This window comes from Fundulus heteroclitus, chromosome 4, assembly GCF_011125445.2.
Source record: "Fundulus heteroclitus isolate FHET01 chromosome 4, MU-UCD_Fhet_4.1, whole genome shotgun sequence".
NCBI classification, from domain to species: Eukaryota; Metazoa; Chordata; class Actinopteri; order Cyprinodontiformes; family Fundulidae; genus Fundulus; species Fundulus heteroclitus.
The window spans coordinates 8,009,390-8,131,285 of NC_046364.1; the positions used below are offsets into that span (position 1 = coordinate 8,009,390).

Below are 121,896 nucleotides of genomic sequence, written 5' to 3' on the forward strand. Positions count from 1 at the left end.
GGCTCTTCTGACACACAGCTGTCCCGCATTTCCACGGAGACAAATGTTTTACTCTGGGCACACCACATTTGTGAGAGAGCTTTTGTTACTAGTTTATCTTCGGATGTCAAATTTTAATGCCCTTCCAGTTATCCATACGAGTTTGAATGTTTTTTTATAAACTGGAGCATTAAGTGTCCCCTCTTTTAGGACAGAGGAAACTTATCTTTCTTAAGATAAATAAATGTTGTAGTAATCCTCGTGGACTTATTTGTTTATCGCAAGAAAGATGAGCTTCCTCTGTCCTAAAAGGAAGCTTATCTTAAGAAAAATAAATGTTGTAGTAGTCCTTTACGAGAAGATGCAAGAGGAAAAACAAAAGCATATGAATTGCAATAAACCACAATTTCATCAAAGCCTGAAATTCCCAGAATATTTGTTTTGTAAAAATCTGTGATCCTATTAAAGCTTCAGTTCTACCTACATATATTATCTTGTACATTATGATACATTTCTGTGTCAGTTGAGGTGGTTTGCACATCTGACTAGCTGGGAAGAGACACCAGGACAGACTCCAAAAAGGAGGCCACTGTGTATCACTATGAAAAAGAGTGACGTTTTCCACCAAACATATGGTTCACGTGGTCAGAAAGTCACATTTTGTTTGGGTTACATTGCTTTTGGCTAACTGCAAATAATTGTAAACAGCACTAGTGACAATAGCTTCCCTTTTGACAGTTTTCCATAAGGGACAGATTCTCTATCCTCTTGGCTGGTTAACGCTCTCCTTCCCCAGCTTGCCAGTTTTGGTGGAAGCCCATTCCTTGGTCTGTTTGAAGATAAGTCAAACTCTTTCCATTTTCAGAGGATGGACTGATCAGTCCATGAGATGCTCAAACCTTGTTATATATACCTTGTTATAACCTGACCCTGCTTTACACTTCTGCACGGCTTCATCGGTCTCCTCTCTGGCTTGCTCCTTGGTCTTCATGGTGCCGTCTTTCTCACGGAACCACTGTATTAATTGTTCAACTAATTATACACAGGTTGATAAGGAGATTCAAGAAGTCAGAAGGTTGCAGTGGACTTTACATAAGGGTATTAGAAGTGGTTTGAATACAATTACAAGATAGAAATAAGATTTTTTTTCTTTACACAGTATTTTGAAAACCGTGTATTCTTTTCCTTCCAAGTTTTACATGTATAGTGTTTTCTGTTGGTCCATCATGTAACATCTGTGGTTATAATGTGCAAAAGGTGAAAAAAAATCAAGGGGCATGAATAGTTTTGCAAGGCACCATACTTATTTAAATCATTTTGTGTATATTTTCTTCACAATGTTATCCAACATGCCGTTGTTTAGTAATACAAATTACTGGTATAATCTATACTGACAATACTGCGGCAATTGGGATTTATTTATTTTCATTTTAATCCGATTTACACTTAAACACACAGTAAATGTACAATATTTCAGTCAAATGTCATCTGCTATTAAAATGTATAAAAGTGTGCCCCTGGATTGTAATTACAGCTCTGGTTTAAAAAAAAAGGGCATTTCAGGTTTACACTGTGTGTGGATGTGGTCGCTTGTATATTTCTCAGGAGTGTAATAAACTGAAACCAAATATGCCAACTTGCCACGGCTGTGAGAATTAGTACAAACTTGGGTCTTGGTTCTGGTTCTGGTTGGACTGAGGCTTTTTTTTTTTTTTTTTTTTACAGCCTGGCCCAGACTGAATGCAGCCTTCTGAAGATGACGAAGGGGCTGTAATTTGAGAGCAGCACAGAGGTATTATTAGTCAAAAACTGAAGAGCGGCACTTGAGACGTCCAGATGTTGCGTTTGAGGCACCAGACAGAGTCGGGAGTCCAGCCACGCCGGGGCAAACTTTTTATATCCGCAGCTCTCCCGCTCGCCAACGGTGATGCAAGCTGTCAGGCTGCGTTAAAGGACGAGAAAGAGGAACCGAGAGACAATTTCACGCCACTTTTTTTCCCCCTTGTTTGTTTGGAGAGGCGGACATTTAAACTACAGCCCGGCTTCAACTAACTGCGCAGCTCGGAACCCATTTGCAGTTTTGTTTGTGCGCGCTGAAATGAAATAGCCCTTGAAAGTGCGTCTTTTTTTTTTTTTTTTTTTTTTGCAAACATTTCAACCCAGTTTTCAAAAAAAAAAAAGCTTTGCATCATGGCTTTTGTTCACTTGTTCTTGTGCGTCTGGATGTTGTCGCAGCCGGCGTGGGGAGCTTTTTACCGGGGGCCACTGCACCCGGAGATGTCCAATGGCACTTTCCATCACTATTTCGTGCCGGACGGCGAGTACGAGGACAACGACGACCCGGAGAAGTGCCAGATGCTTTTCAAGATGACCGACGAGCGAAAGTGCAGTCTGGACGAGGACCAGGACTCCGTCATTAGGGATGACTTCACCCTCGTCAAGCGGCAGATCGAGGACTCGGCGCGGGTGCTGGAGGGGATCGGGAAGAGCGTCTCCTTCGACCTGGACGGGGAGGACAGCTACGGGATGTATCTGCGCCGGGAGACGGCCCAGATCGGCGAGGCGTTCACAAACTCGGAGAAATCCCTGCTGGAGCTGGAGGTGAAGTTCAAGCAGAGCCAGGAGAGCGAACTGAAGGAGGAGCACCGGCTGGGTGACGACTTCCTCACCATGGTGGTGCACACCCGGGACGCCCTGAAGGAGACCCTGGACGTCTCCCTGGGCCTGAAGGACAAACACGAGCTGCTGTCTCTGATCATCCGCAGCCACGGGACGCGACTGAGCAGACTGAAGAACGAGTACCTCAAATTCTGAAAGCGGAAACCATCCCTTTATTTTCAAATTAAAAATATAATTGTTTTTGTTTTTTTTTAATTGGAGTGCGAGCAGGGCCGTATTTAGAAGAATGTGGGGCCCTGGGCTTCTTTCACTTTGGTGCCCTGCCCACACATTTCTTTTATGCATGCAAATTACAATAGATTGATAAAAAATTTTGTGTCATACAAGATGACAATTACTTTTTTCTGAATCAGTTTTTCCTTCCTAAACAGTTTCTGATTAGCATGGAATCACTTATGCAAAATATATATAATTCAATTAAATTTTACTTATATAGCGCCAATTCATGAAACATGTCATCTCAAGGCACGTTCCAAAGTCAAATTCAATCAGATTATACAGATTGGTAAAAAAAATAAATAAAAAATCCTATCTAAAGGAACCCAGTTGATTGCATCAAGTCTTGACAAGCAGCATTCACTCCTCCTGAAAGAGGAGGATATCTAAATAAGGATCAAAACTTAATAATAAATGTTAGAGCTAACTCAAGACATGAATGAACCAGACTGCAGCTTAGTGCCCCATGGCCAGCAGGAGCCCCCCCAATATTAATCAGTTTCAGTACTTAAAATTTGTAAACACTGATTTAAAAAATTACCCTGTTTTTAAATTAAATGGTGTATGCATAGCAAATTTAGAATAATGTAGAATTCTTTAAAAAAATTGAATATATTTACATCAGAAATGAACTCACAAAGCTCACTGTAGCTGCTTCTAATTATACAGGGGGACTTGTTCATAGTTTGATTGACTGGTATAGTTTAATTATTTAATCATTTGTTGATCGTTTGTGTTGCATTTTTGTCACACTCTTAACTGCAAATTATTTAATGACAATGTTCCTCTTTTGCTTGTAAAGATAATTAGTTAGGTTGCATAAAAATTCAACAAGTTAGAAGTCCTCATAGAGATATATGTTTGCACTTCCATTAAAACTTTTAATATACCGTGGTTGGAAAAACCTCTGTTCATTAAATCTATAAATATTATAGAGCCATGGACTACTTCCCATTTAAGCCCTTGTTAAAGTCTGTCCCAGTTTTACAAATAAGTAGAAACTGGGGTCAATTTTCACCACAAAGGATCAATTTAGCTTACCCTTTTTAACTTTTTGTGCTGACTGCAAATACATTTGCAAAGAATTACTGTCTTCAAAGTCTCCAAATTTGAAAATGATTTTAAAATTTCTGTGAAATTTGTATACAATCAGCATACAGGAGGTGCTGTTTAGTCACCTGGTCTCAGGGTTGTGTATTGTTAGAGCAGCCACATCTCAGAATTTGTTGTTTAATGTTTAATTAATTAAATTGTGTTTTGAATGAAAAAAAATACATGAATTTGCACCTATAGTGGCCTTTCTTACAGAAATGATACAGTGTTTTTGAGATAAATAAAAAAAAAACACAATGCGGTGTACAATTTATAAACTATCTAAAGTTAATGGTAAAGTTAATAAAAGAAATAGCTTTTTTTTTTCTACTTCACAATACTGGACTTTTTCTATAAGCTGTCAATTAACATCAAATTTTGTTCACAGTATAACACCAGAAATGCTGTCCAGACAGCCTAACTACCTAATAAATCAAAAAGAATAATAAACTAAATATATCCACAAATATTAACTGACAATGTTGATTGTTAATTAGCGAAAGTAAAACTAGCTCAAGATTTGCACAGAAAATCAAATACAAAATGAGTAGCTGTGTTTTCCATCCATATTCCCCAGGTGTCAAATAGTGTATTGATGGATGGATGGATGGGTGGATGGATGAATGAATGGATGGATTAAAGTATACATGATCTATGTACTGTATATGTGAATTGAATTAGAACTAGAGCATTTTGATTTCAAAATATGAGAGTAAAGTAAGTTTTTGATGTTTTGCAGATAAGATCTGATCACGTTGCCCAGTTTATGTTAGTGTCTTTATTCCTTCCTACTTGTTTTGGTTTTGCCTTTGAATAGTCAATGTTTAGCAGTGAAACAGCTAATTATAGTTCGGGTGAAAGGTCCTAAGATAAGGAACAATAGTCGCATCTCTTTGACCCCCAAGAAGAATGTTTTTCTTAGAAAATGTGTTTACATATACACCGAAGCATTGGTTGTAATTTTCTCTGGCTTTTTTTTTTTCATTGGCTTGCAAAAGTTGCACAAGGTTTCCTGCATCACAACTAAAGGACGTGCCTTTTGTTTGAAAATGGAAGCCCCCTTGCCATGCTGTTTTGTACAAGGAGTGTAGTCTTGTAAAATATATAGGTTATTATTGAAAGTAAATACTGTGAGTACCTTTATAACAGAAAACCTTAACCCGTATTTGTGTTTATGTACGTTTTTTTTTTTTCAACTCAAGGAACGCACCCATCTTTGTGTGTGTGCGTTTCAGATGTTACCGAGATGTAATACTTTGACGGACAAGACTGCAGGCAGCGCTCATGTGATTTTGAGTTTAAAGAAAAAAAAATCTGTATGACAACACACTTAATCAACTGTATTGTGACTTTTAAAATAAACTAATTAAGTACAAAGGACGCTGTTGTTATGACAAACCGGTGGGTTGCGACACTGAATCAAAGCATTTTCTCCCATCATCCTCGTTTTGTCTTCAGCAGTTTGTAATGTCACAACGACTCAGAAGATTTTCATAAAGCTGCATCAGTGGAGGTCCTGTGGTGCTAGGGGATCCCCCACAATGCAACAGCGGCACACAAATAACTTGTAGTCCATAAACTATTACCCCATGGTTAAAAGTTACAAAGTTCCTGGCATGTTTCCTCCACAAGCCTTTGAAGTCCGCGAGGAGTTGTATTCTCAGGCCTCCTAATCACACGTAGGTTGAAGGAAGGAGCTGCTTAGTGGTATTTATGGGGAACGGAGACGTGAGGGTGCGTGCTTTAGGTGCTGCGGTCGGCCCTACAAACAGCCCCGTTTGTTCTGATCCAGCGAGCTGTTTGTTTGTTTGCCTATTTTTTTTTTTTTTGTAATCGCGGTTCAGCCTTTGAAGGTCACAGATAATGTTGTATAAACACACTGACACTCTGAGTCAGAGGAATTAAAATGTCAAAACGCCAGGGGTTGTAAATTACATAACGGCGCACTTTTGCTCACAAAGACTTTGTGCCAACCGATTACGCAGAACATGTAAGATACAGCTGAGGAACCTTTAACCTACTTTGTATGTCTCTGCAGGCAGGGGAAGACACTAGTTTTCTTATTAAAGTTTCAATAGAGAGTGGGTAACATCTAGTGAAAAAGCCCTGTATCAAACAGGGATATTTAAAGTATAAGTGATACCATGACACAATTAGATTTATTTCAAAGATGTGTCACCTAAATTTGTATTCAAAATTTTTTCACAAGAGGCTGGTATTTATTCTTTTTTTTTTTAAGATACGTTATTTCAGTGAATGTTTCAAGCTAATCTACATTTCTTAAATCTAAATAATCTTTACAGGATGTTGCTAAAAAGCTTGCGTGTAAGTGCATTCTCACATGTTGAGATTTCCTGTTTGCAGTCCATTTACTAGATGGATTCCCTGGTTTATAACTGCCTCGCTACATTCTTCAAATATGAATATTTTACAGCTATTTGAGAGTTAAAACTTTACTGATTTCCACATTTTTGTAGAAGCCCAACGACTCTGTGTTATACGACAAACTTACCGGCAGCAAGTTTGCGTGCGTCGTAACCATTACCATCCATTGAGACTTATCTCTGCTCTGATATGAGTCAACTGCCTGTGATCCTGGGTTAATGATTGCAAAACGATGCTTGTATAAAAAAAAAAGAATACCCTGATGTGAACATTTAGTCAAACAATCGTGCTGCGCTCACTGGAACGGATTCTTTCCTCTGCACCTTCAGAACACAAGGAAAGAATTACAGTGAAAGAGGTGAGCCTGAACACTAAAAAGTCAATATTTCATCTCCATGCTAATGATTTTTATAATTTTTGAGATGGATTGTTGTGGGAGTTTCTTGTATAATCCAAAGATCCAAATGACCATAAAACTGTGACGAAGATTGAAAAGAATTTTCACAACATTTTATTCAAACTTTAGTGCCTCTACTAAAACTATGTAAAAACTTCAAGATTAACAATCTTTTGACACTGCCACATACAAATGTCAATTAGATGTGCTACGAGTGGGTTAATTACAATATTCATTTGGCTGTAATCGATTTGGCATAAAACATTGGAGCAACAGAGTTTCTTAAAGGAGCCTACTTCTGTACTATGACTTTACAAATTTCTTCACCAGTAGCTCACTCTGGTTGCATATAAAGTGCTTCCAATGAAATTATCACTGTTGGCTTTTTATATTTTATTTATGTGTTTTATACTTTGTTTTTGCTCTATTTGTCAGTAAACAAAGCACTTTTGTGTATATTTACAATAACAAAACCATGAACCGGAAGTACGATATTGCACATGCAAAAATAAGTAAACGAGGACAAGCAATCGAGCCTACAGACATATATATGACATTGTAATAAAGTTAATAAATAATTGCAATCAAAATGTTCATTCTTACCTGTGAAAGGTAGTGCCAGTAGATCTGGTGTGAATTGGCTGGTCCAAATCCACACAGCACATGAATGAGGCATCTTATCCGAATCACTCCACTATGCCACTTCCAATATGGCGGCAACATCAAGGTGCGATTCAGGGCTCAACAAGGCGTCTACTTGATGCACCTATTGGTGTTCCACCTCTTATTGGAGCACCAACAGGTGCCAATGGTTGCGTAAGAATTTTAATGTAGCTTTTATGTAAACCTTTTTTTTTCCTTTTTGTAAACCATCTGATCCAAAGTCCGAACCAAACTGTAGGCTATACCTAAGCCCAGGAAATGAATTATGGATGAGATGGCATCACGATGCTGTATTTGACACAAATTAAAGAGTATCAGAGATGTTCAAACTTTTTTTTCACATCAGCCACGTTTGTCAAGTCATAAGTACAGAGTATACTATAATTAAATATAATAATAAGAAAAAAATACCTAAAAGTGCAATATTTTATTAAACTAATTAAGATAATCTTCCATTTTTGCCTTACTAAAAAAAACCACACACACACATATATATATATATATATATATATATATATATATATATATATATATATATATATATATATATATATATATGTGTGTGTGTGTGTATATATATATATATATATATATATATATATATATACAAAGGATTTGGATCAGTCTACTTGAAAACATTATAGCTGATTGAAATAAATGAATGAAAAGCAGATTTCGGGGTATCAATTCTGCATTTGCGTCAAAAGTATTGGACAGTGGACCTAATTTATTATGGAATAAAAGAGAATGTAAAAAGTGTGGTTATTTAAAAGATTTTTGCTGAGGGTATTACTTTTTTAAGAAGATTTTATGTTGTCTGTAATAATAATCACCCAAATTATAAACAAAAAGGTCTTCATCTGCATTAACCACGTGTTTTGATGTGTCACATATTTTTTTTTAATAATTTGCCCGGGGGCAAAATTAGCATGGGCGGCACTTTACACACCCCTGGTTTGAACCTCCCTTAGATTATTTCAAGCCAGCTCTTGCGTGGTGAAGCTAACATGATTGTTTATGAAGCTGCTGCTGCACAATAAAGCAGACCCGCATTGAATTTATCAGCTGGATCATGTGAGCCTGAGAACAGAAAGTAGAGCAAAGTTCACACACCCGCCGTCCGGACCGGGGCCGACCTTTCACCTACTTTCCCCTCGCTTAGCTGACAGCTGCGGCGCTGCTGAAGACAAACAGCCGGCCGGCGTCTACACACAGGTAACCTCCGTCCGACGTTTTCACTGCCCTTTTCAGGGCCACTTTAATTCATTAACCTTAGCGGAAGTGGGTACAAGCAAGCCAGCGGTGACTGTTCGCTTCGCCCGCAGCGTCGAACCTGCATTCCGGATGTAGCTTTGAAAGACCGGCGGCGGCTCCATGCTAACAGCCGCGGCTAGCTCATCCTTTAGAGCCGGCTGCTATAGAGGCTGCAGGGGGTGGAAGTCAGCTGCTTTCAACTTAAATGTTGCTGAACTCCACCTTAGGAGCTGTGTGTGTGCTGTTTGTTTCCTTAAACCCACATAATAGTTATAGATTACACCAGATATTTATGTGGTGGGCTATAACTAAACATTGCTAATCGAAGTTAAAAATATATAATGTATGACATTGCTGGCTACTTTTGACAGTCCCTATGTTTTTAAACTTTATTTGTGTCTTTATTCTTCTTAGATTTGGCCTCTCGTGTTTTGAAAAGGGGTTGTTTTATCCATTGATTGGTTGATTGAGCCAAAGATAGGTGGCAAAAGTTATGGGATGATGTAAAAGAAAGGAAGGTGGCTTTATAAAATACAGAAGAGAATTGGACAAATGAGAATAACAGAAAGGAACAGGAGAGAAGAGATAATTATTTCACGGCTTAGAATGGGACACACTGGATTGAATAGATCATTGTTTTTGATAGGTAAACATCAGACAGGGAAATGTGACTGTGGGGAAGATGAGACTGTGGAACATGTCATTTTAAATTGTAATAAATATTGGATTCAGAGAAAAAGGTTGACAAGTAAACTAAGTAACATAACAATTAAACTTGATATTGTTGATTTATTGCAAAAGGAATCAGGAAGCAGAGGATACCAGGTCATATTTGAGTTTTTGAAACAGAGTAGGTTGTATAATAGGATATAGGGTTGTTGTTGGGTTTTTTTTGTCATGCGGTCCACACTCCATACCAGTTGGTGGCGGTAATGCTCACCTAAATGTTTTTTGCCCACCGCCAATAAACTTCAAGAAGAAGAAGATTGGTTGATTGATTAATTGATTGATTGAGTGGTCCAGGGGGGAAACCCAGACATCCCTCTCCCAATCAACATCCTCCAGCTAATTCTGGGAGATCCTGAGGTGTTTTTCCTGGCCAGACAGGGTTCATCCAGCGAGTTCTGGATCTCCACCTAGTAGAACGTCTCCACCCAGGAAAACGACCACTGGGATGCGTCCGGGGGGCATCCTGATTCCCGGACCACCTCCACTGCCTCCTTTCGATGCAGAGAAGTAGCGGCTCTACTTTGAGCTCCCCTCGGATACGAGAGCTCCTCACCCTCTCGCCACTAAGCTGCTCCCTCCAAGGGAAGCTCATTTCAGCTGCTCGTATCTGAGATCTCCTCTTTTCTGTCACGATCCATGCATCACGAAGGTTGGAATGTAGACGGACCTGTAAATCGAGACCTTTGCTTTTCAGCTCAGCATTTCACCGCAACAGGCCCGAGCAGCGCCCACGTCACTGCAGAAGAAGCCCCAATTTGTTTCTTTCCCCATCTCGTTTCATCACAAAAATACTTTAATTCCTCCACGTTAAGCAGAGATTGATCCCGGCTCGGACCCAGAGAGCTTCTTTTATCAAACTTGCACATTGCTCTGCATGTTTTAAATGTTTCTGTACTTAAACACACCCTGATTCGGATGATTCCAGTTTAGCGAAAAGGTTGTTAATCAGCAATCCATTGAAATCAGGCGTACTAAGGCAGGGAAACATCTAAAACATGCAGGGCAGTGTGATGTAGAGCAGCGTTTCTTCACCCTGCTCCTCAGGGCCCACAGTTTTAGATGCGTCTCTGCTCCAACACAGCTGATTCAAATGAACAATCATTTCTTTCGGGTGTTGTAAACCAAGCAAATACCTAAAAGATGCAGGATGGCAGCCCTTAAGGACAGCATTTGGAACCATCCATACACAAAGTTGCAAACAAAAAACTTGAATATGTTTTTTTTATGTGATTTTATATGATTGACAATCAAAAACTACTACATAATTAAGATTAATTATGCATGGCATTGAAATATTTAAAGATCTGAAAAGTGTGGCATGCATTTGTAATCACACTCCCTGAATTAATACTTCAGGGTCTTCCAGCTGTCCATTTCTGTCCAAACAGCTCAAGCTCAGTCACATTGGATGGAGCGCGTCTGAGAAAATCAATTCTAAAGTCTTGCAACAGATTCTTGGCTGGATTTTATTGCGGACTTTGACTAGGACATCACCACCAGTTTTTGAACATTAAAGTAGACGTGCACAGTTCTCATAGCTTCCTTGTCTTTCTGTATTGTTTTCAGTGCTGGGCATCAAGCTACGCGGGGAGAACACTCAGAAATGTGGATGAGTACATTTGCACGTTTTGCCTGTCCTGTCCTGCAAAGGACCGCCCCTCCGATGGTCCGCAAGGCGCTGGGCGCTTGTCATAGGAAGGTGTCGCCTGCAGCCGCGCCACGTTTCTGCACGACCCCGGCGCATCTTCGCGGACATCACACGCTAGGTTCGGCCTCCCTCCCTGTGGCCGGCCCCTCGGTGAGGCACGTCCGTGCTCTGGATGAGGAGAGGCTGATGGCGGTGGAATGGGAAGACGGAGGCCAGAGCTTGTACCCGTTCACCTGGTTGAGGGATAACTGCCAGTGTCCACGCTGCACCCTGCAGTCAGCCGAGGCCCGCTTGCTGTTGCTCGCTGATCTCGACATCCACACAGGAGTGGATTCTGTGGAGGTTACCAAAGACAGCAAGGTAGGTTGTTTCCATAATCTGACCTGTTTCCTAACATGCACACATGCACACACACACACAATGTGTATTTATCGGACTATAAGTTGCAGTTTTTTTCATAGTTTGGCCGATCCTGCAACCTATAGTACAATTTTAAATGATATTTAATTTTAACCAACATGAACCAAGGAGTAAACATTACCGTGTTTAGCTGCAAGAGGGCGCTCTAGGCTTGTGAAAACGTTATGCTGATCCTGTACCACCTAAAAATGAATTGAAACATTAACTTATAGAAAACAAAGACAGAGCGCATGTTTGTATGTTGTTTCGCTGTTTCAGTCTGCATTAACGCAGCGGAACGTCGCGTTGTGCAACTCGCAGGGCCCAGACCGCGACACAACCCTGTTATCGGGCTGTCCGTGAAGCTAACTACAGCTAGCGATAGCTTACACGTCTGTTGGGTCCAGACGGTTTACAACTTTGCTGATGGACGTCAGCTTTATGTTGCTCTGAAACATCCGTGTCGTACTGTTAGCTTAGCGCGTAGCACTGTTATGCCCACGGTCTAATTTAGGCGTAATATCGACAACTTTCAGCATAACGGCCCGAGTAAAACTGGATAAATCTGTGCTGGTTGGAGTTGCTAATTTACCCAAGATGAGAACTTTCCGGGTTGAAGTTGGTGGCTGGTTATGCTAATTTACCCCTATCAACCTCTCAGGTATGTTTCATATTATTCAGCCTGCTGTGGATGCAGCTGTGTAATTGAATAAGTTGCCTTATCAGGTTAAATGTCAGTTTTTAGTCTTGGATTGTGTGAAATAAATTTCTAAATAAATGCGGCTTCAGGTTTTTTTTCCTCTTTATGACGCATTTTTTGACTGATGTGACTTATAGTCAGAAAAATACGGTATGTTGCAAAAACGACACAACAATACTTAATCCTAAACCTTCGTTTTACATTACATTGTGTGGCCTGGACCCAGAAAGCTTTTAATTAGCAGTTCGGCTAATTGTCACTACCGGATAGCACTGGTTGTGTTTGTAGTTTTTAGCCAGCAAAGTCAACAACAGAACTGCCCTTATGAACAGTTCATCTCTTGTATCTCATACATATATTTTAGGCAAACAACAAGGTGGTTACCCGTCTGACATAGATTGCAATCAAGCAAACAAGTGGAACTGCTACTAGTTCAGTTTCTCACCATAAAACAGATTTATGCGATATTGAATTGAACTGAGGGATTTTCTGCCTCTAAATTTAGAGGCAGACATGACCAATTAGGTTAATGTTTTACAATAATACAGAGCCAGCGATACATTTTCTAAGAAAATAAATCAGTTTGGTAGTTTAATTGGATTTTTTTTAACCTTCAAGGGACATTAGAAACTGTTTATCCTTGTGTAAATATTATTCATCGTATTACAATATTACTATATGCTTTGCTATTTATGTATTCATTTAAGTCCTTCGTAGGCCCCTGTATAGACAGAAAAGTGACTTTACTTTCATAGTAAAACAGTTGTCCTTATGAAATGTGCTTATATACAGACTGCTAAAAAAAAAAAACACTTAACACAGCGTAACTCTAAGTCAGTCACACTTCTGTGAAATCAAACTGTCCACTTAAGAAGCAACACTGATTGACAATCAACTTCACCTGCTGTTGTGCAAATGGAATAGACAACAGATGGGAATTAAAGGCAATTAGCAAGACCCCCCAATAAAGGAGAGGTTCTGCAGGTGGTGACCACAGACCACTTCTCAGTTCCTCTGCTTTCTGGCTGATCTTTTGGTCACTTTTGAATGCTGGCGGTGCTTTCACTCTGGTGGTAGCATGAGACCAAGTCTACAACCCACACAGTGGCTCAGGTAGTGCAGCTCATCCACTGAGGGTTGCACTTCAATTTTAAGTGTGGCTCCAAATCCAGACCCTCATGAGTTAATAAATTTGATTTCCATTGATCATTTTTGTGATTTTTTTTAATTATTTTTTTTTAAATCAGCACATTCAACTATGTAAAGAACAAAGTCTTTCATAAGAATATTTTATTAATTCAGATCCAGCATGTGTTATTTTAGTGTTCCCATTTATTCTTTTGATCAGTGTGTATTTATGTATGTACACAATTTCCTCTAAGCTTTTGTAGTTTATTTGGCTGAATTGAGACATTTTGTCAAGTTCTAGCTGGAAACAGCGTTGGTACTGAATTTGATATGGATGTACAAACTGATCCTCTAATCTTTAGGACTTTCTCAGTAAAGAAGTTGCCAAATTCATTGCAGGCCCTGGTGGAGTGGAGTTCAGAAGCCACGGACACAGGAGGGTTTGTTAACCTGTCGACCGTGTCAAATAAGACACGAGCATTAATAATGTTCTTGTTAATGATCTCAGAGAAGAAAGATTCTCTTGCATTTTTCAGTTTTAAGTTATATCTTTAAAGTTTATAGATGTCATAGTGAACCTGGAGTTTAGTCTTTCTCCACCTGCGTTCAGCTTTTCGACATTCCCTTTTTTCACCTCTAACTGCTGGAGCATTTCTCCAAGGAGATTTCTTTTCTTCCCAGAAACAACTTTCACTTTAACTGGAGCAATGCAGTTAATGATGTCTGAGACTTTAGACTGAAAGTTATCTACTAGCTCATCTACTGAGTTGCAGCCCAAGGTTGAAGTATCAGAGTAAGCTTGAATAAAAGTTTCTGTGGCATTATCCTTAAAGATGTGTTTTCTTATGATGTCCCTTTGGCTAAATGAGTCACTGGAAATAATGCATTCAAAGGTAACAGAAAAGTGATCAGATAGGGCAACATCAGTTACATTGACCTGTGAAATGTTTAGACCTTTAGTGATGATCAAGTCTAGAATATGTCCCTGTTTGTGCGTTGGCTGTTTAACATGTTGAGTTAAACCAAAGTTTCTAAGTGTGTCACTCAGTTCTTTTGCACCACTATCTTCAGGGTTATCAGCAAGTCTCCCACAATAATTAATCATAATTAATAATTAGTCATAATCAACACATATCACAGATAGGAGATCATTAAAATAATCTAAAAGGTTTGATTTAGACTTAGGAGGCCTGTAAATATTCAAGAACACAGTTCATACCGGGCTCTTTACCTGGAGAGCCAAATAGTCAAAAGATTAGAATTTCTCAGAAACACCTTTTTAAAGTTTAGTGAGTGATTATTTTAGTCACATTTATGTAATCTGACTAAAATAACCCCTCTATTGCCTTTTGCTTTCTGTACCTAGATTGACTAGATAGCCTTGTACTTTACACAGTTTTTCTCTGAATTCTTTGAAAAGGTCATTCTCCCTACTAGTTATTTAAAAATACTGAAAATCTGGCTTTATCACCCTTCAAAAAGCATTTGAAGGGTGCCTTCAAATGCTTTTTAATTAAAAATTGTTGATATGAATCCAAATATCTTTAAAATATATTTCTCCATTTGTGGCCTGAGCACTTGTGAATTTAAATTTTGTTCTGATATTTTAAAAAAGCAAACTCACATCACATAATATGTAAAAACGGCTAATTTGATTCTTTTTTTGATAATGTGTTGCAGCTAGGGCTGGACAGTATATTGAGATTTTAAAAATATCGAGATTATTGTGAAAAGGATGTAAGATGAGAATACATCATTTGTATCGAAATGGTCTTTGTTGAGTTAAAATTATACTTTGATGTATTCCTGTATTATACAGCCATTTCTCATCTTTATCTACAGCTGTTTGTTAAAACAAATATGCCTGTTAGATATTTGGGATAAAGCTTTGATGTAGAGATACCTTTTTAAAATTACTTTATGGAAAGAAAAACATATCAAGATAAATATTGTGTATTGGCATTCGGCTTAAAAATATCGAGATTTTGTATTTGGTCCATATCGCCAAGAGCCCTAGTTGCCACAGCAAAATGTTCCAGAGTTGAAAACATGGGACTGCCTTTGAGGAGAATCTTTATTCAGTTTTGTGTCCTCAGGTTTCCATTGTGTGGCCCGACCAGCACATGAGCGTGTTTGATGCAGAGTGGCTGAGAAAACGCTGTTTCTCTGCCGCTGCCAGGCAAGCAATGCAAGAGGAGCTTTTCCTCAATGGTGAGTTTAACTTTTGGTTTTCCATATTTTAGAACTTTAACTTGTAGGTCCTCTTTCTATACCCAAGTATTGTTCTCAACAAAAATGTAGCAAACCGTTTTGAAGGTAGAGTTTGTTACAGAGCTGTTACACAAAAGGTGTCAGACGAACCTCTAAAGTTGCCAGTAAAGTCCTTTTTATTTCTCGGAACATAAAATATTAAAGACTATTTGTAGAAACGGTAGCCTGAGACATTGGTCCCAGTTATGGCAATCTTAAGAGCTTGATTTAAACATGCACATATGATATTGGAGAGCTGCTTCGTTGGACGTGTAAAAGTCACAGTATTGACTGGACTCAGATAACATGATACATGTCTGGTGATGCAGCGTGGACTCCGTGTGTTGTTAAAAACAACACACGGAGTCCACGTTCACAGTACAGGTGTTGGGGCTCAATTCCAATTATTTTTATTTATTTATTTTTTCTGAAATGAATGTGTTTTTTTGTTTTTTTTGTTTTGTGCTGCCATCAACCTAGAGTCTGAGTTTGAGACCCCAGAATGACCCACATGCACAGAGGACAGACTTGCATCTTCTGGTGCAGAGTTATGTTGTGTCTTAAGCTTGTGAAGTAAAAAGTCGGATCAAATGCTACATAACCGTTTGTACTGCGGACTCTTTGAACATCACTGGATACAAATCTGATTTAGTAACACATATGGAAGCGGAAAAATTCAGATTTTTTTTGGAATTGGGCCTTTCAGACTGCCTTGAAAAAAACAGATTTACGTCACATTTCCCGGCAGTTTGAATGTAGCCATAGCGTCGGCACTATTAGTATTAAAGTACTGTTATCATTATTAAAGTACCTAGCCTAGATTGTAGTTTTAGTGTATAAAACTCATTAACATACTAACTAATCTGTGGTAGGAACTGTCTATAAACTGTAGAGAAAACTGGCCACAATTTAGACGAGAGCTAATATGGTCATTAAATGCTACATACTTTTTTATTTTATCTTTGACTTATTTGACAGAGACAGTGTCCATTAATTAACATTGCTGCAAATGCACCAGAATTAGCCAAAAGGCTATTTTTCATCTGTTGTCCCTGGACAGATCTTAATAAATATATACAGCAGAGACACAAGATGGAGCATGGTTTGCAAAGTATGCATTAACACAGGGTTACAGGCAAAGCCCTGAGCCTGTATTTACCCTTTATCTAAGTCTTGTTGAACACCAAATAACATGGTAATATGTCCTCGTTTATCAAACATTACAAAAAGACACATATTGGTATAACGTCCTCTAAGAGAGGGCTTTAACTTCCATAATGTGCGTCCATGATATTTGTCGTTCAGATCGGGTCTGTCAGATGAATTTATCATGAAGGTCCCTTTGGTGTCACAATTTAGATTAATTTAGTGTACTGTGGTTTTGTGACGTATTGGTGGTAGATGATATCAGCAGAAAGTTGCAGCTTTTTAACATGCGTAATGGTGAAGAAATCTGTTTCATAATGAGTCCGAGCTCCTTCCACATATATTAACAATGATCTAATGTTGGGTGTTATGTTCCACTGTAAAAGGTAAGACTTAAAAATTAAACACCCTGGCAAAACGTGCTGCAGATATTTGTCTGCTTTGAAACTGGTGATCGCTTTCCAATTATTGTTGATCTAATGGGCGAAGAAATTAATTCTTAAGGAGGCCATAAATCACAACGCAGCTGTCTCACAATTAAAATGAAGAACAAACACTTTGCTGAATTACTTAGTTTCAGAGCTGTAACTAAGGGCAATTTATCAGCTTGCCAAACAGCAGGTGTTCATAAATAAATAGCAAACCAGCATGTGAAATAAAAGCTTATCACTCATGACAATTCATCTCGTGTGACAACATGGATGTGCCTTTGCGATATACGGCACAAGGATAACCCACAAACGTGACTAAAGGAAACACTTTTTACACTCTCAGAGTCATAACAATTTTTTATTCATCTAGTTTTAACCCAATACAGTTTAGCTCATAGGTAAATGAGGCCGAAAGTTATTCAAGTGGCAAACATTTTAATTTGATCTCCTGTTTTTCTTTTTTGTTTATGCAAGTACCACAGATTTGTTGCAGAGTTACATTTTGCCAGCAATACTGTTTTCTCAGTCCTTTTTTTGTTGAATGTTCTGTCCTCCTCTACATATTTTTTTAATTTAAAGCGTACATTTCTAAAATAAACTACCGGTAATAACAAAAATGAACGCCTAAGTATGATATTTACGGCTGTCGTGGGGGGAACCTGGAAAAGCAGTTTCCTTTTCTTTTTTTTTTTAATTGAAATATAATGAGTAATCCTTAGCCAGTGGTCACAGCTTGAATTCAGTTGATAAATGCAACGTGCATTTTTTATTTAGGCGCTACCAAGCAGCCAGCGTGTATGTGTGTGGCTGTGAAAAAGACTATTAGGTCCTACCCAGACATGAACATTAATGGCTTCATCAATCTGGTTAAGCGATTGTATTCAGTCATTCAGACGTAGGCCACTTTCATGTTAATGTTCCTCACTGTTTCATTCAAACAGTGACAAAAAGAGCCATGGCGGGCACTTGAGTATCGCCATTTGCATAAGTGAGGTACTTCAGTTTTCATGCGGTTGCAATTTTTTATTTTTTTTTAAACATGTCTTTGAATAAATGATAAAAAAAATTATTTTATTTTTTTGCAGGTTTGGGTTATATGTATGAAAAAGAAGATTTTTGAGATAAATGTGACTCAGAATCTCAGTTTCTTTAGATTTAAGGGTTTTCTCCTCAATGTTAGACGTTGACAAATATTAGTGCTATCTTTGAAGGTCAGTGAAACAATGCTTTATTTTTACTGAAAGATGAATTAGTTCAAAACAATTGCTCAATGTATACCTGCCTGCCTTTAGCATGTGAAAAAGGGGACAAATACACTAAAAGAAATAATGTTTTGATTCTAAATGGACATTGTTGTTTTACCCCAGAAGAGACCAATGTTTTTAGTGATTTTTTTCACATTTGTAAATGTGCACATTTATTCTTACTTAGTATCATAGATGCCTGCAAGCGTTTTATTAGCCATTCAGCCTATTTAAAGGGCAGAAAAAAACGCTCCAGGGTAGTTTGGTATTGTGTGCACCACACCGAACATGGAGCAGAGAAAGCAAAGGTCAGAGCTTCCTGACAAGCTTAGATTATAGGTATCCATGTTGAAGGCAAAGGCTATAACACCTATTTTCAGCAGCTTCCTTTGGCCACGTTCTGAGACGAAGAACTGTAACCCCAGGGTGGTCAAACAGATAGCGCAGATAGTGAGGGGGGGGAAAAGGAAGGAAAGCACTCAAAACAATTCAGGCTGTACTCTAAAATAAAAGGTGCATAACAATTTAAACCATAACCACCTATTTTAAACCACAAAACACTTCATGTTGGCTAAATTTCAGGTTCCCGGGAGACAAAACTAGAGCTTTTCGGCCGGTTGTCGCATTTCTATGTTTACAGTAAAAAAAGTCAAGATTTGATAAAAGGACAGCACAAAATTACTGAAAAACATGGAGGGGGTCGTTTTTTTGTTTTGGGTTTTTACTGCCGCATCTGATTTAGGGAACCTTGAGTCTGAGCAGGACGCAGTGAAGTCTCAAGACTACCGAGGCATCTGGAAGCAAAACGTCCTACCCAGCGTCAGGAAGCTAAAAGTCCGATAAAAGGGCCTTCAAGAGGCTAATAACCCAAAACACACTGGTAAGGGCAATAATGAATAGCTGAGAGAGAACACTGGACTATTCCTGAATGAAAGCACAGATCCTAAATCATGACTTTAAGAGTGGAAAATGTGTCAATGCTGATATCTATGCCATTTTAATTTTGTTTGATTATGTGAAATACACTGCCTGGCCCAAAAAAAAACACAAGATGTATTTGCACCCAGTGTTGCATTAAGTGTTCACCAAGATCTTACATTGATGATGGTAGTCTGCCCACAAAGGCTTCTCCAGCAAATCCCAAAGATTCTCAACAGGGTTAAGGTGTGGACTCTGTGGTGGCCAATCCATGTGTGAAAATGACGTCTCATGCTCCCTGAACCACTCTCTCACCATTCCAGCCTGATGAATCCTGGCATTGTCGTCTTGGAATATGCCCGTGCCATCAGGGAGGAAAAGAATCCACTAATGGAATAACCTGGTCATTCAGTATATTCAGATAACCTCATTCTTTGAACACATACTGTTGCTGAACCTAGACCTGACCAACTGCAGCATGCCCAGATCATAGCGCTGCCCCCACAGGCTTGTACAGTAGGAGCTAAGCATGATGGGAGCATCACTTCACCTGCATCTCTTCTAATCCTGATGCGCCCATCACTCTGGAACAGTGTAAATCTGGACTCATCAGACCATGTGACCTTCTTCCTTTGCTCCAGAGTCCAATCTTTATGCTCCCTGGCAAATCTTTTCCGGTTAGCCTCACTAATTAGTGATTTTCTTAAGGCTACACAGCTGTTCAGTCCAAATCCCTTGAGTTCCCTTCGCATTGTGCATGTGGAAATGCTCTTACTTTCACTATTAAACATAGCCCGGAGTCCTACAGTTGTTTTTCTTCAATTTTAACGATCATTCAGTTGGAGGTAAATAACTTGTTGCCAGGTGAAACAAAATCGCCCATGCTTTAATTATCCAACGGGAGGCTTTTACCATTTGCCCTTAAATCCAGGTAGTGACTTTTTCTTTGGCCAGGCAATGTATTTAACTATATCATTAACCAAACAACGGGTCTAAAACACTACTTTTTAATCAGCGCATGATATGAAGGTCAAGATCAGTTCAAAGGGGGTGTTAATCATTGTCGGTTGTTTTGGTTGATAAAGGGCCAACAATGAGACGACCCCAAAGGCTGTTCAGTCATTTTGTGTCACTACTGGTAGCATGAGGTGATACCTGCACCCTACAGAGGTCACTCAGGTAGTCCAACTCCACCAGGATGGTACATCAACTATGCGCACCATTGCCAGAAGGTTTGCTTTGCCTTCCGGCACAGTCTCAAGAGCATAAAGGAGATTCCAGGAGACGGGCAGTTACTCTATGAGAACTGAACAGCGCCGTGGGAGGTCCTGAACCCATCTGCAGGATGGGTATCTGCTCCTTTTGTGTAAGGAGGAACAGGACGGGTCCTGCCAGAATCCTACAAAGTGATCTCCAGCAGGCCATTGGTGTGAATGTCTCTGACCAAATCATCAGAAACGGACTTCATGAAGGTGGTCTGAGTGCCCGATGTGTTCTAGAAGGCCCTGTGCTCAGTGCCCGGCACCGTGGAGCAGGACTGGTGTTTACCCTGGAGAGAGAGAGAGAGAGAGCGCTGGAGTTGGCTGGTCTGGCACTGGCGCCCTGCTCTCTTCACAGATAAAAGCAGGTTCAGTCTGAACCGCTGGGTGACATTTTGGTGTTTCAGCAAATCGGACTCGCCTACCGCATCAGTTTTTCAGTTTCATTTTCTCTGTGACTTTGAATCAAGCCCTCTGTGGGTGGATAGTTTTTATGCCCATCAGATGATGTGGCATACTTTAGTTCCTAACAACCATTACATTTCAGTTTGGATATCCAGAATGTTTATTTTCTTCTAATTTAGATCTGATGTTTTCAATGTGTTCCTTTTTTTTATTTTTTTTTCTGCTGTGTGTGCAACTCAGTTCAAGTATTTTTAAGTCTCTTATGAAGGCCCAGTAAAGAATAAAAAGCTTAAACTTCCATTTATAACATCATAGATGTGTACAAACCTTAAACTAATAGTTAATTCAAACTTTTTATTTTATTTTATTACAGCACTCGTTATATGTACGAGTGAATCAACAATACGTGCCTGCATTTCATTTCATAAATCCTCTAAATCTGTCTTATTTTGAGAGTATCTGCGGTTCACAGAGCTCTTCAGAACAACCCAGAAGCTTTTAATAAGATCCTGGTTTGGGTTCTGGTTGTGCCTTTCCCAAATTGTATCCAAATCTTCTTCCAATTAAGTGATTCTTTTGTTGATTTAGATGTTTGTTTTGGGTCACTGTCTTGCTAAAGGGAAACATTTCTTTCCATCTTCAGAGTTATAAAAGAAGTCTGAAGGATTTTGAGCCCATATTGAATGGTTTTGGGAACTATTCATAATCCCCCTCATCGTTACAGAGGAAGTGAAACCCCTCCAAAGCATGATGCTGCCACCGCCATACGTCACTTATTTTTTTGCATCATATGGTTTGGCGTTGTGGCCAGAAAGTTCAACCTTGGTTTTATCATACGATAGCACATTTTGAAGACACATTCAGTTAGTTTTTGTAAAATCTCTTTAGAATTTAAAAAAATGAAAAAAGACTGTTGTGTTGCCAGCTAACCCTATAGCCCAGGCATAGGAAGAGTACCAGAGAAATTCCTCCACCTCCTTTTTAAAGTTTCCCTTCGGCTCTTGGCAACGTCCCTGACCAGTTTTCTTCTTGTTTTTTCAGCGGTTTTAGGAGTGGCGTCCCGTTCTTCATTGTGTTCCGCGGTACATCTAATCCTTTGGGAATGTTTTGGACCATTTTCTTAACCGATTCCTTTTGAAGAGCGTGGCTTTTGCTGTGAAATTAATGTCAGAAAAAGCCAATTAGAACAGCTCAACTTTTATTTTGGGTTCATCAGAGATACGTCAACAGGTTGCATTGATTCGAAGGTCTTGGGTAACTCTGAACGCAGTCCAATCTGAAGTTTTAGGAGCGTGCTGCATTTGTCTTCAATCAAATTGTGTCGGTTCTAGAATTTATTACAGTGGAAAAATTTACTTACAAAAAAACCCCCTGTTGTTTTAACAGGGTTGTGTAGATTTATTCAGAATCAGAATAAATTTTACTTGGCCATGATCGCGTGCACCATCAAAGAATTCGACTTTGCTTACCGCACTCACAACGTCCGGATATTCGGTATAAAATATGAAAAGTTATAAACTTATTTAGCTTCACAGCAGCGTAGCTGACTGATCAGGCTGTAAGACGTGTAACTTGTACGTTCACTATAAAAGTTACAATGACCAACCTAGTCATAATTAAGATGTAAAGTTTCACCGTAACTTGCCTTTGGTAATTTAAACCAACCATTGATCTGTTCAGTTGCTTCCTGTTTCAGTACGCTAATTATAATAAAAAAAATCCCTTGATTTAAACTCTTCTTAAAAGCAAAGCAAGGAAAAACTGTACAAGAACGCCGGTTTTCTTAAAGACTGCGTGGGAACTCATTTTACAGTACATTTCCAACGGCTCGGCACACTTCTCAGTCTGCCAGACAGCGGAGGAGAAAGTTCAGCTGTGGAACAAGGTAGCAGCACTTCAGTGGAGCGGGGGATGGACTGCAGTCCGTTTGTGTACACACACGTGGTCCTGAAGGACCCACAGGGCTGAGCGGCTCTTGTTCCACACTGATTAAGAGTTTATGTGTGAGTGTGTGTTTAAACTTCAGAAGTCCTCCATTCATGTGGAAGGATAAACAGATCCCCCCTTGTAGCAATTTACAGATGGATAGTCATTTTATGACTTTTTTTTTTTTCTTCTCAAGCTATTACCTCTGTGCCAGAAGGACTCCAGGAAGACGCTGCTAAGCTCCTGGACTAAGACAATCAAACATGACGTGTGTACACACACGCTCCTTGAGTTTAATTATTTCCTCCTGAGCTCCAGTCTTACATTTCTTATCCCAGACTAGAAAGGCCACCTTTACCTAAAAAGATGAATGCCGCTTGATTTTACTCCGCTTCTCGCTCCTTTCTTCTCTGTTATCTCAATTCCTGAAGCAAAACTCACACTTTGAATTTCTGTTGTCGTTTTCACGCAGCGCGGCTAGATTTTTACAGGCCCAAATCTGCCTTCAGCGCTGCAGCTCTGAGAGTGTGGCACGCAGGGGACGCTGAGGTCAATATGATAATTGGAGCTTTGGGGTTATTATTCACCCTGTACTAAATCTTCTGTTTCAAGTTTTGAGGTAATGTTTTTTTACTTCGGGTTGTACGTTTCCATGGAGTTTCGCATCCGAAACCGCAGCGCGCAGTTCACCAGAGGGACATAAATAATTCATTTTCCAGCATGCATTTAGATGTGTCGTGCCAAGACTGTAACTATTTCATGTTTCTTTTCTTCCATGTATTTCATGTTAACTCGACGGGATTGAGATTTTGTCTCCTGCACATTTAAAACAGCGTTTTATGTGGACAGCGACTCTCCATTTCGGGTTTAGGCTTCACTTCACAGGATAATTCCTGTTTTTTTATAATTCTCACATGTTAACTGTAAGAGTATATATGTTCATTGGCCACTTGACAATAGGGGGCGCCATTCACAATTTCAGGAAAAAAAAAGTCATGACACGATAAAATAAAAATTCAAAATAAAAAGTAATTATCACATCTATCCTCTCATAAAATGTGCCTGCACTGCAAAGAGGGAGCTAAAAGTAAGTGAAATTTTCTTCAAATCATTGTAATTTGCCTTGATTAGAGCAGGAAAATAAAACTATTTGCCAATGGAATAAGATTCTTACGCTTAAAATAGGAATAATTCATCTCCATCGTCTAATTTCAAGTGCAGGATATCTAATTATCTTATTTTAGAGATGAATTGTTACTATTTTAAGTGCAAAAATCTTACACCATTGGCAAATAGTCTTATTTACATGCTCAAATCAAGGAAAAATACACTCATTTCAAGACATTTTTACTTATATTTAGTTCCCTTTTTGCAGTGTGACTTTTGATTTCTCACCATTCCCGTTCCATTTTTAGTTTATTTCTTTGTGTAGGCCTAATTTCAACTTCCACGCAACTTCATGCTGGTCTCTAATTGGTTACTTAAAGATTCTTCCTCAGCTGTGGCCAATCAGCGCTTTCTGTGCCGTTCTTCATCCAATCAGACTATTTTATCAAATGTGTCAATCAAATACACACCCCTGGCAGCTTAGATGCAAAAATGTCACTCAAACATATGGAGGCAACAGGAAGAGTCAGACTGCATTAACAAAACACAGGACAGGATGGCGCAGCAGGGAAAAATTGGTGATTTATTTACTAAATAATTATTTAACGAAGCTTTCGCTGGATGGGGAAAATGAAAGGTATAAATGCACTTAGACCGGGAGGACAAGACTTCAAAATCTAGCAGCAGGCTATTGACTGCGGACGGATTTATGTTCAAGTTTGTTGATAATAAAGCAATTATCACCAGCCGCCACAGTATTTATTCCTCGGTTAAGTCTCCATTTGTTTCCACCATAAGTGTGGTAGACCCACATGCAACTGTCAGTGTGTTGCACAGCTTCTCCAGGAAAACCTGAACTATGTAACGCTTTGAGAAGCGGTATGAGTCAGTGAAGCATCAAAAAGGCTGATGTCTGTATAACTGAGGGACTTATTCAGACCCCTCCATCTGTCTCTGCCATATGGAAAACTGATTTAAAGCGAGGGTCAAGAAAAAAAGCTGCATGTTCAGAGAAATACAGTTTCGCTCCTGTCAGTATTTCCTTTCATGGGAATGAGCAGATCGCTGAGTCTCCACATTCATGTTACACAAGTGCAAACTCAGAACTTTCTGCTTTTAACGAACTGGAGAGTTCTTAAATGTTGATCTGTTCTATATGTTCATCTTTTAACCATCATGGGTGGCTTTTACTTTTTAAGACGGTGATTTGTAATAGCTGACGACAACCCAAGGCACTTTAGTTTGAAGTTACACAAGTGAAGTCTATTCTTAGATCATTGTGCAAACATCTTTTTTAGATTTTTAATTGTTTACAATGACAGAGCATCTTGTTCTACACGCATGTTTCACAGCTTGTATAGTTGCTCTTTGGATTCAGGTCAACTCCCAGATGGAAAGGTTGACATAAAAGCAAGTTTTTAAGATATTTATTTGTTTCTTTTTGTGAAACGAAAAGGAGGGAGGGAAATCAATTAATCAGATTTGGTATAATAAAGTTGGAGATTTAATTTCTAAGCCATATCGCCCAGCACTATTTTAAAAGCATAATCCTTCATTTCAAATTACAAACATATCCAGGCATTTAGGAAATTAAAATAATTTAGGTAATCCTGACAGTAAAGATTTAGTCTGATTTAATGTCAAACACAAAGGGAAAATGATCATGTGTCTGTAAAGATCTTTTTTTTTTTTCAATTGGATGAAAAAATATTGCTTTCTGTACCTTTTCTTTATCGTTTTATTTCATTTTATTTTGGCTTTATGCTTAGTTTTTGTTACAAGAATGTCTGAAACTAACTCCCAGGAATATTTTTGACAAGATCAACACGAATAAAAATTAAGCTAAATTGTTAAAACTGGAAGAAATGGACAAAATATAAATTCAAAGACTTGAAGCAGCAAAAAATAAATACATGAAAAAACACCAAAGAGTATCCGGCCTGTCAGAAAAGTTCTTCTGCAAATGTGAGTATGCCTGCTTGCTTTGCACTCAACAGAATCGAGCGGAGCACTTCTTAAAAGATAAATGTAAAGATAAAAGTTTCCTCTGTACAATATTTTGACACTGCCGAGAGCAGTTGGTCTACGGATAGTTGGCCAGACCACTTCTCTGTTCATTCCTGAATAGCTACTTTCTTTTTATCGAAATGCTTCTCCACACCAGCCTTTACAGTGGCCACAGTACAGGTCAATACAACCATATTTATTCTCTTAAGTTGTCCCCGCGTTTTATTATAACCAGAATCAGAATCAAGTTTAATCACCAAGTAGGTTTGCACATACAAGGAATTTGACTTGGTGATGATGGTGCAGACAGAAATAGGAATACAATAAAATACAATAAAATAAAGTAAAATTGAATAAAATCAATATATATATATATATATATATATATATATATATATATATATATATATATATATATATATATATATATATATACAGAAGTAATATACATTCAGTAGACTGTGCGTTAATGTAACGCACAGTCTACCACAAATGATAATGTATTTTAGTGAGATTTTATGTGACGCAGCCAAAAAAGGTGGAATATTACTGTAAAGAGGAAGGAAAAGAACACATGGTTTGATATTTTGTATATGCATTTTTTTTTTTTTTTTATAAAAGTGTGGCTTGCACATGTATTTTGCCCGTTTTTGGTCTTACACCCCTAAATAAAGTCAAGCAGCTCCCTTCAGAAGTGGTCTATTTAGTAAACGGGGTCAAATGGACTGTCATTTTTTTTTGTCTCTATAAACCCAGCAGCTCTTGGAAGGCCTCAGAGGTTTGTTGGAGAACATTAGTAAACAAACCGCCTAATGAGGAGCCAGGAGCACAGCAGACTGCTGCAGGATAAGGTTCTGGAGCTGGGATAGGATATAAAATAACATCACGAAGATGTTAACGTGTCAGGAAGGATTGGTTAGTTCATCCTCTGAAAATAGAAAAGGACATGAAATGACGAGACTGCAGACCTACCAAGACATAGGTGTCCCCCTAAAGTGACCGAACTGGCCTCAGATCTGTCCAAAGAAGTCTCCTTTAAACTGTCACAAGCCACGTGGGGCCACAGCAAACACGTGGGAGAAGCTGCTCTAGTTATGTGTGACCATAATTAAACTTGGCTTATATGCATACTCCTGTGTGTGTGAAGGAGAAGTAGCAGCAAAGCACATCCCCCTGATCGCACCGTCCCCACTTTGAAACACGGTGGCAGCAACTCTGCCGTGGGAACCGCTGCTCAGCAGGGAAGGCGAGGCTGGTCAGAGCTGATGGGTGTAATGAATGGATCTGAACGAACGGGGCAAAGTGGGGGTAGAAAACCTGTTGGAGGCTCGTTAAAATGGCCCAGCTGAAATCCAGATCCGCATGCAGTTAAGAATTTATGATGAAGCTTGGAAAGCAATGTTCACAGAACTCTCCATCCAGTCAGTTTGAGCTATTTTTTAAAAAATTTTTAAGAAAAAGTTGGTGAAATATGAGATCTCTACGTGCATCACGGGTAGAGGCACGCCCCTAAATACTTTTAGCTGTAAACGTGATTCTACGACACGTTGACTTGGCATGAATACAAATGCACACAACACTGTTTAGATGGTTCCTTTAAAAACATTTTAAATAATGATGCACTTCTCTGTATTGGTCTAACACAGGGGTCACCAACCTTTTTAAAACTGAGAGCTACTTCATTGGTGTTGAGTCACGCGAAGGGCTACCGGTACTGACCTTTTGAACTAGAAGAGTCAGAGTTCATCTTAACTTTTCACATAAAGTTAAAGTATGCATAATCAGGAGGAATAACGGAATAAAATAAAGTTTTAGATGCAGCTGACTGGTGAATTGTGCTTTTTTTTTTTTTTTTTTTTTTTTTAGAACAGGCTGGTGGGCGCCACATGTGGACCTCGGGGGCTACTTGGTGCCCGCGGACACGAAGTTGGTGACCCCTGGTCTATTACATAACATTCCAATAAAGTTTATGGATGTTTGGGATTGGAAATTACAAAGTTGAAAAGTTTAGAGGGATGACTACTTATGCAAGGCACCGTAAGGATATCCGAGAACAGTATTGATTTCTTGACTTAATGGGGATATTTATTAACCTGACCCTAGCCAGATGTATTTCGCTCCGCCTAGCTCCACTATCATCCATCTGGAACAGATCCATAGGAATTGCCTTTTTTGAAGACTGGGCCTTATCAAAAATCCTTGCATATGATTGGATAAGGCACATGTCTGTCATCTTTATCGACGTGCTATTTCAACCACTCACACCGAAGCTAACCCGTGACGCTGATGAGAGCGACGCAGGAAAAAACAAAACTTGCTAAATCCGGTCGGGAAAAGGGTGAAAACATCGTTTCCACCAACAAAAGCCTTCACAGCCGTTCTCTGATGTTCTTTTAATGAAACAATATTAGGTAGATTGGACAACACAGAAGAAATAGCAGCATCAATGTTAGCGCTTGCTTCCTCGATGCGAGCCGCCATTGTTGTCTAAATCAAAACAGTCTCACGTCACGGTCGCTTCTCCACTACGTCACATCTATGAAACTCCAGCCCTGCGTCCTGATTGGCCAGACAATAAAATTGGTTGGAGAAATCACTCTCTATGGAAGATGTCCCGGATGGATGTGAGTGAAGCTAGGCGGAGTGATATCAATCTGGCTAGAGTCAGGTTAGATATTTATATCATGCTATTAAATCCTATTCACATTTAAATAATTCAGTTGTGGTGTATATAAAGTGGAACTGCAATGTTTTGAGCTGTGCTGAGGTTCGTCTGAGAGCAGCTCGTTTTGGTGCTGTCTCTTTAAATTTAAAGGAGGCTCATCACACCCCATTCCACTCCACCCCTTTCAGTCATTTTTGGATTATGCTGGGAACGGTGTAGTACATTGTTAATGCTCCCAACAACCAAACATTTTGACTCATTTACTTAACGCCATCCTTGAGCTTTGACTACAAAATCGTGGCGAAAAATAAATAAAAACGGCGGATTTGCTTAATTGGTCAGCCTTGTTTAGCAATTCTGCAAAAAATAGTTTGACGATATTCTTTTAAAAAACATGAGACTCAAGAAAACTGAACAGATTAGAAAAAATATGTCCCAAACATAAACATATTTACGCAGCACCTGGACCGACTGCATTCAACTTTTCTGCTTGCCAAGAGACTCCAAGAACACAACAAAATGTGTTTAAGGGCTAAATTTGCTTTAGTTTTGGATTGACATCTGGTGCTTCACCCATCAGTAGAAATTGTCTACTTGAATACTGGTGAAATACTCTTTACCAATTTTTCTAACCTTGGGGTCGCACCGCAATGGGATTTCAGTTTTTTTTTATTTTTCTCCCCCGTCCTGACAATGTGAACTTTAAACGTTTCACGTCACTGAAGAGACGGAGGATTTGAAATCGTTCCTGCGAAAGCTTGTGTCACTCACAATGCAGTTGTCTGCGATGACTCCCGCTTCCACCAATAAATCTGTCATCCATTTACTCCACGCCTGCCAGATGCTTTCAATATTTAAACCATGTCATCATCTTAAGCCTCCCATTTTGTGCTTGTCATGTTTGTTTAGTTGAGACGGGAATTATGACAAATTTCATGTCACTGTGTATGCAACGAGGTAAAATTATGCCCAGAGATTGATATTTAGTAAATCTATTCTGTCTTGCTGCTAAAGATCCCATTACGATCCTCACCCTCAGCAAGGCGTAAAGACAAGAGTTCGTTTTAACAGCTTGAGTCATTTATTGGTTAGAGTTACCTAATTATGTTTTAATAATACAAGCAAGAACTCGTGCTTTGTGTTCTTCGGCCCACCTCCCCTTCACGTTTGGTGTGGTTTCACACATCAAGCGAACAATGCTTGACTGGTAATTTGATCGCGTAGAGGCAGGAAACAAAAAAACGGCTTAATGACTTTCTGCTCCATTTACATTTATCTTTTAAGAAGCGCTCCGCTCGGTTCTGTTGAGTGCAAAACAAGCTGGCGTACTCACATTTGCAGAAGAACTTCATTTTTCTGACAGGACGGATACTCTTTGCTGTTTTTTCATGTATTTATTTTTTTCTGCTTCAACTCTTTGAATTTATATTGTGTCCGTTTCTTCCAGTTTTAACAATTTTGCTCCATTTTTATTCATGTTTATCTTGTCAAAAATATTCCTGGGTGTTAGTTTCAGACATTGTTATAACAAAAATTAAGCATAAAGCAAAAAAGAACATATAAAATGATATAGATAAGGTACATAAAGGAATATTTTTTCCATCCAGTTGAAAAAAAAAGATCTTTATAGACGCATGATCATTTTCCCTCTGTGTCTGACGTTAAATCAGACTAAATCTTTACTGTCAGGATTACCTAAATTATTTTAATTTCCAAAATGCTAGGATATGTTTGTAATTAGAAATGCAGGTTTATGCATTTAAAATAGGGCTGGGAGATATGGCTTAAAAATAAAATCTCCAACTTTATTATACCAACTCTGATTAATTGATTTCCCTCTCTCCTTTTCGTTTCACAAAAAACTTGCTTTTATGTCAACCTTTCCGTCTGGGAGTTGGCCTGAATTCAAAGAGCAACTATACAAGCTGTGAAACATGTGTGTAGAACAAGATGGCGGCTCTGTCATTGTAAACAATTAAAATCTAAAAAAGATGTTTGCACAATAATCTAAGAACAGACTTCACTTGTGTAACTTCAAAGTAACTTAAAACAAAAGTAAATGAGTAAATTAAAGTGCCTTGGGTTGTAGTAAAAAAAAATCTAAACCTCTTTACAATATTTTGACAATATATTTTCCTAAAAATATATGTTCAGCATTGTGTGCTGTTCTCTTCATGGAAGCCCAATGAAGTGTATTGGTAAAATAAAATCCTGATTTTTTTTCCAAAAATTAAATCTTAAAAAAATGTACATTTGAATTAATTTAAAGACTCCAAAGTTTATTTATTACTTTGATGTCACCAGCTGGGCTTCCTTAGATTGCAACTTTTTATGGATTTGATGTATTTTAATTCAAAATGAAATGCTTCATCAAAATGAAATGCTTGGATTGATCGTCTGTGGCTACAGGATTAAATCTACAGGATTAAATCTCAGAAAAATCTTTAAAGACCTGTTTGGGTTTGGACTTCTCTAAATTAAGGCTGCTGACGGATTCTTTTAAGCAGCAGCAGCGGGTTTGTCGGATCCTCGTCATCCTGGCAGATTCTGGTCTCAGTTTATCCTTTTTTCATCATGACTCTGTCAGCTTGAAAGAGTCCGACAGCCTCTTGGAAACATCGGGAATTTTCTGTGCTCTTCCAAACATTAGCATCAATTCGCACAACATTTAGATCTTTATGAAAACCAACTTTCTAAAGAGCCGCTCTCATATTTACGTAAGTGCTGTGTTATCAGCCTGAAAGTATTTAAGGAATTTGTACTGTAAACCACATCTGGGGTGTCTTTAATCTGTTATAATTACCCTCCTTCACTGTTGAGTGTGCTGTAATGGACATCGGATGGTCTCTGCAACACTTTTCAGATAATGGACTCAGTCCAAGACATTAGATTTGGCCCTTTTCACCAAGTTTTCTTTTTTCACCAACTCGCAGCATTTATCTTCCTGTAATTGTTCACGGATCAGCTAGATTTAGGTCACTCGCCACATCTTTGTCATCGGTTTTGAAACTTCGACATCTTTGTCAGACTGCAGGGAAAGCTTAATGATCATAATGATTGGACTTTTCGTTTCTCTGGAAAGGCAGTTGTCCTGCTTGGCACTTGAAAGTAAACGCTGACAGCATCGAGTACAAGTTGCCAAAAAAGTGGACTCCGAGTTGAGAAACGGAGTTTTACAAACCGGCGTTTACAGATGGGGGGAAAGTGTTTGGTTTGGATTTGTGTGCTGGGACCTGCAGCTTTCCGCCGAGGAAACAGAAACACTGCTCACTTTGTCTCCCCGAGTCAGCGGCCCTGTCTTCCTGCCACTCGCTTTTATAAATAGGTGTTTTTCTTGGATTAGCAGAAGGTGGAATGAGTTTTTTTTTTTTTTTTTTTTTTTTATTTAGCTCTTTCATTAATATGTAAAATCAGAAAATATAACACAACATAAAACACGCCTTCAGGGATTAAATCTGGGCACGGATGTTTGCCGATTCCCTCATGGCGAGACCGAGCTCAAAGAGTCTCATTGTTGAAAACCTATTTGACGTCTCAGCATTACCTTCTTTCCAAACGGCGCGGTCATTACTTAGATCAAAACGGCATAAAGCCTGCGATAGGAAACGGTCTTAAAATGGACGTGTAGATTTTTGTTTTTCATGCCAGTACTCCAGATTCTGACCCGTTTGCAAAGACATGAACGCTTTTTTTCTGCATTTACGCCATGCAGAAAAAAAAAAAACTTAATGCGAGATACGTGTTCAGCCTCCACCTGTTTCCTCCACTCCCTCCGCCAGCAGTCAGTTACTGTTCAGACAGACCCAAAGTGGTTCAATTTGTCTATTTAACTAATTACCAGCCTGTTGGATTTACTCAGCTAATGTAGGGTCTGCTTATACTCAGCATAAGTGCCAAAATGTTCCAAAGTGCCAAATATAATAATGACATATTTTGGCTAAAAGCAGTGAGGCAATATAAGCAAATGAGCTGAGACACAACCCCTGTCAATCTTTTACAGTAAGGACCTTTAACCGTGTGTTCTGAACTTGAAATGTCATATTTTCTAGGTTATTAAAGTAGCTTGTGCTTCTAACAAGCACTGCTGCAGCAACTACAGACAATTTAAAACGGTAAATCAACACGGCTGAGATGCTCTTCTTCCGTTTGTTTTCTACGGGCGTCAAGACCGTTGTAGATAAAAGAAAACAATTGTAGCCATTAAGGAGTAAATTTCTGCCAGAAATGTTTAAACTAATTTCACATATTTACAAGAAAAAGCTTGGAGCTTCTCTGATGTTGTAAATTTACCAGGAAAAACAGGATAATTCTCCTTTCTTCCATGATCAAAGGCATAAATTTAGGATTTAAAAACTACCTGACATTTTAAAGTCAGAACTTGTATGAAAAAAACCCCTCAAAAGTAAGGCATTTGCAACCAAAAAAAACAATGTCTAAGTGGTAGTAGATCAAAAAATAAAACAATGATCAGTGATTGAAGGCGTACATTTAGGATATTAAAACAAGGATATTCACTGACGTCGTACAGCCAGAAAGAAGCTGCAACATGGCATTACATTACATTTTTATGATATATTCTTACACATTTCTGACTTTACAATGTCTGATAATGTCCTAGTTTTACTATGATACATTTCTGCCTTTAATCACTGATCATTTCCCTTTTTTGTGTGCAATTGTTAAACTTTTTGACAGAGAAAATTCATTTTCTTTGTCTTGTAACTATGACATTTGAGTGAGTTCTAGTGGAAATGTACTCCTCCATGGCCTCATTACTTCTCTTTTATCTACAGTATCCCTAATAACCTGAGTCTTTCTTATCCATTAGAGCTGTAATTTCGACTGGAGCCAATATTTCAAAGTTTGAAGTTGAAGGAAATTAGGAAAAAAGTTGGATTTTTCATGTCAGGCCCAACCTTAAAATCCAGTGCATCCACTTGTTTAAATTGTAGCACAGTTTTCTGGCCCTATGATGGTTTGTGTCGCATTAAATCTATTTTTCACATATCTACAGCCACTGTTGGTAAACATCCTCGTTTAGTGTCTGAAAAGATAAAATACAAAGAAATACATGTTAGTGGCTTGGATTGATAATAGGAAGTCTCTGAGTAATAGGCATATTTCACTGGTTTTACGACTTACAACTAGGGCGTGGTTAAGTTGGGTTTTTTTTTTTAATTCCCAGAACCAGGCTCCATGGTCTTTATTTAGCCTTTCATTTACCTTGTAAATAATTATTCCTTAAATTTAGAACATAATTTAAAACACTAAACCCTACACAGCAGTGGACGACTACTTGTTTCACATCAAATGATTTAAACCCTTTAAGACCCAAGAATTTTGGTCCAAACATATGCTTAGACACCTGAAAAAAGGCTGAAAAACTAGTTCCTCCTCAAACATATATGTTTGATCAGTTGTGGACCTCTATTACAGATCTGTCAGGAGAAAGAAAAATGTATATCTGACGATAAACTGATCAATTTTGATATAAAAAAGCCTATATTTAGACTGCAGAGCTCAGGTGTTAAGAGGTTAAAGGATCTTCGCTGCTTTTTATAACACAGATATCTCTATGCTGTGTTCCTGCCTTAATCCATCATCAATCCATATTATTGGTGTTTGTTTAGTCAATAGAAGGGAAATCTCTTAACTTTAATTAATGCTATTAAAATTATCAAATGCATAAAAGCTAGAAATGATGTTCCAAGTCCATCATGAGCGTCTGAATGCTGAAGGAAGGCAGGCAGCTTTATTTGTTAATTCACCATTTATGCTGATGTCTTTGCACCCATCTTCAAAAATCTGAATTTTATTCATTTAAAATGTATTATATTTATCTTATTCAGTCTTTTTCTGTACAGGTAATTTCCCTAGACATACCTGTTTTTAGATATAAACAAGACCAAATGTAATACAGAAGGCCTTCTGTGTGTGTTTGTAAGATGGCCATATGCAGCATTGATAAAGTCCAGTTAAAAAGAGATGTTAATAATATCCACTCTTCATACACTAAAGCTTAGTACTGTTGGAAACATTTAGATATTTCCTGTATATTTTTACCCTGATGAGATTGATAACTGTTGGAAACTTGTTCATAGTAACCGTGATACAAAACTTTCATATTGGGATTCACGATATATTGGCATTAACATCGGTATTGGCCGATGTTAGTCATTTTTTATCATATCGGTATCGGTCAGATAAGTAAAACTGGGCCGATATTAACAACCAATGTTTATTTCCATCTAGTTGCCCTTTGTGCCTGTGTTTAAAGAGGGGGAGGGGATGTTGGGGGTTGGCCATGCGGTTTTTGTTCATGTGAAAGTGACAGTGATGCATCACAGCCAGGATTGTGGGGGTTTTAAATGAAGCAGAGATGCAGTGTCAGCAGTGTGGTCGTTTTCATGGTGTTGAAAGAAGACACATGAAAAGCAGTGTTAAAATAGACTAATAAGTCTAGACCAGGAGTCACCAACCTTTTTGAAACTGAGAGCTACTTCATTGGTACTGTCTCATATGAAGGGCTATCAATACTGACCATTGAACTAGAAGAGTCAGAGTTCACCTTAACTTTACGTACAATAAACATACTTTTATGCTTCTGTTGTTTTTAAATGTATATATAAATGCAAGTGTGACTAAAAAAGGAAGGGTAACAGGACAAAACACAATTTTAGATGCAGCTCACTGGTGGGTTGTGCTGGTTTTTGAACCGGCTCAAGGGACCGGTAAATATTGGGTCATTAGACATAACTAATTAATATTGGATATCGTGATGGGCCCAAACTTTTCACATTGGTTCATCCCTACTCTAATGTCATTATGTCCCTTTTTTTCAATACGTTCAATCTACATGGAGATTATACAACATTGAATATTAAATATGCAATGCTGTGGCAACCAACAGAAAAGATTAGGCACAATTGTGCAAACTAGGGGTGGGCGTTTATCGCATTGTTTATTGCAATTGTGAAAAAAAAACTTTTTATAATGATAAGAAAATTGGTTTATTGTGAGAAAGATAAATTCATATAAATGATGTATTGCCTTAACAACTATTTTCACCCTTTTACCAAAAGTTTTTTTTTTCCACGAGAGAATCAGAAATATGATTAAATGCTGTGATTTTAAGCATTTTAGTGATAAAAATCTCACATCATTATGTAGGAGGTTGAAAGAAGCCTAATTAAAATGAGACTGTTTCTCAAGAGCACTAATTGTGTTTGTGGGGCTATGGTTTCTGTGGCCTGCCGTCACAGCCACATAGTTACCTGAAAAAGACTGCAAGGTAATTATGTTTTTTATCATCAGTTTTATCAAAATTAAGTCCACCTCACCCACGCCTAGTACAAACTGTTGTGTAACCCCATTGCACTGCTGTGTTTTCTTTAAAACAATAAATTCTCACCTTTCTCACGCATAAATTATTAACATATCCATAGTTTGGCTAATGTTGTTGCAAAATCCTTAAAATCTAATCTAAATATATCTTAGATCATGAAATCAGTTATTTATTTATTTTTTTTGTCATTGTGAAAATGTGTTTCAGAAAAGTAAACTGAATGCAACTTCAACATCCAACTCCTGCTAAAGCAACAAAATGGCTCCGAGGTCAAATTATTATATTAAAAAGACATGAATGAATCCTGAAAACATAAAAATAAGACTAATTTTGTAGTATAATGGGTTTGATATAATAAAATAATCTTAAGCAAATATGTCAGCAACCGAGAATATGATATGAGATGATTTTACTGTAGACAGCAGCTAAAAGAAAACCGATATGTTCATTTATTTCAATAAAAATTTGAGTGATCGGTTCAATCTGACTTCCTCTGCTTGGCCTTTTAAAGAAAAAGGTTACTTATACCGTCTGGCTTTGAAACCCATCTTAGTACATTTCCAGACGGACCACTGAAGTGAGCTGATCCGAGCTCAGAGATAAAACTTATCCAAGTCAAAACAAAAGCTCTGTGGATAACGGCAGTGATTGAAGCAGAGCTTTAAAGGACTCCCACCAGAGGAGAGCGGCGCAGGCCTCCAAGCTTCAGCGGAGCACAGTGAGAGCAGAGCCAAAGAGCCACGAAGTGCGTAAGAACCACAGGAGCCCGGGCTTCAGGTTTCCTCATCTGGAAAAGCCACTGTAGCACGCTACAGCTATGGGAGAAACAGGGGAGGGAATTGTGCACATATGCCATCTTGTCTGGCTGTCAAAAGTTGTCCCTTCAAGCTCCTGCCAGCGCTTTTCTTCCCGCGAGCGCCACAGTAGTTTTACACAAGTGACCGCACAGGAACAATGTCAAGCCAGTCGTATAGTCCGGCTTTGTTTTTTTTTTCTGGGAAGTTGTTAAAGAAGCTCAGGCAAACGCTAAGATTTCACGTCTGTTAACCACATCTGGAGGTTACGCAAGAAAAAACCCAGAGAAATACAACTTGTACATTGAAAATCGTATCTTTTAATGCAATACATAAAATAAAAGGTACTGCACCAACGATAAGGTTCATTAACAATCATCGTAATCATCTCAGAAACAAACACTAAGGGAAATTGTTGCTTAAACATTTATTGCGAAATAAAACTGTAAAATAAATAAAATAAAATAAATAAATAAAAATTGAGGTTTTACAGTTATAATTATACTTGCTGCAGAAGCTCTGACGTTTTGCAATAACACTACATTAAGAAGATTATAAAACGCACCTCAGATTAAAGTGGTGACAAAAAAAATGCAAATAGCATAATACCCAAACTTTTAGCATCCTGAACTTCCTGAAAGTTGTATCAGAAATGTAGTTAGAAAGATGTCAATTAGCTTGTTTTCTTCTTTTTTTTTTTCTTGTTTGCAATTTTTTCCCCTCAAATAAGATGTATTGCACAAGCAGCGTCATAAAGACAAAGTGATAAGTTATAAAACAACGGTCATGGCAACTATAAGGACACACGGCAAACGTGAGGCTGCAGATCACCGTGAATGAACGCCGTCCCCGCTGTGAAGTATGATAGTGGCAGCATCATTACGGAAGCCCTGAAGTGCAAACCGCTTCAACAAATCTCTAAACACAACTACAAAAAAAAAAAAAACATAACGACATTAACTAAGCACATGTACAAATAAAAAAAAAGACATCTTGAAAAACACAAATACAACAAATACTAATACAAATGAAAAAAAACACAACAAAATATTGAAAAAACAGTAACATATTTAAAAAAAACAGGACAACAAATTAAAAGCACAACATAAAAAATACATTTTCAAACCCACAAGAACATCTTAAATCGATGTCTCGTGTTTCCCACTGGTACATACCTCTTCCGAAAGGTTAATGTCATTGTGTTTTTTTTAAGATGTTCTTGTAGGTTTGAAAGTGTTGTAAATGTTTTAATATGTTGTCCTGTTTTTTTTTAATATGTTGTTTTCAATATTTTGTTGTGTTTTTTCATTTGTATTTGTTTCAAGTTAGTGTTCTTTTTCCAATAGTTTTTTAATGGTTTTGATATGTAGTTGTAATTGTTTTTTTTATTATTATTTGTAGTTGTGTTTAGAGATTTGTTGATGTGCTTTGCACTTCAGGGCCTCCGTACATCTTGCTGTGGGGAAGCTTCTCAAGTCTTCAGCAGGTTAAATGAAGCTGGTCAGAACTGATGGGATGGTTGTTGCAGAAGATTTTAAACTGCTGCATCTCTGCCTCAAGTAAATAAAGTCCAATCGTTTTGGCTTATAAAGCAAATTCAAAACTGACCCTGGGTGTAGAGCCATTGTGTGTTTATCCATTTGTTGGAACGGTCCAGTCAAAGTCCAGGCCTGAAGCCAATTCTGACTCTCTGGCAAGGTTTTAAAACAGCTTTTTCCACTTTGAGTTATTTTGCAATGAAATATGGACAGAAACGGCAGTTTGTTGGTTGCAAAGAATATAAATGCAAATAGGGTTGGGAATTGAAAAGATTTTCACGATTCCGATTCCCTTATCGATTCTGTGAAACGATTCAATTCCTTTTCGATTCTCTTTTCGATTCCAATTTGGGGAAAAAAGGAGAACAAACAGTTTGATGATGAGCATCAACTTTGTTTACTTAACTATCACACGACCTTACAAACTAACAAGGTCAAGATGTCCACAGCAAATGTGCAACTGGAGTAACATTTATATTTGTTTAAATAAAAAAAGGAATATATGAACAAACCTAAATACAGTAGATGAGTTGTTTAGAATACAAGAAAATGTAAGTTTGTCGTTAAAGTTGCTTATTAATCTCTCTTTAGATAACCTCAGTCATCTAAATCTAATGGAGAAGCCATCTGTTTAACAGGAACCGGTTTTCGACTCCCATCCCTAAATGCAATTCACAAATTCTGTCCGTTTTTATTTGTAGAAAATGTATAAAAAGCCATGGATCTCTGTCCTTCCACTGTGTAATAATAGACTCCTCCCTCACATAAAATCACCACTATGAATACTTTGCAGCTCAGCGTTTAGTACACAATAACAATGAAACCTAATCATCGGTTAATGGACGATGTTCTCAAAAGCACACTTTTATTGTTAGCATTTTCTTTTTCATCACAGCTTAAAAAAATCAGAACCAGCGTTACGGTGTCCCACCGTTCACTGCGTTCATGAACTCAACACCGTTAGGGCTTCCTGGATTTGGACTTTTAACGAGTCGTGATTCAAATTGCTGAACTTCAACATCCAGCGTTTAACTCTAAGGATGGACTAGTTTTGAATCATGTTAAAATGATCCGTTTCCAAAGGCAGTTGTGCTCCCGCTTACGTTAGCCGAGCCTTCTGTGCTGCGTTTAAAGCTCCAGACAGGAGAGCTGGGTTGTTGTTTGGGCTTCAGCTTACTCTCCTGTTTGTCATGTCAGTCTCTTATCACAAGGAGGATCAGCGCAAAATTGACTGCATCAACGGTTCACAGCAATCTCCAGCACTCTAAATGTTTGGAGTTAGGCTGGAGTTGCACAGGCCTCTGGGAAATGTAGTCCCACCCCGGGAAGCTGTTTTTTTTTTTCTTCCACTCCTGCTTTTTTCCTCCGCTGTTTCTCCATCTTTGTTTCATTTTCATTTGAGTAGGCTTTGTTTCAAATGTTTGTTTAATGGTTGCTTTCTTCGTCTTCTAATTATTATTATTATTATTAAAGCTTAGGCTTAAAGAGATTGCTGTGTAATAAAAAAAATCAACTAACTCAAAGTACTGGATAGTTAAGTGGAAAAGAAAATCAAACATGGTGTCCTCAAATAAGATGTATTGCACAAGCAGCGTCATAAAGACAAAGTGATAAGTTATAAAACAATGGTTTGTTTCTGTCCACTGCAAAAACGAAACTAAAAGTGAGTCGAATTTTCTTAAACTGAGTGTATTTGTCCTGATTTGAGCACGCAAATAAGATTATCTGCCAATGGAATAAGATTTTTGCACTTAAAATAGGAACAACTCATCTCCATCATCTTATTTCAAGTGCAGTATGTCTAATTATCTTATTTTAGGGGTTAAAATACTCATTCCACTGGCAGATAATATCATTTACCTGCTAAAATCAAGGACAAATACACTAACTTCAAGAAAATATGACTTATTTTTAGTTCCGTTTATGCAGTGTCTTTGTTTCAATTTCATCTGAGGAGGCTTTGTTTCAGATGTTTGTTTAATGGCTGTCAGTAGATGTGCATTAACACAAACTGCAGGACCTTCAGTTTAATAACTATAAAAAGTGAAATAATGATCTTATTTTCCATTGGGCTCCTGATGGAGTCGAGCTTGCAGTCAGCTGAGCTTTAAATTAGCCCACACGAGCCGCCGGTTCAGTTGACGCGTTTCTTCCAGGCCAATAAGGCGCGTACCATTGAAGCCGCTCCAACCGTCTCACTCTTTTCCCTTCTAAGTCGCCTCGCTCCCACAGCTCCTTATTTTCACACTGCGTACGGCTTCTGTGTCACGTCTGTTGTCGGTGACGCCCGCCGCGCTCCCCGCCATCAAGGGCCGCGTGCAGCTGCTGCGACTGCCGCCGGCGCGAGGAAGGACGGCGGCGTCCCCGAACGGAGCCGCGCCGTACGTTCAGACGCTAATAACCGCGAGTGAAAATAATCGTCCCTTTGAGTAAAGTCGTCCTGACTGAACTAGAATTAAGGCTGGGTGACTGTTGAATTTTTCATGGAGTTTTTGGTGATTCTGTGGCGTCACATCTGTATATATTATAATAAATTATGTCATGCCTCGCGTGTGTGTGTGTGAGAAGATCTGCTCTGAATGTACACTGCAAAAACGGAACTAAAAATAAGTCACATATTCTTGAAGTTAGTGTATTTGTCCTTGATTTTAGCAGGTTAATAAGATTATCTGCCAGTGGAGTGAGTATTTTAACCCCTAAAATAAGATAATTAGACATACTGCACTTGAAATAAGATGATGGAGATGAGTTGTTCCTATTTTAAGTGCAAAAATCTTATTCCATTGGCAGATAATCTTATTTGCGTGCTCAAATCAAGACAAATACACTCAGTTTAAGAAAATTCGACTTACTTTTAGTTTAGTTTTTGCAGTGTAAAATAGCTTTATGAGGAGATGTGATGGTCTTTATTCTGATTGCATTAAGAAATGAGCCTTGATGGTTTGGCTGTTGAGGAGGAGACGCAACATTGAGGGAAATTGAGGACATCATGTGTTAGCACCCCTTGAATTAATCTTAGTACGGCCCTTTTTTCACCTCCGCCCATCTTCCCTTAATTTCCACAACATGATCCTGCCACCATGATCCTTCTCACTGCAAAAACGGATCTAAAAATAAGTAAAATATTCTTAAAGTTAGTGTATTTGTCCTTGATTTGAGCAGGTAAATAAGCTTATCTGCCAATGGAATGAGCATTTTTACCCCTAAAATAAGATAATTAGACATACTGCACTTGAAATAAGATGATGGAGATGAGTTGTTCCTATTTTAAGTGCAAAAATCTTATTCCATTGGCAGATCATCTTATTTGCGTGCTCAAATCAAGACAAATACACTCAGTTTAAGAAAATTCGACTTTTAGTTTCGTTTTTGCAGTGTAAAATAGATTTATGAGGAGATGTGATGGTCTTTATTCTCATTGCATTAAGAAATGAGCCTTGATGGTTTGGCTGTTGAGGAGGAGACACAACATTGAGTACGGCCCTTTTTTTCACCTCCGCCCATCTTCCCTTAATTTCCACAACATGATCCTGCCACCATGATCCTTCTGGATGAGGATATTTTTGTTCTTTGTGAAGAGATTTGGTTTCATAATTTGACTTTTTCCCCCCACATAATGGTTAGGGCCAAACTGCACTTCCAATGGCTTCTAACGACTTGGTTCCTGCCAGATTTGTGGAACACACAGCCAATAGTTTTCCGGTAGACAAACAACCACCCAGCGGGAAAACGGTGCGCTGAATAATTAAACAGAGTTTAACGAAGCCTCCAGGCAGATAATTTGGCTCCAGGAACTTTAGTCGTCGAGTTTCCTGAGTCAGTCGATGAATCGTTTCAGCACTACTTTTTTACAGATTTTAAAAGTGTAAAGAAAATTGAAAACCTTGCATTGCTTTTGTGTTGGTCTGTTTCATAAAAACCAAACGGGAACATTTGAGTTACTTCTGTAAGGCCCTGTACGTTGGCGTGGAGATCTAAAACTTTCCCAAAGTCGTCGTGTTGAAGTCGTCATCCACGCTTCATTAAACTGCTTCTGTGCAGCTCATAAATTGTTGTACTTCACTGCAAAAAGGGAAATAAAAGTGTAATTTTCTAGGTATGATGGTATGTAGATGTTTGCACTTAAAATTGGAACAATCCATCATCTTATTTCAAGTGCATTATATCCAAATTATCTTATTTTAGGGGTAAAAATACTCATTCCATTGGCAGATAATCTTATTTACCTGCTCAAATTAAGGGCAAATACTCATTTAAAGTAGATTTTCCTTGTTTAGTTTCCTTTTCGCAGAGTTTAAGTTTGATCTGTTTACAGCTTGACCAGATGCCAAACTTTTAACTGTTTAGGTTAAACGTTTTCACCAAGTCTCCTGGTTAAAAACAAGCTGCTGCGATTTTCTGAAGACTTGATTAGACGGCAGGTATTCATGCCAGGTTCTCATCTTCTGTTCAGCCCAGCAGGCACGCGGCGAACTGTCCCGATAATGGCGAGCGTGACCAGCTTCACAACGATCTGCAGCCGGGACCGAACACGTAAAGCCGGACTTACAACCCAGACCACAACCTTTTTTTTGTAACGACTGACACCCTGAACTATAAAAGACTGCTACACCTGTACATGCTTCCCAATTAACTGTAGCATCCAGGTCTGACCTTTGCCCCGGTCTCCCATGCTCTCTGTTTGCCCTCCGCCCTCATGACATCTTTCACCAGGCGAGCGGGTCCCTGACCGTCTGAGCCGTGAAGCCAGAAACTGATGGTTTGTGACAACAGCCTGGAGGGAGGCGTGCGGCTCGGGATGATCTCCGCGCTCCTGACTCATGTAGCCTCATGTGCTTCAGTGCTTCTAAAAAAACGAGGCAATGGAGGTCGAAGTCTTTTTTTTGTTTTTTTTGTTTTGCGTCTCCGAGTCCTCGCCGCCTTCAGCGAGCGGGCGTGTTTTCTTTGGTGGTTTTGGACGCTTCACATGACAATAAATCATGCGCGGAGCTCCTCAGGAACTCTCTGACTCCATCAAATGCAGGTTTTCTTCCTACAGGCTCCCTCAGCCAAATTTATTTGGTCGTGTTTTGAACACATCGCTCACGTAAGCGGCACAAGGAGGCGCCATAAACATCAGACAGGTACATGCGTTTTGTTAAATCGACCCCCTTCCTCCTCCTCCTCCTCCTCCTCCGCCCGCAAATGTACTTAGCAGCTGTTTCACTGGAAGTCACTGGAGAGAGGCTGCATGGAAAAAGGAGTGGAGCCAGCTGGGTGGAGAGCAACGGGAGGATTCTTTCCATTTCTGTCTGTCTGATGGAGACGTGCGCACCACTTTTTTTTTTTTTTTTTTTTTTTGTCTTCTCAGAAGAACCATTTATCTTCAAGCGTGCAGCAAAGTTTATAAAATTATTCAGGTCCAATAAGCAACGGATGCAGTGACGGCGTTAGAGACGAATTACTTCCCTTCTGCAATAAAACAAACTGCCACAGTCGATCTTGTCGAATGCGAGAAGTTTTTTTTTAAGACTAGAAAATTGGAGTAAGAAAAGTGTTTGACTGAAAGAAATGTGTGTTTTTTTTTTTTGCTTTGCCGACGGTAAACAACGTAAGTGAAGGTCAGATGTTTTGTAACGCTCCTGCTCCACATGTGCGGCACATCTGGATGGCTGCGCTTGATTTTTATCAACACGGTCCGGCTCACACAGAGGATTCCTGAACGATGTCCGTCTGTGTTCAGATTTATCTCTGAGTCCTGGATTGGATGAGCGTTACTAAAGGTGTTTTTCTTTTTAAATGGATTTATTTCACAAGAACCCCAAAGCTGGTTTCTAACAAACACGGATAACCATTGAATTCTCCCAACTGTTTCTAAAATAAAAATATAAAATGTGTTTCTGTTTTTGCATCCCAGAGCGTTACTATTGGGACGCGTCGCTGCGTATTCCCACCGCCGACTTCCAGGACGTCCTGCACGACGACGGGGCGGCGCTCGCCTGGCTGCTGGCCCTGCGTCGCGTCGGCATCGTCCACCTGAAGGGGGCGCCGGCGGAGCAGGGGCAAGTGGCCCGACTCGCTGAGAGGATCGGATATCTCAGGCTGACGTTTTACGGGTAGGACTCTGTGACGTTTACTCCTGTTTTAATTTTTTAATCCTACGAGCCCAGCCGGTGGTACGTGTCAAAGATGTTTACGTAAATTCACCTTCAATGGGTATTGATGTCGTAATAATTTAGGGCTTTTAATGGTGAATTTTATTGGTGATTATTCAGTAAATACCTCGGATCATTTAATAGCTAGAACTGGGTGTTTTAGATTTACTGAGCAGTCAGAAGTAACGCGTACAGGCTCTTAGTGTTCCTACAACACTGGGAGATAAATGGATAAATGTCCCTTTACCCCAGCTTCAGTGAAAGCACATGCTTTGTGTTGCCATCAACAAGCTGCTGGTATAATTCTGGCTGGATATCTGGCCGCTCTTCTTGGCAGATTCGGCGAACATTAGTTGGTTTCCTGGCTCACAGCCCGGCTTTAAGCGTAGCTCAGAAATTTGTTGGTAAAAATCGTTCCACCCTGGAAAACGTGGCTCAAATTGGTCTTTTTTTTTTTTTTTTTAAAGCCTCAAATTTAAAATATTCACGCTCAGACCTCTCGTTGTATTAAAACGAGGTTGAAGTTTTAAAGAAAAGGAGCATTTTAAGGGGTTTGCAGCAGTCTTTCATCTGCAGCCGTGGTTCTTACTGGCTCCATATTGGAGCTTAGTGAGGATCTCTGGGCCCTTTTTCCATCATAGCGGTTCATCACTTTGACTTATTGCAGGGCTGATTGTTTGAGGACAGAGAAGGGGAAAACAAACTAAAAGTATTTCATCTTTTTTTTTTTTTTTTTTTTTTAAAAGCCAGGAAAAATAACCTGGTGCAGTCGGCTGCAGCAGAGATGTGAATCATAAAGCTCTTCCACTGCAGGAAGTGAAAAGTCTGCGGACGGAAAAAACCGAGTCTGCCGTCGGAGAAGCCATTAATGACTCAAGCTTCGTCCAAAACGAAGGCATACAAACAGGACATTGAAGATAACTTTTCCTCATTAGCGCTCGCCTCATGCTGCATCTCAATGAAGGATCTACTTAAGAGTCTAGAGTCTGAGCGCTCCTGTGAAGCTGCCCCGCTTTCCCCTCAGGGATCCCTCCCGAAGTTCATCTCATCTCATCCTTTTCTCCTCGCTGCCTAATTGTCGTTGCTGATCTTCTGTTGCCAAAGTGGAATAATTAAAGTGGGCTTTATTAATGAATGTTATCTTTGTCCTCAGGCATACATGGCAGGTCCAGGACAAATCCATGGCAAACAACGTGGCGTACACTTCGGGGAAGCTGAGTCTGCATACCGACTACCCCGCTCTACACTTTGCACCTGGGGTGAGGAAAATCTTTCTTAAACGCCGTTTTAGAGGATTAAACGGGAACGGGATCGGCGGTGAATCATGCCTTGGCATTTGGCCTTCCAGACTGGAGAGCTTTGAAAGGAGCGTTTGCTCGGCGTGTGTGCTTGGGCCCGCTGTAGGTGCAGTTCCTGCACTGCATCAACCAGGCGCAGGAAGGAGGGGAGAGCGAGGTGGTGGACGGCTTCCACATGGCCGAGCAGCTGCAGGCGGAGGATCCAGAGGCCTTCCGGACGCTCAGCTCGGTGCGCGTGGACTTCACCGACACCGGCACCGACTACTGCGACTTCATGCTGCAGTCCAAGAACCGCATCATCGAGTGAGTCCGGACGGGATGTCAGCTGATGCACACACGTCTGGTTTTAGGGTTTTAAAAAAAAAAGAAAATCAGCCCATTGTACGTCTGATGGCTGGGAGGTAGTGTGTGGTTGTTTGGAATGGAGACACTGCCATCTGCTGTTCAGAAATATTCAATAAGGAGATAAATATCCATACATTTTGTGTTCTGGCTCATGTTCAGGGGATTTTCAAACATGCGTCTACATTAGGGCACAAGAGAAACCTCAGGAATCTGACTGAGAAATGGGTAATTAGACAAACCTCATCAGAGATAACGCGCCATATTCAACAATAAATTAACATTTATGTTCATTTTAACAGCAGACGTGCCTGTTCTGAAGGAATTCAACAACCACAATCAGAATCTGTTCTTATTTAGTTGTTCAGCTTCCGTTGGAGACGAAATGTTTAAAACTTGTTTTGCAAAACAAGGAATAAAGAACCGCTTTGGTATTTTTTTATGTTTCGAACAAGATGCTGGTGAAGATTCATCCAGGTTATGGTCATTCCAAAAAAGTAAAAAAAAACAAAAAAAAAAAACTGGATGATTCAAAATTTATTTAGAAGTTTTAATAATGTCCTGATTATATCATCATCAGTTTACCTAAGGCTAATGCTTTGTCCTTCTGTAACATCTCCGCTCAGTGTCGACTCTGAGGGCAAAGTTACCAAAATAAACTACAACAACGCCACCAGGGACTCTGTGCTGGACCTCCCCTTACATCAGGTCCAGCCCTTCTATGCGGCCCTGAAGGCCTATGTGGACATAATGAACAGACCGAAGAACGTGGTCACCTACACCTTGGAGCCAGGTCAGTGGTCGCTTTGAAAACCATGATTTTAATATAAATCTGTTTTTATCTGTGCTGTCTGACAGCTGGTTTATTCGTCCATCGTCTACTTCGTGTCGTCACAAACTTTGATTTGCCTTTTGGGACTCAAATGGGATTGAGCAACACTAAATAAAATTGGTGAAAGATTGAGACAATTTTATTGATCGCAGTTTATTCTGTGGCCTACCAGTCATACATTCACCTCTGACACGCATCTGCTAACCAAAGTCAAAGTCATGAACTGACTGGACAAAAACACAGAATGAGTACAACAAATACAGGTGGGGGGGGTGAAGGGTTCTCCTAAAAGGCTTTTCATACTTTGCAGCACCCTTTCCTCCGGAGTGCCTTCTTCTCCTGCAACAAACATCCACAATATTATTTAAACTGTTTTTGTCCTTTACTGACAGCCTGTTCAAGCAACGGCTGAAGGAAAAGGTTGAAAGACTTTAATTTTTTAGGACTCAACCTTGTGGTGAGCCTGAGATTGGAGCGAGACATGTCTCCATTTGCATTAAGTCCATTTTTTATTTTAAATTTAGGGCTGGGATATTCCAGCACATGGGTATGATTTATTATAGTCCATTATAAAAGAGGAAACCTCCAATCCAGTCAATTCCCTTCCTGGATTACCTTTATTTATCTGCAGAGGTACTCCACACTTTTCAGATTTGTTAAAAAGAATAGCCCCTACATGCATCCTTTTCCTTCCACTTTAGTTATGCATATTTGTGCTGGTCCATCAATAAATCCCAATAAAACACCTTAAGAGTTTATGATTGTGACGTGGCCAAATAGGAAATTGGGTGTGAATACTTTTGCAATTTACTGTAAAGTCAGTAAATTTTACTTATGAGACTCCTTTCAAAACATAGACTGCAAAGTTCTTTAGAGAAGTAGAAATTGTTTTGAAATGTTTAATAAAATGAGAAAGTAAAACTGACATTTTAGCTGCTTTTTAAGAAGATGCAAGCTGTCCAAAAAAAAAAGACCGAATAGTGCGGTTTCAGAGAGAAGGCTGTTGCTCTGCAGGATCCTTCAGCTCGTCGTAAACAAGGTGATGAACAACATCTTTGTCATCATTAAGGTCGCGGTGACATTAAAACGTTACCGCCATCTCCGTCACAGCAGGCCAAATCAAGTTACCAATGTCTAGCGCAAGCCATGAAACGCATCTGTGCCGCAGCTAGCGGCTCAGATCCAGGACATTTATGTGGAGCAGGATGGATCTGTTAGTTCCCACGGCATTATTTCAAGCCCATAAACGTCCAAGCCGTCGGTAACCCCCCCCCCCCCCCCCCCCCATGTCCTCTCTGTGCTGCCACTGAAGGACTTCCCTGCAATAAAGAACGGATGTTCAGCCGCATTCCCATCAGCAGGTGGATGAAACCTGATTTGTTTCTGAACTTTAACTGATGCCTGACCTTCAGCTTCGTGACTTTTTAGCTTTTTGCGACGCAGGGGCAGCGGAAGATCATGTCGTCTTATACGTTACCTGCTCAATACCGTCTCACATCAACAGCTCTCACGTCTGGTCCTGCGTGTTTTATTACAGGTGACATCGTGACCTTTGACAACTGGCGTCTGCTGCACGGGAGGAAGAGCTACGTCAGCCGGCCAGACAGGCTGCGGCACTTGGAGGGCGCCTACCTGGACTGGGATGAGGTGATGTCTCGTCTCCGGATTCTCCGCAGAAATGTCCACGGGGACGACTGAGCCTCGGACTAAAGGTCGCATTTGCATAGAAAGCCTTAAAGCATCAACTGAGAATCTGAAACTACTAGGAAAGCGACACATTGTTCTTAAAAAACGCTTAAAACAGACAGAATTAGATTATTAACATATTAGACGGCGAGCTAAAAGTAAAGTCTGTTTTAATATTGTCTGAAACTTGTGCAACACAACAATGCAATGATGAAAAAGCCTTGTTTTTAGATTTAAAAGGTGCTTTTGGAAATATTTTTATATGCTGTCCTGGGTACTTTAATTTATTTTTTTCTAAAATGGCATTATTCCCCTTTCTCTGAATATCTGGCTCAGATTTCTTTTTTTTTTCTTTACTAATTATTTTTTTAAATGCTGCCTTTATTATTTTGTCTGATTATAAATATCCGTAAGAGTTGAAATTGTTTCCTGATGTTTTATCACTAAACGCTAGATTTTACAGGGAAAGACTGCCAGTTTTGACACCATTGTGGATTTTAGATCATTATTCAACTTTTAATACCAGATAAAGCTGAGTAAATAATTTTATTGATAATTACAATCCAAACCAACCTGGCCCCAACTGTCCCAAACTCCGCCCTCAACTGCATAACCAAGAATTCACTTGAATCCAATTTGTCATTAAGTTGGTCTGCGATTTTTCCGGAAGTTTCCCCAAGTCCATTTTATGCGCTCATGCACAAGACCATCTTACCCACTGAGCTATATTATACACTGAAGTGCTAATCGCCCGCTGTTGGAACGAAATATAACATTTATAAATATATAAATAACAATATACAAAAACATATTTACATATATGTATACATATATATACATATACACATTTATATATACATATGTATATTTAATATGAATAACATAACATTTCAGCACCTAATTTCCTAGTAGTTGATAGTGTTAGTACATCCAGACTGCAGAATTATCTGTGAAACGTTTTCACACTGCCAGAAAACTGCTTGTTGTTGCAACCAAATCCTATGGGATTCTGTGAGAGTAGGGAGTAGCAAGATGGCGGCCAATGGCTTCAGTTTTTCGGCAAAATCAGCACTCCAGTGTATTATATAGCTCAGTGGTCTTACCTCCTCTTCTGTTCCTCAGGGGATTGAGTAAAAAACATCTCGCAAATCCACTCTGGTCCCATTTCTTTCTATTGAGGCCTTCCTCTTCTTCTCATAAACATGAACGCGGTTCATTTCTTGTGACTCTCAGTTCAAAGTCTACGGTGAGAGCAGCGGAGCTACAATGAACGGCTAACACACAAGCTAACCGCTAAGCTAACCAGATACATAAACACTAGAAGTGCGCATGTGCAGCCAGCAAGCGGAAACTAACAAGGAACGAGCGCATAGTTTAAATTTTATCACAATATCTTGCGGTACTATCATGATAACGATAAAAGACTATTACCAGCTTCTTGTAGTCTTTTTAGATATTTTGTGGCTTTGACTTCATGTCAAGTATAGCCCAATAAATACAAATACTGTCCTTAAAAACACATTTTACATTGCAGCATGTATTAAAACATGTTTCATCAGAACACGTTTATGATCGTACGAACCGTTATTCTGACAAAGGATTAAAGTTCTACTGTAAACCAAGGAGTAATCGACCGGTTCAGAGCAACCAAAGGCAGCTTTGGCTTCATGCTATCAAACGGGTGGATTAGACCGAGGAGACCATCAGAAAGGACGTCTCAGCGGGTTTTATAGTGAAAAGAAAAAAATAACTGCTTGCAACGCATAAACATGCAATTTCAAGTAGTTCTCTGCTTTATTGATAATGACCCAAGTCTTGCACATCATGAGTTTTGTGTCCTAAAGCCTGAAAGCCTCCACAGCCAAAAGCCTACGAAGTGATTTGTACACTCGTAGCTTCTCTCGTTTACACGCTAGGTTTTCCCACTAAATTTGTATAAATATCAGGCCATTTGCTCTTGTCATTCAGCAACCATCCACAGATCTGGAAGCTAATTTCCTTTTGTTAAAAGTTGTTTTTTAACAAATGATCTTTCACGGACGTACATGCACTGACGTAGCTGGGCTAGCCACCATTGCTCGACTGCGCACACAACTGTCTTTGTTTACTAAGAGATGGGTCTATAAAGCAGGACAATGGTCCAAAACACACCAGCAAGCCCATCCCTGAATGACTAAGTAATCAAAAGGAGTGGCCTAGTCAAAGCCTGGACTTGAATCAGACTGCAATCTGGTATTACTTTAACATTTCATGCTCCAAACCTCTAATCTGGCTGAAGTAAAACAATAAAGCAAAGAGAAACGAGACACAACCTCTCCACCATGGCGTCAAACACTGCTTCATGGCCAACAAGATCACCTGAAGATTAAATTATGTTTAGAGGGCAATTATTTTTTTATACATATGTTCCTATTTCCTTAATTGTTATATTAAAATCACGGACAGATCCAAGAGCTGATCTTAATTTCACAGAAATCACATTTCCTCGTATCACTGAGGAATTTATAGGAATCTTCTAAAATGTGGTCTATGTTGTAACAGAGCAGCCATGTTGATATTCTTTTTTTTTATGTGGAAACCTGAACATGACATTTTTTCATAGGAAAAGAAAGAAGCAGGTTCTGCTCCATTTCTCAGCAGCTCAGGTCTCTGTTGTCTTTTGCACTTTTAATGGTTTAGTGTGATGTTTAACATTTCCTGCAATAAATTTCCTGCAATAAATCTTTGAAAAACATGTCATTTAAAATCTTGTCTTTTGTTCCAAAAGAACAACAAACAAAACATCTTCATTTAGGACAACTTTATTATATTGCCAAAGCTGTACATAATCTATAAATACCTTCTTTTTCCCTCCAATACTGGAACTAACACCTGGCGTCTCCTTACTGTTTCCCTCTGACAGCAGCCAGCGAGAACAATAATAACAGAGAAGAGTTGGAATATTCCAGATTTAAAAAAACAAAAATAACTTTTTAGCCCAAGCAGAAAGTTCAGATCAGTCGTGGAGATGAAAGGGCATCGTTTTAATGTCTTCCTGAAACATCTCCTTCTCACAGTTAGGTTACTAAAAATACAAGCATGTCAGGATCAAAATAAAACCTCTTCCAGTGACATTACCGTAGCAATATATTGCTGATCAGGAGACGTTCACCACGCACTCACACACACACACACTCACTGCGGATCGGGCCGACCCGATTTTCACAACCATGGAACGGAGTCAGTCATGATTACAGAACACGTGTGGAGGGTCAATCACAGGAGAGAAATCTGAGTCCGTCTGGAAACTTTTGATTGCATCCGTAATTGTCTTTAACTAAACTAGCGTTCCTCTCATTGTCTTTACTACTTTTCCGTCTGCTGCTCTTCACAATTTAACGTGTTTTTAACGTATGCTTGACTACCTGGTGAAGTAGATGATGTGGAGACTTTTTTTTTTACCTTTGGTACCTGGAAAACTTCCGTCTCAGAAGATCAGGAAGACGGAGTAAAGCTTGGACCGCCGAGGTTCATTTAAACCCGATCTCTGGTCCGTACCTCTGCACAGGGGCGGCTCTTACATAAATGGGGCCCTGGGCGACCTGCTCATCTGGCCTCCACATACATGACCAAACACTTGTTTCAAGGTTACAAAAAGTTTGACTCCTTAAACTAAAACTATTTGCCTTTTTGTTTATTATGAAATTGCCATTTCCCAGTTTAAGTGGCGTTTCTCATAGGTGAATTTATTTATTTGTTCCTTTGAAGCAAAAAAAAACAAACCAAGAAGCTGATGGTAGTTTTTGCTCTGAAAAATTATTACATTAATGCAGAAACTACAGCTGGAGTTTCAACCAGAGAGCAGCAGCAGTCTGAGTTTTCATCTACAGTCAGCCCATCCATCTCCAATCAAAGATCAGCTTCAGGCAAGGAGACATTGATTCTAACTTTAACGATAAACCGTCATTAAATTTTCCGTTTTCTGTCTTGTGATTGACCCGTGATTAAACCATGGAGGACACTTAGACCAGTCATATCACTCTGAATATTCAGTAAATACACACTATAGAAAAACAAAAAAACATCTTACATTCTTCACCCTGTGGGAGCCAAGAGAACCTGGCAATGGCTAACTACTTCTTAAGTATTGCACATCTAGCAAATCAACATTTTGTAACGTTTTTTTTTTTTTCTTTTCTCCAGAGAAATGTACAGTCAAATGCATATATTAAATAAATACTATATATAGAAATATATATAATATTTATTTTTCATCCTTATAGTAACATGCAGTTAATACCAGAGGAGCACAGACGAGTTTTACAGCAGAACTAGAACAGTTATTCAGCCTGGTGGCCAAGAGAACACATCTGAGAACACTACAAGTATTTGAGGACCAAACACCATTAAGCAGAGTGTACATGCGGTGCTCTAGTGCAGGATACAGCTGATTTTTTTATTTTTTTTCCCCCACTGCACTCTCACTGGGTCTCTGGATGCTTCACCAGCTGCAGCTTGGACAAACTTTACAGAAATCACACGTCACAGAATAACACAGAGCTGTATGGAGGCAGGCGGCAGGTTCCTGTGGCTCCGCCTACTGCCTCGCTGTAACAACACCTGGACCATGGAGGCTTTTTTTTTTTTTTTTTTTACACACAGCTGACAAACTCGAGGGGGACAGGTGGGTGGGGTCACTTCTCCAAAATCCAAGGAGCAAGCAAATGTGTAACTAGTTGGGCCGGAACATCAGGACAACAGTGGGGAACTCTGGGAATTATTTACACGACATCACGGACAGAACATGTCTACACATCTGGATCTGAAAAGGATCGCGGGATTATATTTACACGGGGAGGGGAGAGCGGGAGTCGTGTGCTTAGATTTGAACTGGGGATTGTCAAAAGTCTGGTTAAAGAAGCAGAGGCGCAGTTTCAAGTAGAGAGGCACACTGAGGATGGAAGGTGGGGGTGGGGGGGGGGGGGGGTTGACTAGCTGGGAAGGGGTCTCGGTGACAGCAGCTTGGGTTTTCCTTCCGCCTCCTTTCCCTTCACAGCCGCCACGTAGGAGAAAAGGCAGAGGACAGAGTAACAGATCTGATGTGCCTGCAGGAGGAGGGGCAGAGGTGAGGCGACAGCCATGAAACGTTCAGCTATGCAGGAATCAGAGCGACCGATGAGCTACAAGTTAACCTGCTAAAGTAGTCAGACACTAAAACTGGAAATAATGGATTCAAATTCCTGAAGGACTCCCCGCGGTTGGGTGGTGCAGCGTAAGACTGGATCTACGGTGGGTTTTCTATGAGGTCACAGGTCAAATGTAACTTCATGCATTAAGTATTTAAACCCTTTTTGAGCATCGCAGCAACAAAGTTTGCCCAAAATCTAACGTAAAGGTTTTTAATGGACATGAGGGAAAGAGTCACTGATGGTTTTAAATTGGAAAAAGTTACAAGGCCAGCTTGGAGTCATGTCCAGACATAAGAAACAAAAGACACTTTGTTTCTGAACTCAAGAGGGAACATAAGCAGAAGAGGGGGCGCTGAATAAAAACGGACTTCAAACTTTTATTTAAAGGCATACTATGCAACATTTTTCAGTTAATTAATGTGTTCCATACCGTTTTGGATGATTAAATGAGTCATTTCAGGTCGAACAAAGGTTTTCTCGGCCGCTCTGGGGGTCTGTGGGGGAATACCGCACTTGCAATTGCAAGAGCCCTCGGCCCGCACCCACAGAAGTCTCGCTTTACGGCGAGAACTCCATGTGTTTTTGCCCTGCCATTCGCACGCGCGAAAGCAACAACAAAGAACCGCGTGTTAACGTCAAATAAACATGCAAGCATATCGAGTTTTATTATTATTATTATTATTATTATTATTATTATTATTATTAGATTTTATTTATCTATTTACTTTTTATGTTGGCGAGACGCTACAGCGGCGGCCGCGGCGAGGCGGCTTGGCGAGGCGGCGGCGGTAGCGTCTCGCCAACATAAAAAAAAAATAAAATAAAATAAAAAAATAAATAATAATAATAATAATAAAACTGGCGAGGCGGCGACCGCCTCGCCAAGATAGCTCTGCGGGAAGCTTGATGTTCATACCTTCACTGTGTTAGTCATTGTTTGTACTGCCGTTTTTTCCACTTTTCGTTGCGTTCGCCTGTCTGCTAAGCTCAAAACAACCGCGCCTGGCTTGATGGAGAAACCAGAACAGCTGAGCATCTTTATGACAGTGCACTTTTACTTTCGCCCTCTGGGGGGAGCCTCGCTGGAAAATCAACCCCGGTTGCATAGTATACCTTTAAATTTGTTTGTAAAAAAAAAAATAATAATAATACTTTAAACCCCATTTTGAAAAGCCTTCTCCTTCCACTTCTTCCCAAAGGTCGACTCTGCAGTGGTCTATCACATTTTTAAAGAAGTTTTGCCGTATTTAATGAACCCGCTTTAAAAAATATTTATTCCTGAATTAAATAATTTCACCACGTATTTTTGAAAACCCGGAGATGTTTTAGGCTTTTAGAAGAAAAGCAGACTTTCATTGCATTTCTTTTTTATCAGGTACTAAAACTTATTTTCAAATGACGGGCTGGGAATGTTTAGGAAAGCAATTATTAAACCATTAAAAGCCAACACAGCTGTTGGATTTCAGTTTTAACTATTCCACAAATTCCCTTGAAAAATGCATAATGCTGTTGGAATATAAATAACAGTATCTCAAAAAAGTGAGCACATTTCTGTTGCTACAACTTTTCATGGGACAACACTGAAGATGTGACGCATTGGAACGCAATTGGTGTGCAGCTTGAAATAAAGTGTAAATTTTCTGTCCGATCAAAATATCCTGACATCAAACCATCAACGTGTAAACCGGCGGTAACAAAAGTGAGTTCACCCATTAGTGACTGGGGCTAAGGAGCCACCTCTCCTCCCTGGTGTCATGTGACCTGTTGGTGCTACATGGAGTGAATGGGGAGCCATTCACTCCAACAAATACCAACAAGTACCAACAAATAGGCACCGATACCATTTTGATGTTTGTATGTCACTTGAACGCAGCCTTCTCTCTCCCGACTAGTATTATACATGTTATAATTTCATGAAAGTTGCACTATTTTGGCATTTGAGAGCCAAAACTCAGGGTTTCAAAGAGATTAATTCAATTATGAATGTAATTTTACTGTCCTACTGTTGCACCACTGTTATACATGTTATAATTTCACGAATGTTGCACTATTTGGAGGAGGTCAACATCCATCAGCTCTGTGATGTCATCATGCAGGAGTGGCTACCTGTTACACAGGTATGACCATCACTGCTCCCGGAAATGATAAAATAATAAATGTTTACAGCCCTGCTGTTATTTGTGCTTTTTTTACTTTGATGTAAAATGTCTTTTGTGCACAAATATACATGCAGATTTTGTTAAAAAAAAATTTAATGACCTTAGTGAGCTAATTTTTCTCATGTTGTAGATTTGACACAGTAACTAGTCTCTTATTTTTATCTGCATGCTTCCACTTTGCTGCAGTTTGCTGAATTTCTCCACTCAGGGACAATAAAGGACATTTCTATTCTATACAAACTGCACACTGACCGCTTGTCGTATCTTCAGTCTTGTCCCATGAACATATAAAAAAAAAACATTTAAAAAAAAAATGTGAGGGGTGTTAATATAAATATACACACAGCTTCCTTTTCTATTGACCCTCCGAGTAAATCTGATGTCTCACTGGTGAAGAATCTCTAATCTTTGAAGTATATTTACTCGTTATCATGATTCAGGCAAACATAATGGAGACTAATCACCCACAGCAATGGAGTCATCAGCATGTTTAGTCACAGCGTCCTAAAAATACTTCAGGCTGCGGGAGATTATGAAGAAGACAAAAGGCTTTGCAGCCCTGACTGAAGACACGAGCAGAGGACTCACCATGGGGGTCTTGTACTTGTGGATCACCACTTCTTTAGTTTCAGGAACTATGTCGGTGCGAGAGACAAAAGAAAGAATTCAAAGGCAGCAGGAACTTTGAGGGGTTCATGATTGAGAGGTTCGGGAAGTTACAGGGTTGGAATTTCAATTTCTGTGCACAACGGGAAGTGGACCAAGAAGTTACACGTCAACAGGCGAAAGGATCATTTTACAGGGACAAAGACGAGCAGGAGAAGGGACAGTTTTGGCCAAATTTCATTTGTTTTAATCCTTTAAAGAGACGATTACTTCTCTGATAAACTAGATTTTTCAGAGGAGTAATCTGCTGTTAATGTGTGAAAAAAAAATGCTGCTGGTGACACATTCATGGTCCACTAAATGAGCAAATAAAAACACACAACTGTCGTCTAAAAATAGACTTTAGAGGTTTTAAAGATTTGAACAACTCAAGTAATTGACGAGGAAATGAACAGAAAGACGACCTCTTCTTCCTAAACCCTTCCTCCTCAGTGACCTGACGTCACAGAGGAGCGGCTGGAAGAGGCTCGACCTGCCCAGAGGACAGGCGGACTTTTCATTAGTAACTGTGAACCCGTAAGCAGAGATGGAGAGGCTGAGGTCTGGACAGATGCTGCCAGTGTGGATGTTCCAAATAAAAAGTAAAAAAGCGAGTGATGGAGGAAGCAGAGGAATCCTTATTCATACAGAGAAGGTGGGAAAAACTATTAAAATCGGTGCGGTGGTGGAATGAGGAAATGATCTGAATGAATCTAGTTTTGAAGAAGAAAGGTGGCAACACTTTACCTGCTGGAGAATGAAGGTTTTCATAGTGGCAAAGATGAGGGCAACATTACAAAAGCAGCACAGAGGCACGGCAGTAACTCAGCCAGGCATTCGACTTCTACCTCGAGTGATTCTGCGCCGCCCCGGCAGGAGCGGGCCGTCCGTCACGACCGCCTGAACGCGGAGTCCGCCAACGGGCGCAAAACAAGCCCGCTTTCATCTTTAGGCAGCGTCGTTTAATCACAAATCTGCCTGTAAATGTCTGCCAACAAGCTCTGAACGGATCTATCATGCTGCAAGGATTCCTTCAAAATAACTCCGGCCGTTTTATTTCAGACTGTGAAAATACTAATTTATAGCTCCGCGCTTAAAAAAAAAAAAAAATCCATTCAATAAAATGAAAACAAGTATTTATTTAATTTCATTGTCATTTTCAACCACTGATAAGACCGCATTGATTTGACGGTGTCGCTCAAATCTGAACGGCACCTCATTTATGTGCCGTTTTCTTTTTTTTTTTTTTTTTTTATCATTGGTTCATCAGCACGAGTTGCCGTGGCAACAGCATCGGGTGCAGAAGTTCCTCGGCGCTGCTAAGAAACAAAGAGATCTGCTTCTGTATGCCGCCGTTGTTTGCCTTTGCTCATTTATGGTAATCAAATTGTGGCGTCGGAGCCGAGCGCCTCTCTGACAGCGTGCGGTCGAGAATTCACAAGCGCCTGAAGAGGCCGGATGGATGAAAAAGGGATGATGGCAACTTCACTAAGCCGCTAGGCATCTTCCTCCCTACCGAGCGCGCCTCGCCGTTCATCCGTTTCCCGAAGTCAGAAGCCGTCGCCGTTTGGTTTCATACACGTTTCGTTATTCGTTTAAGCCTCTTTCAGACAAAATGGGTCACTTTACAAATGAGCATCTAGGCCGTCTGTGTGTTTTAAAGATGTGGTGCGTGTGTATGGATGCACCCAAACAGGTTAATCTGGCTTCCAATCAGACAATAGGACACCCACCAGCTAACAGACTCTATTCTACAGATGTTTGCAGTGTGACACCCGTCTAAAAGTGCTTTAAGCTTCTGCTGTCTGATCGTAGTTTACCGTTTTACAGCAGCTTTCATGTGTCAGTTTTCTTTCAAACGAAGCTGTAGACTAAATTAAAATTTAATGCTGCTTCTGATTTTCTCTCTTAAGGTAACTTTTTCTTCACTTTATAAGAGCTGCATTGTTACTAGAAAGTAATTGATTACAGAACTGAACGTTCAGGGACAGCATTTAACCCACTGATCCATCAGCTAATCTGACCTGATCGTTGATCAAATTACAGCCATTTAATCACCTAAATGTTAGGCCTTAGAAAGTCTTTATACGTCCAATTTTTTAAGTGTAAGTCTTAAATCGCATGCATTTATGTTTTAAATGTGTTTATTCGTTGCTCATTCCAACAACTTTGTCTTTCTGAGAAATATGATGGCAGCTTTCATTTTTTTCCACGTTGTAATTCATCCAGAAGTTTTTGTTTATTACCGTATTAGTCTGACTTTTTTTTTCATAGTTTGCCCGATCCTGCGACTTATATATAGTATATCCAATTTAATAATTCATATTGACCAGCATGAACCAAGTAGCAAACATTACCGGCTATAGCCACAAGAGGGCTCTCTAGACATGTGAAAACTATCCTGCTCCTGTACCACTTAAAAATTATTGAAATATTAACTTATAGACGACAAAGACTGAACACTTTTGTATGTTGTTACGTTGTTTCAGTCTGCATTCATGCAGTGAAGCGTTGCGTGGTGCATCTCGACGGACCCAGACAGAACAGCTGGATGCAGCTGTGTAATTTAATAAATCGGTTTACCAGATTAAACATCAATTTTAAATCTTGGATTGTGTGAAATGTCTAAATAAATGTGTATAGCCTGGTGCGACTCATGTTTGTTTCCTCTTTTTGACGCATGTTTTGGCTAATATTCCAGAGGGACCTATAGTCCGAAAAAATACGGTAAATGTATGAAAACAGCACATTCTAACTTTTTTTGATCGCTAAACGCATCAACAAGCTTAGGGACAAATGTCTTAAAAGAATAAATCTGAATAATCTTGGAACCATATCATTATCTGTGCCTATCCCTGACAAGGTTCCTACTGCATAATTATTATTTCTGTTACATGGATTTGTTAAATTAAGTTTTTATTTGTAGTAGTTTCCAGAAATAAAATGGGAATAGGAAGCTCAGAAAACTCTGGATTGACGGGGGCCACTCTTATTCACATGAAAATTAGTGAGATTTTCTAATCCTTCCAGGCACTTTTACTGCGCTTTAGAAAATCGCTGCGTGTTTTACAAGATAATGTGAATTTTAAAGGTCATATGACACGAATAAGGTCAAGTTTGGAGTATAAAGCGCAGCGGCTCTCTGCGACTGAAGAAAGAAAGAGCAAATAAAGCCAGAATAACTAAATGTTGTCGCTTTAACAGACAGCTCATGTCTGAAAAGGGTTTTGCTAACATATCTGGTTATGAAGAAACGTTAAAACTTTTCTAAAATACCTGCCTTGGCTTTAAATGCAAACATTTGGTGGAAAACAGCAGACGTCGCATCTTCACTCGCTACTCTGACAGCTGCGCAGCTGAAAACTTCATCCTCTAAAAGATTCATCGGCCTCCTCCCCCACCTGCAGCCATCTGAAGCTCAGCCTCCCTCCAACAGAACAATTGAATTTAGCAAACCGTCCTAAGCTCTCAGTGATTTTGCCGTGAAGCCGAGTTACTGCCGTGCCGAGTACAGGCCTAGAATCAATAGATGGTGTAATTACCAAATTCCTCCAGGACAAAGACTCCCTTCACTGTATTGCACTTTTTAATGTGACTCAGCTCTATGAAAACCTAAAAACAAACAAAAACAAACAAAAACAAGACAGAACATTATTAACTCAACAACACCGGATGAAGAGTAAACACTTCATATTTAGAAAGGAAAAGAAAAAAAAAAAAAAAACTAACCATGTTAAACTTGTTTCATTCAGTATGAAAGGTCAAAATAAAACAACAACTACACATGAAATGCAAGCGTTTAACAGCTATTAACAGAAAAAGAAACACACTATGAGAAGTTTCCATGGTCAAACGCATACATGGGCAATGAGAAGAAATGCATTTCGTCTGCTCAACACCAAGCCAGAGTAACTCATTTAGTCAATGGGGGTGCATCAGATGCGAAAAAAACAAAACAAAAAAAAAACTCGTGGTTATTCATATACCAGAAGAATTTCTTATGGCAATATGGCCCATATGATGCAGACATGGAAGTTCCATACAAAATGAAGACAAGGACACAAAATTAGACTTGCCATACACTACGACAGTAAAAACAAAAACAAAAGAAAAGAGAAAAAGAAAAGAAAAAAACAGGTAGAGGAAACAAAAGGAACCCAATAAGATGTAACTGCTAATAAGCAAACACAGCAGAGGTTGTGTACCTTCCGCTCCTTGCAGGGGGAGAGAGCATGGGAGAGAAATGGTTTGGATTATTATCGGACAGAAGAGCACAAACACTCGACGACACTCCGAGAGGGCGCTACCAATCTGCAGGAGCCTCGTAAGGGATTCAGATCAAGAATCTAAGAGAGCCAATGATTGAAAAATAAAAAAAAACACCACAAGAAGATTCAACCACAAGAGCTGACAAATAGGAATAATAAAAAAAAAAAAGTTTGACTAAAGTTTTCCTGGGTTTTTAACATCTCAGTCCCCCAGAGCCCTCCATGCCTCCTCCTCCAGCAACAAGGGCTGGCACCAACACAACTCACTCACAACAGCAGAACGGGTACATGAGGGCCGACCGCAACCCGCTACCATGTCGCCTCTGTCACACAACCAGTCGTCTAAGCTGAACTCAGAGCCGTGTGGAGAAACGTTTGAGCGGAAAACTGACAGCAAACGTTCATAAGACAACCTTTTTCTTAACCAAAGACAGTACTGTGTTATTGTAAATAAAAACGTAGCCCTCACTGCAAAAACTAAACTAAAAATAAGTCACATTTTCTTGATATTAGTATTTGTCCATGATTTGAGCAAATAAATAAGATGACTTCCCAATGCAATGATATTTTTGCACTTAAAATAGGAACAACTCATCTCCATCATCTTATTTAGAGGGCAGAATATCTAATTATTTTATTTTAGGGGTAAAAATACTCATTCCATTGGCAGATCATCTTATTTATGTGCTCAAATCAAGGACAAACACACTCATTTCAAGAAAATTTTACTTGTTTTTAGTTACGTTTTTGCAGTGATCTAGTCTTGGTAAGGACAAATTCAGGCCTGAAGGTATAAAAAAAATAAAAAAATAAAAAGAGCGGACAAAAAGTCTTATAGAAAATATTTTTACCCCTTCCTTAAACATTTCACACTTTGTCATCTTAAAATCACAAACGCCATCGTAATTTTATTGGGATTTTAAGTGACAGAGTATCATAAAGAAGTGCATAATTGTGGAGGGGATTTCCCAGTTTTGTTTTTAGACAAAGAATTATGTGTAAAGTGTGGCGTTCATTTGCAGCCCCCTAAATACTACGTAGAGCCACCTTCTGAGGAAATCACTGCAGGCCTTCCAGGTTATCTGAGATCTGGAGACAGGAATTTCTGCCCAGTCTCACACGCATAAAAGCTCCACATCAGTCGAAGAAGAGCATCTAAATATCATTTTTTAGGTTTTGCGACATATTTTCAGCTGGATTTCTGTCTGGATTTTGGTGGACCCATTCTAACGCTTTGATCTGAATCATTCCTTGGAGCTTTGGTGGTGAATTTAGGATTGTTTTCCAGGTGGAACGTGAACCTCTGCCCTGGTCTCACATCTGTTTCAGCCTGGAGGTCTTGGTATGTTAGCAGTTGTGTTACTCTTTCTGTAATGAGATTATTATCTGAACAGCTCTTGTTGAGATGCTCCAGATCTTTTCATATTATTTTATAACTAAACATCTGGATTTATATTATAGTTATTAAATTACAGACAGGTAAACTCTGGGTACTAACTGGGTGACTTCTGAAGGATACTGGTTGTACTAGACTTTGTTTAGGGATAAGAGAATGAAAAGGGACTGAAGGCTAATGCACCAAAGACTGGTCAGATTTTATTTATAAATAATAAAAATCCTTTCAGTTCAGAAATATGCACTAATATGTGTTAGTCTATCACTTAAAATCCCAGCAAAATAAGGAGAATTTTCTGGTCGTAGCGTGACAAAAATGTGAAAAAGTTCAAGCGTGTCGAATACCTTTGCGAGGCAGTGACAGCGTAGCGGGATCTTGGTTAAAATGGACGCTAGAAATGTTTGGTGCCACTTATTCGTTTGCCACGTAATAATATTTTAGTTTAGTTCAACCGTGGAAACGTCTACAATTCTGCCTTTTTTTCGTCCTTTCACACAAATTTTTCCCTTTGTGAATAAACGCCGGCAGAAATAGGCTTTAACGGCAGACATGAATGCTGTCACACACACAAACAAAACAAAGGCTTTAATCAGGCAGAGAAACTAAAAGAAAATTAATTTTCGCAAAAAATTAAATAAATAATAAGATGCATGTTGGCGGATACATTTTATTTTCATTATTTTGGGTGAGCTAACTATTAGTCAACAGACATGGCTTTTCTTGAAAGGAGTGTTTATTGTGTCGCGTCTTTTCTTTGCACCGAGTCATGCAGCGATCAGGAAGATCGGTCTGCAATGACGGGTCGGCTCTCCCTCTTCAATTTTATTATAACCAGAAACTGGACAGCAGGACGATTAGACTCGTCAAAACTTGGAAAAATGCAGTGAGACGAAAAGTGCATCAAGGTGATAGCATCCTACTTTTTAGCAGTTTCCCCTTCAGATGCTGAATTATGCTAAAAAGCGGCTACATCTGGATCCTAATCTCTCAGATCGTCTTAATCAGCTGAGAAAATACACAAGCCCAGACGGCCAACGCCTGCACAGACGTGAAGACAACACATGACGACGTCCAAGGGTCCAAACTTAAAATGAGAAGTTGCTATTATAGCATAGCCAATTATTAATGAAAAGTCTTTGCTTAAGGTCATCTGTCGAATCACTGTTGCACAACACACACACACACACACACACACACACACACACACGGATTAACACATCGTTTCCTCCCACACGGTAAATGAACATGAGGTCTGAGCACCACAGATGTCAGAGCAAACTTGCGTGGCGAGATGTGTTAACGTTGTTTTTGAGACTGGCATGCATCCATAAACACAAAAGGTCTCAACAGAAAAGAGAAGCACATCCAAAAAAAAGCAAAAAGGCACAAACACAAATTCTTCCTCTAAAGGAAAAACGCACATCGGTACCAGCCAATCAAACACGTTTCTGTCACGTTTTTTTTTTTTTAAATCGAGGTTTTTAAATGACAATAGAGGAAGACGTCACAGGATTAAAGGAAAGGCTGTAGAGGCGGGAGAGACAAGGACAGATGGGAACAGGAGGACGGGATGAAGTCTGAGCCATCATGAGTAATTGTTTTTATTCTCATGCCCTTATGTGAGATGAGAGGCACTTTCTGTGCTGTGGTAATGGCCTCCTACCTGGCTGTGCATGAACTTCAGATTGATTCCTTCCAGCGTAACCTGAAGCAGTCCGCCTTCGCCGGTTTTCATGTCCTGCACGGGGAATTCACCGCCGAGCTCCGGGCCTGAGGAAACGGACGCAGAGCGCTTTTCAAACCACGGGGATCTGACCTGTTTCCATTTCCAGGTGTGCAGAGTTGTTGATTCTCTTCAGACAAATTTTAAAAGTGCAAATGCAAAATAACCAGAATTCATTGCAGAAGTTACTGATGCAGCTAGGCTTTAACTATGAAACATGCATTAACTGCAACCAAGTCAGGATCCACTTAGAAAACGGGGAACAGAAGTCTGGAAATTCTAATATTTCCACCCCACACAATTTTCCTTCCTACACTTTTCCAGACCTGAAAAAACACTCAAGCCTCTCGTCTTTTATTCTTAAGCAGATAATCCAATAAAGAAAATAACACATTAATGTCCTCTCTAATCTCTTAAACTCTGTGATAGTGATGAGCGGTGAAAAGATGATGCAAACACTGCGCCTCATAATCATCTCAAAGGACATCAACCTGGTTTAATGCTTTGCTGTCTTGCTGCGGCTCTCTCCATGCTGTCTTTAACGCAGTAGTAGAGCTCGCGACACTGAAACAAACAGAGCAAAGTTACTTTTTTTTAATAACCAACATCCTCCTAGAGTTGGCCGAGGCACGCGACGCACAGCCTCAGACCTTTTTGGTGTAGAACTTGTTGAGCTGCGTCTCTTGGCCGTTGCGTCTCCACAGACACAGCACCTTGGTCTTGGGGCAGTACGTCATGTTGATGAGCTTCTCGTACCACCAGCGCTCGTAAACCGTGCCGATGTTGCTGCGCAGCACTATGCAGTCGTCACAGACCTGAAACAGAAGGCGAACGTTCACCGAAAGGAAAACCGAACGCACGACACGCGCTTCACGCTGAGGGAAGCGTTCACCCACCTCCATAAAGAAGATGTCCCCGTTCGTATCGGTGCCGGCGTGAACGACGAACGTTTGTTTCTTGATGTGACGACTTCCGCTGGGCCTGATGGACAACTCGCGACCGTTCTAAACAAGATCGGAGACAACCAATTAAGAAAAAACCAAGAAAGCTTACATTAAAAACAATGCAAAGTGGAATAAATGGTCACCATATTGGCCAGTTTGTCAAGTATCTCGTTGATCTCTTGGCTGTATGCGAGTCCGATGTGAGATTTGCCCATCAGACGCCTCACTTTCTTCCTGATGTCATTCTTGCTCACCTAAATCGTCGACGTCGTGTAGATAAATACCAGTTCACTTGTGTGGAGGAGAAAGAAATGTAAATCTAGCTGATTAAAACAGAGTAGCGTGCTTTCCTACTTTCATCATTAGCATGAAAGCAATCATGTTGTGTAGCAGCGTGGCCAAAAGTCTGTCTTCATCATCCTCCAGACGCTTGCGATCGTGCTCTCCAAGTGACAAGTATCTGAGTTGGCACACAAGAAAACACGGCGCTTCACAAAACTGTTTTACAACTTATTAGGACTGGGTTTTTGGGTGGTAAAAAAAAAAAAGACTAAATAAATCAGAAAACCTGTCAATCATCTCCTGAGGACCCTGGTCCATTCCCATCCCTTCTCTCTCCAGCATCACAGCATCTAAGTAAGCATCCTCCCAGAACTGCACTTGGTCCCAGAGGGTGGAGCGCTCCTTACCTAAAAACAAAAAGGTTTTTTTTCCTCGAGTCAGCAAACGTTCTTCAGCTGGTAATCTGGTTCAAGTCAAAGTGATTTATTTATTTATATTTATATATTTTGAGGAATAGGAGTCTATAAAAGTAGATGCACATCTCTTCTGCGATACTTCTTTCTCCACGGCAGACACAAATCCGGAGTTTTCAGTCTCAGTTATTTTAAGTAAACAAAACATGAGGCTAATGTTGATGCCCTTAAAAATTCTCCTGTAACATCCAAAATGTAATATTAAAATGATGTGAGGCTTTTGAAAGTTTCATATAAGAGCTTTAATATGAGAAATACCTTTATTGTCCCACAATGGGGAGATTTGTGCGTGACGGTGGTAAAAACCCACTAGACCAGTAATGAAAAAACGAATCTAAAGTTAACTTGTAAAGCAACAAAAAGAGAACTTATCAAAAAGGTGAAAAAAAGATTCAAATTTTTAGACCTACACGAATTACAAAAAAGATTAAATAAGATTTATTTAATAAATCACTTGCGTAAAGTTGGATGACATGACACGAACATTGATTTTAAATTACCTAAAACTACAATAAGATTGAGGAGCAACAATCTTTGAAGAGTTAGCAATCAACTGAATTTATGGGCCTTGTAATTTTGACACAATGTAAAATAAAGCCTAAATTCTTCAGCTAGGACTACAACAGAATGACTGAAACCCACCAGGGCAGCGTTAAAATGTTTTAAAGGTAAATATTGATAAGTTTGAGACTTTAACACACGAGACATTATGACCTCTTCTAACCCATCAAAAGCCTTGCTATATCCAAACACTGAGCCTTCAAACTGCATTCTGGGTCATATTTATATTAATTAATGAAAATAATCACCATAGCAGGTTGTACATTACACCTAAGCCTGATTGAAGCTCTATTTGTACAATTGTTTTGGTTCCAATAAATTAAAAGTTTATAGAGGGTCAAAGGTCAAACAATCTAACAGGTATTTTGTCAAATAAATATTTGTGTGCTATTCTGAATAAAACTGTAAAATACACATCAAATATTTAAACTCTGTATGAATGTGTCAATAAGTTTTGAATGACAAATTAAAAGTTTAATTAAAACTTCATTATGTTAAAACTTCATTTATATGTTAAAGTAATAACATTTGGCACAGCGGGTTAACTGCAGACCAAAAGACATCATTTGATGGGTAAACGTTGATAGAGATTAAAATCACAACACAATGAAGTAAACAGTTATACATGTCAAAACTGTTTTAACTTTTCAAATTCCATCCAGAATTTATATATTTTATATATTTATATTGCATTTCATACATCATTGAAACATTTATTGTATCTTATTTATTCTAAATATTTCTAAACGACATCTGTAAAAATATTTTAAATGTATTTATTTACCGAATTGTGGCACATTTGACCAGCTAGAAAATGGTCAATAACCATTCATGAACTATAGGAAGTGTCCCGATTTATTCAAGATATTGTGCAATAAAAAAAAGTCCAGTTATACCAGACAAACAATAAAGCTAAATAGAAATACAGCAGGTGAGAATTTGGCGTGCCAAAACAAAGAGACGCTCAACCTGACTTAATGTTTTAAAAATCACTTGAGCATGGCCACTAGCATCATCTGTAAATAAAACTATTTGTGTGTAGGTATTGTTTCCAGAAAGATTGTAAACATGAAAAGATGTCAAAACACCTTTTTTTTCTGTTTTTATTTTTTAAACAAATATCTGAACCTTCGTTATGGAGGAAAACTGTATTTCCCACCACATTTTATACAGATCTGGAGCTGGCTAACAAACCGGCAACACTCCCATGAGATGAACGACTGAACAAAGAGTTAGCTGAGCTGAAAACAGAACAAGCACCACAAACAAAGTACAAAAAAAAGGGGCAAAGGCAAGAGATCAGCCCTACTTAGAGAAAAGGTTTCCATGGCTGCGTCCTCTAGCTGATCCCAAACGGAGCTCTTATCCCGCCCTGGAGAAATTTCCCATGAGCAGCAGAAGGGGGGGAAAAAAGCAGCGAGAGCAGCACGGGGGTTAGGCAAAGAGGTGTAAGTGGGTTTAATAGCAAAAAACGAGAGCAGAGCGAGCTGACATGCACACCACAGAAACATGACAAGGATTAATACACAGCATGGTTTTTACAAACCACTTTAAAGCCTCAAGCGTGCGTCAGACATTTTCACAGACAAGTAGAGCCATTGGGACTGTGCTGAGTGTACTGGATGTTTATCCTCTCACTCTTTCAAGTCCTTTTTGTTTTAAACACCGTTCACCGACTTTTAAAGGTGCATAGCCACGTTATTTGACTCCATTTATACGTCAATATCACACTCTGGTTGTATACAAAGTTTTTATGAAATATTATCACGTCTTGCTGTCGTATTAGTTGTCATTTTGGTGTTTTATGTTTTGTTTTTGCCCAATGTGTTAGTAAATAAAGCCCTTCATGTTTATTCAGGATTTAAACAGAAGTACGTACTGCGCAGGCGCAGCAGGGGTTAAAACAAGGAAGGAACAGCTATTAGCATCTCCCAGCGAAACAGTGAAAAAAAAAAAAATATATATATATATGGGGGAAAAGACTGGAATGCCTCTGGGAACACAGTATGAACGTTTGTGTTCACTGAAGCGGACGCTAAAGGCTAAGATGTGACCGCAGAGTTGACTGACGTGACTAAATGTTCTGATATGAGGCTCTTAAAGTTGCTGTAGATTGTTTTATTTAATTAATAACGGTTGGTCTTCGATCACGCCGAGCTGCCGCTTTATTGCGAGGCATTTCAGAGGGTCAGGTTCAGTCTGGCATTATTTAATTTGGATTTATTAACTAAGCAAACCAGCATTATGATAGTTCTGCGATACTGTCACTAGATGGCGACACGTCTGTTTATAGTTGCTAATCTGAGAGCGAATTGTTTTTCGGTTGAAAAACATCAAGATGGAGGCTTGGTGTATATAACCTTATTTTATCATGATCAAACGGTTTTTGGTATAAGCATATTACGTGGCTATATACCTTTAATGGGACTCAGACATGCTGTTATGTTATATTGTACAGATATAACTGCTTTATGCAGCTTTTAAACTGTTGCAGTTTTGAACAAGTATTATTGAAATATGAATAAAAGAAGTCCTGTCCATTTTCCTTCAACGCCTTCTGTACTTGCGTATTATATATATATATATATATATATATATATATATATATATATATATATATATATATATATATATATATATATATATATATATTAAGAAAAAGCTAAAAAAAAACATGAGCAATAAATGTGAATTAAATGTTAAAGATAAGTGAAAACACTCAATTGTTTTGCATCGCCAACAGAAAGTCACAGAAAATGGGACTGTTTGACGAATAGACATGGAGGAAATGCGTCTTCAAACATTAGTTTAAGGAGAAAACGGAGAAATCAAGACAGCAATGCCTACCCAGCAGGCCTTCAAACAGATAAATCCTCATACTGATGTCCTCCATGGGTTGTGCAGGAGGCCCTTTGACCATTGCAGGTAAGTGATCTTTTGCACCGGGTTTAAGAGTGTGGGTCTTTCCCTAGGGAAGAAGGAAAAGATCAGCTTTATGCTGAAGCTGCAAGTAAAATGACCACAAATATGTCTGTTTTGTTGAATCTAATGACATAATTACATTTTCTTCACTTTTTTGGCAGCACACAAATTGTTGAGTGATTGCAGGGTTTTTAAACAAAAGGATTTCATTAAATAAATGTTACAATCCATTAAAGGCTACAAAAGAAAATAAATGCAGATATAGATTCTAAATTTTTTGGACAATTTTACATCCCTGGGGCAATTTTACCTGCAGTCTGTTTTCTCTAGAGTATATAAGCCTCTTCTTTGTTTTATTTTATGTATTTATTTTTTACTTACAAACACGGAGCTTGTGGCTGGATTGGTTTCAATCTCGCTGTCAGACAGCGTTCCTCTGGACTGATTCAGATGAGGAGCAGTTCTCCCTCCAAGTCCATCTCCTGCTGTGCTGCTCAGATCACTGTCGGCTCCCAGGGTCTCTCCGGAACTATTGCTAATCTAAAATATAAAAATTCAAAGTTTGGATAAAAGAAACATGACATGCAGACTTTTTCATAAAAAAAGGCAAATACAATTTTCTATTTTAATCCAGTTCCTTTATTAGTTAAACAGTAACTGCTTTTTTCTCTCCCTACTTTCTGGTTACTTGCATCATGACAAAATTCAAAAAAGTTATTTTCTTTGCCGACTTCTAAAATTTAGCCCAACATATTGTAGATTACCGTAATTATACAAGAAAAACATAAAATCTCAATTATAAGGGTTGCAGAAAACGGATCAAAATTTCTAAATTCATTGTTAAGCTAAATGAAAACATAACTCTTCAATATTTGGCAAAACATTTGTATAAAATCTAAAAATTGTGGAAATGGCTTCTAGAATCACATCTAAGACGATGATTTACTAAATATTGCACAGCTAATCCATAGCCTGTTATCAGTATTAAGGAAGAGCTACCCCTCCCCCACCACTTTTTGCTGAACACTGTCAGTCTGCTGGTAGAAAATTGGGAAAATTATCAAGGACAGTGTTGGTGTGCAAAGGAGAACAAAAAAAGTATGATAAAAAGCACTACTATTAAGGTACATATTAGGAGAGGAAGCAGCAGACTGCAGGTTGGCTACTAGATAAAAAAAAAAATTAACATTCAACATAACATTGTTTAAAGGAGCAATAAGCGATATTTCACCACTAAGTGGGGCTTCAGCACTGTTTGTAGACCAAAACATGATGTGCATCAAGCCACGCCTCTCTCTACCCCCTCCAGCTGCAAACTGGCACCCATTTCCCCCCCCCTTGTGCATATTTCCAAAGGATAAAAACAGCAAAATTAGGAAGAACGTGTCTAGTGAAGAAGTAAGCAACTCATAACTTTATAATGCTGTTAGGAAGAGAACGTTTTGAGCCGATGGGTGTGTTCGCCGCCATTTTGTGCCTGGCAGTGGTATTTTATGGGCAGGGAGAGGCTAAGCCCTGAGTGGCAGCAGTTCACGAGCGGCCGGTCCAACTATGTAAACAAGAGACTGGAGAACAGAGAGATGGTTTGTGACCTCATACCACAGCCCATCTAAAATAATTTTGCTTATTGTGCCTTTAACTTCTTAAAAAAAAAATTTAATAAATAAATAAATAAAAAAAGAAATAAATAATTATATATATATATATATATATATATATATATATATATATATATATATATATATATATATATATATATATATATATATATATATATATATATATATATAGGAGGGTTTTTAGCTACATTATTATTATTATTTTTTGCTTAAATCCATGTTCCAAAATACCAATACAAAATACAAATAAGTAATTAAGTAAGAAAAAAATTTACTTAAACTTCTTTCACAGACAAAACAATTACAAAGCTCTGTACAGAGAACCAATAAAACAACTATTAAAATAAACATTAAACAGAGTGCATATTTAAACTATAAAGTTTTTAATTGCTTTTTAAAAGAGACCAGAGTCAACTAAATGTGAGCTTGTTCCACTTTGGTCTTTAGTGGTTTGCGTGGAACAGCTAGAAAACCTCTGTGCCTCTGAATGTAGACATTGAGAAGCTGTAAATTTGGTTAAAAAGTTTAGATAAGGATTACCAAAATCTATGAGTGACATTGCTGTAATAATCAATATGTTGAATTATTTAAACAGCAGAAGGAAAGGGAAAAAACAAACAAAAGGATCACGACATGCATTTCTGTTTGGGGTGAATACCATAAAACTGGAAATTTTTCGAGAAAGTTATCACACTAAGACAATCTAATAAGGGCATGCAACTACTGACAAGCTGGAGTGAAATAGATAACCAAAATAAGTGCGTATTATCTAAGTTGGCCGTGCCCTACCACTGTGCTGGCCTCCGAGTCCTGGCTGGTGCTTCTGGTAAGGATCGGCGGCTCTGAACTGGTTACAGACTCTGTGTCGCTCCTCTATACAACCACAGTGGAGAAGAGTAAATAAGATTAGTGGCATATTTAAATGGCAGATTAAATCTTTGTTGTGCTTTTGCAGCTTTGGTTTTGGGACTGCTTGGACTAGTTGTTGGTTTCACAGTCTTTCTGAAAACTCTGAACTATCCCTTTAAATGTGCTGCATTCTGATTGTAATTATAATCTAAAAGTTAAATACATCATCATCCAATATACAGTGCAAACAAATTACATGCAAGATTTTGTTAAGGGTCTGCACGTTTAGTTAACCCGGTTTCAAACGGCAGCATTCAGTGTCCGAACCTGAGATCCCGATGCAACACTGAGACCGCTATCAGCACTGATCTGGGATTTCTTCTCCTCTGCGTCAGTCACCTGCGGGCGCTGCTGCTTTGTCCCTTCAGCCCCTGCAAATTGAATCTAATCATCAGCCTGTTTTCACACGTGACCTACTGATGTTCTTACCTTAGTGAGCTGCCTCACTCAAAGCCAGCACAGCATAGTAGCACTGACAATACATCCATGTGAAGGGTCAAAGACTCTGCTTAAACATAACATTATGTGTGTGCACTGCAAAGCACACTGGATCACAGTAGCTTTACTGAGTTTCAGAAAGACTTCTAGGTTTAAGCTGCTACTAGCTTTAAAGTGCAGGGAGGCATTTTTTTTTTTTTTTTTTTACTTATTCTACAGAATAGGAAAACTAGTTTCATAGAAATCCTCAGACCTTTCTGTTTAAATTACTCTGATTCTAAACAAAGTCATCTTAAAAAAAAGGACAGAGAGAAGAGAAAGAGCCAAGCACAGGAAGCGGCAAACATTGCAGTTCGGAAAACATTACAAATGAAAACAAAACTGCAGGAGCGAGACATTATTTTTTTTTTTTCAATCAGTGTTGCAAATGTGGTTCATTTTACACCAAACCCCACAAACAGACACAGGCAGTTAGGCATGCAGACAAACTTGTGGTCGGTAAAGGAGACATTTTCTGTTTCAAGTGTGACTGTTATTTATCATCTCTTTAGGTGGACATGGGTACATCTTTACAGGCCCGTGTACTTCTCACTTTTTTTTTTTTTTTTTTTGCTACATCTAGCTTTGGCAAAGCGATTCATAATGCACCAGCAAACTGGGGGATGTTGGCTGTAGTATTACAGCGAGCCACTTGAAACTGGAAAAAAGTACAGTTAAAAAGAGCAGGACAGGGCAGCAGGTGTTCATTTCTGCTCATCTTGATGCATGATTGCAAGAGAGGGAAAAGAAGAACATGGTAAAACAAGAACACACTTTGCTTCAGCTTAAGCCAATAAAAAAATCCTAAAGATTTCTGCAGTACTTTCCAAACGCTTCATGTGTTTTAAACAGTTTTACAATTTGTCATGTTTTGTTATTAGGGTTACAGAATAAAAAAAAAAAAAAAAAAAAAAAAAAAAAAAAAAAGTTGTGCATAATGTCTAGAAGGATGACATATTTACCTGTTTTACACATAAAAATTAGTTATTAATCTAAATTAATTTTATTCAACTTTAATTTTTCATTTATAATTAAATATATAAAATACGTTGATACTGTAACCCCAAATCATGAGTAGTATCTAATTTGGAGAGATTGTCTATTCTGATCTTGTTTGATCATCGCTTTCTACTGTTAAAACGTATCAAAAAAAGAAAAGAAAAAAACCCCGAGTGAGAGAAGAGGTAAAAAAAGTGCAAAAAGTAAGGGGGTGGGAAAAAAAATTCACTAACACCCCGGTCTTTTATTTTCTGGTGTGTGAAAAGTCTCTTACTCTGTTGTTTTTCCATAGCTTTTTGCTTATCCTGGTGCTTGCTCCACAATTCTACCCAAGATGCATTGCAAGCAAGGAGAGAAAGACAGAGAGAGAGTCAGAGAGCTGGTTGAAAAGGCATGTATGGTGGGTGAGCATTAAAATCAACTCAAAACAAAAGAAGCATTTAAATGGGTTACTTTCTAAAGGAGGGTGTTTTGTAATGTTTGCATGTAGTGTTGACTTATTTAGAACTAAACTGTATTTAAAAAAATAAAATAAAATAAAAACTGGAGTGGGCTATATTGGGTTGACTCTACAACAGCTACTTAGGTAACATTACAACACACCCCAAGCTCTCCACACAGAGTCCTGGAGAGCCACACAGTGCTGTTAGAGGGAGCTTTGGCTCTGACCATCTAAGTTCATCCATGGCATTTGTCTGGCTCTCCAGAGCAAAGGTGAAAACGAGATGGTTGACTGGGGGAAAATGAAAAAAAGAGCATGGGATGACGTTGGTAGGCCGGCTAGCCAGTGAGTGAAATGGAGCAGTTGCAGAAGCTGAGATGCAACTCTCACAGCATTCTGTAGAATTGAAGGTGCAACTTCTAAAAAAGGTAGAAAAAAGGGGTAGGAGGGGAGCGGGTGGACTAACCGAGAAGAGTCCCCCGTAGACAGACCCAGGATTTTATCAACAAAATAAAGACATAATTATAGATTATCTCCCAGAAAAGTCTGTTGAACCAATTTTCTGTACACTGGGACTGTTTACTGGGGAGCGATGTTTCCACCCTCCATGCTGAGAGCAAAGGGAGCCGTTTCTTTCATTTCCTACAGCACACATTGAAGAAACCTGCAGTAAAGGCTTAGACGGACACCGATTTGACCATCGATGCGTTTTAACTATACTTCCCCTTGTCCCCTACTGCAGATTTTCACACTGCCAGAACAAAAACAACCACATGCATTCAAGGTGCTAATAGGCCAAAAATAAAACTTCAAAAAAGGGGGGAGGGGGGGAAAAAACAGCTTCACGGATGTTTAAGGAAAAGGGCACAAACACACACAGTCCAGGCTGGAAACAGGATGTATATTCCAGACACTTGAAAACTAATTAATATTCTGCATCTTCTCTTTAACTGAAATGTTATCTTATTTCTAAAATTATTTTTTCATATATCATTGAAGCAGGTTAGCCATCCTGCAGTAATTTCAGTTTAAGTGTATGGAATATAATTACACCTGTAGGTATCTGTCTGGGAAAAGTAAGGGAATCTTTCACTGAGACGGCAGGAAGTAGGGCGGGGGGGGGGGGGGGGTATAAGGTTGATGAGCTTGTACGGGGGGGGGGGGGGGGGGGGGGGGGAGTTACAGCGCACATGCAACCAGACTTGAGTGGTGTACACACCAATCGAGGCAATAAAGTTCTCCTCGTTCAGACTTCGGGTATCAAAATGGCGGGCTCCTTTGCCCGTGGCGTGGTGAGGCAGCTGCAGCTGGGGGATATTCAGGAGGCCCTGAGGTCTGGCTGTCTCCATACGACCAGAAGGACTCTCTTTACTCCCCGGGCTGCCAGCACTGTCTGTGGGGCTTCGCTTGCGCTTTTCTGGGTCTACCAAGTTACCAACATTAAAGGGGCCAAAGACAAAGTTCATCAAATACAGGAGAAAGAAGTATATTAAAAAGGTTAAAAGTGGGAGAAGAAGAAAATTATTTGACAAAAAGCAAAAGAACAGCTTTAGTTAATGCTTTAGATCAGGGGTGTCAAACTCATTTTGGTTTAGGGGCCGCATTCAGCTTAATCTGATCTCAAGAGGGCCACACGAGTTAACTCATTGCAAGATTAAATAGAACTAATAAATGTGGACTTGTTGTTGATTTTTATATTAAGTTAATTTCACTTTTACACAATATATTATGAATAACCTCAGCGTTTTTAAGAAAAGTATGTGCAATTTCAACAATACTTTTACTCAGTTAAACATTTACTTGTGCATTATGCATAAGAACTGATCACAGTGATTGTACAATGTTGAAAAACACTGTCCTACATGACAAAATACATCAAACAGATAAAAATTAAGAAATTATTTGAATTTTTCCACACCTGAAGCTTAATCTGCTAATTAAAACACAGCGCCCCTCGTGGACAATATAGGAACTGCAGATTTTCAATTAAACGGAAGTACATGTTTTTTTTCAATAATTGTTTTATCATTCTCTTCCTTTTATCTTGTCCACTTGTGAAAGTCAAATCTGATGAGCTCTTTGTGGCATCTTATTGCCACATTGCCAGACAGGACACTGGGGGGGAAAAAAAAATAAATAAATAAATTCTGCCTTTTTTATAATGATAATGCATTTAGCCACAGGGCCGGACTAAATTGTTCGGCGGGCCGGATCCGGCCCGCGGGCCGTATGTTTGACACCCCTGCTTTAGATAGTCAAGGTCTGACTTGCAGCACATAGCTTAATATAAATGCATAGCAAAGACATTGACGAGTGTAAATGGCACAAGCAGCCTGATGTTATTCTGAGGACAAAATATATGAGCTTCTAAAAGTCTAAGAAAACTACTATAAATCTCACAATTAGGCACAAACTTTATAAAGGGCTGTTTGTAAGTTTTAGGACATACCTTTGGTTTGATAATGTGTGCGTGCTATTTCGAGTAGGCTGAAGACACTAGCCATTCCTCCAAGGCCAGCGTTGGTGTAAGAGTGCTCCAGACTGGAGACGGTACACTTCAGGATGTCCAGCATGCCTTTGTAAACCTTTCTGCTTATCTCCTGGAAACAGAGCGCAGTGACAAGGTGTCTAAACTTTTACCTTCACAGACAGAAAAACAGACCGTATACATAAAAACACGTTAATACGTCAAAAAACTTCTGATTCAAATTGGAGCGCGGCAATATATTGAGATTTTAAAAATATTACGATTGTTTTTAAAAAGAGATATGAGTCTATATCGTTTATATCGAGATGGTCTATGTTGCGTCAGAATTACCGTATTTTTCAGACCATAAGGCGCACCGGATTATAAGGAGCACTAAATATTCTTCCCAAGTGTTTAATATCACTCCACCCCTTCACGTCCACAGCTCTCTATTCGTCTCTATCAGGAGGACAGAGTAGTTGGACTAAACTGCCCTGTTTCTAACATTACGGCAGAATAAACGTGACTTTTATATTGCATTAACTTAATAGGTTTATGGTTGCTAGCGTGTACTACGGGCGCAGCCTGCCTAAAGACTCCCACATACTCGGGCGTACTCTGTGCATACTATGAGCTTGGTGGACGTTCACAGTCGAGCGTTCTGTATGCACTCTGTGCATACAAAATTACAATAAAGAAAGTCTAAGTCTAACTACTGTTGCCTACATTTCTTGTGGCAAATTCCTACAATTCCCACACTTTCTGGATGGATAACTCAAATGTTGCAAAGCAGCAAGCTTTAATGCCCCATGGATCAGTATTGCAAAGGGACTTGTGGCAATACTGCAATTAACTCTCTTGACAATCTCAAAAAGCTTGAGGAGTTCTTTCAACTCCAATCAAGCCCAGTTCTTTCACTGTAAAAGAAGAGGCGCCACCATAAGTAATCACAGGACAAATAAGGTTCTAGGTGGATGAAAACCCTTGGTAGCAAAACTGTACATTTGAATGTTTATGATGATTTACAGCATGTATGCTGTCTGCAAAAAGTATTAATACCCCTTGATTTTTAATGGTTTATCATGTGAAAAAAAAACATATGTCAACATATGTTAGATTGATTTTACACCATATGTGTATTTGTGAATACAAAGCTTGCTAAATTCCTTCCCACATTTTTTACAAAAAATAAATAATAAAAAAAAAAAAAAAGTGTGCCGTGCATTTGTATTTAGCTTTCCTTGCTCTTATAACCCTAAATAAAATCCAATTCCAGACCCTGGGACATTTGCTGGAAGTCTTCTCTTTATTCAACTGTGTGTTTCCCGTCTGATTACTTTGAATAGAGGGAACTAGTGCCACTAAAATCTTAGAAAAGATATTCCAAGCTCTGCACATCTCACAGAGCACTTTTATCATAAAATGGAAAGCGTACGACCAGCTAAACTGAGAGGCCAGCAAGGAGCATCTTAAAGAAACTAGAGTTTCACAACTCAGGCAGAACGTGCCGACTTGCAGCTGTAATTGTAGCAAAATGTGATCCTACATTTATTCATCTCAGCAGGCTGAATAAAACGTGAATACATCGCTTTTTTTAACCTTTTTGTGTCATTGTGTGTTGATCTATTATATGAATCTTGATAAAATACAATGAAGTTTGTTTTTGTGATACAAGGGGAAAAAAAATAAAAAAATCAAGGCATAAGTCACTGTACTACACATCTGTTTATCACAGAAAACATCTCACCACATCACGTATGATCTCCTGTCTGGCATCTTCCTCCGACTGCACCGCTCTGTTCAGCTTACTCAGCACAAAGACACGGAGCTGCTCGTTCTCCAGCAGTCGGCGCACTTTTTTCATGTTAAGCCAGCCGACACCCTGTCCGTCCAGAACACTCTGCACCACTTCCTTCAAAAACTGCTGGTTCTCACTGGATCAAAACAAAACGCGTCACGTTTGACAGGTTTTAAGTTATTATAATCAACTACAGCGTTCACCATCACGCCTAAAAAACAGCTTATAGTAAGTTATGACTGTGTACTCTCATGACGTATGACAGAAGATTTAGGTACCTTGTGTTGTTGACCCGACCCTGTGGTGAGGGAGATTCTCTCTTCACAGTCGGACTGTGTTTGATCACTGAAGATTTCTGGTCCACAAGTGCTCGGGGTGCACGAGCCCCTGGAAAAACAATCCAATAACTACCTTACAATCACAATTTACACCAAACGAGAAACTAAAAGCTCACTGGGGAAAAATAAAATAAAATAAGGAGCACACCGTGAAAGAGGACTGGATTTGTTGTACAGGTATTTAAAGAGGAGGAGGAAACAATTTGCAAACTGCTGTTTAAATTATCACACAAGACTAAGAGCCACAACTTTGCAAAAAGGATAGGAACATTTGGGATCTACTGAAGCTTATCTACTACAGGACAAACAAATTACAGGGGCAGAGTCTATTAATACAAGAGAAATGAAGGAACAAAATGCACACACACCACGCACACACACACACACACACACACACACAAGAATCCCTTTGGCTCATGGCACATTAGCTGCAAATAAGTTAAGGTCAGGGGAAGGACGATGTCAATAGCAGTTAGTCAATGTCATGCACAAAAGAAAAACCAGAAGAAATGACATGAAAATGTTGTTTATAGTACTGTATTGGTAAAAAATGCAGGGATATGCCGTTTATCTGTGTGTAAACAGCTATGTTATGATATATCAAATGAAAGGACTGGATATGTCAGCAGGTGAGTGTGTTTTATCTACACCACTCCCTCAAAGCACAGATAGAAACCTAAACGGCTGTTCGTATCAATGACCTTTCAGCTTCAGAGCCTTGGTATCATCCTGGACAGCCATCTCCATCCTCGTCTTCACTTTCCACATCCACAACATCACCTGGTTAACTTACTGTCAGCTTTGCAGCATCAAGCAAGTTCTACCTTCACATTTTTTGCCAAACTGGTTCACAGCTCACTCACCTCTCAACTTTACAATTTCAGCTCCCTTCCCTCCCTGTCCCCCAGAAAACCCTCCATAAACTGCAACTGCTACAGAAGACAGCATCTTGCATCATTAAATCATCCACTCCACACCTGTACATCAACTCCACTGGCTCCCTGCCACACCCAATATAAAGCCATCCTATGAACCTGCAAGGCCAACCACAACCTTGTCCTTTCATATCTATACAAGTGAATGAAAGCTCAAATTATTTGCTATGCTATATATCTTATTATTTTATTTAGTACCATGTTTATTCAGAGGGTGATCTTAAGGTGGTAATAAATATATTATATATTACAATAAAAAGGTGAACACATACAAACCACACTACTGAAATACTGAAGACAGCAGGGAAGGGATTTAAAACAAATTTTACCTTTAACGTGTTCAAATAAAAAAAAAAAAAAAAAAGATTTCTTGCTATTTGCTAGTTTGACAGTTCAACTAGTTTAAAAACAGCTCTGACCCTTTTTGTAAAGGTGTGACTGCAGTCCAGTTTATAGTTAAAGGAGAAATAAGTAAGAAATTCACTGTAAAATTAACCAAAATCATTTTCATTTGACACCTGGGATGGAAGTAACATTCCCTATTAAAAAAGATTGTCTCCATCAACAATTTCTTAAGAGTTTTTCTCCTTTCAAACCTAGAGGTACGGTGCGGACCTTTTTTCGGTGCAGTGTGTAGCCCGTGTTTACTTCCTGGATCCTGAGCCAATCATATGAAGAGTTCCTAGGGTTGCCAAAAAAAAAAAGTCATCTGTTTTGTGTGTCATTTAGATTTGAGACACTAGGTGTCATTATTACTTATTTCTCCTTTAAAAGGGTAAGTTTATTTATAAAGCACTTTTCAAAGTGCTATACGAGAACAAAATAAATAAAAAAAAACATTACAGATGATTGAAAAGCATTACAGAGACAGTAAAAACATTACAGAGGCAAGCACATTGCAGTGGAATAGTAGCAGCAGGTCAAGATGCAGTATAAGACAAGTTGGTATACAAATTTCGACATTATCATTTAAAAGCAATTCTAAACAAATAGTTTAACCTTGATTTAACCCTTTAAGGCCAGAGGGTTTTGGCAGCAATTTCCGCCTGAAATTACATATCGGATATAACTCAAGTACAGCTCAAAAGTTATAATGTGTAAATGTAAAATGTAGTATTTCTGAGACACTACGGCATTAAAGAACTATTTTCAAGTGGAACCACTATTACAAATGTTACTCCCGTATTTTTCAGACTATAAAAGGCACAGTCAAAATCCTTAAATCTTCTCAAAAATTAATGGTACACCTTATATGTGATTAAAGTTGTGCTTACTGACCGATTTTATGTGGTAAAATGCACTCAAAATTCTGTTACAATGTGTAAGTACGACTTTGGTAAGCAATAAAGCTGCTCCGCTTATATTCTGAGCATTACGGTACACCGTGTCACTACCTGATTGGACCCCTGAGCTGTCTACAAGACTGTCGAAACTAGAAGCGCATTCATGTAAAGGCCCCCCCCCCACATACTCGGGTGAAGTTTACATCCGACAGAGACGGATAGCGCTCCCTCTCAGGAGAGAGCTGTGTACATGAAGGGGCGGAGTGATATCACACACGGGAGAAATAATTAGTGCGTCTTATAATCTGGTGCACCTTATGGTCCAAAAAAAATACAGTACGTCTGATTTATAGGTGATTAAACCAATAAAGAAAATCCAATTTTATGAGCCTTGCCTAAATATTTTTCAAAATAAATACTGCAAAACTACATTAAAACCCTCATGAAAATATAGGAGAAGCCTCATACTTTGTATATCCACATCTTGACAATAGCTGCAACAAATCTGGACTAAATCAGCTGAAGTGTATTTGTTTCACAAAGGTTTTAGTAGGCAGTGTGCAAGAGAAGCCTTTTGGCAGTTTATCCGAACGTGCCAAAACTGTTCTGTTTTTCCCCTTATAAAAAGAGAAGCAGGTTGAATAAAAGTGCCGATTTCCATTTTAAGAAACATGAAAACATGAAAAAGGTTTTGGTAATAAGATTTACCCTCTGCTTCAGCAAAATGTACCATTGTGCATAGCACAAATCAATAGAATGAAGAGAAAACCCTAAAATCTTCTAGAATGATCTGTTCACTCCCCTGCATTCCTATGGTGATAAACCTTGAGAGAGAAGAAAAAAACAGCGCTGCAGAAAGTTACATTGTTAATTGGTCGCAGCTGCAGCTCGTGAGAAAGTGCCCGCGTGTCACTCTGCGTACAGCAGCAAAGAGTGATCCCTCATTCCCACGTTTTCCTTCATCTGTGCATTCTCCGTTACGTCATAAATAAAAGCCATTCCAGTCAATGGGGCATTTCCCACCAGCACATCGGTATGACAGAGAACCCTCCTCCATTGTCCGTCAGAAATATGGATTGAGTCTATTTGTGATGGATGATGGAGCGAAATGCGTCAATTGTCTGAGATAAACTTTTTTGGATGATCTGAACATGTGGTGTCCATAGTCCGTCTTCAAGGGCCAGTATTTTTCATGTTTTAAATGTTGCATTGATTCAAAACAATTGAATAAAATGAATCGCTCATTAGCAGGTTTCTGTCACACATCCTCATGAAATTTGGGAAATTCAGCTGTGTTGAAGCAGGAAAACATCCAAAACATAAAGGGCACTGGCCCTTGAGGACTGGTGTTGGTCACCCCTGCACGTAAGTACTTAAAGGAGCAATAAGTAATACTGACACCTAGTGGCTCAAATCAAAACAACAGCCTGCCAGTCACAACAATCTAATATGCCGTGTCTAAACGGTTTGTTGCTGTTGTAAATTTTTACTTCCACAGGACAGGTATATGATGTTGTATTCTGTTATATTTCTGGTCCACTTCTCTTACTGGCTTCCATGTTTTCAGGCTGCTGCTCTTTTGCCAAGATAAAATACCAAACACTGCACTCTGTTTTAGGAACCCTGAGAACTCTCATATGATTGGCTCAGGAACCAGGAAGTAAACACGGGCTACACTATGAACAAAAGCAGTTCCAGATCGTACCTCTAGGTTTGACAGGAAAAAAACTTGACTAAGATATTGTTGATGGAAAGGACCAATTGTTTATAGGGAATGTTACTTCCATCCCAGGAGACAAGTGAGAATGATTTTGGTTGATTTTGCAGTACATTTCTTACTCATTACTCCTTTAAGTGTGACAAAAATGGGAAAGGCCAAAAAAAAAAAAAGCTTTAAAATGGGAAATTACTCTTTTGTATAGCAGCGTATGCTATTGACATAAATTAAAACACAATGAACCAGATTTTTTATTATGTCTCTTACACTTTAAAATCTTAGAAACACGTCTCTTATTTTAACAACTTCCATTTATCCACGTTTGTGTGGGCAGTGAAATCTGTCAGCATTCCACTGCATATTTGCTGGGATTGAGCAGATTATGCATGATTTCATTAACCACACATGGAACTTGTCCTAACAGTTTCTGTGTCAAACTCCGCCAAGTATTGATAAAAGAGATCCAAACTAATGCACTGTAACATTTTTATAAACAGAAAATATGATTTAAATACACACAAAATGAAACCTTTAATCATTTTGATACATAAATCCCACATGTATAAATGATCTAAACCTTTTGAAAAATGTTTTTACATGTGTCAAGCTTGCTTTCCATATCCCCATTACCTCCAGTAATAGCGATATGGGAGCTGAATTTAAAATAACCCATTTCCTTTATCTTGCTAACCAAGGGATTGACTGTACAGTCTTGAATGCTTTTTCTCAAAACAATTACAGAAAAATTCAGCCCAACCCCCTGTTGTACTCTGAGGGACCATGAAGCAGAAAGCACAACAAACAGAAGCTTATAAATGACTATAAATCATTTCTTATCCAGCATTTATGTCATTTTGTTCATTTTTTCCCCCCCGACTTGCTGTTAGACCTAGAGCTACAGTTAAATTTTTTGCACCTTAATTGCGATAAGGCTACTTTTAGAAATGAAACCAACACATGTTATGAAGTGAAATAACAGACTGAGAAATAAGAACAGTTATTAGAAATGACAACGTGGTCAGAAGTTTCCACTCGACTTCTGATGAAGACACACAGGGACTGACATGAGTGGAAGACACAGTGGAAATGCTGGGTGAGACGCAACTGACTGGCTTGGAGAAGCATGCAGCTCACTCAAACAAAGTGGCAGAACCCACCTTCTCCGCTCCCCGGGCCGGCCTCTGTAATTACCTCCATTAGAGAATTTAGCCCAAATACTGCACACAAAACTCAGAATTAGTGCAGCGAAAAGGTGAACAGAAAGAAGGACACCGGCCCAGACACAACCAGTCTGATCATCGACCCACCACACAACAGACATGCACACTTAAAATCGTGCAAAAGTACAACCAAAAAACATATAAAGGGAAACAGAAAAAAGAAATAGCACGTATTGATGAGCCTGGGTGTGACTGATAAGGTGATAAGGTGAAACAATTAACATTTACAGCCTCTGAGTACACTGTAAATACTGTATGTATGCATCAGTCCTTGAACTGTGTGAACGGTGCTCAACCTTTCAACAGTGACAGTGAATGGGGATAAATCTTTACGAGCTACGCACAATGACAATTTTAAATCTGGGAGATAAGCTTCAAATGAGCCCAAAAACACAAACGATAACAGCAGTGGAGTTGTTAAATAAATTATTTATCTGGTTTAATTGCAAATCCAATCAAAGTGTGAAACATAAATCAGCAGCAAGTATCACCAAACACACAAACAAGGTCAGAAAAATGTCAGGGAGGCTTAGAGGTTATTCCATTAACTAGAGGAAGATTTTTCTGTGAACATAATTTAAAAAAATGCCTTTTGTGACTAAATTAAAGCAGACAGATGTAGATTCCACATCAATAAAAGGTTTGCAGTCACAGAAAAAATCTTAGAGTTCAAAAAAAGTCCAACTGTCCCACAAGCGGGAATAACAGAGGGGAAAAAAGGGAAAGAAAGGGTAAACAAGTAGCGTATACTGAGGGTGTAACTTCTATCTCAGTCCTACGCTGAGAACAGGGTGTCAGACGGGAACGTGTCATCTTGAAAGATAACAGAAATATCTAGTCAAGGACAAACTATCACACCAGACATAACGTACCCGGACTGTCAGGGGAATCTGAACAAAGACAAAACAAATCACAATGAACAGGAACGGAGCATTTTTAATGGCAGCTATTCCACATTGAGTGGAGCTATTGAGTAACTTCACCATGCTTCATCTGTTTTTTTTATTTTTTTTTTCTCAAATGAAGAGAAAATCCAGCCTAAACAGAGTTTACACGACCACTTACACAGAGCTGGCCAATGAAACAGTAACAAATGTTTTATCACGGAACAGAAAATTACTAACAACAATGTTAAAGGTAGGCTTTAAAATTCAATTAGGCAGAGGCCAATCAGGCAATACGTGGAGCCACCTTCTTTTTTTTTTTTTTTAGCATTTTTAAAAAGATGAAGAACAGAATGCAACAAGTTGAGTTTTACACCCTCTTTTTATTTGCCTGAAATATGTTGGACTCTTAAACAACTTGTACATTAACCTCTTTGCATTGGAGATTTCCAGGTTTTCCTTTTTTGGAATGTTTGAAATTAAAGTCTCAGTTCTAGCTAATATCTATTTTAATTTGTTCTTTCAGTTTGTATTGACACAGATTCTGTCTCAGAAACTTGATTGTTCATTTGAAATTGTATTGCGATAATTATAAAAACTGTTTAATGCACAAACAGAATATCTCAAAGTCCTTTTTTGACCATGTCGCCCAGTTCTACCCATAAACCAATGAGAATTACTTGAGTAAAAAAACTATACATGGGAAAGAAAAGATCAGTTCTTCCTGTTTACAACAAAATAAAAGTCTGCTTTGGAGTGGATTTTCTCAAGAGAAAAAAATTGTAATTATTCTCAATATTCTCCTTTAAATAGTGCCATATTTGTTTTGGCAATCCAGTGGAAGGAGAGAAAAGCTTTAAAATTATTTTACAAACCTGCTTGCTCCATTTCCTCCTCAACATCAAAATTAAAGTATTCTTTTACACCCCAAACAAAAAAAAAGAAAAAAATGGTAGAGAAGGACAAACAAATTTATGTACAAATAAAAAAAAAATAAATACATGCTATTGTTACATTTAGTCTAAGTAGTTCAGGTATTTAGCTCTAAAAAGCTGGATATTTATATTAAAATCTTAAGCATAAATATAACAAAAAAGTAATATATCAGCCTTATCTTCAAATTATGTTAACTCCTACGTGAAACAATCTGAATCCAAAGACCAGACAATAAGATTGCGGAAACGGACCTCGTGTAAAACTTGAACCCGTGTACAGCTGTTGGCGCTCCCTTACCTTTCAGGCTGGGGAAAGGTGTGGCTTTCTCCCGGGCTGCCTTGTTGGGAAGGGCGAGATTGGACAGACTGAAGCTGGTGCCGTGGTTCTTGTAAAGATTACCTGTTGTATGATAAAAAAAATAAATAAAAAAAAAACAGGCACTAAAGCAAAGTGTAAAAGAGATGAGCCTCCAGCAATTTCCCTTTCATCCAACAGAGAATTTGGGAATAACCTTGGTCGGGAGAAAAATGTCAAATCAACTTGCAACAACAATAGCTTGATATCTGGCATTTTGATTCATATAACTGGACTGTTTATTACAGAGAACAAAACCCTATTGAAAAAACAAGAGCACTGCAAGTCATCCTGTGGTTAGGTGTGGATCCTTTAATTTTGTTCTGTTGATTAGTTCTATACTTATCAGAGAATATTCATTCACTGAAACAATTAACATTTAATCATGCTTACTGGCAAAAGACATGAGTCCACCAAATCCATCATTGCTGCTGTTGGAGATGGTGGAATTCGGCGAGCTGTTGCGCGAGTCGCCCTCTCCATCAGACTCTCCTGGAAGCCTCAGGCTGCTGGGACGTAAAGGCCGCTGGACCCTGAAACCAAAGGAAAGGTCTCGTGAGATTTTAAACACGCGCAAACTCGTGCTGGCTCAGGGGAAAAAAAGGAAGATAACATCAACTTGGATGAGAGCACATTTAAATGGTAGTCATGTCCTCACTTGTTGCCGTTGAGGTTCTGGTTAAATCGAGGGGTGTATGACTCCACTTGCTCTTCTTCAGTGTCTTCCTCAGTGGGGAAGCCATACTGAGGCTCAAAGTATGGGTTGTCATACTCTTGCTTTTTGTTGGCAGGATCCACCAGACCGGCGTCTGCTGGCGGCCTGAGAAAAGGCTGACTGCCAAGCCCAGGGACCGGGTTCTGCAAAGCCGCGCTTGCCGACGCTTCAATCTCAGGCGCTTCCACCTGCTCCTAGAAGCAGAGATACATGTGCGTCGTGCAAATGCTTTCTTAAGAGCAACACATAAGACGTGCAGGTAGTGATGGGTCGATGAGGCGTCATGAAACGTTTCGACACATTGCAACTCTGTGCCAATACTGTGCCGATACTGTGTCACTGAATACTGACACCTGCTGGACCTTAAAAATCCCTACAGGCAACCTGGTTGACAGAGTTAACTGACACTGATTTGATGACCAAGTATACACAATACAATTTAAATCATTGTATGTTGCATTGTATTATTTTATATTTTCATCTGAATTAAACATATATTTGATTTTTTTTAGATACAGTCAATAAATAATGTGAAAGAGGATGCTTGTGGACTGGCTTTTTTATTTTTTACAAATGGTTGATCGGGCGCTTTGTTTAGTTACCTGACTGATATCATATGTTCTGAAATCGGAAATGCTGAGTATGACAAAGGGAGGAAAAACTACTCAGAGCAGCAGCTTTCTACTCAGTGTAGATCAGCCGTTTTTTTCTGAAACGACGCTCAGAACAAAGACGCACAGCGCAACCCGCCCAACCAAAAAGGCGTTGCAGAACCCATCCATCAGTGGTGCGCTCCGATCAGCACCTGGCGCTCACATAGCGAGACTGTGGTACAACACCATTACACCAGAGTTGCAAAATGGTTAAAAATTAACCGTTATTTTGTTTACAGTTCAGCTTGGATTTTATTTACTGTGCAGCATAGCTTTGCTGTGCGCGCTGTTGTGCGCGAATGCACACGCGTGCAGCTTAGAGGGAACAGAAACAGTTTGGCGCGTCAGTCAGTTCGAAACAGTTCCTGTATCGGTCACGTGACTTTTCCGTAGCAATACACACATCGACACGGGTTTCGCTCTATGAGACCGACACATGCGCCGACGCATCGGTGTTGCCGGACCCATCACTACGTGCAGGTAATCTCTGAGGTTGGTTAGAAACGCCACACACGTGGTTGACTCCTTGGATGATCGTGCTGGGGCTTGAGCTTGCAGTTGTGCTGGAGCTTGAACGAAGCGGCTGTCCGTCTGACTGTTCGACAGCTCCGTCGCCACTGGAGGGACCATCCAGGTTATGGCTGTCCTTCAAGTCGTGGAAGTCTTGAAACTCAACCTCACTGGCATCTCCTAGTGCAGCGTGAGTAGGAGGATCCACGCCTAAAGGACAAACGTACGACTTGAGGGCAAAGGAAAACGACAATATTCCTCGGGTATAATTTTGAAGCTAAAGAACATACTTGGCGTGTCCCCCTGGATGTCGCCTTGAATCATCTCACTGACCAAGTCCCCAAGTGAGGAATAGGAAGAGCTGGAGTCATCATAGCCATCACTGTCACTGCCGCTGGGAGACAAGATCAAGAACAGAAAATCTGAAGCTGCTCAAAACAAACGGCTTGAAAATGAGGAAAACCAGATTAGCCACCAGAGTACGAGGTGGATCTGGTCTCCTAACCTGTCTGTGGGGTCAGACTCATTGCCTTCATCTTCCAATGGACCAGCCATAGCTTCGACCAGCAAGGAGCTTCCATCATAGACTCTGTATGTCACTGGCTGTAGTTGGTGTGCGTACCACTTGGACTTGTCCCCAATTAAAGACGGATCATACACGTCTGAAAGAGACAGAGGCACGGAGGCCGGTTTTGATTCGACACAATGAAAAAGCACATTCTCAGCAGCAAAAAAACGTTACCATGTTAAATGAGTCTTACTGTTGTGTATCCTCTGAAAGGCAAGGTTGGTGGGATTGAGCGCCCACTCTCCATAGAACTCCACCGCCTGGGTGTGGGACAGTTTGTCGGCAAAGCAGGAGCGGCGTGGGCGAGAGGCGAGGAAAGATGAACACTGAAAAGCGACCACCGGTCGCGGAAAGAGCCGCAGAGTACGCGTGTGCATTTGGAAGCCCTGGAGAACATTGGGAGAGTTGAAGAATCGCACCATGGCAACCCTAAAAAACAAAAAAAAGAAAAAATATTAGATGTTTTAATTAAGAGAAAACAAAAACACTACTAAATGTTGTGCGATACAGATGATAGAACACTAGCGTAGTATATAAGGCTGCACAATAATCAGAAAAGCCCAAATACCATCATCTGAAGTTGTATCTGGGCTACAAAGTTTTTAAATGGTTCTTTGTGGCATGTGAATTTGACAAGTTTAGCCTCTTAAGACCCGAGAACTTTGTTCCAAACATAAACTTTATAGACACCTGGAAAAAAAAAGGTTGAAAAAAAAAATAGTTCCTCTTGAAACATGTTTGATCAGCTGGAAACCTCATTTAAAGAGCTGTCAGGAGAAAGAATATACATGTTTGAAGAGAAACTGATCATTTTTAGATATCAAAAAGCTTATGTTTTGACTAAAATGCTTGGGTCTTACAGCTGAATCAATCCTTACGGCTTGTTTTAAAACACAAATTGCATGTAATGTGCTGTTGCTACCACAAGGTGGCAGCAGCGTTCCAACTGAAAATGTAGAAGAAAATCCCCATTTTAGCATCGAGTTGCCCAACAGTTGAGTCTAATGAGGTTTTCAACAATTGACATAATTTTACCCATTTGTAACCTCCTATTTTCATTTTAGTCTAAATAAGTTCCAGTAATTTGACTTTTTTCTTTAGTATAGCCAAATAAATCAAAACAATAGAATGTGCTTTTCAGTTAGTAACCTTCCTTAAAATGGGTTTCCCTACCTACCGTCTTCAAAGACAGCATAAATCCAACTGGCCAAATATATTGATATTGAACCTATGAGTAACTTTACATTTTTTTATGGAAATAGAAGTTAACTACTTGCCTAGTGGCCACATCCACTGAATCAACGTCATTGCCGTAAATCAGAGGGTTGAACTCTGTGGAGGATGGAGAGGCTTTGTCTCGTCCTGGCGGGAGAAGGGTCATCTCCTGGCCTTCCTGGAACTTCTCCAGGTTCAGAATGGGTTGCGTGTTCAAACTCATGCTGGCCAACGCCTAAAAGTCACCAGTGGTACAAATTAGAAAAGAAGCTATGGATCCAACATCAATGCTGTGACGAACTACTCCCACTACTGGCATCAACCGTTCCCAGAACTCGTGCTCAATGACACATTCTGCAGGTATATGCGTTCTGGAGAGGGCTAAACAAAACCAAGTAATCAAATTTACAAGGGAAATTTATTTCACTACCTTATCTTGATCTTAAATGTTCATGGGAGATAAAATTATTTTCATACAATTTTGCATCTCAAATTATTCACACCCCACTGCAAATCCATCTTCTGGGGAAACAAGCCCAGACTGACAGCTGTTAAAGAAGTTTAAAAAGCACAGTTTTGCAGAATTGCCGTCTCTTTTGCTTATTTGTATCCTCGTAAGCAAATATGGACTAACTTTTCTTATGCTTTTGGGTCAGTCGTGGTGTACGTCTCCGAGCCCTTCAGCATTCAGTGTGTCTCATTTTGAGGAAAGTAAACCTAAGCGCCTGCTGCCATTGGGTCTTGCTGCAACAGTCTGCTAAGGGCTTCTTAAAACATCTGGTAGCTTTTAGGGGGCGTAGACACTGTTACTTAAAGTTTCAAGATGCAAGCTGTCCTTCCAGCTGTGCTTTTTTGGTATCCCTTTCCTTGATTGCGCAAAGAACTCTTTTTGGACATTTTCAGACAATTTTTTTGACGTGACCATTTTTTTTCTAACGCATCAGTTTCATCTTAAGATTACCTGATGCGCCCAATGAAGCCCTATATCGGGTGTGACTGAGTCCACATGTGGTTTGGGAATCTGTCTCATTATAAAGAATTCAGCTTAGCGGTTTCAATCATTCTGAGACCTTTTTATTATTAATCATTTATTTGTACAGGAAAATCTCTTGAGATTCATAGTCTAGTTTCCAAGAGAGACCTGTTGTTTAGTTTTGGGTTTGGATTAAAAAAAACTTTCATTTTACTACTCAAACAGTTTCTTAGTAATCTATTTATTGGAAACGCCTGAAAATGTAATAATAGATCTAATTTGAAGTGGGGAAGAATAACTTTAGGTGCAACGGTTTCGGTGAGTCCCCCCCCCACCCCCCCATCTTTATGGTTCGGCTACTCTACAGGAGCAGATGAAATTTACACATGTTGATGCCTGCAGTGGGTGCATTCTTTCAGACAGGAGAAAGGAGGAGGAAAGTAAGTCACTATGCATGGTTTGCTTAGAGGGAACTGCTGAAGTCTCAGGAGTCGATGCTTAGCTTAGCATAATGGAACATTTAGTTGCTGGGTCAGGATGAATGTTAACTTTGTCAAAAGGGATCAACAGATAAGCTTTTATCGTCTTATTTAGGTTAAGAGAACACTCACTATGCCAAAAACAGATGCACGCACATTCATACATGCTCAAGCCAGAGTTAAGCAGTGTATTAAAAACAGTGTTCCGCAACTTTCTGGGATGCTCTTTTGCGTTTTCTACAAGAGAACAACAGACGATAAGTAATGACAGGCAAACCAATGTGTGTGAGAGAGGATTTCCGTGCATGGGCATTACACATTCCACAGGAGGAGAAATGAGTAACCTTATTTTCAGAGGAGAAGATCTGCTTTTGGGTGATCACGGTCAATCTAACCAGACACTAGGAAGGGGAATAAGAGAGATGCGAGGAGAATCACATGAATGCTGGAGATGACAGTTTTGTGACAGACACTGGAACAGCACACGATGGAAGGGTAACAGCCTCTTTCTTTTCTTTGTCTCCTTTGAGGAGTACGTCCCACTCTTTCTGCTCGGCTAACAGCACGTAGGCACACTTTGGTGCCACCGAATACAAGTCGTTTAGAGCTAAGGTCGTAAAGAGAAGGGTTTATGCTAGCTTTTTGTAATAAAACAAGTCCTGTTCTTTGTCATTTTCTTAGAAACTCTATAATTGACTTGAGTCAGTTAAGAAAACAGTTTTTAGTGAGACAAAGTAGAGACAAAGAGGATCTGCCAAACTGAGGGAATTAAAATTCAGAGAAACATTGAGAAAGTGAGACAGAGAGAAAAGACTGATGAAGACAGGGGAGATGGTTTTATCCCAAATGTGATTGTCATTGAGAAACACAGGCATAACAGGAACTAATCAAAAACCAGTATTCACCAACAGAATCCAGCCTTTGAGTGACACAGGACAACCATCCATGGTGACCAGCTGGGGAGACCCAGTGGTTACAATGGAAAGGCGATGACGACAGATACAGTACAAAACAGCAGATCTTTTCAGAAACACGTGAAATGCTTGCACACCTCTGCATCTACAGAAAATGGGAAGAAGAAAACCCAATTCCTATTTTCTTTAAAAAAAAAAAAAAAAAACATCTGAGATTTGCAGAAGTAAATAAATCCGTCTCTTGCAGAACAGATTTATTTGTAAAATGAAGAGTGCAAGTATTTTCAGAGGCTTTCACACAAGCAGCATTTTGCTATGGCATCCAAGCCTTTATAAATAAAATCAGTAAAAAAAGAAGAAGAAAGAAACATTCCTCTGTGGCATTTTCTACATTCACAGAAACCATTGAGAGGTTATTTCCAAATATATGCCAGCAAAGACTGAGGCTTAGCACACTCCTACAAACCAGCTTCTCAGACACTCACTCACACACATACTAACAACGAGCTGCTAACCACGCACAGCTATCAAACTGGCTCTGATTCAAGGTGGGTGAAACCTACTGACTAAAACGAAAAGTCAAATTGGGTTTTATCCTGTGAAATTTTGCACAAGCCAAAACAAACTGAGTAATCAAATAGGGTTTTGTCAAAACAAATACAGTAGATTAATTAGGCTATAACCAGTCTAATAGGAAAAGAAAAATGTATTTTGGGGAAAGATGACATTTAGATTCAAATGAGTCAATTTCTGTTTCAGATCAAGTTAATAAGAGTAGGTAGGAAAGTTTTTAACCTGGTCGTATAAAAGAAAAACAACACGTCACCTCCATAACTAAAACCTTTTTGGATACTGAACATTCAAGCGAGTTGAGTGTTTGAAATAAACCTTTCAAAAACGCTGTAACCTTTGAAGAAAATTCTGAAAAAGTCTATGCTGCAGCTCATTTCAACAGAAAGTGTGGTTCTATCAATTAGCAGTTCCAATAAATGCAAAAATAAATAAATAAATAAGTAAAAAGGAACTAGTACATTCTATGAATATAAGTTAAAATGGAGAGGGGACCAAACTGGTCTTGTAAATATAGGTCGTTCTTTGGGTCCCATACACATACAAAAAAGCAAAAAGGCCATTAAGTGGTTCCTCTGTGGAACTAAAGTGCCTTGATCTAATTTTTATCCCTCTGAAAGATGTTCCTCATGTTACAACCACAACTTTCTATTTATTTTTTCAGAATTATTGGAGATAGACCAAAAGGAGTATTGCATATTTTGAAGGGAAAAGGAAAGAAACTATATGGTTTTCAAACCTTTTTTTTAAACAAATAAAAATCTGAAAAGTGTGGTGGACATGTATTGTGCCCCTCCGAGTCAACACCAGACAGGGTTTCCCACACACTATTAGCCGGGCATCATGTTTGTTTATTCTAAATAACATTTTTTATACATCAGTAACAATGACACAAAAAAAGCTAGTATTAGCACACTCTTTGAGCTGCACAGTGCTGATTCATTACACACTCTAAACAAGGTGTGTAGTCCTCTTTAAATGGGACTCCATATAGGTCTCCTTCAACAGTGGCTTTCTTTTTGCCATTTCTCCTAAAAAGACCCAAGTTTGTGGAGTGCACACCTGAGCTGAAACACTCAGCAGCTCCTCCAGAGTTACCATGGACCTCTTGGTTGCTTCTCTGATTAATGTTGTCCTGTTCAAGCTTACCAGTGTAGGTGGATGGCCATTTCTTCTTAGGTTCTTTTTTCAGATGAATTGAACATAGCTTTACGAGAAGTTCAACATTTGAGAAATTGTGTTAGATGCTAAGCCTGCTTTAAATCCATAACTTTATTTTTTTACGAAAGGGAGCCTGCATGACATGGTTCCTTTTAGTAAAGAAGGGTGAATACATAAACATACCAACACTCTCAGATTTCTATTTCTGCAAAACTTTGAAAGCCAGGGCCCATTTTTCTTCAACATAACACGAAAAATCTCAATAAAAGACATGAAGGTTTGTGGTTGTCCCATGAAAAAGCTTGAGTAATGCTTTCGTAAGGTGCTGCATGTACAAGATTGACTAATCTAATGAATCAGAACCAGACTCTGAAATTGTTAGATAGGGTTATAAGGGGAAATTGGTTGCCGTCAGTAACACTAAAAGATTTCTTTTGTTGTCCAAGTATTGGACTTTACCTCCAACAGCTAGAGCATGCAAACAAAATGGGAACAAAAAAAGAAAAGAGAAAAAATAATAACGTGTTAGTGCACTAAAAACAAACCATTTCAAAACGTTCTCATACTCATCTACAATACAGACAACCCAGCTGATGAGGAAGGGACTTACTCTCCAAATTGCTGAAAGAGAATTTTTACATGTACACAAGAGTGTCGTCAAGTCATAATAAAAGGGGGGAAAAACTATATAAAAACACTGGTATCCCGCTGAGATCACTGCTTTCTGGCTGGCACAGGGCGGTTGAGTCAAATTCACTTCAAAAAGAAAATAAAAACAAGCGTTGATTACCTGTTTTAGATGTTTCTTAAGCTCGCCTGCTTCAGGCTCTGGCAGAGGGGGCAGATTCTCTGCATTGGTAGGTGCTATAACCTGCAAGCCACACAAGTAGACTTATCAAAATCTACTTTGTTTTAAAGATAAAAAAATATATATATATACAAATGTAATCTCTAAGTCCACATATGTGCATCCCAAAGGAAGGTAATCATCATTAAATGCACCTTAATCCACAAAAAGGATTTTGAGATGCATTTCATTGGGGAAAAACACTAAGCCCTGGTTTTACTGCTTTATTGGGGAGCTGCGTTTGGGTAAAACCTGCCGCTGATGTGGCACGATGCGTAAAAAAACATTGTGTCGGCAAACGCACCTTGCTGCTGTCAAGGTCAACGAGCCAAACGTCGTCTGGCATTTTGAAGTCCGATTTGTAGAGGAAGAAGCTGGCTGGAACACCAATAATGTAGGGAGTGGGAGCGAGAAGGAGCTGTGAGGAGGAGAGCGAGTACCAGTTTTTACACAAAGCAGACATTCCAACCACAGATGGTGTTTACAGTAAGAAATAACAAGTCTGCAAAGGGTTTGAGATTACACAAAAATAATAACTGGCTACTAAACGTCTATTTGCTTCATTTCTACACTCACCTGCTCAGCAGACGCCATGCATGTAGGCAGCAACGGGATGACGGGGAACATGTACTCCAGGGGGTAGATCATAGCCACAAAGGCCATGACGCTCATGGACAAGGCATTGTAATCACGAGACTGAAGAATGACCTTAAAAAGGTAAAGAAGGGTAATAAATAAAAAACACAATAAGCAATACTGAAAAAAAGTGGATCCAACTGCAAATGGTGACAAATTCCGTTATAATTTTTGAGCTTTCCAAGTAAAAAAAATCTTTAAGTTCTGTCTGTCAGGATTCTCTGTGCTGCTCTACTCTAACTCTATTCCACAGGTGTGTCTGGTTGGCTGAGGAGGCGTGGCCCACACCTGCAGCTCGTTGCAGGCGGCTTCCTCTGGCTTCTTAAGCAGAGCGCTGACAGATGGAAGACGCCAGAGCCTTAACCAGTCGTGGTACGACGTGGCCTCTGTCCCTACGCTCGGACACCAGCTTGTGAGTTTTTGCTCTTCGGTTTTTGACTAATTTTTGGATCTCTGTTTGCCTCAGATTTTTGTGCTTGGATGCACTCACCCGTCTTGACGTCTCGTTCCGAAGAAACAGACCAGCAGAACCGCCTGCTCAGATTTTGCTCTGGCGCTCCCCTCATACTTCCTGGATGTTACCCAGCGAGGCCTGAGTTCCCCTCTCCCGGTTCCTGCTGGTTCTGCATTCACTCTGGTCAATCCATCTGTCAACCGTTGCCGACGAGGTTCGCTCAGGATCCCTCGCCAGTTGCATCAGCCGTCCTCAGCCACCAGCCGCCTAACTCCAGCTGAGTAGAATCATAGAGTATTCCCGACGCTACTTCTTCCCGGTTAGGTCCGCCCGGCTAAATGGTAAGCAGCGCACTTCTAGCTACTTCCCTGGTTCAACTTTCGTGGTTTCTGACTTCCTCTTTCTTACAGACTCGCCAGCCTTGACGTTCTGACCCAGCCGACTCACCCGTAGTCCCGTCCTTAGATCTGCTTGTTTCTTATAATAAACATCTTAAAACTGTGTTTTGCCTCCCGATCGTATCTGCATGTGGACTCGTCACCTGAAAACCATGACAGAAGAAGGCTCTGGCCACCAAAGTCCAGCGGATACGTTCGGGCGGCAGTTAGCCGCACAGCAAGAGCAGATGCAGTCACTAGGTTTAGCCGTAAATTCAACACAGGAGCAGCTTCATAGATTAGCCGCTCAGTTTAGCCAGCTCATGGACACAGTTACTTCCGCGATGACGTCGCCTGTCACTCAAAACATTAGCACCCCGCCTCCCGTCGCTCCGAGCACTGAGAACCAGCTTTGGGCTCCGCCACTTGAGAGCGCGTCACCTAGTCCGGAGAAATTCTCTGGTGACCATGGGAGTTGCGGAGGTTTCCTTTTCCAGTGTAAACTGGTGTTTAACCAATCCCCCCAGACTTTCGCCTCAGATGAGGTTAAGATATCTTATGTACTAGGACTCCTAACAGGTAAAGCACTTAGTTGGGCTGAGGCTCGATTCCCTGATTGTCAGTCATTCGGGGTTACTTTTCAGGAATTCGTTACCGAGTTTAAGACTATTTTTTCGCCCGAGTTAGATTCGGCTCATCAGTCTCGTCATCTCCTTTCGTTAAAACAGCGCGGTCGACGCGTATCTGACTTCTCAGTGGAGTTTCGTACGGTTGCCGCAGCGGCGGATTGGCAACCAAGACCGTTAAAGGCAGTATTTTTTCAGGCTCTTGATGAGTCCCTTAAGGATGAATTAGCCCGGGTGGAGGAACCCGGGGATTTTGAGGATTTTGTGGCGCTAGCCATCCGGTTGGATACCCGGCTACGTAGTCGGAACCGAGTTAGACAGAACCAAGTCATGCGATCATCCACCCCTTCCACGCTCACCCATAGGGAACCGCGGTCCGCTCCATCACCTCCTGAACCCATGCAGTTGGGCCAGGTTGGTTTAACCAAGAAGGAGCGTCAACAGCGTTTCGCGGGCAACTTATGTCTATACTGTGGAGGGGAAGGTCATTTCCTTAAGGATTGTCCGGTTCGGCCAAAAGATCCAGTCCACCGTTCGTAACGGGGAGAACGGTGGACGTTAATAGTTCTAGCCCCCGAGTAGTAACTAAGGCGCCATCTCTCTCTCGCTTACATTTACCGGTGACGTTAATGTTTGATCATGATACTTTCGATGTCTCGGCTCTAGTTGATTCCGGTTCGGACTTCAACTTAATTGACCAAACCGTAGTGGATCAGCTTCGTGTGCCGGTCGAACCTTTACCCGAGCCTCTCCGGGTGTCGTCCTTGGATGGGCAGAGTTTAACCTTAATCACCCATCGCACTCGACCTCTAGTAGTGATAGTTTCGGGTAACCACCGGGAACAACTTTCGTTTTTTGTGTTCCCTGTAAAACGTTCACCCGTTGTTTTGGGTTTAGCCTGGTTAAGTGTCCACAGCCCGCAGTTTAACTGGGCCGAGTCCCGATTAGAATCTTGGTCTCCAGCTTGTCATTCTCGCTGCTTACAGTCCGCTCGTCCTGTAGCTGTTACCCATTCCCCTGAGACAGAATCTGGGGACGTTCTTGACCTATCGCTAGTCCCGGAGGAATACCACGATCTTCAGAGAGTATTCAGTAAAACTCAGGCTTGTTCACTTCCCCCACATCGCCCTTACGATTGCGCTATTGACCTTTTGCCTGGGGCTCCACTACCGGTGAGTCGGCTCTACAACATCTCCAGGTCAGAACGTCAAGCGCTCGAGAAGTATATAGGGGAATCTCTAGCTACGGGGTTAATCCGTCCTTCATCCTCCCCATTGGGTGCGGGGTTTTTTTTCGTTGGTAAGAAGGATGGAACCCTTCGACCCTGTATCGATTATCGAGGGCTTAACCAAATAACCGTTAAGAACAAGTACCCGCTCCCTCTATTATCCTCAGCCCTCGAACCAGTCCAGAATGCTAAGATCTTCACTAAACTTGATCTGCGCAACGCTTATCATTTGGTTCGGGTGAGACAGGGGGATGAGTGGAAGACGGCCTTTAAGACCCCGCTAGGTCACTTTGAATACTTAGTCATGCCTTTTGGTTTGTGCAATGCCCCGGCAGTTTTTCAAGCATTAGTGAACGATGTCCTTCGGGATTTTCTGAATGTTTTTGTTTTCGTTTATCTTGATGATATCCTGATTTACTCTCGTGACCTAGAACAACATAAACAACACGTCCGTCTTGTTCTCCAGCGATTATTAGAGAATCGCTTATTTGTTAAGGCCGAGAAGTGTGATTTTCACCAGTCTTCTGTTTCCTTTCTTGGTCTGATTTTAGAGGGCGGACAGGTGAAGTCTGATCCAGAAAAGATAAGGGCAGTGGTGGAATGGCCTGTTCCTGAGTCGCGCAAACAGCTCCAACGCTTTCTTGGTTTCGCTAACTTCTATCGGCGCTTTATCAGGAACTATAGTCAGGTAGCATCTCCTTTACATGCTCTCACTTCCCCCAAGGTACCTTATGTCTGGAGTCCAGAGGCCGAGGAGGCTTTCAGTAAACTTAAGGCCCGTTTTTCCCAGGCTCCCATACTAGTTCACCCCGACCCCGCCAAACAGTTTATCTTAGAGATCGATGCCTCTAATACCGGGGTGGGAGCGGTTTTGTCCCAACAGTCGGAGGTAGACTGTAAGTTGCACCCTTGTGCGTTCTTCTCCCGTCGGTTATCACCAGCAGAGCAGAACTATGATGTAGGTGATCGTGAGCTACTAGCTATTAAACTAGCGTTGGAGGAGTGGCGGCACTGGTTAGAGGGATCCGAGCAGCCCATCATAATATGGACAGATCACAAGAACCTCTCCTATCTGCAGTCAGCCCGTCGACTCAACTCTAGACAGGCCCGTTGGTCTTTGTTTTTCTCTCGATTCAACCTCACCATCACCTACAGACCCGGCTCCAGAAATGTCAAGCCTGATGCACTGTCCCGTCTGTTTACATCTTCTGAACAAGAGAGGGAGCCGGAACCGATTCTTCCTCCCACCTGTACGGTTGGAGCGCTGCATTGGGATCTGGAGGACAGAATCAGACAGGCCCAACTTTTAGACCCGGACCCAGGTACAGGGCCACCTGGGCTTAAGTACGTTCCCCAGTCTGTTCGTCCTGAGGTTCTACGTTGGAGTCATGACACGAAGTTTTCCGCCCATCCGGGCATTTTTAGAACCCAGTCCCAGGTCTCCCGGCGATTCTGGTGGCCTTCATGGACGAAGGATGTTCGAGAATATGTTCTCGCCTGCCCCGTTTGCGCCCAGAATAAGTCTTCTACACAGCCACCTTCCGGTTTGTTAAATCCTCTTCCCATCCCCAGACGTCCATGGTCCCACATAGCGATTGATTTCGTTACCGGTCTCCCCTTGTCCCAAGGTATGTCAACTATTTTGACGGTAGTTGATCGGTTTTCTAAGTCCTGTCATCTTATTCCCATCCGCAAATTACCCAACGCACTCCAGACAGCTCAGCTTCTTATCAGACATGTGTTCAGGCTTCACGGCATCCCTGTTGATATCCTCTCTGACCGGGGGCCTCAGTTTATCTCCCAGGTCTGGCGGCACTTTTGCTCTGCTCTGGGTGCCCGTTATACACTCACCTCTGGATATCATCCTCAGACTAATGGCCAAACTGAACGCATGAACCAGCAACTAGAGACTACTCTCCGCTGCCTTACGTCATCTTCACCCTCCGACTGGAACAAGTTTTTGCCCTGGGTGGAGTATGCCCTTAATTCACACATCACCTCAGCTACTGGACGTTCACCTTTTGAGGTTGCTTTGGGATATCAGCCTCCACTTCTACCCACAGAGGAACTCAGGATTCCCTTCACATCTGTAAACGACTACATTGCTCGCTGCCAGGACATCTGGAGATCAACCATCACTGCCCTCACTCGCACCGCAGAGCGGAGCAAGAGGTTTGCCGACCAGCACCGCCGACCAGCTCCTCAGTATCGCCCCGGTCAGAAGGTTTGGTTATCTTCCAGAGACGTTTTGTCCAATCCATCCGCTAAGAAGCTTGCTCCCCGGTTCACTGGTCCCTATGAGATAGACAGTGATTAACCCGAGCACTGTCCGTTTACGTTTGCCCCCTCACTCCCGAGTACACCCTACTTTTCATGTGTCCCAGATCAAGCCCGTTTTGGACAGCAACTTGTGCCCTCCTTCCGGACCCCCTCCACCCTCCCAGGACAGTCAGAACCCTCGGGTTCTCAGGGTTGTGGATGCCCGTCGGCGAGGTAGGGGTCACCAATACCTCGTCGACTGGGAGGGTCGTAGCTCTGAGGAGCGCTCGTGGGTTTCCGCAGCTACTATTTTGGATAAGGACTTGATTGCAGATTTTTGGGCTACTCAGCCCAGCACCTCTTCGTCTGGGCCGCCAGGAGGCGGCCGTTGAGGGGGGGGTAGTGTCAGGATTCTCTGTGCTGCTCTACTCTAACTCTATTCCACAGGTGTGTCTGGTTGGCTGAGGAGGCGTGGCCCACACCTGCAGCTCGTTGCAGGCGGCTTCCTCTGGCTTCTTAAGCAGAGCGCTGACAGATGGAAGACGCCAGAGCCTTAACCAGTCGTGGTACGACGTGGCCTCTGTCCCTACGCTCGGACACCAGCTTGTGAGTTTTTGCTCTTCGGTTTTTGACTAATTTTTGGATCTCTGTTTGCCTCAGATTTTTGTGCTTGGATGCACTCACCCGTCTTGACGTCTCGTTCCGAAGAAACAGACCAGCAGAACCGCCTGCTCAGATTTTGCTCTGGCGCTCCCCTCATACTTCCTGGATGTTACCCAGCGAGGCCTGAGTTCCCCTCTCCCGGTTCCTGCTGGTTCTGCATTCACTCTGGTCAATCCATCTGTCAACCGTTGCCGACGAGGTTCGCTCAGGATCCCTCGCCAGTTGCATCAGCCGTCCTCAGCCACCAGCCGCCTAACTCCAGCTGAGTAGAATCATAGAGTATTCCCGACGCTACTTCTTCCCGGTTAGGTCCGCCCGGCTAAATGGTAAGCAGCGCACTTCTAGCTACTTCCCTGGTTCAACTTTCGTGGTTTCTGACTTCCTCTTTCTTACAGACTCGCCAGCCTTGACGTTCTGACCCAGCCGACTCACCCGTAGTCCCGTCCTTAGATCTGCTTGTTTCTTATAATAAACATCTTAAAACTGTGTTTTGCCTCCCGATCGTATCTGCATGTGGACTCGTCACCTGAAAACCATGACACTGTCTGCCTTTTAACAATTTCAACGATTTGTCCTTATTTCCTTGTTGTCTATCTGAAAGGCAAGAGCGCCCGTTTTCTCTTGAGTTTGTAACGGCATTATTAAAAGCTGGCTTTCAAGAACAAATGAAGCTGGGAGAACAAAAAGCTCAAAAGAGACGTCAGTGTGGCAGCTTTCAATTAGTTCAGCTTGACTGAAAAAGATTTCACAATGTCATTTTTATTCAAAGTCCAAAACTGATGAACACAAGGACATTTCATACAGGCTCCGATTCTTTTATTATTTTACAGACATCTTTTATGTTAGCTTCTAATTTACATGACAATTTTTTCCCCTGTTGTTGAGATTAACACCTTAAATTCATCCTGTAACATTTTATATGGTTAAATCTGGGGAGATCTGTGTCAAGACAAAACCAAAGTTAACCGGAGATTTCATGTGGATAGAAAATTTTACTTTAAAGATAAATAATTTTAGTCAGGCCTTCCAGTGCTACCTGCAAAGACAGATTGGGGGAAGACCCACTGAGACGAGAGCTGATGACTGGAATCAGAAAATATTATGCTTGATCAACCCTGCTTCTAATCAGTGAATTAATTTTACTAAGCTCTACCGGGTCATATTAATAATCACACTCTTCGGTGTAGAAGTTGTTACTGCAGGGAGAAGACCCAGCTGGCCCTTTTTAGTCAGTGAGATGTTAAAAGATGTTAAAGAAACATAAGGAAACACTTCAAACCTCTAATTCTATGCCCCTCAGCAGAGACCAGCCTGCCATGCTGCTACGAAACATATCTTATTTCGGGGTCGGTCTAAATCTTTCTTTTTAGCTTGGTTTTCATCGTCGGCCTTCAATTTACCCGTTTTTGTGCTCTGAGCAGGTGCCCCTCCAGAAATTGGCAGTTTTCCTGTAACCTGAGGTTGTTTCTGCAATCTCGAGCTTGAACAATGGTGGCGCTGTGCAGGGGAAGAGTGAACAGCAGGTTTGATTAACACTGCTAAGACATTCCTCTTGGCTCTGATTGGTTGTTTCTGACCGGGAGCGGTGCATTTCGGCAAATGGCAGTAGAACCAACGGGAGGTTGATTTTTTTCAAGTTATCTGTCTCATATTTCACCGTCTGTACTTACTGACCTTTTTAACAAATATGTAGAAAATACATTTTTACAAAAGTTAACTACTGCAGCTTTAATTACTCAACTTTAAGTCCAACGCAAGCATCACTGGTACAGGAGACAAATTATGTAAGGTCCTAATCCTCCTGTCTATAGTAGCATTCAACCAGCATAAAATGAGGCACAGCAGCAGACATGATGGCAGGATGCCTTCTGAGGAGAAGAGGAATCCCAACAGCTCAACACTTCTAAGGTGCATTCAGGGACAGGTTTTTTACTCCGTTTGATATTTATCAAGACATCTACATAGTGATGTAAAACATGCGTTATTCTCAAATATCAATGTAGTACCATTAAAGCAATTGCTAAATAATAACGGTGATCATTTTCAGGTGGTTTTAGGTAAAATGTATCCATGTACTGGCTATACTTGATTATCCATTTAAAAAAAAAAAAAAAAAAAAAAAAACACCATATCTACATTCAGTTATTTAATAGCTGCCCTGATGTTTAAAAAGCATTTAAAAAACAATCTAAATATTTTCACAAGTTTAAAATAAAGGTTTTAAAAAAACTATCTTGATTGAAGCGTACCAAAAACCGAACCGTGACTTTAAAACCAAGGTACGCAGAGAACTGGGATTGTAGAGTAACTTTTATTAGCTGCTGCTGCCGTGTGGGAGTGGCTGTTGGGGACAGGCCTCTCAGGATTAATTTGTTAAATATCTGAGAAAGTTGGAAAGTTCCTCTGACTTTGAAACTGTATTATAATCTGTGCAATGTCAAAAAAGAAAATGCTGTCAAAAGGATTACAAATGTATGGCTAGAATCCACAGGAGTCTCTCTTCTCTTTCCTCAAAGCGATTAAACGGGACGGTCCTTGAATGCAAAATGCCTTTAAAACGTTAGTTGCACCTTTTCATGAAGTTTGTTGGGAATCTCTATAGGTTATAAGGTGCAGTCACTGTGACTAAATCATTGTTTATAATTCTGGTGTTGAACAGTACAGCTTTTATTCTGAGGCAGAACTTCAACACGACTTCAGCGTCTCCTGGGGGGAAAAGTTATGCTTTAGAAATGCAAAAAATAAATATAACATAAAAGATGTTGAAGACAATCTAAAATGTCAGCTTGGTATGTTTTGTTTTTGAATTATAAATCAAATTCTGTTTAACTAAATTTAACTGTTTAAATTTGTAACTGCTTATAAATAAGTAATGACCAAAGACAGAAAAACGTATTCGCTTGAGTTTAGTTCCAATAGAGCAAATAATGATGAAAATGTTTAACACAGCAGTCAATCTGAGCTTTGTTCTCTCACATATTATGCAGACATACAGTAGAGGGTTATTTATTTAAAAATGTATTAATCATGTGATGTAGAGGACTTCCATATTTTGAAATGTGAATAAAAGTTAGTAAGCTATGATCCATCTTGTAAAGGGATAAAGGGGGATATGTTATACAGATTTCTCATAAGCTGCAGGATTTTACACTCTACACTTTTACATGCAGTTTTTCTGTGATGCAGAAAGGGAACATTAACATTGGCTTGTTTTTGAGAAGTCATTGTTGCATTTTTCTTCAAACCTTTTAATGTAGATCTCTAAAAATAAACACATCTTAACATAACTAGTCAGGTGACCACAAAATGAAGAAATAAGATCAAAAAAAGGCAGATAGAGATATAAAACTAGAAGCACAGGTTTTTGGTCTGCAAATGCTTCAAATGAGCCCATGTTAGTAGACTTAAAGTAACATTACACCGGCAAACTGAACTAGGATTCCAGTTACATTCAGGTTAATGACTCAACGGGTGACAGAGAGAAGAGACACGTTTATCCGAGTCCTAAACTGTGCCTCTCTTCTTCTGCTTTGTGCAAATCAAACGGCTTAAGACAACAATAAGCAGAAACTGAATAATAAATCGTTACTCGTTATGGCAAGTTTTAAAAGTATAAGGAAGTATTTTTGCTTAAAGGTGAATTAAAATACCCAAATCTTTTCCAATCATCTCTGTCTGAAAGCTAAAATGTAAAACAACACAGCAGGATCTTAAAGGAGTGCGGCAAAAATAAATGCTTGTACACCCCAATGAAGTTAGTTGCTTTGAAAATACAGTTGGTTAAACTCCTTCAAAATGAGGATTATTAAATCAAGTTTCCTTATTTCTAATTATTACATTGTGTGGTGTGCATGCTGGTAGGTTTTTCTCAGAATGAACTGCTTTGTTGGTTCCATTTAACATATTTTTATGCATGAATAGAAGCCTTGGAGCAAGAAAAATCACCCTGACTGCAAATGTAAATATAGACAAAACAGAAGCTGAGGGGATAACTGGTTCACATCTTGAACTCCTGACTTTCTCCCATGCTTACCTTGTGCTCCAACAGGATGCAGCTGAGGACCTGAAGACAGGCGTCAACACCCAGCAGCTCCAAGGGCAGGTGCAGCGGGAAGTCAACCAAGGAGAAACGAGAGTTGTCAGGCAAGGCGAAGGTGAGCGGCCGTTTCAGTTCCTGGGGCAGCACCTCCACGTCCACGCGCCTCTGACCTGCCAAAGGCACCGGGGAGCGCAGCAGCCGGTACACCCAGGACTCGATGTCCCGCAGGTCGGCCAGCAGCTGGCTACCTTTCTCCTCCACCGAGAGCGCTCCGGTAAACACGCGCCACATGGTGTCCCTGCATCAGCAACAAGCAAATCACGCATTCAACGTCATGCATCCTAAATAGTTCCTCTCCACAATTAGATTCAGGGCTGTGCATAAAAATCTATACAAAGATTAATATTGATGTTTTTAAAAACGATTTAATATCGATATTCTAGCTTTCAATATCGATATACCTCCCCACCCCTAGGGGGCGTTATTAAAGTGCGCCATTACTACAGCGAGGAAGTGCAAGGGAGACGAATAAGCGCACTGAGCTATATAATACACTGGAGTGCTGATTTGCCGAAAAACTGAAGTCACTGGCCGCCATCTTGCTCCTCCCTTCTGTCACAGAATCCCATAGGATTTGGTTGTAACAACAAGCAGTTTTCTGGCTGTGTGAAAACGTTTCACAGGTAATTCTACAGTCAGTGGATGTACTAACACTATCAACTACTAGGAAATTAGGTGCTGAAATATTTTATATGCTATTCATATTAATATATATATATATATATATTTTTTTTTTTTTTTTTTGTATATTGTTATTTATATATTTATAAATGTTAAACATATATATTTAAATGAATAAAATGCAAAATATTTGAGCACATGACTTTCTCAGTACTTGATATTTTTAGAACATAACATAAAACTATATGGCATTTAACATTTTAAAAGTCTTAAGCCCCCCCTGAACATGAGAAAATCGTCGTTATTCGATGCTGTAGCGCACATATTCCTTAGTTACTGGGGGGAAATAGGGAGTACCAATATGGCGGCTGGTGGCTTCAAAGCGACTCGTTCAAACAGACGGTGATTAGCACTCCAGTGTATTATATAGCTCAGTGTAGAAGTGCCTTTGTCTCTAAAATCAGACGTTTAGGCACATTTTTGGTTTCTGTGATACATTAAATGCATTGAACCAAATGCACTTTATTTTCCTGTTAATATATCAGTGTTCAATAAATTGAACAAATATATTTGGCTGGTTTTGTTAATTGAATGACTTTGAACATTAATTTGAAAGTAATAAATTTCGATATTGGAGTCAAATCAAATCAAGCTGAGCTATGTATCGAGAATCATATCGGCTCATCCTCGATGATACCCAGCCCTAGATTAGAGTATAAAGTTAAATGTTCTTAATGTCAATGTGATTCTAAACCTAAAATTGCAAAATTTCCTGAAGATGACTGAATGTCTGTGCAAGAGTTGCGCCTAAATTGCAAAAACGTCAAACTACCATTGTTACAACAGTCGAGCTGTTGAGTTTCATCAGTTCAAGGTGAAATTTTCTCCTTTTGCTGAAAGCTCTTTCTTCATACACTTGTAAGAAAACAGACTGCTTATTCTGCCTAAACGCTTTTGATTCCCATGAAACAAATACAATTATTCAGGGACACTTAAGCATCTCACGGCGAGTCAAATATGCCGGGTTTGGCTGAAGTTGATGAGAAATTTTATGAGAAAAAGGATGCTGCAGCAGATTAAATGATGCTGCAGACAGATGCCAGACTGCAAAATAACTAATCTGAAGGGCAAATAATACGTCAACAGAAAAGGCTCTTCGACAACCACCAAAATATTGATTTGAACTTGCTCAGCACACGTGCAAAACCAAGATGGGTCCTGAAGTGTATAATTGGCGGTGTGTGCGTGTGTGTGTGTGGCGGGGAGGGAGGGTAAACCATTAGGCCAGCAGAGCCCTCCCACCTCGCAGCTGCTACCCAAAGGCAGCTGGAGACCTCAATCTGTCAGAGCTGCCATGGCGAGAAGGGCTCCGAGCCATTATACAATGACTCTCCTCTTTCTCTGTCACCGCAACATAACATTTCAACTGGGCAAGCCGGGGGAAAAACAACAAGTCCAGTCTGTTAGGCCTTTGGCTTTAATGCTTTGAGGTTATAAGATAAACTATGATTTCAAGCTGCTAATTACTGGACAGACTAGATCATTTTAGTGACACAAAATAAATGCGCATAAAAAGAAGAACTTTACTCATAATCGGGCAAATCTAACTTTAAGAGTCACTTATAGCATTAAAATGTCCCAAATTAAATGTTTTTTTCCCTGCTCTGGAGTGATGCAGTATCCAAAAATCCACCAAGCCAAAGACAAGATGGACGGACGCTACTGCTGGTCACCAATATCAAAGGAAAATAAGGTTTTAAGAAGTTAGCACAGGCAGTGTACAAAATGCTGAGCCTTAACGTCTGTTTCAGGAGACGGTAAAGAAAGGCCTGGAGTCAACATGGCCATCGTCAGCTTTATGGATCACAGTATAACGCAGTGCTGCCCCTCCTCCACCTGTTACTTACTGAAAGCCATTTGGCTGAAAGAGCCGGCCTCCTATATTTCCCTTCACTCAGAAGAAAAATAATTTTGATTTCTTAGACACATTTTTGGTCACAAAAGAAAACAAAATGTGGAAACTACAAAAGCACTAGCCTTCAAAAGTCCTGCAAGTGTTATTCTACATTTGTTCTTACTTCTATGCATCAAACTCAAAATGAAAATCAAATAAATGATGTAAATCGGTAGATTTCAAACTCCAGTCTTTGTCTTGCAACGTTTAGATGCGTCCCTGGTCCTACAGGCCAGAATCAAGTAGCAGCTCAGCGGCAGAGCTCTGGTTAGCTTGACTGCTAGTGAGGCAGTTCAGCCATTTGAGTCGGCTATGGCAAGCAAGAGACACATTTAAACATTTGAGGAATTTTAGAGTCTACACTGTTGAAGGTCAACTTAACTTTAACAATTCATATATTATTTTAGAAGCAGCAGGAATAAATGTTGCTTTGTTATTTCTAAATAAAAGAAGACGGGTCTTGTTTAGAGATGCACCGATCCATTTTTTTTTTTGATCTAATCCGATACCGTTCCAATACTACTGTTGAATGAATAAACTGTGCACCTTGCCATGTGAGTGAATTTATCAGGCTTGAAAGAAACTTTGTAAAAAAAAAAGACCTGCATGTTCTTTAGCATGGTGCTTATTTAAGTTTGTGGCGTTGAATTCACCAACCTTATCACCCTCCTCGTAACTTATGCATTGCAGATGCTGCATGTTGCAGTGGGACTTGTTGCCGTATCAACTTTGAAATGTTCCCAAATAGACTTGGCTCGGTCCGGCACTTGCTCCATGCTGCTCGGTGTTTGCTCACCAGTAGCTGCTGTGCGTAACCGCCGTTGTAAACAATAGAATAGAAGTGACTAGATCGTAGAAGTGTTTTTCTGTGTATGATATTAATCAAAAAAAAATTTAAAAAAGAAATGATAGGATCAGAATGTTGGATTGGCATCAATCATCAGATATCTGATCCAGCTAATTAGTCGATATCGGAGCCAATATCTGATCTGGGTATCGGATTGGCGCATCTCTGGTCTTGTTGTGAATTTTCTTTCAAATGTTTAAGCAAACACATTAGAACCAAGAACCCATGGTGTTCATGCTGAAAATACTCATAGGCTGAGAATTTCATATCAGCCAAACAATGCGTCGACCAGACTTCCATCAAGAGTGTCTTAGCCACTTCATGATAAACTACTGGCAGGCATCTTTAGCTGCTGTCTATATCACACCAACATTTAACACAACAAACCTGCAAAGACTAAATTGCTGATCAGATAAGATTTATTTCTTTTTTTATTCAATCATGGGGATTAAACTATGAAAACACCTATCCAAGCATAAATGGGGAGAAAAAACACACATGCTGCACCAGACATCTGAAGGTTAACTGTTGCCTGAACCTGTCATACTTGATGAAGTAACACTCCATGTGAGATAAATCAATCAAAACAAATGAGACCATTTGCAGTCTGGGTATTTTTGCTTTCAATTATTCATGATTCGAGGTGCGAAAAAAAAAAAACAAATCGAGCGCTGCGAAAACAAAACAACATGGAGCTACAGACAAAAGGTCCCTTTACTAGTCAGATTAAACATACAGATGAACAGGGGAAAGAAAGAGGTGGAGCTGCACCAATCTGCCAGAGAGACTGGAATCGATCTTTCTTTAAACGGATGGCTGTTCGACAGGACAAATGTAAACAAAGTAAATACAGAAATAAATTGTGCTTCTTCTTTTCTTATTTGTTAAATAAACTCCAACCATTGCTTGTTTTGAAAACACATCGGCCAACTGTGTGAAATTTGATGTTCTTTTTCAGTCGAGTCATAAGCTTTGATGCAAATTAAAAAAATAAATAATTAATCAGAATGATCTTTTGATAAAATGTTTCAGTTGATTCAAAATGACTACCTCTGAATAATGTGTTATATACATGTTGTAGGTATGTACAGGTGATATATAGCTGCACAATATATCAAAGATATATCATCATTGCAATTATCAGCGTCTGCAATTTTTACATCGCAAAGGACTGTTTGGAGTGCAACAACATTTGGCCAATTTATTCCAAGTGTTTTGAACTTGGTGTTGTGTGTTTTACAGGCTATTGTAATGCTAAGCCAGTTGGATAAAAGTCTCACGGTAGCAGATGTTAACACCGGAAACAAATGACGCTGCTCAAAATGCTTAAAGTCCAGGGTGATGGAAGCTGAGATGAGTAGAGGAAAGAAGAAAACAAGCTGATATCACAACTGATACCGTCATGGAAACTCAAGATGTTCTACCACTGTGAAACCCTGATGCGTTTTATCCCAAATAAAAAATCTGAATCAGTGAGAAATAAAAAAAATTATTAGCAGGTCATCATAAATCAGTACTGGTCAGGACATCTCTATTTAGGTGAGCGCCTCGGTGCTGGACTGTTTGGTTCTGAGAGGTACCATTCACTTCTCTTGATCTTTGTGTACAGGTGCTTGTGAACGGCTGTGAATGTCAGCAAATTGTTTATCCTGGAGACAGTAAGAGGCGTTCTAGTGATTAAAAAATATTGAGTGGATTGAGCATTTGGTTAAAAATGGAAACAAAAATCTCTCTGAAAAGCCTATTTTCAACAAAAACAAGTGCTGTGACTCTAAATAATCAAGGATTTGATAGATGAACAGAAAAAGTGAGTTTTGACCTTCAAAATAAAAAAAAAATAAAAAAACTTAAAGCCTCACCTCTGGGTGGCTCGAGAGAGTCCGGCTCGCTGAGTTAGCCTCTGACTGCAGCAGTCCACCAGCCTCTTGAGAATATACAGGCATTCTCTAAACGTGGTAAAGAAGGGGTAATGGCTGACTATGCACAGCGAGGTCAGCGTGCTGTTGCGGTTCCTGGCAGCCAACTTGGCGGCACTGCGTTTGTGCTGCGGCGACTTGCCAGAGGTTTGCTCGCCGCCCGGCTGCCCGCCCTCTTCTCCGGAGGCAGGCGGGGGTGCAGACTCGGGGTTGTCGGGTGCGGCTGACGCGGCGGCCTGGCCTCCACTGGTGCCAGCTTCGTTTGAGGTCTCGGCTGCCTGCGCCGCGGTCTCTGCGTGGCTAGTCTTGTCTCGCGGGCGGTGATGGCCGCGCTGGAAAGATCGATAGAAGTTGACGCAGATTCCGTAGCGGGTGATTCCCGAGTCCTTGTCGGTCAGCGTGAAAACAAAGGAGGAGTCGTCCCGCAGGCTGACCCGGCGCTGGCGAATGCTCAGACAGCCCTCCGGCTGGCAGAAGAACACCACATCAGGAGCGAGAGGAAAGTCGTGGTGATCCTCCAGAGGGTAGCGTCGGAGGAGTTGTGGAGTCTGGGCCACACTGTCACTACTTGGTTGCCTGAAGAGCAAACGGAGAAAAGCGTCAGGTCTTAGATGTTCAGGAATTCTGTGCATCTCCTAAGGAATAAACTAATACTTTATATTGATTAAATTAGAAAGGTTTGCCATAAAACACTTAATGATATGGTGCAGATCTAGCAGATGGACTTTTTTTAAAGCCATTTTGCAAAGCTGTACCAGAATTAAAATATTTATAACATAATACAGCAACCAGCAATCCTTGAATTCTTCTTTTTTTTTAATGCAACAGTTTTCCAGATTTTCATATTTCATGACATTCTGGACACTAAATGCAAAACATTTGTCTAGTTGGACTTTATTATATTTTCTTCAACAAATCATCACACCACACAGGGTTGGCCATGTGGTAAAGGGCTATTGCACAGCTTTTGGCATCTAGACAAACTAGGTAATTTCGTAGGAAAATCTGGTGCAACACTGATGTTTGTGATCATTTCACAAAATAAAAAAAAAATATATAGGAATGTCTGCTTAAAAACACAAAAGGCCAAAAGAAGTAGTGAAATTGACCTTTTTTGGTCTTTCAACAAGTGCTGCAACAGGTCAACACCAACGATCAAAAAAGGTGGACAAAAACTTATCTTGCAAACTAAAATAAATATCTAAATATAAAGCCATAATTTATTTTCCAGAAATTATATATTTTTACAAACTTCTGGCACTGATAAACCAGTGGTTACACTGCCCAAAAAGAAATAACGAGAGCAACAGTAACTTGAAACTGAAAAAGTTATCACAAATTACCGAATGAAAACCAGATAGTGCATTTGAAATGTAGTTTAAACTGGATTATTATATATATACAAATAGTTAAACTGGTCTAGGCTAAAATTCCCATAAACACACTGTTGAAGAACCAAGCTTCAAGTTTACCAAATAGCTGAGGGTACTAACTTTCTGCGATACAGATGGTAAGGTGGAGCTATGTTTGTGTGGGACTAACGTGTTGCAGCACCTTCCCCCATGACTCCTCTTATGACTCAGTTGACTCAGATACACTTAAGACAACAAGCGACTCAGCTGGAAGTCAGGATCTGTGTTTACCTTGCTCCAACAACCACCAAGTAGTCGAGAAGACGTGGGCACAATTTCTTTTTCTCCATCTTGGAAAATGCAAATCCTGTATGTCACGACATCCAGGTGTCAATGGTGTATTTTCATCACGGCAGGTTTGTAGTTGAAATCCCGGTCCTTTAGGATCATTATGGCCGTTCGATTCAGACAAACCTGTAAAACAGGAAAATATCATCATCAAGCTGGCTCGTTATTCCTGAAAATGCATGTTAGCATGAGAGGAAATCAAATAGAGAAGTCAAAAGAAATCAGGAGGTGATTGGAACTGACTGATTTGTAGCTTGAATAGCCCAACCGGGTCAGACTTGCAACAGAAGACTCACATTGAGCCATTTTCAGAATGCAGCATTTAGGAAATTAATGGCACACATGTTTAATTCATATCATTTTTTAGAAGTTTGTAAAGATCAATTAGAGTTAATTTTATTATTCCAATAACGCCCCTGCCCTGATAGCTTATAAATGGGATGCATGTAATTTAATAGAAATGATTTTCCCAAGTGTTTTACACATGGCTTTCAAAAAAAAAAAAAAAAAAAACATTTTCACAAGTATACTTGTCCCACATACTCATCAAAATTAATTAGCCAAGACCAGAAATCGCAAAGATTATCTTTATGAGTTCTGACAGAATTTAAGTAGCAAACATCAGGAATTGCCAAAAAGGATAACAGTGAAGGGCTAACAGCAGACACTACTAGTTAGCCTTGTTTTTTTTTCCCTCAACATACAGTAAAAAAGAACAAAAAACGGCCACATTTGATAGATAAAAAAATAAATAAAAGTCAAGCAGTTATTTTCATGTTTAAAATACCAAATGAAAACTGAAAAGTTGAGCTAAAAAGTTGTTGTTTTTTTATGACCAATTTTCTGTCAGGATGTTACGACCGGTCAATATTTGACATCCAACACTTATTTCACAGCTTTTAAATGGGTTCTATTGGGTTTCCTTTTAAACAATTCTATGGGCTATAGAACAATGTTCATTACATTTTCTGTTAAAAAAAAACAAAAAAAAAAAAACAGGTAATGAGATTTCACCTCCCCAGTTTCACATATTTTGAGCTTCCAGAACGAGCTGCTTTAGAGCTCTGTCACTTTTATGCAAATGAGAGGTAGCTGGCCGCGCCCCACAACATAATGTTTACATTCTTGCTTTATACACGTGAAAATGGCTGCATACAGATGCACAATGGTAGAAAAGTCCTCCTGAGACCCAGAAGCAGAAGAAGTGGAGCCTCCTGCACAACCAGCAAAGATGCAGCAAGAGCGTTCCTGAATTCTGAATAAGTTTCTAAACGGTCACAGGGCTATCATTAGCCTGTCATTAGCGTTAGCTTGTGCTAAATAACAAACCATGTTCATGCCGAACAGCCGCTGTAGAGCTCGTGCAGGTGTAAAACAAGTCGCTGAAGTGGGCGGAGCTCCGCTTGGGTTGCTAGGTGAGGGGCAGCACCGATTGTGACGTAATAATCAGGAGGTTTTTGAAACGGCTCGTTTTCCAGGCACCAACAAAACATTAACCTAATGCCAAACAGCTGGACTTTTTTTCAGCACTTGCATCGTTTCTAGAAGCATCTATTGCATCAAAATAAAAAGCTGACTCCTGTAAAGTTACAAAACCTCCAGCGTGAAGAACGGCAGTGATTTGATGCTTTTAACAAACCATAAAACGAGATGAGACTGGCAGCGTGTTGCCTTCCTGTGATCAGTGTTGCAGCTGTGCCACGAATGACGCAGCAGCGCTATCTTGCCTCGCATTTCCTTTATAGGAAATTAAAAACACAATGCACAATATTGAACTGAATTTATCTTCACTAGACAAGCAATGTGACAAAAAAAAAAAAAAAAACAAGGCTGGAATGGCACAACAGGTTTGTAGCAATATCCCCTATTTTTTTTTTTTATTCGACTCAGAAAAACACTTAAAACCCCTACAAAAATGTTAATTACTTTTTTTTCACCATTGTGACAGCCGGTTGTTGTTGTTGTTGGAGGATAAAGGAGGCTTGCTGATGTAGTAAGCAGCTTAAGGCGCTGTGCTCGAATGAGGACCATTGAGAGCGTGCACTATGGCCCTTAAAGCCCCGTGACTTACAGGTAACGGGTCCGACTCAACACCAAAACCATTTAGCCGCTCCATGTTGCCTCTTACAGACAACGTCCCAGAGGGTAAAGTAGCCTATAGTTATGGCAAGTACAGGTGTAAAGCCATTTCATAGACATGATCCCAATTTCAAAATCAACTGAGCTGCTTCTTTTAAATCGGGAAAAAACATTGTAAAGATGCAGATTGTATTTTGTTACATATGTAAACAGCTAGAGAGCTCTAGTCTGGAAAATCAGGTCCTTGCAGGGCAAACTTCTTGCAGCCTGGCACTACAAAATATCCACAACTTCAAAACTATTGTTAGTTACTGACAAATATCAGAAAAAGAACAAAACATACAGCTTTAATCTGGTGAAAATTAACATTATTTTTTAATGATTTATCAATGTGTAATTCTCATTGTATGATTATACTCAGTTGTATGAAAAAGCATGGGAGCCTTCTTTCAGCCAGCTGACCAGCAGTGCACAGCAACAAGTGTAGGAGAGCGTTGACTTGTGATTTAAACAGCCAGAGGAAGCGCCAGTCTTTCGCCACTCCGCCGTCTCAAAAAAAGACTTCAAACCATAGCAACCATACAACAGAAATGTTCAGGGGTTTCAGAACTTTTTAAAACTTGGTTTATCTTGATACCAGTGTCAAGTGCATGCGTACAGTCCTTAATAAAAAGGACAAAAATGTAATTTTAAGGTCTCTCCAGTTATCGACACAGCAACATATGCCTTCAGAACAAACTGTCGAGTAACAGGATCTTTCAGAGTCGTCGTGTCATGGAGAACAGACATAAACAAACATCGCAACGCTATTCTGCAGAAGCTTCACCCTGAAATGCAAACACAGAAGTTGAAGGACATGTTTACACGATGTTACCCTGCACTGATAAGCTCAATGAGCCACTCATTTACCTATGTAAACATTACTATACTATATATTAACAGAGGAAGCTATGAACCACCCTTTAATATGGCAGAAAATTTGACTCAGTGATTCAATGAGTAACTGCAGCAAGATGCACTGCAAAAACAGAATTAAAGTAAAAACTTCTTGAAATTAGCGCGTTTGTCCTTGATTTGAGCAGGTAAATAAGATTATCTGCCAATGGAATAAGTATTTTTACCCGTAAACTAAAATGATTAGATATACTGCACTGAAATAAGATGATAGAGATGAGTTGTTCCTATTTTAAGTGCCAAAATCTTATTCCACTGGCAGATCATCTTATTTACCTGCTCAAATCAAAGATAAATGCACTCATTTCAAGTAGATTTTTCTTATTTTTAATTCAGTTTTTGCAGTGTGGAGAGAGAATTAGAGAGCTTTTTCCCCAAAGTATTCAACTAAAGTTCTGAATTGATTACAAATTGTATTCCTCTAATAACACATGGAGCCGCAGTTTGCTGTTATTCAGTGTTAGCGTGTCGATTTAAGACCAATGTGGGGTCTTAGCTTTATACATGACCACTGAGGTTAAGACTTCTCCCCGTTAGCATTTCAGAATCGTGAGCAGCTCACTTAGAGCCTTGGCGGAGCTGGAAGCGTATCCGCTATGCAATACCTGGAATGGAAAACTGATAAGTCTTTGGAATGGATAAAGTAGCCAGCATCAAACTCAGCCGTACTGAAAATCCCTGGACAACGTTACTTAAATTGCAAGCTTGTCCCGCGACCACCAAAATGATTTAAATGAGCTCTGTTAATGAGAAGAGGGGTCCAATCATGTTTTGGTGACAACCACCATGTGGTTTATCTGGAACTTGCTAAGGGCAGTTAACCAACTAATGACCCTAATCCTTTTGACCATGTTTGGATTGGAAAAAGAATCCACTATGAAATCAAAGATGAGTACCAAATTCTTTATTCTTTAAATACCGAGAAGTAACTAAATATTTTTGCTCTAATTTGTACATTAACAAGTCGGATGCTGGCCACATAAAGCTACAAACTCAACATGTATACTGCATCTTACATTTAAAAAATAAAGACACTGAGGCCAGATAATTCAGCAGTTTAGTGATGTTTCTTGTCTTTTCGCTGCTAATATTCAACTCTAACATTAATTTAAGCCTCCTAAGGTCAGTGTCCTCTTTGATTAACTGCTTAAACATTAAGCAGTGGTTGAATTACAGCTAAACTCAGACAATAATGAAACGTTGATTATCATGTTCAAGCAGCAACTGGGTGAGCCGCACAGAAGCACAGCCTCAGGAATTTAGGTTATTTTTGATACATCATTTTCCCTTAAGCAGCATTTAAAAAAACAGATAGAACCATCTTTTGTTAATTTGAGGAACATCTCAGATTAATGGAGTAAACAACTGAGCTTGAGGTAATAATTCATGATTTTCTCCCTACGTAACTGTATTACTGTAATGGTTTGTTTACTCGTCTTAATAAGGAGGAGCTGGCTCATCTTCAGGTTTTCTGTTCGACTGGCTCCCTCAACCAGAGGAACTCATAACTCCTGTTTTAAAGTCACTAGACTGGCTGCTAATTAGCTCTGGCTTTCATTTTAAGACTCGTAACTTTCAGAGCTGCATATACAGCCTCTTTTTTTTCCGTTTCTGATATTATTAAAAACATACCTCTTATGGTATCATGAACGTAGATTTGAACTTTTATGATACGCATTTAAAATAGGGCTGGACGATATAGAACAAAGAAACATATCGATAAAATAGAAATCTTGATCAATATCGATGATTATCAAAATATATTTAAACATATTTTAACTGCAGCCCTGGTCATTTTATACTGTTGTTTGGCAACCTGTTTTTAAATTGAGGACATGGATTCAAACTGAACCCTCTATTCAATCAACTTTTTACCAAAACTGTAAGTCTTAAAAAAAGAAAAACGCATGCTCTTTGAACTGTTTGAAGGGGGCGGAGCTTGGTGACGCAGAGTTCCTGGGTCTGTGTTGTGATTGGCTGGGAGAATGTAATGAATATTAACCTTTTTTTTTCCTATTGAATCACACGTCTGCTGATCGATATATATCGTTATTGGATTATAGACCAGTCCTGATTTAGAATCGTCTGCCGTTTTGTTTTCTGTATTGGAAACTGCTGTGTTCAAACCTTCTGTTCATGTACAACACTTTGAATTGTCTTGTTACTGAAACGTGCTATAAAAATAAATTTGCCTATGTAACGCTTGTACGTTGAAACATGTTATAAAAAAAGACGTTTACTTCCTCAACGAAACACTGGATATGAAAACTCAGATCTTTGATCTTTGTGAATAAATATTTAAAAAAAACGTATGTGGCCTCGTCTTGCAAAAACAGACACGACAGCGAGCTAAACAGAGCAGGTTAATGAGCAGCATGTAAATCAGGAGTGTGACCCTCCAGTCATACGTCCTGGCCAGGGCTGCCTGTCGTTTAACTACACAAAGGAGGCAGTGCTCGGCACAGCTGTACGGAGAGGACATCAGAACATTAAGGGGACTTTATCACACGCTGCCTCACATGCATTATGGCTCCAATTATCACTAATGGCTCTCCTTGGCTTTGGAGAAGGGACCCACTGAAGCAGACTGAGAATATTAGATATTCAAAGATCGATTAAATCACGGCAGTGCAAATTCTCAGTTATCCGGGTCGTGGCAACAGCAAAAAGGCTTAAATCGGAGGCGAGCGGACTTTCGCTCGGCTTTTCCGAAAAGGTTTCGACGCCTATCCAGTAGTCTTTGTCAGTTCCGGCGGCTTGAGCCAGAAACTGAGCGACTGTCTAGGACTCTGAACTGAGAGGCTTTAAAACTGACACAAAAAAACTGGCTTAAATACATCTTATGGAGATGGCTTAATGTCAGGCGTCGCTCAGCGTTTTTATAATTATTCAAATACGCTGAGGACCAGAAAGTTTCCTACTGGCTTATCTCTGTTAATGCTGGTCAGGACCACAGTACAGAGTCACCAAACAGAGCAAATTATCTTTTCTTATGGCACTCTTGGTGAAATATTTTGGAACAATTCAAGGGATTGACAGCATTCAAACAAAGCCGGTGATGTTTTACATTTTCGTATAGCAGCAAGACGCACCTTCCCCATGGCACGTGTTAAATTGTAGGAGGAAATAAGCCTGCTATTAGGAAATGTTGTGACAGGCAGGGCTAGGCCTGCATCCAGTCCTCTTTATCTTGCGAAAGCATCAGGCCAATGAATCTACCCGCTGGTCTGGCTTGCTGGTGCAATGCCAAAATGGTTGTTTTATGGAGCAGCAAAGCTGTAGGCAGGCAGCGCAGAGAGCAGAACCACACATTTATTTTTAGACGGGGACGGACGGTCGGTGCAGCCTCACTGATGGTTCTTAATAAGTGGGCTTGGTGCCGAACTGTTTCCTCAGAAAAAAAAAAAAGGAAATGAGAATCAAGAACGTGCCCAGCGGCCTTCAAAGGCAAACAGCATAATGCGTTTCAACACAACACACGCGGATCTCTTCAGAATTACTGCAGGCAGCGATCGCTGGTTATGCAAGCAGAGAGAGAGATGAGAGGTGGATGTGATTCACGGACCTTCAGCACGGGCTGCAGCTTTCCAGTCACGGCAAACTGCAGACGCCAAGTGACTGAGCAGTTTTAGCTCGACGAAGCGGCACAAACGCTTACGAAGGACGGGCACTTAAAAGAAGCGTCGGTATCGCATCGAAACGTCGGGTCACTTGAGCAGCACTGGTGTCTCCCAGTGCCTGGAAAATAAAACTTTCTAAACACCCGGCGATTGTTTGGAGTCTTGGCGTCAACGCAAGCAGAGGCCTGCTCCCACCGACTGCAATGCTGCCTTCATTATCAGCAGCGCTGCTGACTACGCTTCAGCAGCAAAGATACATTTAGATGTTAACTGGAATTATGTGCTTGCAGCCGCATGTCTTTAGGAACATGCCACGCTGCAAAATTAACATCCACATCCTGACAAAACGCTTTAGCCTTAGACAACAACTGTGGGGTCTTCAGACTCACTTCAGAGTCTGTTAAAGATTTAAAGGCGCAGCTCGATGGACGGCATTCTCTTATTACACAGTTTCTAAGGTTCTCCGAATTAGCTGCAAGACAAACATAAATAAAATTTCCTATGTATACGTCGTGATTTATCTCTGAGCTGACAGCCACTGACCTTGAGCCTATGGATAAAAGTCACCCCTCCTTTGCCTCATTTTACTCCACACACCACTTTGTTCCTGAAGATTTCTATGTCTGCATCACACCTGGCATTTAAATGATCCATTACGAATCAAATTCTGATGTATCAGGCAGCAGTGACCGCCACGGCTCCTCACCAATGTTTAACAAACCTGTTCTTCTGGCCGAGAACATGGTTATCAGATAATTAAAGCCGTTTAGATGTTCCCGAGGTATCAAAAGGCATAACATAAAAATGAAGCATATTCCCTCGAGATGCTCCTGTCATTGAAATCTTCATTATAGCTCAAATCTATATTGATAGGGTAAATGATCTTTATTATTTATGTCATTTTTGTGGCACTAGTGGCCATTGTTTGAAAGTAGGCTGACAGGACTTGGGGTTTTAGGGAGAGGGGGAAGACATGGGGCAAAGGTCCACGGGCCTGGACTCGAACCTGGGACAGCCAGGTGGAGGACTGAGGCCTTCGTACGTGGGTCCCACACACAACCCTTGCGCCCGTAAATTACCTTTCTACAATAGAAATCATATACCGTCTGCTTTGAGTCCAACTAAACAGTTTTGAGTTAAAAACAAACCCCCTCCACACTGCAAAAGGGAGCTAAAAATAAGTAAAATCTTCTTGAAATCTTCTTGATTTTTGCACTTAAAATACAAACAACTCATCTTCATTGTCTTATTTCACGTGCAAGATCTTATTTTAGAGGTCAAAACACTCATTCCATCGGCAAATATTCTTATTTGCCTGCTCAAATACTTATTTCAAGAAAATTTCACTTACATTTAGTTCCCTTTTTTAACTCCCGCTTCTAGATGCATCCTTGGCAGGACAATATAAACATTTAGATAAAATCCTCTAGGCTCACTACTTAAATACATATTTTCCCCACATATTGTTTTACGTCACAAATGCCATACCGTTCCCACAATTCAGTTTAATACCAATGAATGTGTGGCTGATTTCTTTTCTTTTTTTTACAGTGATCAGACTTTAAAAGGATGCCTGCAGAACCAAAAGATGGAAAGCACACAGGCGGTGAAAATTCAACCCATTTTTCCGTACTCTTGTTTTCTTTTGCCAGACCTGGGAAACGAGTGAATCTATTCCCATGCTGCGTGGGAACCCAATAAGTAGCGATGGGTGGATTTAGTTGACTAACAGCTTGTGCAGGGGAGGGTCAAGCACACACCAAGCTCCTCTGACAGTGTGAGACGAGCGTGTATAAATATTTCATCAGCATATACACCTCTTGATCTGTACTAAAATGTCTGTCTTGTAGCAGAGATGAAGTCTCCTGATGCACAGCTAGCGATGCACACCCTTCATGTGTGGACATGTTGTCCTTCCAAGCCGATCTTCCGCATTACATTCTATTTATTTTATTTTTAAAAGCGTATTTAACCATACATTAAACATGTAAATGGATACACGAAGAAAACGTGACGGGCACCGACCTCTCTGAACAGGCTGGCTACCTTTTTATATTGACCTACATGCAATAAATTAGATTTTTCGGCCACTCTGCCACATGCTAAATCGTGACCAATATGTCCGGGGGGAAAAAACTGTATCAATGATGGATTTAAAAAAAAAAAATCCCCACGGTGTTTATGAGCTGTAGTTGGAAATCTAAATGAGAAAAGTGTAAGGACGTTGGCTACAATGAAGATAACACTTGAGCAAATATAATAAAAATAGCAATGCCAGAACCTCCTGGCAGCCCGTAAAAGCGTTATTATATTTATATTTCCAGCAATAGGTCCGCGGCTTCGGCTCGTCCTTCGTGAAGCATCCTCTCACCTCCTGTCCGCGCCGACTGCCAGCTCTCCTACGCCACGGATGGATTAGCTAGCAGGCTAACTAGCTCCGCCACAGCTAACCTGCGCTCCGCCGCCGAACCGCTCAACATTTCACCCGCTAGCGCCACGTCCGGTGGTCGCACAATACAGATAATAAATAACACTAAGCAGCCACGCAGTGTGCCGCCAACACGCAGCGTGGGTTTAAAAACAAACACGCAGCGTTAGCCCCCCTCCACACACCTTACCTGGTCACATTAGCCCGTTAGCCGCTAGCGTCCGCTGCGAAGCCAACTGTCAAAGACGACGGCCCGAGTCCCGGGCGCCTCTCTCGGTCACGGAGACGGGAGGGGAAGCGGTGGCCGGCGGATGAATTGGGTCGCGTTTTTTTTTCCTCAAGGTTACGGCTGGTCATTTAAAAAGCCTCCCCCACCGGACACGAACGATAAATGGGAGGGCTGGCCACTGCGTGTGACCGGCTGACGGCGTAGTAAACGATGGAAACGCGTGTGTCCGCCTCCCTCTGCTTGGATGTACGGGTGGATCGGTCAGTTACAACCTGCCTGCCTTCACAACATCATCCTCCTCCTCCTCATCATCATCATCAGTGGCGGTTCTACACCAAATTTAGTAGGGGGGGCCAGGGTGGAGCCTGTGTTTTTTCACAGAATAAAAGATTGGAGAATAAAAACTAAATAGGTCTATATTTCATCGTTTAATATATATATTAAGTGAGCCAATTGTGGCTCACCCCTGATCCTATCTCAATATGGCTGAGGCTAAACGTGAAACAGTTTAATTTTTTATTATTATTATTGTTACAGTAAAACTATAAAGGTAAAAAAAATAAAAAATACAGTTGGTCCAAGTGACCAATCAGAAGCTTTCTCAATTCAAAAAGTCTGGAGTAATGTTGAGTAACAAGCTTTATACCATTGCCCAACAAAGGCCTTACAATGGCCATGCAATTGCTTAGCCATTACTCCAGACTTTTTGAATTGAGAAAGCTTCCGGGAGAGGAAGCGAAACGTCTTCAACTACGGAAAACAAGTCCAGTTGCTTTGTTTTTTACTTTTTTTGGAATGACCATGACCTGGATGACTGAGAATCTTCACCAGCATACCAATCAGTTATGGTATCTTTCTCGAACCTGACCCTAGCCAGCTGAAATTCGCTCCGCCTAGCTTCACTCACATCCATCCGGGACATCTCCCATAGAGAGTGATTTCTCCAACCAATTTTATTGTCCAGCCAATCAGGACGCAGGGCTGGAGTTTCATAGATGTGACGTAGAGGAGAAGCGACCGTGACGTGAGACTGTTTTGATTTAGACAACAATGGCGGCTCGCATCGAGGAAGCAAGCGTTAACATT

At 40.0% G+C, this 121,896-nt stretch overlaps 3 protein-coding genes across 21 annotated transcripts; 2 read left to right on the plus strand and 1 right to left on the minus strand.

Annotated features, from left to right (window-relative positions):
• The first annotated feature begins 1,853 nt into the window (after positions 1 to 1,853).
• fibinb (fin bud initiation factor b) lies at positions 1,854 to 3,130 on the plus strand. The gene has a single exon (XM_036135978.1). The coding sequence runs from the start codon at positions 2,170 to 2,172 to the stop codon at positions 2,791 to 2,793; it is 624 nt and encodes a 207-aa protein (XP_035991871.1). The 5' UTR covers positions 1,854 to 2,169; the 3' UTR covers positions 2,794 to 3,130.
• Positions 3,131 to 6,629: 3,499 nt separating this feature from the next.
• On the plus strand, positions 6,630 to 49,307 carry bbox1 (butyrobetaine (gamma), 2-oxoglutarate dioxygenase (gamma-butyrobetaine hydroxylase) 1). 2 transcript variants are annotated; one of them, XM_036135980.1, is made up of 8 exons: positions 6,630 to 6,709; positions 10,961 to 11,402; positions 15,366 to 15,480; positions 44,201 to 44,399; positions 45,592 to 45,697; positions 45,843 to 46,039; positions 46,705 to 46,871; positions 48,448 to 49,307. In XM_036135980.1, the coding sequence occupies exons 2-8, from the start codon at positions 10,998 to 11,000 to the stop codon at positions 48,606 to 48,608; spliced, it is 1,350 nt and encodes a 449-aa protein (XP_035991873.1). In that variant the 5' UTR covers positions 6,630 to 6,709; positions 10,961 to 10,997; the 3' UTR covers positions 48,609 to 49,307. The 2 variants fall into 2 exon arrangements, with proteins under 2 accessions (XP_035991873.1, XP_035991872.1); XM_036135979.1 differs by lacking the exon at positions 6,630 to 6,709 and adding an exon at positions 8,427 to 8,626.
• A 2,074-nt stretch (positions 49,308 to 51,381) lies between these two features.
• madd (MAP-kinase activating death domain) lies at positions 51,382 to 121,122 on the minus strand. Of its 18 annotated transcripts, XM_036135981.1 has the most exons (40): positions 120,772 to 121,122; positions 111,444 to 111,626; positions 109,744 to 110,376; positions 104,397 to 104,700; positions 94,697 to 94,828; positions 94,425 to 94,538; positions 94,064 to 94,144; positions 93,733 to 93,741; positions 90,973 to 91,029; positions 89,239 to 89,411; positions 88,155 to 88,390; positions 87,899 to 88,055; positions 87,684 to 87,787; positions 87,398 to 87,603; positions 86,174 to 86,424; positions 85,909 to 86,048; positions 85,459 to 85,560; positions 84,214 to 84,231; positions 83,279 to 83,338; positions 78,127 to 78,235; positions 77,798 to 77,984; positions 76,033 to 76,183; positions 74,803 to 75,006; positions 73,416 to 73,466; positions 71,933 to 72,036; positions 71,546 to 71,629; positions 69,519 to 69,677; positions 69,063 to 69,183; positions 67,525 to 67,587; positions 65,468 to 65,588; positions 65,254 to 65,359; positions 65,043 to 65,153; positions 64,852 to 64,959; positions 64,606 to 64,770; positions 64,447 to 64,519; positions 63,896 to 64,002; positions 60,774 to 60,782; positions 60,111 to 60,180; positions 56,512 to 56,558; positions 51,382 to 53,680 (listed from the first exon to the last, which is right to left on the minus strand). In XM_036135981.1, the coding sequence occupies exons 2-40, from the start codon at positions 111,500 to 111,502 to the stop codon at positions 53,567 to 53,569; spliced, it is 5,100 nt and encodes a 1,699-aa protein (XP_035991874.1). In that variant the 5' UTR covers positions 111,503 to 111,626; positions 120,772 to 121,122; the 3' UTR covers positions 51,382 to 53,566. The 18 variants fall into 18 exon arrangements, with proteins under 18 accessions (XP_035991874.1, XP_035991875.1, XP_035991876.1 ...); XM_036135982.1 differs by lacking the exon at positions 93,733 to 93,741; XM_036135983.1 differs by lacking the exon at positions 90,973 to 91,029.
• Between the last annotated feature and the right edge of the window lie 774 nt (positions 121,123 to 121,896).

Excerpts from the sequence above, each read along its gene's own strand:
- fibinb (XM_036135978.1), top strand. The coding sequence starts at position 2,170 with ATGGCTTTTGTTCACTTGTTCTTGTGCGTCTGGATGTTGTCGCAGCCG.
- bbox1 (XM_036135980.1), top strand. The coding sequence starts at position 10,998 with ATGTGGATGAGTACATTTGCACGTTTTGCCTGTCCTGTCCTGCAAAGG. Across the intron at positions 44,400-45,591 it reads CTCAGGCTGACGTTTTACGG|GCATACATGGCAGGTCCAGG; the intron begins GTAGGACTCTGT and ends CTTTGTCCTCAG. Across the intron at positions 46,872-48,447 it reads CACCTACACCTTGGAGCCAG|GTGACATCGTGACCTTTGAC; the intron begins GTCAGTGGTCGC and ends GTTTTATTACAG.
- madd (XM_036135981.1), bottom strand. The coding sequence starts at position 111,502 with ATGGAGAAAAAGAAATTGTGCCCACGTCTTCTCGACTACTTGGTGGTT. Across the intron at positions 88,391-89,238 it reads TCAGTGGATGTGGCCACTAG|GGTTGCCATGGTGCGATTCT; the intron begins GCAAGTAGTTAA and ends TTTGTTTTTTAG. Across the intron at positions 78,236-83,278 it reads CGGCCCGGGGAGCGGAGAAG|GGGCTCGTGCACCCCGAGCA; the intron begins GTGGGTTCTGCC and ends TTGTTTTTCCAG.